Source organism: Palaemon carinicauda, chromosome 21, assembly GCF_036898095.1.
Source record: "Palaemon carinicauda isolate YSFRI2023 chromosome 21, ASM3689809v2, whole genome shotgun sequence".
Lineage (NCBI taxonomy): Eukaryota > Metazoa > Arthropoda > Malacostraca > Decapoda > Palaemonidae > Palaemon > Palaemon carinicauda.
In genome coordinates, this window is record NC_090745.1 from 81,218,386 (window position 1) to 81,330,885 (window position 112,500).

At 47.3% G+C, this 112,500-nt stretch overlaps 1 protein-coding gene across 1 annotated transcript; it reads right to left on the minus strand.

The window, feature by feature from the left end:
* Positions 1 to 10,377: 10,377 nt before the first annotated feature.
* Positions 10,378 to 107,274, minus strand: LOC137615007 (tafazzin-like). The gene is made up of 5 exons (XM_068344641.1): positions 107,140 to 107,274; positions 105,320 to 105,542; positions 39,146 to 39,274; positions 10,621 to 10,769; positions 10,378 to 10,401 (listed from the first exon to the last, which is right to left on the minus strand). Exons 1-5 carry the CDS (start codon positions 107,188 to 107,190, stop codon positions 10,378 to 10,380), a joined length of 576 nt encoding a protein of 191 aa, XP_068200742.1. The 5' UTR covers positions 107,191 to 107,274.
* Positions 107,275 to 112,500: the final 5,226 nt, after the last annotated feature.

Here is a 112,500-nt window from a genome sequence, read left to right on the forward strand (position 1 = left end):
AGCAGAAGGGTCTCCCACCGGCAGCCGCCATAGCCGGCACAACCTTTCCTGGAGCCTTGTGTCCATAAGGGAAAGACTGAGTGACTAAACAGCTGCTTATGTAGGAGCCCGGTCGGCACCACAACCTACCTGGCAAGCGGTGAGATTGCAGGAAAATCAGCCACAGGATTGCGATGGCTAAGTCATCGCTAAAGGACAGAGAGGGGAAGGGGAAAGGGTCCTATATCAAGTGTAGAAGAAGGCGGTAGTATTGCCGCCACTTCCACACAAGAGTGAAACAATGTTTCAGTATCGGCGCCATCCTAGGCGGCAGAAGAATATCTATTCTTCAGCCTAGGGTCTGCCGAATCTATCAAGTGTAGAAGAAGGAGGCAGGATTGCCGCCACTTCCACAAAAGAGTGAAACAATGTTTCAGTATCGGTGACATCCTAGATGGCAGAAGAATATCTATTCTTCAGCCTAAGGTCTGCCGACACAGGACTAGTCTTCCAGACCACAGGGGAGAAGGTGGCGGCATCATACTACCACTTCAGGTGCGGCCTTGGGAGGCTTAGTCTCCTATGCCGGCAGCTGTAAGCCGGCAGGGGAGTGACTACTCACCCTGCTGCTCTGCCGCCGGCAGAAACACTGAATACTCTGAGATTCTGTCGAAAACCAAAGCTGGGATCTCGCCGGCAAAGGTGGGAGACAGAAAACCCTAGCCCAGTCAAGCCGGAGTGAACTACTCTATGGCAAGACCAGATAAGGTTGTCGCCTACGGTGGCACTCAGAGAGAAGGAGGGATTACCCTTAAATCTTCACAGGAGAAAAGTATCAAGTTATATAATTTTAGGAGATGTACTATCTCCCGATGAATTGATAAAACGATACACGAGGGGAAATGGGGATAATGTCTGAAAGTATACTACAGTATACTAGGTAGCCTAGAGCGAGACGACATCTCGGTTACCTAAATCGCCGAAACTCTAACGTATACGATCCACAAAAGGAAGAGGAAATTATGCATAAAATATATATCTTTACAAGTGTAATTGTGCCTAAATAGCTTTCATAATTTATTAATGCTATTACAACCGGGAAAGTCGTTCTGCTAACTAAATAACACATGCATAACGAACGACAGCGCCCATGGCGCCTCCGGTGACAGGCCTAACTCCTTAGCACAATAAATTACTCTAATTTCACTGTGAAGCAGGAGCTAAAAATTATACACTGTAAAGAATAAATACTCAACTTTCCAGAGGAAAAAGAAGCTGGAGATTGCATAACAAATCCTCACAAAATGATAAAAAACGTTAGATCAACAGGGAACACTACCGTGCGAAATTGCTACAAAAATAGGAATGAGCGCCATCTTGGATACTCGTAGTAGTACGGGAGGAAGGGTAACCTTGATAACGGCTCCCCTTCTGTTTTTCGCCACTCTTCCCCCTAGAAATGCAAACGCTACTCAGGGTGAAGATTGCTATGTGTCGTATCAAGATATACGTCCCGATATTATATGCGATATCCTTAAGAGAAACTTTAAGGATATTCGCGCCAGGAGTTAGAATTCTGGAGACCTAAAGGTTAATTCTCTGGGAATATCACTGTAGCCAAATATCCCTTAGAAAGCTACCTATAGGAACCTTCCATCTGGACGACATGGCTTGAGCCCAAACAATGATTTTAAGAACAGTAACATCAAAATAAATATCTCCAATATAAACTATGAAAACTTTAACAAAACAAGAGGAAGAGAAATAAGATAGAATAGAGTGCCTGAGTGTACCCTCGAGGAAGAGAACTCTAACCCAAGACAGTGGAAGACCATGGTACAGTGGCTATGGCACTACTCAAGACTAGAGCTGCTTACCAGAGCTAAAGAGTTTCTTCTATGTTTACCTAGAGGAAAGTGGCTACTGAAAAATGACAGGTGAACAAGAATGGTTGGATAGTCTCAGTGTTGTCAGGTGTATGAGGACAGAAGAGAGTATGTAAAGAATAGGCCAGACTATTTAGTATATGTGTAGGCAAAAGGAAAATGAATAATTCATTGATGACATAATGCCTGATCCGGATGTCCGTACAGATGTCGTGCATGTTTTTGTGGTCGAACTATAGTCAACCTCGGTCACTGGATAGGGTTCACAAGCGACACATTTACATGAGCATTTTCAGGAGAAAAACTGTTCAACTTAGAACACTCGTTCACGAGCAGAGTCCCATGAATGTCGATCCTCAATAGCTTCACCATAAAGGGACTGAAGGAGTCTCTTTGGTTGGACGAGGCATGGTTGAAGAAATTATGAGTATCCCTAATTCTTGGGAGAGGAATCGCAGTCCCTGAGAGATAAACCTAACTCATGGACGAGAAAGATGTTACCCCTAAGAACAAATGGCCGTAGCTTCGGATTTCACATTCCCTACGCTGGCTGAGCTGACTAAGGTTGAGCGAAAGCAGAGTTGTCAGCGAGTTGACAAACAAGACCAAGGTCAAGCTCTGGGTTGGTCGTATTTAGCCTTCCCGAAAGAGAACCCTGAGATGGAGGGTTGAAATTACATTGCACAAGTGCAGAGGAAAGCTGGGCCAACAGTGACCTGACAATGTGTAGAGAGGAGAGGATCCCTTGAATCTATGTTTGCTATGGTTCTTAAACGTAATCATGAGCAGCCTCAATCCCCAAGAAAATTTGGATATGAAAAAGAAAAAACCCCAAGGAGTTATGTCTTACAAGACTGTCATCCTATGCAGACATGACGGGGTGAGGAGGAGATCACAAGGAATCGAACCTGAAAACGTGCAAGCGATCTGACAAGCATTCTAACTCACGGAGAGGAGAAATAATCCTGAAAAATTCTGTTTCTCGAGTCTCGTTCTAAATCACAGGGGGAGGCGGCAGGAGCAAGTGATCGGAAGACCTCCATTGCGGCAACGCTGTGTAGACCTATGGTATGCTCTTCCTTCCTGATAAGATCTGTGCAACTAACGTAGATCTTGTCATGAAAATATGAAGTCAGCTTGTAAGGTAATTATATACCAGATCAAGTGATCCCAAAACAAATTTAGAGACGATAGCAGAGGAAGCGAATGATCACTAATGCCTATGGCAAGTCAGCTGCCGATGAAGAACCTTGCGCATTCGTGTGCACGGGCCCTTTAAACGTCTGCCTAACCCCTGTGGGCGTGTCGAGAGCTGAAACTTATATGAAGAAGTTCTAAAAAGATGCAGCATCAGGAATACGTTCCCACTGTATTTGTGTAACCAAAAGTTCCGAGTGGAGAGTGAGGTATTATGCACCAAAGCTGACAAGAGTGCTGTATCCCTACCACCGTTGGCAAGTGCTGGGTTAGGTTTCAATGAGTGTGTATAATAAACTTTCTCCACTGCATGACATGGTAAGTGCTACTGAAGTACTATGACCTGAAGAAACCATAGAAAGAAGTTTTGTGTGCTGACACTGTTGAGAGCACCTAGAAGTAGAGCACATGTATGCTACCGCGGATACAAGTGCTAGCGTAGATGAGGTAGAGCTCGCTCTTGCTCTGGGCAAAAGAGTCTGGCACGTGTCATCTAAATGATAAAGCAATATTCTTGAGCGTTGTCGAGGAATAACGCATAGAGAGGAAGGAGAGTGTCTCTGGGAAGAGCAAAGCACACGCTTGCATTGAAGGTCGTAGCTGGTAGCACTCTACAATCCTCGACAGAGACGTTCCAAGTCGAACGAAGTCAGTAATGACTATCTAATAAAGAGTCAAGGCCTCCAAGACTCATCACTGGTTGTCGGCAATTCTACCCATAAGCGAGAAGAAGAGGAGGAGGGCAACTTTACTTTTGAAAGGAGAGTTGCGAACTGAGCAGCGCTGTTACTCTGAATAGTCTCTGTTCTAGGAGTAATCATGAGCAGGACTGCAGGCAAGTTGGAAACTCGGATGCGAGCTGGACACTGGTCACGAGCTGGTCTGGACTCTTTCATTGTTAGTCCTGAAGTGCAATAGAAAACAGAAAACAGAAAACATGAAAAGAGGAATCGTCAGGCGCTGGAAGCGCTGGATGGAACTCCAGAACCTGGAAGCGAGCTGATGGATATTCATGAGCTGACAAGTGATAACGAGCCGACAGATGATTGCAAGCTGACGGGCGATTGAGGGTTGACAAGTGATTGACGGCTGACAGGCGATCGCGAGCTGACGGGCTATCGGGGGCAGATGGGTGATGGCTAGCTGCAGTAGCGCTAGGATTAAGTAGCAAGGATTGTGAGGAACCGCGAGACCTGTAGCGATGAGATGGTGACAAGTCACACACTGACACGCGCTCATGATCAAGGGGTTGGTCTTGTTCTGGCAGGCGATGGTGAGCAGCTGGGTCGCGCACTGGAATCCGCTGGCGAGTATGAGACTGCTTACTTGCCAACGCATGGTGGCAAGCTAAGGGTGGTTCAGGCAGTGAAGCACTCCTCAACCTGGAACGCGTAGATTTCCATGGATCCTGAAGGTCGTCTTGGGCGATCCTCCTGTCTGCATTGCGTGACGAGGGCAGAGTGCTGAGTACTGGGTAGCGAGGCGTGGACTGAGGTCTAACGATGATGATCTGGATTCCCGAGTAGAATGGCGAGCACTACTGGTTACTGGGTATGAACAGAACGAGGCAAGGCTGGAGTGTGTCAAACAAGAGGGGAAGAGTAACATTTTCATGCTCCGACGGGCAACACTCCGAGAGATTAGAGAAAGGCATGGACTTGTCCATAACCCTCTCTTAATCCAGTGTGGTATATACTCAGGGAGGAACGAACTTACGTACAGGAAAGGTGGCCACCATGAGTAGTGGGAACAAGCTTCAGACTTTACCCTTGCTCTGCCAGCTGAGTAAGCTCAGAATGAGGAAGAGGGAGATCAGCATAATGATCAGGAATGCCAAAGGTGCAAGCTATGAAGGCTATGACAGGGCAGGAGCAGCACCTTCCACAGGAACTGGAACATACTTCCAACTTTGCACTCCTTACGCTGTCTGCATTAGCCGCACGATGGAGTGCGACATCATTAACTCTGAAGAAAACCACTTGGGAGAAAAATCTAACCCGCAACCGGGAAAGGTGTCCCCTGAGAGGCACAAGAACATGCTTTAGACTTTTCTCCACCTCAGACAGCTGCCATCACAGAAAGAGGGAGTGTGTCATCGTCAGCTCTGAAGAAAACCACTCAGAAGAAAATCTAACCCACGAAAGGGAACGGTCTCCCCCGAGAGACGCTGGAACAAGCTTCAGACTTTGCACTCCCTATGCCGGCTACCATTGCAGAAACAGGGACTGTATAGTTGTCAGCATAGAGGAGCAAGACCGAAGTCGAGCTCTGAGTCAGCCGCAAGTGGCCTTCCTACCGTCAAACTGGCAGGGACCGAGCAACATCTACTTCATATGGTGAAGAGAATCCATTCGTCAAATGACTCCCCTGCTCCCTACGGAAGCGAACCTAGCCATTGCACTACAAGAAGCGGTGGAGTCCTCCAGCCTTAGGGTTGCCTGACCTCAATGGGGAAGAGATCGTAAGAAAGGTTTCTTTGCCCTCAAGGAAAACCCCCACTATACCGGTTCCAAAACAGCAATACAGTACTCACACTTGCGAGAAACAATCAAAGTAAAAGATCAAATTAGTCAAATTCCAGGAAAAAAAGGTTGGGCAGAAGAGAAAGACAAACGTTCACTCTAAATCAAGCCAAAAGTAAAAGTAACAATAGAACACAGGTGTGAGCAGGGTAGGGGGTACTACCCCCTAACTAGCAATAGGATAGCTAAAAGTATTATGACCAGTCTTCCAGCTTCACCATAAGTATATCCCTAATAAAAACCGAAAGATCTGTATTTAGTGTCGGAACAAATGATAATTATATCCAAATAAAAACATAATAGGCATAACAACCAAAGTAAAGTTCCATGATCCCAACAGGAACTGAGACACTGATTTAAACATGGCTAAAGGAAAAGTGAGGGCTAACGGACGAGCGAAATATCCTTACAATCACTCATCTTAAATAACCAGACTGGCATGTGTCAAAAGTATAGCATGTAAAATATATGGATTTGTATTCTTGTTATTTAAGATGAGTTGACCTACATTCTCAGCATACTGAGACTAAGAATTACATAATCCAACTTTACAGTTTGTTGTTTCAAGATTATTTTTTTCACAAAGCTTGTTCTTTATTAAAGAATGAAAGTGTTATAGATGTTGGATACCACAAATATGTATTCATGGTATAAGAATAATTACATACAAATATAAAGTCAAGTGTAAAACATGATGACTGCTACCTATGTCAAGCAAGACATTACTTGCAACTCATTTAGATTTATGATGTTTGTGGTCTGTCACCACTTTAGATGACAGGTATGGCTTTTATAAAATGAAAGGTTCCTATTTGCATGTACTGTATACAGTGAACCCTCGCTACTTCGCGGTTCGACAATCGCGGATTCACCACTTCGCGGGGTTTTTCCATAACCCATATATATATACATATCGCGGATTTTCCGAAAAATTCGAAAATACCGCGAAATCTGAAGACCCCCAAATACGATATTTTGTTACCTGTAATTCCATTAATACTGTAATTAGTAATATCTGCTCTTACTGATTGTTCATTGCATTACATATGATATATAATTCAGCACAGAAAGAAATAAAACACGAAAAGAGAATGTGATCATACGATAATTCAGTACAGTATACAGTACGTAGTAAAATTAAATCGAACATGAAACGCAAATCAGATGCAGTCATACCATATTAGAATGGTGTGTACTGTAATGGATGTGCTTCTTTTCCATGAATCTTTTGTATGTATACGTACGTAGTACAGTACTGCATCCAATAATATTCTTTGTTGCAAAAATCACATTTCGAATAAGCGTACGAGAGAGAGAGAGAGAGAGAGAGAGAGAGAGAGAGAGAGAGAGAGAGAGAGAGAGAGAGAGAGAGAGAGGCGTAAAATAGCGTACGTAAAGCTGTATTATTATTATTGTTATTATTATTATTATTGTTGTTGTTGTTAATAAAATTATTATTGTTATTATTATTATCATTATTATTATTACTGTACAGTATTATTATCATTATTTATTATTATTACGGTATTGTACTTAATCTACGTACGTTCAGTATGCGCGGGGCATCTTCTATGAGTAGGTAACCAACGCATCATAGTACTGTAAGACGGGTTGTGATTGGTTCAAGCGCTGATAGATGACGAATCAAAACTCAAGTTTTGTTATCTAGCCTGTGATTGGTGTTTTGCCCGCATCTCCTACCCGCAGCATCAAAGTTCTCGCGGGGCTGGATCGTTCACTCTCTGTTACCGCGTATCGCTGAGTAGACGTTCTTAAGTTTGTGAAGTTTAATCTGTGCTGTGTGCGACCTTTTTAAGTTGAACTTTTTGTTACAGTACTGTACGTAAATCCTACGGTAATGGCTCCCAAGCGTTCTGCTTCTCTTAAGGCTGGTAGTGAGCCTAAACGCCACCGAAGGATGATGACGATAGCTGAGAAGGTTACGCTTCTCGACATGTTAAAAGATGGTAGAAGTTACGCGGCCGCCGGCCGCCATTTTGGCATCAACGAATCCACCGTTCGCTATATCAAAAAGGACGAGGCGAACATTAGAAAGACGGCTGCAATCACCTTTAGCAGATCAGCGAAGCGAGTCGTTACAACGCGTAATAAAACAATCGTACGCATGGAAGGTGCTTTAGCTGTGTGGATTGCCGACTGCCGGAAGAAGAACATAGCGTTGGATACGAACACCATCCAAACAAAGGCTTTGAGTTTATATGAGAATTTTGCTGCAAAGGAACCTAAAGACGACGACGGCAACCATGCTGAAGATGATGATGATGCAGATGATCCTCAACCAGGGACATCCACTGATTCCCAGCCTCAGAAACGTTTTTCCGCAAGCAAAGGATGGTTCGCGAAGTTTCAGAAACGCTTCGCCCTGAAAAGCGTTTCCCTGCATGGGGAGTCTGCTTCCGCTGACACTGCCGCTGCTGAAACTTACGTGAACCAGACGTTCAAGAATATTATCGCCGAAGGTGGATACAAGCCGGAACAAGTCTTTAATATAGATGAGACTGGCTTGTTTTGGAAGAGAATGCCGTCGCGAACTTTCCTGTTCAAAGAGGAAGCCAAAGCCTCTGGCTTTAAAGCATTCAAGGATCGCGTTACCCTCGTGATGTGTGGCAATGCTGCTGGATTTTTGTTAAAGCCGGGGGTTATTTATAAGTCGAAAAATCCTCGCGCTTTGAAAAATAAAAATAAGAATCTCCTTCCCGTGTACTGGATGCATAATCAAAAAGCATGGATTACAAAGATGCTGACCTCCAACTGGTTCCACCAGTGTTTTATCCCGCAAGTCAGTAAATATCTCTTAGAGAAGGGCTTGCCATTCAAGATCCTTCTCCTTATGGATAACGCTGGTGGACACGCAACTGACCTGTCGCATGAGGGCATTCAGGTTGAGTTCCTGCCACCCAACACCACGTCATTAATTCAACCGATGGACCAGGGGGTTATCAGGGCGTTCAAGGCCCTCTACACGAAGAATACCTTGGCGGACCTCGTTGCGTGTGTGGATGCTGCCCAAGATGACGAGGATGAAGATTTTAACTTGAAGGCGTACTGGCGGCAGTACACCATAGCCACGTGCCTGCAGAATATTCAGAAGGCACTTCAAGAGATGAAACCTGCAACCGTGAATGCGAGCTGGAAGAAGTTGTGGCCTGATATTGTTTACGACGACAAGGGATTTACTCCGTCGGAAATCCAACACTCTGCAATACGGAAATCTGTGCAGTTGGCTGCCATAATTGGAGGTGACGGGTTTGGCGACATGACGACTGAAGACGTCGACGAGTTGTTGGACTGCCATTCCCAGCCCCTAACTGACGCAGACCTCGAAGACCTGACGAAATCGGCAAGTGAGGAAGAGAGTGATACCCAGGAAGAGACCCAAGAAAATGTCGAAGAAACGGGCTTAACATTAGAACGGCTTGCCAAGGCCTGCAACCACGCGAAGGAGTTGAAAGAAATGTTGCAAGAGTGGGACGAGGATATGGTTCGCTCGATGCAATTCTGCAACAAGGTTGATGACATAATGACTCCCTACAAAATGCTCTTGGATCGAAAAAAGAAGCAGCGGCAACAACTTCCGATCACAATGTTCTTCCAGCCTCGCAAAAAAGAGCCAGTTCCTCCTGCTAGTACGCCTTCGGAAGAAATTGAAGTTTCCCAGGAAGAAGTTGAAGAGGTGTCCCAGGAAAAGACACCTCCGTCTGAAGAGACGTAAAATACTATCATTGGCTGCACAGTAGAACACATCATCAGCTTCATCATCATCATTTCTACTGTGCAGCAAATTCATCGCCATCACCATTCAAGTTTTTCTTCAACTTCTTTCGTGGTGAGTACAGTAACAATCTTTATTTTTTACTTTAATATTCTTACTGCCTGTTTTATAGTTTAGTAATGTACGTACTGTATGCATTAAGTTAAAGGGAAGGTTTTAAAAGTCTACATGTTGTAACCTATCATATTTTTTTTGTTTAAAATTTACATTTACGTACGTAAAACAATCTCTCTCTCTCTCTCTCTCTCTCTCTCTCTCTCTCTCTCTCTCTCTCTCTCTCTCTCTCTCTCTCTCTCATAAATTGTTTTCCTGCTTTGCTACGTACAATACTGTATAATTTATATTTGTAAGGTAACATATTTTGTAAATGCTTTTACTGTAAATACTGTATGTACTGTATCATTATTTATCACTATCATCATGCGCGTTAAATGCCTTGTTTGTTCTGAGCGTGGTTGTTTACTGAGCGTACACGCCGTCGTTTCAGGCGGCGTCATAAAGAAAAACATTTCATTTGGAAGTCCTAAGAAAAATACGTAAACTAAAATATTGGTAATAAACAAATCAACATACAGTACTGTATAATCAATATAATCGATGCAAAAACTAACCTATACATATATGTGTACTGTACACTAAATGAGTTTGTTTCTTCATTATGATCAGAGATGAACGTAAACAAAACATTGGTTGCCATTTTTTATCGTGCTTTTTAGGTGTTTAGGAAACGCATGATATAAAATCGCCTTTAATATTTGTGCCTGTTTTAGTTTAGGGTGCTGTAGTACATGCATTAAGTGTTCTGTACATTAAAGGGTGGTTTGTTAACAGTACTACGTACAAGGGAAGGTTTTAAAAGTCCGAATATACATGTTAAATAAATAGGTAAATATGATGTCACTACTTCGCGGATTTTCACCTATCGCGCCCGCGTCTGGAACCTATCTACCGCGATAAACGAGGGTTCACTGTAAGGGCTAAACAATCAAGAGACCCAAGTTCAGTTTTCAGGATGACGAAAACCCTGAATTGTGGATAATAAAACATAAACAGATGATATGTAACAGATTTTGCACCAATGTCATTTAAAATAGATTACTAAAAGAGTATCTTATTGTATAGCAAATAGATAAAAATGTAGATTGTGTACTGATACATAAAATAGTATTCAGTAGAAAATCTGTTATGTTATAAACACTTCCATAACTACCTTCAGTTAGCTGTTGCCATTAATAAAACATACCTGGTAAACACCAATACCTCTGATAATTGGAACACATCTTCCTGCACTGAAAAACCAGTTATAAAAACGTTTTGTGAATGCAATGTCATGCGCTGCCGGAGACCACCGTAATTTCTTTGCATTCCATAATTCCCGTAATCTTAAGATACCTACAAATCAAAAAATTTCAGTAAATTATTGAACATTACCTATAAGGCCAAATCAATATGGATACCCAGATTTGGAATTTTCTTAAGGGCAAATATCAAATTGCAATAATTTTAGCAATAATATATCCAGCTTCACTGCCAAAACACCTGCTCAACTGTGCATATACCCATTAATGTTATTCTAGCAAATCCTTTTCCCTGATGATAAAAGACAGTTGCATAATGATGAATAAAACAATACATTTCCGTAGAGTTTTTGTACAATGACAATGTGCCAATTAGAACAAAATACTGTAGCAGGTTGCATATATTCCACTATATACTGCATCTGTTCTTTGCTCATGTCCACTTCATTCTTAAATTTTATTTTCTGAGTTTGAATAAAATTTAGAAATTTAAACTTATAAATGAACTGTCATTTTGCTTTTGCATTGCATTTTAAATAATTAATAAACTAGCACCTGTAATTCCTTAGTGAGGTCTTGTTTATTGAATCTTCAATTCCAAAAAAGGCTAAGCATATCACTTTTATGAAAGTTTGGAATCTACACAGGGAAACAGACTTTAATATAACTAAAGTGGGGACTAGAACTTCTCAAAATAGGTCTGCAACAAAAATGGCGTGCGGCACTGATGACATTGTCACTCGAATATGACTAATGTTACTATTACAATAAATACAGGGATACTGCATTTTCAAAGAACAAATTCATAGCCATGAGAAAACGAAGAGCTAAGTTCAGGCGGTGATATGAAATTGACAAATGGTGCGAGCATGCTTTTTGGTACCAAAAGATATATAATAGTGTACAAAAACCTTATAATCCAGTATAATATTACAGTTCCTTCAGAGTCTTTCACTCTGCCATAATGCAATCGTCCTCCATCTTTTCACTACAAGCCTTTTTAAAAGATATCTTGAAAGATATTGGTGAATATATTTTAGTAACAATGTATATACATTCAAAAACTTTAGATAGAATATTGATAGTGACTTATTGCCTTTTCAGTACAATACTGTAAATTGAAATGTTATCATGTATTACTTGGCTTCTTCTTAACTGAAATTCTTCCCAAGATTTCAAATCATATCTTAATTTTAACAATAGCCTTTTTTTTGCCTTTCATTAATGCCAATTGATATTTTGTAACACAGAGACTAGTAAAGGGCAAGAAAAAAGTACTAGTGAATATGATGGACTCCCTGCTCAAGAATACAAATATGTTCAAAGTAAATACCATCAGGATATGCTAGGAAGTAATCTTCCTTACAAAAGATAAAGTAGTTAGTATTAAACATTCTACAACAATGGTACTGTGATACAAAACATTACTATGCTAAAATACAAATCCTTATACAGTACAGTGTAAGGAAAGGGGCTTTCCTCAATATTACTAACAATTCATTTATGCTATGCATAGGACTGATATCATAAACAAAATTAAAAATTTTTACAAAAACTATAGCATACAACAATTCGTAAATAAAACATGTGCATTAACTATCTTGTTAATGACAATGTAAGATCAAACCCCTACCAAATACTATGTAAAAAATCCAATTACAATATTTCATTTATTAAATATATTATCTACCTGTTCATATATCACATGTTCTAACATACTTTCATAATACTACTGTATACAATACTGTACAGAAAACATCAAATTTTTTTAGGTAATTCATATTTTTCTTAACTACAGTATACAAATCTGAGTCCTTTAATAGGAGTACTGTATGACTTCAGCTAGACGGAGTTCAGCTTTTAAAATTCATAACAAGGTATCGGTAGTTACTAATGGTTGGCGGGAAAGGCCCCCAGCCGAGTAGATGACTTTCGCCTATGATTTGCAGGGGATGATAAGGCGAGAAATATAACATAAAGGACTCAAGTTTGTATACTTAGGAAAAATTCAAATTACTTCTTAAATTTTGTGATTTGTTCCTACATGGATACAAACTGCTGTCCCTTAGTAGGAGACCTATCCTATGGAGGAAGTAAATTCTTATAACAAAAATAGCCGGTTTAAAATCTCAAGAGGTCATGACACTTGGACCTGAAGAGGTGTAAGAATGTTGACTCTAATCAGACTACTAATAACCATAGAAAATATTATCGGGTGGTAGGTTATGTTTCTGTTAGGGAACAGTCACGGATTGATTGATTTGAAGTTCTCTGGTATCCGGACATCGAAGGTCATTGACGCCGATATCGTTTATTATAAATAAAGATTAAAAGAATATTCAATTAAAACCAGAGAAGTAAATATGTTATAAAAGTTAAACAGCATTAAGAAGACATGCTTCTGATATCAATTTAAAAATGCCACTAGCATTGTATGACACATCATGTCCAAGGATCTTGGTAAGGATGAACCTGCCATCTTCACCACGAGCCTTAAACAGATATCTATTTCTTTCAGTGCTATAAGTGCCTCACTGTCAAGGGTATCAAACAGTCGTCACAATATGGTTGGTGTTGGCCAGCCAGCAGAAACTCATGTGTCAGCCGAGTGTGACCAATGCGGAGACGACAAAGAGTAGTCTCCCATTTTTGGGGCATCCCATTATACTGTACCTCCAAGGAGATATACCAATCAATATTCCTCTCATTTTATTTCCGCTTAAACTATCCCAATGCTGTTGCCAATTGTTATAAATAGAATTCTTAATTGCTGGTAAAAAATCATTACAAAGATTGGGAGACCTTCTTGGTAGCAACTCGACTCCAGCACTCTTTGCAAGTGAATCTGCCTCTTCATTTCCAGACACACCTAAGTGTGCCGGAACCCAGCAAAATCGAACTGTTATACCTTTTAGGCCAATAATCAAAAGCCACTCTAAAACCTTTAAAACTAAAGGGATACTAGAATTAAAACCTTCTAAAGCTTGAAGGACACTTCTTGAATCACTATAAATGGTAAAATTACCCTCATATTTTAATGCTTTTTTCTCAATAGCCGTTAGTATGCCATATAATTCAGCAGTAAATATGGAAGATATTAGAAGTGCCCCTCTACAGTTAAAAGAACTACTATATACTCCAAATCCAACGCCAGCATCGGATTTGGAGCCATCGGTATATATAAAAGTTGATTCCCTATGTTCAACAAGTTCCATAAAAAGAGACCTAGCTTCTAATTCAGTCATGTTTATTTTTCATACCAATAAAATATTTACAGAAAGATATCCCTGGTAAATTCCACGGAGGGGTCGATGGTATCTTAAATGGAAGTACCTTACCTCTAATTTTATCAAGACTGTTTAGTAACTGTTCAACTCGAAAGCCATAAGGTTGAGGAGATTCTGGGTGCAACTCAAAGTATATTGAGTTCCTTACAAGGCTTGCAGTCCGAAAAGCTAGTGTTGGGAAGACATGCCGTAATGGTCTAGAGGTAACTCTCCAGCATCAACAAGGAGACTTGGGATAGGTGAGGTTCTAAATGCTCCTGTGGACAATCTTATACCAGCATGATGTATTGAATCTAATATCTCTAATCAGCTTGTGGTGGCTGAGGAGTATATTTCATACCCATAACTAATTTTGGAAAAAATTAAGGCCTTGTATAATTTTAAAAGTTTTACGGTCTTCTCCCCATCATGTATGGGACAATACTTTTAAAAGATTCAGAGCCTCAAGACTTTTAGCTTTTAACGCCTTCAAGTGTGGAACCCATGTCAACCTACAATCGAAATTCAATCCTAAAATTTTGGCTTCACCTACACATGGGATTCGTTGACCTTCCATGTATATATCCGGGTCTGGATATACTCCCCGGATACGACAGAAATGTACAATAGTAGTTTTGCTGGTTGAAAACTTAAACCCATTCATATAAGCCCACTGAATAATTTTGTCCATTGCGAGTTTTAGTTTTCTCTCAACCATTGCCATTCTTGCTCCAGCAAATGATATGGAGAGATCATCCACAAATAGTGTTGAGAGAACATCCCGAGGAATGACTGAGGATATCCCATTAATTGCTAGTGCAAACAGGGAAAAGTCATAGAGGAACCTACTGTATATCCTTACCAGAATTTACAGTCTGGAATGTATTGCTATTAAAAGTGATGAATTTAGATTTCTATCCACCACCCCTTGTAAGGAAGACGGGGAAAATGCTTCTATCTATTTATATAGTAGTTACTCAAGGTTCATTCAAATGAAAACTGTAATGGCACAACAGTTGCACCCCAAGGAAGGAGAGAAAAGAGGAAAAAAAGGCCCGACATTCTTATTCTTAGCCAAAAATTATTCATGGCCATTATCTTAGATACGATGTTTCTTTTCCAGTTAGTGTTTAGGTACACTACATAATCTGCTGAACAGCTACCACTATAGTCTATTTTTTTTTGGCGGTGCATATTTGCACCGACTCACAGGGGTGCCCTTTTAGCTCGGGAAGGTTCCTAATACCTGATTGGACGGAAGTATTTTTGTCCGAACACATTCATTGTTCTCAAATAATTACCAAGCAATGTGAATCAAAACTTATTTACTAGCCTATATTTCTCCACCAGATATATGTTTTGTCAATAAACAATGTGAAAGGATAAATATATTATAAAGTATTGTAATGGTAAGTCTAAATTTAATAACACAATCCACCGAATTGTTCACATATTCTATCACAAATTGGGATAAATTACACTCAGCATAAGTTACACATGTTATTATAAACTTTCTTTGAATACCAGAGTTTACCAAAAACCTGGAATTAATAAAACCCGATATTTGTGAAAACTTATAGGGAAGCAAAAGAACAGCCTGCAGCGACCTGGCGGGAAAACAATACCTTCTGACTGTCATAGACGCAGTTTTTTTTTTTTCGTAATATAGTTTGGTCTATTCCTTTCAGTTTAAATAGTCTTGCATTGTCTCTCTTCATAATATTTTGCTTAGTATTTTCCCACATTCCTGTTCCTCACCTAATATCTATCTATTTTCCCCGATATCCCTTCTTTCATATATGGGATATCAGCACTACGATTCATGTTTTGTACCTTATGTCACTAAGTATGTAAATAGTAATAAAAACATAAATTTTATGCTGTGCAGTGAGTATAGCCTATTCTGTAAACCTGTTTTGTAGCTCACATTATATCATATGAAATTAAGCATAGTATGACAAATTCGTAGGTAATTTGTATTTTTCCTAACTATAAAAACCTTAGCTATTTAATAGGGGTTATTACTTTTGGCGTAGTTGAAATGACGAGCCATTAAAATCTTAACGAGGGTTTATTACCCCACCCCCCTTCACACACACCTGGGCTTCAGCTCACTTTGCTTGGAGGTCAGATACAGTATTATTGGGAGGGATCCTGCCAAGGCCTTTCAAAGAAAGGAGGGCGGGTCCATCAGGACGACATGGCTATCTCACCCAAAAATAGATTTTTCGCTTCGCTTAAAATCCGTTTTTGGGACTCAGGCCATGTCGTCCTGGTGGAAGTTTACCAGAGCATTAATGTATCTGTGGATTTTCCAATCGTGCCTTGCCTCAAGACAATATTTCCTTGGTCATTTAGACCTTAGAGACCTACTGTATGACGTTACCGTTATACGTCATTGCTTCTAATCATGAACTATGTTAGTGCTTCCTGCCCCCTACAGGGAAGAGTCATCCTAGACTCGGGAAAAAGTCTCGAAGTTTGCATATTTCATATGACCAACCTAGCAACAAAAGGGGCATACAGGTCTCACTGTATGCCTTTAGCCAAAGTTTGTATTTTCAAAGCAAACCAAGGTTCACATAAGCCACCCTAGCATCTAAGGTATATCAGCTCAGCTGTATACCACAACGGATAAGTTTATATCCATATCAAAACAAGGTAAGCATGGGCAGAAAAGGTTTGTATACATTCAGGAAAAAAGTTCCAACAGTTGTTCAACGTTATTATGCCGAATGATAAGGAATAAAAAAGTAATGCTCATACATAACTTTATCTATATATGTTTGGGGTGAAATAAGACGCAAAAAAACAATCAAGGGATTTTGACGTAGGAAAAATCTATTTCTGGGCGGGAGACCCGTGCCGCCCAGTGAAATGCTCCTTTAGCACCATTTCTAAGGTATATACTGTAACTGCTATATATTACCAGAGAAAAAATTGCATGGGAATGCCAGGTTGAACCCAGCTCGCTCATCTGTATAAGGTGTCGATATAATACTGGGGCGTGATAATTTACAACCAGAGGCCTCGCACCATTTAGATATCTCCTGTTAAAATCCCCGAACAGCGAGGTGCCGTTCAACATCGTACTACTACTAGCAATCCCACGCCAGTGACGTCACTCCTTTATTAGCACGCAGTTTGATAACCGTATTTTGTCTTGTGTGTGAATTTCGCTGGTTTTTCTCTGGATTTACCTCAAGATGTCCGACTCCACTGTCACTACATCTAAGTTAAGTACCAGATCTATGAGTTTTGAGATTTTGGAGGGGGCCTTGCCCATTTTTGTTTATATTATTCAGCTTATTATTCACGACCTTGCTGGGTCTCTCTCGGGATCGGCTCCTTCCTCTATCTCTCTCTCTCGTTCGTTCTTAACGATTTTCAATAAGTCCTCCATACTGATTGTTTCTCGTTATAAACTTTATGGATTGTCACGGTTCACACACCGTATCAATTTTATATTGTCCTGTTTTATGTTAACAGTTATTTCATATTCATGTGCGTATTTTTGGAGGTTGGCATGCCTGATCGCCATCGGCGTTCTTTTCCACATATCATCTCTTGGCTTATTTACGTTCGCACGCCACGGACTCGCTTATCATTTTAACATCATTCGTATGCTTGCATTAGTTCGAGGGGCTTTCATGAGTCAGATATTACATTTTAGTTTTCATTTTGTTAGCACTTCACTGACCCTGTGTTCTGTTGGTAGCCCTGCCTACTCCTAGCGCCGTCAGGCTTGGTTTTTCCTGTCTCTTGTTCGCGCCCTCGTTTGTTTTACGACTGATTTATAGCTAATTTTATTATTATCATTATCATCCAGCATGCCTTCCTCTCTTATTTACCATGTGTTATGTTTTTTATAGTGTTTTAGTCTTTCCACGTGATCATATCACTCGTGGGTCTGGCAGGTTGGTATACCTGATATCGTCCCGGAGCCAACCCACTCCTAGCCTCCTCCCGCCGATATCTTAGAGCGCTATGTACTCCTCCCGGGGGCATCCGCTTTGCTCGTGCGGTTCCCGTTGATCTGTGAGGCATTCTATTATTATACATTAACGTACATTACTTTTCCTTCCACTACTCTACCCAGTCGTAGTCGTTTTCTTTCCGTCGCTCGTTTGGCCGACGATCGGCGGGAAGTTTTCGGCTCGTTCCGTGGTACCTTGTTATGTTATTTATTTATTAAGTTGTGTATGGGCTTCTCCCTCTTGGTCCCGCACGTCACGGACCCTTTTAAGATCCCTTTCCCCCCTCTGTCACGCACCTCACGGACCTCATAGATATATATATATATGTTTAAAGACTTTCATTACGGGATCCCCGGGAGTAGCTTTTATTCATTACCATTCGGTTGAGTTATTTAGTTGAGCCCCGGAACCAACGTTATGCATTATTACTTGGATTCCCTTTATATTTCAGTCACGTTTATCTATTATATACGATCCTAGTTCTCGACCTTGCCTTCCATGATATGATCACGATTACGGTCTGACTTAATTTAATTTATTAATTTAATTTAATAATATTACAATCAAGTAAAGCTGTTATTTGATTTTTTAAACACCGGGGCCCCCGGGAGGTCCCCTATTTTGCCTTCATTCAATTATTAAGGCATTTATATATGAATAGTTTTTATCATTTATTTGATATATGACTTATAACCCCCCGGGGTCCCCTATTTGCCCTCATTCAATATATTTAAGGCATTTATATGAATAGTTTTATCATGGGTTGGATATATATATATATAGAGTTACAGCATTCGGGCCCCGTGCCCTTCATTTGCTTCCATTCAGGATAATTATAGCTATATATATTCAACTTAATCACCATGATATCAACTTTTATAATATTTAAGCACTGGGACCTCTGGCCCCTAATTGCTTTCCTTTAGGATACTCATGTATCTTTTATCTTACAGACTGTCCGCTGTGCAGACATTTATTGGCAATCAATAAATAGTAATTCAGCATACATTTAATAATAACATAGAAAATGCAAGCGAATAAACTCTTGTAAACATAGAAAACAGATTAGATCAGAAATACTTGTTTTACCCTGAAAACAAGTTCATGCCACTCAATTGAAAATTCAATAATTTTCTAATACTTCTCTGAGCAAGTCTGTCTATATACACTTGTGTAGAAAACACATGGCACTAGTGTTAAATCTATGTTTCTTCACCTTTGGACACTGGAACAGTCCATAATGTCACCTTGATGACATTTCACTTACCATGTTGCACTATAATGTGCCAACATGTACACCCTATAGAATAATAGTTCCAATTAATTTACTGTTCCTCACAGCACTAAGCGACAGGTTATAGTACACTACCTGCCGCCACCACATATCTCTTTAATTCTTGCACTTGCTTTGCGTAATGCTTGAAAAACACTCTGGGTGACTTCCATCCCGTATACGAGCGAAGACGCTCGAAATCCATGTATTGGAAAAAATTTAACGACGAAGCAATTTTTCTAGGATCATGACCTGCGGGTGTACTGTCAAGATCCGCTCTGCGAATAAATTAGGTGATCTTCGCCCTTAGGTGTTTCAGGGATAAATTTGAGCCCGGTGTTTCTCCTTTAAAGAGCTGTCCTCCCCTAAAGTCTGAAGTTCTACGAAGATAGACCTTTAGACACTCTTAGACACTCCACTGGACACAACGAGATATCTTCCTTCAGAGGGCAGATTCTCCAGGGATCCCACCTCTTGGTGGGTAGCTCGTTCTTGGCAAGAAACGTTGGGTCAGGGAAGAGATTCAATTCTCCCATTTCAGTAAACTGGATATGGCCCTCTTCCCAAGAAAGGGCCACTATTTCACTAACTCTAGCCCCTGAGGCTAGGGCAAACAAGAATATAACTTTTTGAGTCAAATCTTTCAGAGAGCAATTCTCGTTGTCCAATATCGAGGCAAAGTGTAGTACCTTATCCAAGGACCATGAAATGGGCTTTGGAGGAGCTGCAGGCCTAAGCCTAATGCAGGCCTTTGGGACCTTGTTAAAGATTTCATTAGAAAAGTCTACTTGGAATGCGTAGAGCAAGGGTCTAATCAAGGCAGATTTACACGTAGTTATCGTGTTGGCTGCTAAACCTTGTTCATGAAGATGAATAAAGAAAGATAAACAGAAATCTGTTGAGATTTCTTTTGGTTTTCTTGCCTTGACAAAAGCAACCCACTTCTTCCAAGATGACTCATATTGCCTTCTGGTAGATTTAGACTTATATTCCTCTAAGAAGTCTATACTTTCTTTCGAGATCCCAAACCTTTTCCTTACTGCTAAGGAGAGAAAATCATGAGATGAAGGTCTTGAATTTTCTGTAATGAAGCGAAGACAGTCGACTTCTGTACTTGTTGAGTCAGAACTGGGTCAGGCAAAGGAATCAGCCTCGGCTGCAATTCCAATACTAGAGGGAACCAGTTGCTCCAGGGCCGCTTGGGAGCCACTAGGGCTGCTGTTCCTTGAAAAGATCTCAACTTGTTGACGACCTTCATCAGCAGGTAGGTTGGAGGGAACAGATAAATCCTGGTCCATCTGTTCCAGTCGGGGGACATGATGTCCACTGCTTCCGCTAGAGGGTCCTCGTATGGGGCCACACACCGAGGAAGTTTCTTGTTGTCGCTCGTCGCGAAGAGGTCGATCTACAGTTCCGGGACTTGATGTAAGAGGAAGGAGAATGATCTTGCGTCAAGGGACCATTCTGGCTCCATAGGCGTTAGTCTGGATAGAACGTCCGCCGTGGCATTGCGGAACCCTTGGAGGTGAACTGCTGATAAGTGCCATCTCTTCTTTTCTGCTAAGCGGAAGATGGCCAACATTACTTGGTTGAGTTGAGGGGATCTCGAGCCTTGACGATTCAGGCATCTCATTATCACCTTGCTGTCCAGAATCAGTCTTATGTGGACTGTGTAGCGGGATGTAAACAAACCACAAACCCCCACACTCTTGATCACTCCTACTTTCTCAATATCCCACAATACAAACTTTCCCCTGACTCTACTTCAAACTGGACTCTTGGACAGAAGGAAAATGAAAACAAAACATAGCCTTAAAATTATATTCACCGCAACCAAAAGCAAAAAAATTCTGCATTCAAAATAAGCTTAACATATAAACCACCAACAACCAAAATAATTACACGTAAAAATCATTAAATTCATAAATATACCAAAAAAAACCGTATCACCATTCAAATAAAAAAACCCTAACAAACTTAATACTAAACCGCACACCAGCTCAAAATATGTGTTTATATATATTACGACACCAACACTGTCGCCACACACAAGCCGAACTGTCCTTTCACGGCAAACTACCACTACAGTTTATGGTAACCGAAGAGTTCTTAATTTGCCATAACGGCCTCAACTCCTTGAGTCACAGGTGTCAGTATCATCATCATCGTCATCATACACAATCTTTATAAACAGTAATCCAAACGGAAAATCCTTCAAACGGGCTGGGTCATTATGGCATCAAAATCAAGGAAATCGTTCAGTGCAATCAAATCGTAATCCTAATCGTAGTCCAGGTCATCAACGGTTGCGTAATCCAAGAGCAGTCTTAAAACAATCTAATACAGGCCAGGTCGTCAACTAAAGATCGGCATTCAAATATAACTCTCCAAAGGAGGAATCGCGGCCTGCCAAAATAAAAAAGAAAAACACTTATGAACACTCCTAACTAACTTAACTATCGCACTATAATTAAAGATAAACAATAAACTTTCTATCACTCATGAACGCGCCTAACAAAAATAAATAAAAACAGTACTTACTCAGAACATAAAAACACTAAACAGCCGGCTTCCGAAGAACAAAAAAAAATGCAGAACCGACTCCTTCTATCGTCCAAGATCTAATGCTTTCACCCAAGACATTCATCACCGCCTATCCTAGCTAAAAAATGTAAACAAACAACCTCAAATATACCAACAATCTTTCCAACTTCAAACAATTATTCGCTAATTACCCTTTTTCTTCGGCGCGCACCGCGGACACACAAAACACGCACACACAAACGCACATACACACATTCTCTCGCGCACGCGCGATCTAACAAAACTAAAGCACATTAAATTCTCTCTCTCTCTCTCTCTCTCTGACAAAACTAAGCAAATAAACACTTTCTCTCTCTTGCGGTTTGACAAAACTTAAGTAAATAAACACCCACTCACTCACTCACTCACTCTCTCTCTCTCTCTTGATTTGGCAAAAAAAAAATAAATTAAAATAAAATTAATCCTCCACAGACTGAAGGGCGAGGGGACAATTTCTTCAATGTGAGGAAGACTGCCATGGCCTCCAAAATGATGATGTGGAAGGTCTTGAATAGAGAGGACCAAGATCCCTGAACTTTCCGTTGATGAGAGTGACCTCCCCATCCTTCCAATGATACGTCCGTGTGGATGATGACCGAGGGTGGAGGCGGTTGCAGAGGCACTGACCTCTTCAGGTTCTTGGCCTCCGACCATGGCTGGAGAAGTGATCGTAGTCGGATCGGCATTGGTATTATTAGATCTCTTCGAGCATTTGATGTGTATTTTCTCCAGACTCCTGATGCATCTTCTAACTGCGCTCTTAGCACTGGGTCTATCACTGATGCAAACTGAAAGGAGCCCAGCACTCTCTCCTGTTGGCGTCTTGATATCCTGTCGGATTTTAGTAGTCTCTTGACAGATCCCGCTATCTCTCTCCTCTTCTTTAATGGAATGGAGAGGCAGTGTGACTGTAAGTTCCAATGTATACCTAGCCATTGAAACTTCTGAGCTGGATATAGTCGACACTTTTTGGTGTTGATCTTGAATCCCAGATGTTCCAGGAACCAGATCACTTTCTTGGATGCTTGCATGCATTTCGTCTCGGATGCTGCCCACACCAGCCAATCGTTCAGGTAGGTTATCACCTGGACACCTTCTAGGCGTAGTTGTTGAACAACTGCATCTGCAAGCTTCGTGAAGATCCTTGGGGCTATGTTTAGTCCGAAGGGCATGGCTCTGAAAGCGTACTTTCTTTTTTGTAGCCTGAATCCTAGGTAGGAGGAGAGTTGGCGATTGATCGGAATATGCCAATAGGCATCTGCCATGTCTATGGAGACTGTGTATGCCCTTTTAAGCAATAGGGTCCTTATGTGTTGAAGGGTCAGCATCCTGAACTTGTTGTTTTCTATGAACTTGAGTGGCGACAAATCCAGAATGACTCTGAGTTTGTATGAGTCCTTCTTGGGAACAAAAAACAGGCTTCCTTGACACTTGATGGACGTTTTCCTCCTTATTACCCGTTTGCTTTAAACTTCTTGGGTATATTCTTCCAGAACATGGGTGGAGTGTTGGAAGAAATGAGGAAATGATGGTGGAGCTGTCTTCCAGCTCCAACCTAGTCCGTTTTTTATTAGGCTGTGGGCCCTAGGATCGAAGGTCCAGCGATTCCGGAATAGTCGGAGTCTTCCTCCTACTGGAAGCATCTCATTGCTTCTGGTGTCCAGAGGGCTTACCTCCTTGACCACGTCCTCCCCTACCCCCACTTCCTCTCGAGGGACGTCTAGAGGAACCTCTACATGACCCTCTACCTTTAGGGCGAAACGTAATGGTCTGCCTCTCATAGGCGGGAGTGAAAGCTGGTGACTGATTCACCACCTGCTGGGGTACCATCTGGTAGGTGGGTTTGGGTTGTGCCACCATCTTGGGCACCACAGTCATGGGAAGTTGCTGTTGTTGTCTTGCGCGGCGAGAGGGCAACCTTGGCCTCTTCGTCTTCCGTTTCGGTTGGGGACCCTCATCCGGGGAAGACTTCCATTTAGCCGACATACCCCACTTCTGGAGAAGATTCCTGTTCTCCGTGGCGGCCTTGTCGACTATTTCCTTGACCACTTCATTCGGGAAGAGGTCTTTCCCCCAGATACTGGAAGATATCAACTTCCTAGGTTCGTGTCTTACTGCAGCCGAGGCAAACACGAACTCCCTGCAAGCCCTTCTAGCCCTAACAAAGCTATAAAAGTCTTTAATCAGGGTTGCCAAATGTGTTTTGGCCAGGACCAAGAACATATCTGGTGACCTATGTTCACTGGGCATTGCCTCCATACTAATCTGGGGGGACAGAGAAGCAGCAAGCCTTTCCTTCGTCTCCTGTTCCCTATGCAGGAAAAAATCAGACTACTCGGAGAGGTTTTCGCTGAACTGACGACCAGGGATATTCGCCTCCAACTTCCCGACTGAGAAGGTAAGCTGAATATCCTTCCAGTCCTTGTGATCTGTAGGCAGGGCTAGGGAAAGAGGCCTACACTCCTCCAGTGTAGGGCAAGGTTTCCCAGCTTTCACTGCCTTGATCACCGCCTTGAACCCTTTCTCCGCAAAGGGAAAGGCCATTGTTGCTGGAGCAAGAAAGAAAGGGTGTTTCTTACTGAGGGCAGGCACCTTAGTATTAGTGAAGCCCCTGTCCTTCAAACTGCTGGCCAACAAAGCTTGAGCCTTTGTGTGGTCAAGCACTATGACCTCTTTCGGCTCTATCTCCTCTTTGGATACAGGTTCCGCTTTTAGACGGACGAAGCAGTCAGGGTAGGAATCAAAGCTGGGCCAGAACTCGATGTCCTCGATAAGGACAGCTCCCAGCTTTTCCGAGAGAAAGATCTTCCCATTCGTGATGGGCATGTACTCAGCATGCCTCCATGGGTTTACCTCAGAACACGAGGGAAGATCCTTGACATTGAGTCTCTTATGAGACCCACGGGACGCTGCAAGCTGATGAATCTCCTTCCTTAGCGTAGCTTCCCTTTCTTCACTCCTCTTCTGAAACGTCTCCATCATGGCCATGATGGCAGACAGGGTCTTATCTGACGTATCAGGTTGAGGAGCAGAGGACGTAGAGGGCACTGGTTCTGGGGCTGGAATCGACGAAACAGACACAGTTTCGACTTCATCCTCTTCCGTCTCTGGAGCCAAAGTTGACTCCTCTTCCTGACCTTCAGCCAGAAGGTCCTTTTCGGTGTCTTCTGACACCTCTGACATCCTCTCGTCGTCTATATGGATGTCCTTCATCGCATCCGAGACATCCGTATCTACGGATAACTAGACACAAGGGATCTCAGGGTGAGGCTGTGGAATAACAGCATCTGCAGATGCTTTGGGGAATAGATAGGCCCTCATACGCTCCTTTGGGAGGTAAGGCCCCATGGCATTTTTCTGGAAGCCACGAACCCATCTTACAGCTTACTCCGAGCTCCCTGCCTTGACTCCGTTGTCTTGGGGTCTTCAAAGGCCTCACTAACCAAGGCTTTGCACACGTTATATACCTGGGGGTACCAATATTTGAGAGGTCCCTTGGTGATGGAACAATGGGAGTGTGTCCTACACTCCTCGTGGCCGCAGAAGTCCTTGCTGCGGACGTTGCAGAAGATACTGCGGCACTTCACATGGTCCTCCTATAAAGAGAGGAAAATAAAATGAGTATAAGGTAGTTCATCTCACTAGATAAACTAATAAATTTTATTAATAATATTTTCCATTTTATTTTAGAAATTAATTAGAAAAGACACATACGTGTGTTTCCTGCCCAGCCAATTGCTGTGACCTCCCTCAAAATTAAGCCTAGGGTTATCCTCCTCAAGAGGCCCATTGGAAGAATCTAGCCTATAAGGCTAGCTGCGTGTAACTTAACACCAACTTCCAAAGATTAATATTGAAGGTCATTGGTAACTGATCATCTATCAGTATATGGAAAGAGAGTTCCTTTCCTTATCTTATATGGTCTCAACAATAGACTGCGCCTGGACACACAGAGTAGGTTGGAAATTTAACTACTGTATACTTTTATACCATATTTTTCTGTTTGCAGTATTATCTATACTGCAAATATACTGGCTACTGTATAGACATATACTGTAGTTGTAGCTGGCATGTTGCCGGCAAGGCTAGCACCTAGGGCACAGTTCAACTGGCACAGCATTGACTGGAATGGTAGCCGGCCGGCCGCCGGATTGCCGGCAGGTCACTGGCTGTCGGCACACTAGCCCAGACAGCATTCTATGTGACAGGGTGGTGGCCGGTAGTTAGAACTCGGCCGGCTCTTGCCGGCTAAGTCAGTTGTGTCAGCAGGTCATTAGCTGTCGGCACACAATTCTAGCCAGCATCTTGCCGGCTAGGGTAGTGGACGGTAGCCGCCAGTTAGGTTAGTACCTGGCGGCACTAGCCGATAGAGAGAGAGAAAGCAAGGAGTGAAGGATGTTGTGAGAGCACTGTCTCACTTCCTTCCTACGAAATGAGGGTTCAAATGGAAGGGGAGAATATTCGATATTCAGGCTTCCACCCATCCACCTCCATTATCGGTCACTGCCAGACACAGGTTGTGAATGGCAGTCCAAGAGAGGATTGAAGAACACTCTATAGCAAAGGGATCTTCTGCTGGCAGCTGGTCCCGCCGACACAGCTATCCCAGAGCCTGTGTCCGAAGGGAAAGCTGAGCAACTAGGCCATACCAGCAGAAGCCCGAGCCGGCCCTACAACCTGCCGGCAAGCGGTGAGATTGCAGGACGATGGCCAAAGGGTTGTGATAGCTAGGCCATCACTAAAGGACAGAGGGGGGAGGGAAAAGGGTCCTGTATAGGGTGTGAGAGGAGCCGGCAGATTGCCGGTTCTACCGCACCCTAAGGAAGCTCTGCTTCAGTATCGGCGCCATCCTAGGCGGAAGGAGAATCTATTCTCCAGCCTAGGGTCTGCCAATACAGTTAAGGAGCCAGCAGCCATCTAGCCGACACCATTAACAAGAGAGAAACAGAGTTCCAGTGCCGGCGCCATCCTAGGCAGCAGAAGAATAACTATTCTTCAGCCTAGGGTCTGCAAGCAGAGGACTAGTCTACTAGATTGCAGGGGGAAGGGGGTAAATCATATGACCCCTTCAAGTGCAATCTATGGAGGCTTAGCCTCCTATGCCAACAACATAAATCGACAGGGGAATCTCATTCACCCTACCGATCAGCTGCCGGCATAAGACTATATACTCTGAGATTCTGACCCAAACCCAAAGCTTACCATCTCCAGCTAAGGGAAGGGGCAGAAAAACCCTAGCATAGTCTTGCCTGAATGACAACTCGAAGCAGACCAACTAGGGTTGTGGCTACGCTCAGAGGGAAAAAGGGATTACCCTATACACGAGGGTAACCGGGGAGTATGTATGAAAGTATACTAAAGCCACTAGGCTATTAGCCTAGTGACAGTGAGATCGACTACCTAAATCATTGAAACTCTCTCGTATACTATCTCAGAAGAGGAAAAATTTATATGCAATCGATATATCTTACATGTATAAATTGCCTAATTATCTTCATTTGAATTTAATAACACCAGGAACGCTTATTATATCATGCAAGAAATTAAACTAGAACGCCTAGGCTAAGAAGCCTAGCGTAAACAAGATTGGCTACCTAAATTGCCGAAGCTAATGCGAATACAATCGACATAATATAATTAATTCCTAGCAATGAAGACTAAATAGCTAATTTCATTTATGCTATTATACCGGGAAAGTCGTTCTGGGTAACTAAATAACCCACGCGTTACGAAAGACAGCGCCAAAGACGCCTCCGGTTCAGGCAATCGCTCTGCCCAAAAATTAACTTAATTTTTTACTTTACAGCAAGAGCTAAATTTATACAATGCAAAGATCAAATACTCAACTTTCCAGAGGCAGAAGAAGCTGGAGATTGCAAGATACTGTAAATCCGAAATACTGAGAGAGCTACCGGGAAAATCACCGAGCGAGTTCGCTAAAGAAAAAGGAATAAAGATGGCGGCGATGGTGGCGCCATCTGAGCACTCAAACAGTAACGGAGGAAGGGCTCCTCTTTTATTTTGCCACTTTTCCCCCTCGAAGCGTAAACGCTGTGCGGGGTGCAGATTGCTATGTGGCATGTCAAGAATACGCCCCCTGATATTTTGTGATATCCTTAAGGGAAACTTTAAGGATATTCGCGCCAGGAGTTAGAATTCTGGAGACCTTAAGTTAAATTCTCTGGGAATATCACTATAGTCAAATATACCCTAGGAAGCTACTTAAAGGAACATTCCATCAGGGTGACATGGCCTGAGCCCAAAAATGCTTCGCACGAGAGCTTCTTGCTCATGAGTGTGAGCGCCTCGTACAAGAGCATGAGCGTCTCTCACGAGAGCGTGAGCGTCTCGCGTAAGAGCGTCTTACACGAGAGAGCGAACGTCTTGCACGAGAGCAAGCATCTCGCTCGTGAGCTTGAAGTCTCGCACGAAAGCATGAGCATGATCACGAGAGTCTAGCTTGTGATCATGATCACGAGTGTCTAGCTTGTGATCGTGACCACAAAACGCTTGTCGTAATCACGAGCGTCATGCTTGAGTGTGTAACTCACGATCGTGAGCGTAAGCGTCTCGCTCGTGATCACTGGAGTTTAGGTCGTGATCGTGACCACAAGAGCGTCTTGCTCGTGGTCAGGAGCGTCTCGCTCGTGACCATGAGCGTAGTGCGATCACGAGTGTTTCGCTCTCGATCACGTGAGCGTCCTCAAGGGTTGTGTAGAGACTAGCGTCGCAATGAGCATGTAACTGGCGCTCGTGAGCGCGAGCATTTCGCTCGCTATCACGAGTGTCTAGCTCGTGATCGTGAGCATCCTCAAGGTTTCATGTAGAGAATAGCATCGCAATACCGAGTAAGCGTGACCATGATTGATTGATTTGATTAATTGATTTGAGGTTTTCTGGCATCCTGACATCTAAAGTTATTGATGCCGATATCATTTATTGTAAATAAAAAATGAAAAAAATATTCAAATAAAACCATAAAAGCAAAGATGTCATTCTAAAAGTTAAATATCTGTCAGAAGACCTGCTTCTGAAATAAAGCTAAAAATACCACTAGCATGGTAGGACATATCATGTCCAAGAATCTTGGCAAGGATGAACCTGCCATCCTCACCTCAAGCCCCAAACATATACAGTATATATTTCTTTCACCACTATATGTGGGGCATTCGGTCAACAAATGCCTTACTGTCAATGGTACCAAACAGTCGTTGCAATATGGTTGATGTTCGCCATCCAGAAAAACTCATGTGTCATCCGAGTGTGACCAATGCAGCGACAACAAAGAGTAGTCTTCCACTTTCGGGGCATCCCGTTATACTTCCAAGGGGACATAACATTACTTATTTCTCTCATCTTATTTTCAAGTAAACTATCCCAATGCTGTTGCTATTATGAATAAAATTTTTAATTATAAGTAAAAAATCATTACAGGGAATGGGATACCTTATTAGTAGCAACTCAGCAACTCCAGATACATCTACGTATGCCGGAACCCAGCAAAATAATTTTTATTTTTCCTAACCATACAAACCTTAGCTATTTACATGGGGTATTACTTTCGGCGTAGCTGAAATGACGAGCCATTAGATTTTTAACGAGGGTTAACTACCCTCTCGCTAGTTAGCGAGGGGGTAGGGGAGGGTTAAATAGCTACCCCTCCCCCCTCACACACCGGTGAACTGATTCACTTCGCTTAGAGGTAGGACTTCACGGGGGACAGGGCTGGCGGGCAAATATGTGTAAATAGCTAAGGTTTGTATGGTTAGGAAAAATACAAATTATCTCTGAATTTGTCATTTGTTCCGTAACCGAAATACAAACCATGCTATTTACATGGGGTGACTTAACCCATAGGTAGGGTGGAAAGTCCCAGCCTTACTGGCTTTGGCTTTGCCCGGGGACTCAGAATCCGAGTGAGCAGCGCTCGAGAAAAAGAGTCCCTGCACTTCGCAAATTCCTTGCTCCGCAAGGAACGTGCGGCCTACATAAGCTTGTGTGTGAAGGAGAGAAGTGTGACTCGTCCTAGGAAGTTGACTTGAAGTCCTTTAGATGGAAATCTAGGTTAGGACGTTCCCATTACCACCTCGTCAGGGTATGGGGGACGCGACAGTATTATACTAATACTAGGAGCACAAGGAAGCATGGTTTACTGGGGTGGTTTGAGGTCAGCTATGCAGAGAACCCAGGATGCTGCTTTCCCCAAGAGAGGGGAGGATGAAGAAAAGAGTAAGGGCCAGACATACTTTTTCATTCATGCAGTCTAAAACCGGGTAACAATGCCCTCAATCTTCTGCTACCTGTCCATTAAGGAGCCTGAGGTCAGACCAGCTGTTGTGCAGCCACCACAGGGCCGATAGAAAAAGTATCGAGGCTCCTGTGAGTCACGTCCTGCAGGTAGTGGGCTGTGAAGGTCGTTTGACGCTTCCAGACCCCAGCTTGTAGCACCTGCGTCACAGAGAAGTTTCTCTTGAATGCCAGGGACGTTGCGATGCCTCTGACACCGTGTGCTCTAGGGCGACGTGACGGAGGAGGGTCTGGATTCAGGGAATGATGGATGACCCTTCGAATACAAGCTGAAATGGTATTCTTGGTGACCCTCCTCTTTGTCCTTCCCGTGCTCACAAACAAGGCTTGCACGCGAGGACGGACTGCAGCTGTTCTTTTAAGATAAGGCCTCAGACTCCTTACTGGGCATAATAGGAGATGGTCTGGGTCATCTGTTACAGAACGAAGACTCGAAACCCTGAAGGAGTCGAACCGTGGGTCCGGAACCCCAGGATTTTGAGTCTTGGCAACAAACTCAGGGACGAACCTGAACGTTACCTCCCCCCATCCCCTTGAATGGGCGACGTCGTACGAGAGACCATGGAGTTCATTGACACGCTTGGCAGAAGCTAGAGCGAGCAGGAACACCGTCTTCCAAGTCAGGTGACGATCAGAAGCCTGGCGTAATGGTTCGAACGGAGGTCTCTTAAGAGCCCTGAGAACTCGAACCACGTTCCATGGAGGAGGTCTCACTTCCGACTGAGGGCAGGTAAGTTCGTAGCTTCGTATGATCAAGGAAAGTTCCAGGGAAGAAGAAATGTCCAATCCTTTCAGCCTGAAGGCTAGACTTAAGGCTGAGCGATAGCCTTTCACCGCCGAGACCGAAAGGCGCATTTCCTCCCGCAGATATACAAGAAACTACGCTATTGCTGGAATAATGGCATCGAGGGGAGAGATACCCCTCCCACAATACCAACCACAGAAGACTCCCCACTTCGTCTGGTAGACCCCTGCGGATGACTTTCGCAGGTATCGAGACATCCTCTCCGCAACTTGTTGCGAAAAGCCTCTCTCTGTGAGGAGATGCTGGATAGTCTCCAGGCGTGAAGCCGAAGCGAAGCTATGGCTTTGTGGAAGATGTTGCAGTGTGGTTGCTTGAGTAGCTCGTGTCGTGTGGGGAGTTCTCTCGGGAGTTCCGTCAGGAGCTGCAGAAGGTCCGGGAACCGCTCTGCATGATGCCATAGCGGAGCTATCAAGGTCATCGACAGGTTGACCGATAGTCTGGTCTTGTTGAGCACCCTTCCCATCAGACAGAACGGTGGGAAGGCGTAGACGTCAATGTTGTCCCACCGTTGTTGGAAGGCATCTTGCCAGAGTGCCTTGGGGTCCGAACTGGGGAGCAGTACGGCGGCAGCTTGAAATTCAAGGCTGTCGCGAACAAGTCCACTGTCGGGGAACCCCACAAAGTCAGGACTTTGTTGGCTACTAGAGGATCCAAAGACCACTCGGTACTCACTATCTGCGAGGCTTTGCTCAGACTGTCGGCGAGCATATTCCTTTTGCCCGGAATGAAGCGAGCTGATAGTGGTATCGAGCGGACTTCGGCCCATCTCAGAATCTCTACTGCAAGATGGGATAGCTGTTGTGAAAAGATACCTCCCTGCTTGTTGATATAAGCCACTACTGTGGTGTTGTCACTAATCACCACCACAGAGTGACCCGCCAGGGTCTGTTGCAACTGTTGAAGGGCCAGATATACGGCCTTCATCTCTAGCAGATTGATGTGGAGGTACTTTTCTGATCCTGACCACCGGCCTGAGATCCTGTGGTTCAGAACGTGGGCGCCCCACCCTTCTTTTGACGCGTCCGAGAACAGCATCAAATCCGGGGGGAGGACGAGAAGATCCACTCCCTTTCGAAGGATTCCGTCGGTCAACCACCACTGCAGGTCCGTCCGTTCCGCAGGCCCTATGGGGACCAGAAAGTCCGGGGAATCGTGGCCTTGACTCCACTGGGACTTGAGCCGCCATTGTAGGGATCTCCTCCTGAGGCAGCCGTTTGGAACTAGACGGGCCAGGGAGGACAGGTGACCTAGAAGACGTAACCAAGATTGGGCTGGAAGCTCTTCCCGTCTGAGGAAAGGTTCTGCGACCCTCCTCAGCCTTGCTATCCTGTCGTCTGATGGAAAGGCTTTGTGGAGATTGGTGTCCAATATCATGCCTAGATATACCAGTCGTTTAGATGGAAGCAGAGAAGACTTCTCGAGATTTACCATGATCCCTAGATCTTGGCAAAATCCCAGAAGCTTGTCTCTGTATCGAAGAAGGGTCGACTCCGAGTCTGCCAGGATCAGCCAGTCATCCAGATAGCGAAGGAGATGGATGCCAATCCTGTGTGCCCACGAAGATATCAGGGTGAACACTCTGGTGAACACCTGCAGTGCTGTGGAGAGACCGAAACACAGCACCTTGAACTGGTAGATCTTGTTGTCTAGGCTGAATCTCAAGTACTTCCTGGAAGACGGATGGATTGGGATTTGGAAGTACGGGTCCTTTAGATCCAGTGTGCACATGAAGTCTTACGGTCTCACTGCAAGTCTGACCGTCTCTGCTGTCTCCATGCTGAACGGAGTTTGTTTGACAAACTTGTTCAGGGCTGAGAGGTCGATGACGGGTCTCCAGCCTCCAGACGCTTTCTTTACAAGAAAGAGTTGACTGAAGAAGCCTGGGGACCCGTCGACGACCTCTTGGAGAGCATCCTTCTTGAGCATGGTCTCGACTTCTGCCCGAAGGGCTAGCCCCATTGCCGATCCCATGGCATAGGAGCTCAATGACACTGGATTCGCTGTCAGGGGAGGAAGAGATGTCGTGAACGGGACGCGATATCCTTGGCTGATCACAGAGATCGTCCAAGAATCGGCCCCGAGTTGCTGCCACCTGAACGCGCAACTCTGCAGGCATCCCCCCACTGGTGGACACGCAGGGGGATTGCCAATCCTATCGTTTGCGGCCTCGGCCGCTCCCTCTAGGATTCTTGCCTCCCCTGGAGGACTTCCCACCCTTCCTGTCCTTGACGGGAAAGAGCTGCTGTTTGGACACCTTTGCCTTTACTGCCGGAGCCGGTTTCGATGTCCTAGACTGACGAGGCTGTTGTTGTTGAGGTGCTGGAGGCTTGTAGGGTCTGGATGTAAGAGCCCTTTGGAGGAAAGAATCGTGATTCGACTTCCTCCACCTCTCAGCTGTCCGTTCCACATCCTTGGGCTCAAACAAGCTCTTTCCAAGGATGGAAGAGTGTCTGAGCTTGCAGACATCCACGGCTGGGACCTTCGTATGGAACCTCTCGGTCACCGCATCACAACGCTTCAAGATCGAGTTTGCCCACAAGTTCGAAACTTGGTGAGCCAGAAACTCGATGGTGCGCGTGCCCGAGAGGAGAAAAGTCTCCATGGCCTTCCTGGTGCTCTCCTTGGACAAGTCCTCGGATCGCAACAGGATGCCCAGAGACCCCAGCCAGACATCCAGCCACGAAGTGGCCTGCATGGCACACTTTGCGACCTTCTCCTGGCTCAAGATCTCTGTAGCCGAGAATGTCACCTGCCGGGCGGAGAGTTTCTCGAGAGAAATTCCCCTGGAGAGCTCTTCCACAGAATGGTGGAGAGGAAGAGCTAAACAAGACTCCCCCATGATCTCGAAGTACCTCCTTTGCTGCACGCGAGGAGGTGGGAGGAGTTTGTTGCCGGCAGGGGAACGGCTGGAGGAGGCGAGTTCGGAGAGCTGGCTCTCAACCTTGTCTCTGGCACTCTTAACCCCCTGGGACCAGGGCAGAGCCGCACTGGCCTTCGGAGGTTTTTGAGTGCCGTAGACTTGGTCCAGAAACGTATCCTTGCGTTCGCGAGGGGCGGTCTCCGGGGCCTCGAACCTGTTGAGTTGCCTCATTAGACTCAGGACCTGCCAGAAGGCATGCTCCGACTCGTGCAGCTCTCCTCCTTGTGGACTGGCAACAAAGCCTCCTGTCCCCAGCTGCTCTACTTGGGGGGACACCCGGACGTTCTCCTGGGGTCTTGCTGGCACTGGTCGAATCCGAGATGAAGACTTAGGGACAGTCTTCGAGTCCTTGGGCTCCCTCCTAGGAGAGATACAGGACTCAAGTAAAGAAGTCTGAGGGCTCCTCGCTGCTCCCACACGAGACGATTTTCCTACTCGAGGTGGGGTTCCTCCCATTGGTGCCGTGGGAGAATGTCCCACCTCGCTGGACTCTCCTGAGGATGGAAAGGCTTCATCCACAGGGGAAGTAGAAACCGTCTGAGGGGGGGAAGGGGCCTTCCTGACGGATTTCTTGGGAGCCAGTTTGACCCTAGGAGAAGTTACCACGAAGTCCACTCCTCTCCTTCTCTTCAGCGGGGACGAGGCTGCCGTTGGTTTGAGGTCTAGATCAGCGATGGCCAGCTTAACAGCCTGGGCGACCGCTTTGATCAGAGACCCGAACCAAGGCTGACGGCTGACAGACTCGGTGTCAGCGGCTCCCGCTGAAGGGAAGGGGATCGGGCGATCCTTAGGAGTGGATACCACAGGGCCTGCCTGAAAAGAAGAATGGTGTTTCCTAGACCTCTCTGAAGAATCTTCCTCCTCCTGCAAGAGCGCTGCTCTGCACTTACGCGGAGGAGATCGCGACGACGATGATCTGGAAGTACGCGCTGCTCCCAAGGACTCGCAAGGTTGCCTGTGCTGCGAAACCCGGCGGGAATCGCGGTCGGGGTCGCGGTGGCGCTCGCGCGACGGAAAAATCGCGGGTTCGCGCGCGCGGGCGAACGTTGGCGAGCATGCGCGCGGGCACGCGGAGATGAAAGCGCGGGCACGCGGAGATGAAAGCGCGGGCGCGCGTGGGCGAGGGGGCGCATGTGTGCGCGGGCGAGTGGGCGCGTGGGCGAGTGGGCGCGTGGGCGAGTGGGCGCGTGGGCGAGTGGGCGCGTGGGCGAGTGGGTGCATGGGCGCGCAGGCGAGCGAGTGCGTGGGCGTGCAGGTGAAGGTGCGCGTGGGCGCATAGGTGGCGGCCGGGAGAACGACGGCGTGCAGGGTAGCGATGGCGCGTTGGCGAGCAATGGAGCCGAGAAGGCGAACAGCTGCGCACAGGCAAGTTAGCGCGTGGGCGCACAGGAGACCTTCGGCGATCCGATGTGAGGGTGCGCGGGCGAGTTGGAGAGCGCTTGCGCGCAGGCGAAGGATCGCGCGGGCACGCGGGAGATCGCTGGCGCGTTGGAGATCCCTGACATGTAGTGGCGTGGTCGGGAGCTATCATTTGGGCTGCAGGACCAGAAGGTGAAGTGGCGCGTAGGGGCGAACGCTCGCGGGATTGCACCGGAGATTTCTCGTGGGCGTGCGGGCGCGCAGAGGCTCAACCAGGTCTAGAAGAGCGCACAGGAGAGTGCGCGCGATGGCGCAATGAAACACCTTCCTTGCCTGCACCCAGATCCGGAGATCGTGGGCGCGCGGGCGAACGTTGGCGCGCATCAGGACCAGGACGCGCAGATGTGCGCTGGCGAGCATGTGATCGTGGGCGCTCAGGAGTACGTGGGCGTTCAGGAGTACGTGGGCGCGCAGGGTGCGCAGCAGGAACGGGGCGCGCAGATGTGCGCTGGTGAGCAGGAGAGAGCTGGCGCACAGGAGATCCCTGACGAGCAGGGGAGCGCTGACGCGTAGGAGAGCGCTGGCGCGCAGGCGAGCACTGGCAGGCAGGAGATCTACGGCGAGAAGATGTGGGGCGTCAAGAGTCTGAAGGGTCCACAGCAGGAGAGCGCTTGCGCGCTACAGCGCACGAGAGCGCAAGTAACACCTGGCGCTTAAGGGACTTAGTCTCAGTGGGAGACAAGTCCTTATGCCCCGAAGGGACCGGTGGCCATTGGAAAATGGGGTGCGTAGGCGCCCACAGCGCATCTGCGTCCGCAAATGGAGAAGGAAGGCTAGCAGGTCTGGCAGGCGTGGGACATCGCGAACGATCAGCTGAGAGGTCTAGCGATGCGGCTGTAACGGTCTGCTCATGTCGAGGAGGCTCCACTGCGGGGGACGTCGAAGGCGAAGAACCAAAGAGGCGCCTCGTAACCCCCTTGTAAGGGGAAGGAAGGCCTCGACAGCGAAGAGGAGGGCGAGCCTTACGGCGAAGACGACCTCGAGGGGTAGCAACACCATCGTTGGTCCTCCGAAGAGGAGTCTCCGTCAGTGAACTCCCCCGGGGGGAAGAATCACACGCAGGAGCGATCGTTGATCCCAGCTCTTCCCTAGAAGGATGTTCGGAGGGGAACTGAGCCTTCAGCAACATCCGCAACAACAGCAGGGGTTTGGCCCGACCCGTCGGAAGCCTCTGCCACAACAACGTCGACAATAGACAGAGGATTTACCTCTGCTATTACCGGCGACTGTTTGACAGCTGCACCCAACCGGATCACGTCAAACAGGGCTTCCCTGGAGGGCGAGCCCTTAAGCCCCAAGGAAGCCCAAAGCTGCAAAAGATCATTGTTAGACACAGAATCATCAACATCAAAATCCTCCCCCGGAGGTGGAGGAGGAGGAGCTGCCTCGCTATGGGAGGCAACTCCCTCTCCCGAACCCCGAGGTTGGTCAACAACAGAAAGGCCTACGCTACCACTCGACGGCCCCTCGCGAGAGACCGATCGAGTGGGAGCTTCAGAGGAGGTTCGGGCAATGGAAGAAGAGTCTTTGGAACCTTCCTTCTTCAAGGCACCCCTTGAATGAGAAAGGTCACGCTTAGACTTCTTCTTACGTCGCCGGGAAAACCTCTCCCACTGGGAGGTACACCACTCCCTGCACTCACTACAAGTTTTATTCCTTTCACACCGTTGACCTCGGCAGTATGGACATAAGGAGTGAGGGTCGGTCTCGACCGCCGACATGAACGTTCCACAAGGGCGGTCGGGAAGTCCAGGGCACTTCCGCATGATGGATGGAGGCCTGGAGGCCAACTTCCAAGCACACAAGCTGTAAGAAAAAACAAACAAATTAAGGCTGTCAAAAATGCGAGGGTGAGACAGACAGGTCTGAAGTGAAGTGAATCAGTTCACCGGTGTGTGAGGGGGGAGGGATAGCTAGCTACCCCTCCCCTACCCCCTCGCTAACTAGCGAGAGGGTAGTTAACCCTCGTTAAAAATCTAATGGCTCGTCATTTCAGCTACGCCGAAAGTAATATCCCATGTAAATAGCGTGGTTTGTATTTCGGTTACGGAACAACTAACTGTTATACCTTTCATACCAATAAATAAAAGCCACTCTAAAATCTTTAAAACTATAGGATTATTGAAATTAAAAACTTCTAAAGCTTGTAGGACACTTCTTGCTGATCGTGAGCGTCTGGCTCGTGATCGTGAGCGTAATCAAGGGTTGTGTAGAGACTCTCCGTTGGAAGGAGAATATCTCACACCTGGAGGCGAACCTCCAAACAACACTCTGTTTCCCTTCAACAAGCTCTATCTCAAACTGAAGGTTAACATAAAGTGTTGCTTGAGAAAAAGCCAAGGCTTGTTTCTGAGTTTTCCCCAAAGGGATTGCCTGAATGGGAATCTTGCCGGACCAATCTCCCGAAGGAGAAACCGAACAGGTGTTCGTCTTCAAGAAGAAAAGCTTTGAAATCGTGATAGCCTTCGGTCCCGAGATCGTTACGATCTCTGTGGCGATCATTGATCATCAATTATGACGCCCTGACGAGTGTCTAACATCGGATTGTTGCGAACAACACCCTGACCAACTAGGAAAACGAGGTGATGAGTCTCGCCCCTGCAATTATTGAACAGAATAAATTCTGAGCTCATCATTGGATTGTCGCAAACGACATCCTGACCAACCAGGAAGACAAGGTGATGAGTCTCGCCCCTACAATCATTGATCAGAATAAATTCAGATCTCATTTTGAGTCTTGCCCCTGCGATCATTAAGGAGAAAATAATCCGTCCATCTGGCGATTGGCGAGCAACCTGTGGGTTGACAATCGTTCGTAGCCTTGGAATCTTCAACAGGGAAATCAGCAGGAGACGAAAAGACTCGTTGTCAGCAGGAAGTGAAAAAACTCGTCGTCAGCAGGAGGCGAAAGACTCGTCGTCAGCAGGAGTCAATAGTAAGATGAACGGGAGGCAGACCTCTTAAACAGCTAAGACGTCAGCCGCAGCTACAGCCACTAACTTTGCACCCCAATGTTGTCTGTAAGTGCTAAAGAAGACACAAAGAGAGAATTAAAAATTCTTTCCCACCTGGGGAAAAAAGAAACCCAACTCTCGGACGGGAGAGGTTACCCATAAGAGGAGTTGTCAGTGCAGAGGATTCCTTCCAATAAATTCGCAGAGACAAACCTTGACATCTGAAAACGGCCACATCATTTTGTGGAGCATCAGGTTAAAAACACAGTCACATCTGTAAATAAAAAGAATGAGCGTAAAGCAATAATGATTAATGGCTAAGCCTTGAAGGGAGAGAGCGGGGACGTCCGCTCTCTACCAGAAAAAAGTAAGTGATGTAGCTCACAGCTGTGAGAGTATATATGGGTGGCTGGGTAACCCCCACCTTGCATTTTATATCTAATGGCTGCCTTCCAGCTCCACCGACAGTGTATCCACATAAACAACGAAATGTTTGTTAGTATGGGAACAACTGTGTATCTTACCCGTACAACAGGACACTACTCATCTCAGCTAACTCAGTTTTCATAATGGCAAAGTCTCCCAAAAGAACATACAACAATTATAAAAAACCAAAGAGCACAATGCACAGTACACCATTTGTAATAACAGTTGAAACAGCAGTTAGGGTGGAACTCCTAACTTGCCTACCATTTTGAAGGTCATTCTAATGCACATATGAAGTCATATCCTATGTAAAGGACGGAGGTTTCTATTCATGTAGGAACAGGAATAGATTCTTTAAAACTGATGGCATGCGCACAATATAGCAGTATTTCTAAATTAGTAGAACAAAATATTGGAAGAATGTGGCACTACCCCACCAACTCTGTAGACAAAGGACACTATGTGAACAAAATCCTTGTTTTATGTTATCAGAAAATTGCATTATTAGTTATCTAATTTCAATTTGATTTTTATACTCACCCCACAATCCAGGATCATCTAGGCATGAGTAATGATTACTGACGGTGACCAGTGGAACACCTGCCGGCCGATTTGCAACAAGATCTATCAACTGCTGTAAGTTATGACTATGTACCGTGTTACAACAATCTGGGAAAATAGGTAACTTCACTTGATACTGGAGTTTTAAAAATATTTTTGTCATTTTTGAAAATTGGACTAAGCACAAAAATTTCAAACATGGATAATGTCAGTCCAGATTTCATAATAAATTTAACTTAGCAGTGGGTAAAATTCTTACTTCCATCAGGACTATTCTGGATTTGGAAACATCAAAATATATTTTAAAATAATTTTCATTTTTCCTAGCTTTACAAACTTGAGTCCCTTAATAGGGGTACAATTTAAGAAAAGCTGGGATCTTGGTTGTTAAAAATTATAACGAGGTGTTGCTTACTGCCAGGTGACAGGGAATACGCACCCCACGTAGCACACTGGTAAGCCACTTTGACCTTCACTTACAATTTTTGGGGTGGGTGAGACAGGAAGTGTCACTTAAAAGACTCAAGTTTATATAGTTAGGAAAAATACAAATTACTTAAAATAATTTGCAATTTGTTCCTACAAGGATACAAGCCTTCGTCTTTTAATAGGAGACTTATCCATTGGTGGGAGGAAATCACTATAACTAAACTGACTGGTTTAAATTCCCAGGATGTTAAACACTCGGACCTTAGGAGGAGCAGGATTCCAATTCACCTCCTAAGACCTTAATTCTAGGTGATAGGCCAAGTTCCTGTCATAAGACAGACAGCCATGACGATATCTATATCCCAAAGTGATATGATGGTTTTAATGTAAAGCTAAAATAAAGATATGGACTTACATTATATCCATCCTTCCCCATATCGGGAGAATGGGGGAAAAACTTATTCTAACTTAAAAATAGAATAGTCAATTGGTATGGTAGCTAACTGGCATCAAGCAACATAATGGTTTGACCGCTGCACCCCATGCAAGGCAAAAGAAAAGAGGAATAAAGGCCAGACATTCTTATTCTCATCTGTACACTACACAACTTGCTCAGCGCTACTGCAGGTCCTAGGAAAAACATATCAGAGGAATTGTGGGTACATTCCCTCAGTAAAGGTTGTCTGGCTTTCTCAGACTCCTGCCTTTGAGATTTGCCCAACTGACAGGTTCTTCCTAAAGGCTAGTGTTTCTCTCACTCGCACTTCACATGCATGAACAGGCTTTTCCAGTTCCCCGTCGGCTTGGGTTTGCACCTTCCTTATTGCCACACAAAGCCAGAAGGAGATCTTGTTACTAAGGATCTCTTTACACACCTGTGAAGATGAACAGGTTTTAGAGCTGAGGTTTGAAGAGTTGAATCTGCTTCCGGTAGCATCTTGGTGACCTCACGTTGCAAAGATGTAAATCCTCTAGATTGTTGGTTGCTTCCTGAGTGAGGAGATGGAGAAGGTCTCAAACCTGTTGTTTAAGTGAAGGCACCAAACCTTGTGGGACGTCAAAAAGACGATCAATAGAGGGTTTTTCCTCTTATATGTGCTCTGGTTGCCTTTCGCAATACATTGATCTGTTTGATGATTATCAGTACTTTCAGGAATATTGATTTGATCTCCAAGGCTGTCAATTGTATCCACAGTCTCCGCACCCCTCAGGAGGGGAGGGGAGTCAACTCATTTTGAAAGATGTTATTGAGGTTCTCATTGCTTTCAGTTTAGTCCCAAAACTTAACCTGGACGATTTTCTGATGATGTTGCTCCATTTGTTAGGGATTTATTCATTGCTCCCCTGAGGTGCCCTTCCCCTCTTTCCTCAGTGGTTGCGCTGTAATGCATTTGCAGGGAGGGGAATGGGGTGATGGAAAACAGTTAAATGCGACCCTCTGAAGAGCAAACACTTACCTTTCCGTTCCTTCTTGTCCTCTTGATGGTGCGGCTTCCTTGAAGTTGAAGTCTGGTACTGCCTGTTGATGACGTCTGGTCTGTGCGAGGGGAGGAGAAGCCTTCTTGCGCGATAGAGAGTGCTGGCGAGCTGGTGAGTGCTGACGCACAAGAGAGCGCTGCAGAATGCTGACGTTTTAGAGAGCGCTTGCGCGCAGGAGAGCTCTAACGCACTGGAGAGCTGGAGAGCGCTGGCGAGCCGTAGAGCGATGGCATGCAAGAGAGTGCTGACGTGCTGGTGAGTGCTGTCGTGTTGGAGGGCACTGACGCGTTGGTGAGCCTTGGCGTGCTGGTGAGCTGGCAAACACTGATGCGCTGGAGAGTGTGGACGAGCTAGCGAACGCTGGCATGCTGGAGAACACTGGAGCGCTGGAGGGCGCTGACGCGCTGGAGAGCGATGGGGTGCTGGCGAGCGCTGACATGCTGGTGAGCACTAGCATGCTGGTGAGCATTGGTGCGCTGGTGAGCGCTGGCGTACAGCTGGAGCACGATCTGGAAGATGTTTAGATGGCACGCAAATGCGCTGACGGGCAGGAGAGCGTTGCGCAGGGATCTGGGGCACTGGCAAAAGACACTTTGACGACGAACGAGCACGAGCACGATGACGTGCAGGTGAGTGACGCGTGGTCACACGGCAAGCAGGCAGGCACAGAACTGGAGGAGTCAGGAACGGAGACGGCAAGGCAGGAGGACGGCGAGAAGCAGATCGGTGCATAAGAAGACCTGGATCACGGATGTGCCATTTAGGAGGACAAACATCCATCGTAGGGGATAGCACGCGATCCACAGAAGAGTCCAAGGCCGAAGTTCAAGGACTAGCGACGGTATCATCATAAGGACGGACGAGGAGGCTCGTCTGTGAAGGAAGGATGCGTTGATGAAGCTGAAGAGCCAAAGAGGCGCCTTTTCACCGATGGTGAAGACGCATATCTAATGCAAAAGGGAGGGTGAGCTGGCAAGCACTGATGCGCTGGAGAGTGTGGACTAGCTGGTGAGCTCTGGCATGCTAGAGAACGCTGGTGCGCTGGAGGGCGCTGACGTGCTGGAGAGCGATGGGGTGCTGGAGAGCGATGGGGTGCTGGCGAGCGCTGACATGCTGGTGAGCGCTAGCGTGTTGGTGAGCATTGGTGCACTGGTGAGCGCTGGCGCACAGCTGGAGCACGATCTGGAAGATGTTTAGATGGCGCGCAAATGCGCTGACGGGCAGGAGAGCATTGCGCAGGGACCTGGGGCACTGACAAAAGACACTTTGACAACGAACGAGCGCGAGCAGGATAATGCGCAGGTGAGTGACGCGTGGTCAAACGGCAAGCAGGCAGGCACAGAACTGGAGGAGTCAGGAACGGAGACGGCAAGGCAAGAGGACGGCGAGAAGCAGATCGGCGCATAAGAAGACCTGGATTACGGATGTGCCATTTAGGAGGACAAACATCCATCGTAGGGGATAGCGCGCGATCCACAGGAGAGTCCAAGGCCGAAGTTCACAGACTAGCGACGGTATCGTCATACTGTAAGGACAGACGAGGAGAATCTTCTGCGGAAGAAGGATGCGATGATGAAGCTGAAGAGCCAAAGAGGCACCTTTTCACCGATGGTGAAGACGCACACCTAATGCAAAAGGGAAGGTGAGCTGGCAAGCACTGATGCGCTGGAGAGTGTGGACGAGCTGGCGAGCGCTGGCATACTAGAGAACGCTGGTACGCTGGAGAGCGCTGACGTGCTGGAGAGCGATGGGGTGCTGGCGAGCGCGGACATGCTGGTGAGCGCTAGCGTTTTGGTGAGCATGGGTGCGCTGGCGCACAGCTGGAGCACGATCTGGAAGATGTTTAGATGGCGCGCAAATGCGCTGACGGGCAGGAGAGCATTGCGCAGGGACCTGGGGCACTGGCTGAAGACACTTTGACGACGAACGAGCGCGAGCAGGATGACGCGCAGGTGAGTGATGCGTGGTCACACGGCAAGCAGGCAGGCACAGAACTGGAGGAGTCAGGAACGAAAACGGCAAGGCAGGAGGACGGTGAGAAGCAGATAGGAGCGTAAGAAGACCTGGATCACGAATGTGACGTTTAGGAGGACAAACATCCATCGTAGGGTATAGCGCGCGATCCACAGGAGAGTCCAAGGACGAAGTCAAAGGACTAGCGACGGTATCGTCATAAGGACGGACGAGGAGGCTCTTCTGCGGAGGAAGGAAGCGTTGATGAAGCTGAAGAGCCAAAGAGGCGCCTTTTCACCGATGGTGAAGACGCACATCTAATGCAAACGGGAGGGCGAGCTGGCAAGCACTGATGCGCTGGAGAGTGCGGACGAGCTGGCGAGCGCTGGCATGCTGGAGAACGCTGGTGCGCTGGAGGGCGCTGACGTGCTGGAGAGCAATGGGGTGCTGGAGAACGCTGGTGCACTGGAGGGCGCTGACGTGCTGGAGAGCGATGGGGTGCTGGCGAGCGGCGACATGCTGGTGAGCGCTAGCGTGTTGGTGAGCATTGGTGCGCTGGCGTACAGCTGGAGCACGATCTGGAAGATGTTTAGATGGCGCGCAAATGCGCTGACGGGCAGGAGAGCGTTGAGCAGGGACCTGGGGCACTGGCAAAAGACACTTTGACGACGAGCGAGCGCGAGCAGGATGACGCGCAGGTGTGTGACGCGTGGTCAAACGGCAAGCAGGCAGGCACAGAACTGGAGGAGTCAGGAATGGAGACGGCAAGGCAGGAAGACGTCGAGAAACAGATCGGCGAGTAAGAAGACCTGGATCACGGATGTGCCGTTTAGGAGGACAAACATCCATCATAGGGGATAGCGCACGATCCACAGGAGAGTCCAAGGCCGAAGTCCAAGGACTAGCGACGGTATCGTCATAAGGACGGACGAGGAGGCTCTTCTGCGGAGGAAGGATTTGTTGATGAAGCTGAAGAGCCAAAGAGGAGCCTTTCCACTGATGGTGAAGACACACATCTAATGCAAAAGGGAGGGCGAGCCCGACGAAAGCAACGACACCCTCGGGGAGTCAATGGATCAGCAACCTGACCTTTAGAAGCAGCAGTCGTCCGCAGAGGAGTCTCTATAAGCGACCGCCACCAAGGGGGAGAAACACCCGCATCAGAGATGGACGAAGGACTTTGCTTCCCCGTCGAAGGATGTTCGGCAAGGGGGGAAGAGCAGTCTCCAGCAACACCGGAATAGTTCGAAGGGGCAGGAGCATCGGTAGGATGGGCAGCGGACGATGCTTCTGACACAACAAGATCGACACAAGCAACAGGATCCACCTCTGATGTCGACGAGGGCTGCATACTATCACCACGGCGAAGAAGTTGCAGCAGGTTATCATTGGAGAGCGGATCCGGTAACCCCAAGCATGACCACACCTGTAATAAGGGAGAAAGAGTCATGGGCACTGGACACGAGCTGGAGAGTAGTGTCATCTGGATGATGTTGAACGATGATTGAGGGATCACTCTGGATCACGTAGGTCATCTCTGCTCTCGATGCTGCGAGCTGAGGTAGCAAGGGCTGATTGTTGATGGTGAGATCTCTCTGATAACGAGAAGATCGCTCACTTGAAGTCGGCGATGTTGAGTTGATCGTCGTGTCTAACTCGGGAGTGTGACGAGGGCTCCTAGGAAGATCTGAAGCAGGAACTGGGCAAGTCGAGAAGACAGGACAAGACAAGTGTGCTAGGCGAGACAAGTCATCTGGGAGAGATGAGTCTGCTGGGCGAAACGAGACAGCTGGGAGAAACCAACTGGAAGGGCAAGTGAAGGAGGACAGTCACTGGAAGTGTTGAACTTGCTGGCGAGGTATTGTGGCTGCACCCAGCCTATGAGCTACCTCATCCTCACGCTCAAAAAAACCACACTCTGAAGGACTAGAGGAAGACATGAACAAATCCAACATCCTTCTCTTAGTCCCATGGGGCAGAGACCACTGTGGGGAGGACCGAACCCATGAACGGGAGAGCCACTGTGAGAAGCAGGAACAGGCGTTGGACTTTGCCCTCCCTCTGCCAGCTGAGCAAGCTCAGATCAAGGGAGAGGTCTGTGATCAGGAACTGCTGCAGGGTAAGTCAGTGAGTGATGGTGAAGAAGCAGAGACTTCCACGAGAAGGGCCGCTTGGGACTCCGCCAGTGCGTTACCTTCGGAGTCTCTAAGAGGAGGATCAAAATCAATCTCCCCAAGTATAGAAGCTCAGGGAGACATACCTTTGACGGGGGACCAGTGATACCAAAGGACGGCCACAGATGGAGTAAATCATCAACTGTAAAAGAATCCCCTGAGAAAGAGGGCAGCGCCACATCACTAGGGGAGGCGGTGGAGTTCCCCCTTAAGGGTTGTCCAAGCGTTAAAGGGTCACCGCTCCTACTTGATCGATCCCCCGCACAGGGTGAATGAGGAGGAGCTTCGGGCAGAGATCGAGAGGGAGAAGAAGGCTAAGGTTTCTTCCTCTTCAAGGATGACCCTGAAGGAGATGAATTCCTTTTCAACTTCTTCCTCCTACTAACAAACATCTCCCACTCGGAAGATCACCACTCCCAGTATTAAACCCAGGTATCCTCATGTGTACACCAACATCCTCGTCGGTCGGTCTCAACCTGAGACATGCAGGTGCCATATTTCCACTCCTCAGGTCCAAGACAAGTTCCATACTGACCTAGAACAAGAAACAATCACATCTGAAAAAAAAAGAAATAGAAAAAGATTAGTCACATGGTAGAGTCAAATGGCAGCCAGTAAACATGAGTGGAGAGAGACGATGTCTACTCTCAACCCAGCCAAAAGCAAAAGTGATAGACAACAAGACAACCCAGGTGTGTGAACAGGGCAGTCAGCACAAACCACCCCACCCCAACACCGCTAACTAGCGGTGGGGTAATTATACCTCACTAAAAGTCTTATGGCTAGTCTTCCAGCTTTGCTGAAGTTATACAGTACCACCTCGCTAGGGTATGAGGACGCAACTGTATTGGGACAATACTAGGTTACACAAGGGAACAATGGTTTACCTGCAGTGGTTGAGGTCAGCTGTGCAGAGGACTCCAGATGCTGATTTCCCCAAGAGAGGGTCGGATGAAGAAAAGAAAAGAGCAAGTCATTCCTTTTCATTCACTTAGACTAAAACTGGGTAACTAAAGCTCTCAACCTTCTGCTACTTGTCCATTAAGGGCCTTGAGGTACTAAACCAGTTATTATTATTATTATTATAAAGTAGGCCCCCGCCATACGACATTAATCCGTTCCGGAGTTGGTATCGTATGGTGAAAATGTCGTATGGCGGGCAATAGAATAGTTAATGCGTGAAAAACCCCTGGTAAAAACATTGAAAATTAGAATGCAACAAAATACAATACAGTAGTATAGTAACCACTGTACTACAGTATACTTATATATAATATACATGTATGTACAGTACTGTACAGTATATAATTAAATAACATTATAAATAAAAATTATATACTGTACAGTACTGTAAAGGAAAAATTAAATCTTATTTACCTTTGGAGTGACGTGACTTAAGCTGGTAGTGGGTGGAGGCAGAGGGGGAGTAGACGGTAGATATAAAAACGTATCAATGCTAATTATGTTATGTACACTTAATAATAAATTTATTCTTACTAATAAACACTTAAAATTAAAAATACTTTTTTATTATTTTTGTCTTTTGAAATTTTTTTTTTTTATGATTTTCTTTTAGAACTTAAAAAAATTACTCTTTTTTAGCTTTTTTGATAGAATCACTATTATCGTCTTTACTTTCTGACATTTCTCTTTTGGAGAAATATCTATCCAAAGAAGCCTGTTTCTGACGATTCCTCAACATATTCCTAAAATGATATTTTAATTATAAAATAAATTTTTGAATATACTTACCCGGTGAATATATAATAGCTGCTACTCAGCGGCTCGACAGAAAACACACTCAAAAACTCGCGAGCGATCGCTATGAAGGTTGCGGGTGTGACCACCAGCGCCAACTATCGGCCAGATACCACTCTTGCATGTAAACAAACCCTTCAATTCTTCTCGTCCCGCTGCGTCTCTATTGGGGAGGAAGGGAGGGCCTTTAATTTATATATTCACCGGGTAAGTATATTCAAAAATTTATTTTATAATTAAAATATCATTTTTAAATATTTAACTTAGCCGGTGAATATATAATAGCTGATTCACACCCAAGGCGGTGGGTAGAGACCAGAGTTAATTAAGTTTACAGCGTATAAGCTAAGAGTTTTTGACAGTTATCAATATAACAAAACCAAAATATATAGGTACCTGGTAAGGAAGTTGACTTAGACAATTACTCTGCCTTGTAAGTCTGTCTTCCTCACGAAGCCCAGCGATCCTCTTAGGATGCTGAAAGACTCCCAGGAGCTGAAGTATAAAGGGTTGCAACCCATACTAACAGGACCTCATCAAACCCCTAATCTGGACGCTCTCAAGAAATGACTTTGACCACCCGCCAAATCAACAAGGATGCGAAAGGCTTCTTAGCCTTCCGTACATCCCAAAAAACATTTCAAGAGACAGATTAAAAAGGATATTGGAATTAGGGTAATGTAGTGGTAGAACCCTCACCCACTACTGCACTCGCTGCAACGAATGGACCCAGTGTGTAGCAGTCCTCGTAAAGAGTCTGGACATCTTTTAAGTAAAATGACGCGAACACTGACTTGCTTCTCCAAAAAGTCGCGTCCATAATACTTTGCAGAGATTTATTTTGCTTGAAGGCCACGGAGGTTGCTATAGCTCTCTTCGTGCGTCTTAACCTTAAGCAAACATCGGTCTTTCTCATTCAAGTGAGAATGAGCTTCTCGTATTAAAAAATCTGATAAAATATGACAAAGCATTCTTTGACATAGGCAATGATGGTTTCTTAACTGAGCACCATAATGCCTCAGATTTACCTCGTAATGACTTAGTACGAGCTAAATAGAACTTAAGAGCTCTAACAGGACATAATACTCTTTCCAGTTCGTTGCCTACGATCTCTGATAAGCAAGGAATATCAAAAGATTTAGGCCAAGGACGAGAAGGCAGTTCATTTTTTGGCCAGGAAACCAAGTTGAAGTGAACAAGTGGCTTTTTCTGTAGAAAAAACCGATGTTCTTACTGAAGGCATGAAGTTCACTGACCCTTTCAGCCGAAGCCAAGCACACTAGGAAAAGTGTCTTGAGGGTGAGATCCTTCAGGGAGGCTGAATGTAATGGCTCAAACCTGTCTGACATGAGGAACCTTATGACCACGTCTAAGTTCCATCCAGGAGTTGCCAAACGACGTTCCTTAGAGGTCTCGAAAGACTTAAGGAGATCTTGGAGATCTTTATTGTTGGAAAGATCTAAGCCTCTATGTCGAAAGACCAAAGCCAACATGCTCCTGTAGCCCTTAATCGTGGGAGCTGAAAGGGAGCGAACCTTTCTCAGATGTAAAAGAAAATCTGCGATTTGGGCTACAGAGGTACTGGACGAGGACACAGATGCTGACTTGCACCAGTCTCAAAAGACTTCCCACTTCGACTGGTATACTCTAATGGTAGAAGCTCTCCTCGCTCTTGCAATCGCACTGGCTGCCTCCTTCGAAAAGCCTCGAGCTCTTGAGAGTCTTTCGATAGTCTGAAGGAAGTCAGACGAAGAGAGGGGAGGCTTTGATGGACATTCTTTACGTGGGGCTGACGTAACAGATCTACCCTTAGAGGAAGACTTCTTGGAAAGTCTACCAGCCATTGAAGTACCTCGGTGAACCACTCTCTCGCGGGCCAGAGGGTAGCAACCAACGTCAACCTTGTCCCTTCGTGAGAGGCGAACTTCTGCAGTACCTTGTTGACTATCTTGAATGGTGGGAATGCATATAAGTCCAGAAGAGACCAATCCAGTAGAAACGCGTCTATGTGGATTGCTTCTGTATCTAGGACTGGAGAGCAATAGATTGGTAACCTTTTGGTCAACGAGGAGGCAAAGAGGTCTATGGTGGGTTGACCCCAAGTAGCCTAAAGACTCTTGCCCATGTCCTTGTGGAGGGTCCATTCCGTGGGTATCACCTGACCCCTCCGACTGAGACAGTCTGCCAAGACGTTCAAGTCCCCCTGGATGAATCTCGTCAACAGGGAGATGCCTCGATTTCTTGACCATAAGAGAAGGTCACTTGCGATCTCGAGCAGCGTGAAGGAGTGTGTGCCTCCTTGCTTGGAGATGTACGCCAAAGTTGTGGTGTTGTCTGAGTTGACCTCTACCACTTAGTTTCGAAGAAGATTTCGAATATCATCAAGGCCAAGTGGACTGCTAATAGCTCCTTGCCATTGATGTGTATGCTCTTCTGACTTGAGGTCCACAGACCCGAGCATTCCCGACCGTCCAGGGTCGCACCCCAACCCAAATCCGACGCGTCTGAGAACAACACGTGGTTTGGGTTCTTGACTGCTAGGGATAGTCCCTCTCTCAGACTGATATTGCTGTCCCACCATTTCAGGCATGCCTTTACTGGTTCGGAGACTGGGAATGATACCGTCTCTACCGTCTTGTCCTAGTTCCAGTGAGAGGCTAGATGGAACCGGAGAGGCAGAAGGTGTAGTCTCCCTAGAGAGACAAACTGCTCCAGGGATGAGAGAGTCCCTACGAGACTGTTCCAACTCCTGACTGAACAAACGTTTTCTTTTCAGCATTAGTTGGACTTCGAGCAGGGCTTGTTCTATTCGGTGGCAGACGGAAAAGCCCGAAAAAAAACTGGACTGCGAATCTCCATCCCCAAATATAGAATAATCTGGGATGGGATCAGTTGGGACTTTTAGGTTGACCAAAAGTCCCAACTCCCTGGCCAGACTCAACGTCCAATGTAGATCCTGCAGACAGCGAAGACTGGACGATGCTCTGAGAAGCCAGTCGTCCAAGTACAGGGAGGCTCGGATCCCCGATAGATGGAGGGATTTTGCCACATTCCTCATGAGCCTCGTAAACACGAGAGGCGCAGGACTGAGGCCAAAGCACAGGGCTCGAAACTGGTACCCCACATTCCTGTAAACAAACCTCAGAAACGGTTGGGAATCCGGGTGTATAGGAATGTGGAAGTATGCCTCCTGAAGGTCGAGAGAGACCATTCAGTCGCCTTCCATAAATGCTGTCAAGACAGCCTGGTAGACTTCATCGTGAAGTTTGTCTTGACAATGAACACATTGAGCGCACTTGCCTCTTACGTACTCCTGCAGTGAACATGGCTGCCAGATCATTGGAGCCTTCCCTGAGGGACTTGTTCCTGCAGAGAACGTGGCTGTCAGATCATTGGAGCTATCCCTGAAAGCCTTGTTTATGCATGACCTAATTGTACAGCAAAACTTCAAACGCTCGAAAATAGCTCTGAAGTCGACCTGTAAAATCTTGGAGCGTCTCATGGCCAGGCGCCAGGGAGAGTCTATGAGGTTTGAGAAGTCTATCTGGGCAGAGGCAGGAACTCCCAAGCCGAGAACTTCTCTCATGTCATATCAAACTCTCGCTCTATAAGCCAGCTTAAAAGTAGGGAAAGCAAAGGCTGTCTCCCCCAAACTCCTCCTGGTGATAAACCAGTCGCCTAGCAAACGTAAAGCTCTCTTAGAAGAGCGAGAGAGCACTAGTTTATAAAACAACGGCTTCGAAGTAGCTAGGCCTAGTGTAAACTCTGACGTTTAGGCGAACGAGGAGCAGCAGTTACAAAAAGATCCGGACAAAGATCCTTAAAAATCAGCATGATTTATTTAAAGTCCATAGAGGGCTAAGCAGCTTTAGGCTCCTCTCCGCCTGACAGAGTCCTCAAGGGAATATCAGTAGGAGGGGGAACAGCAACTTCCTTATCTGAAGGAACCTTGTCCGACAATAGCCGAGTCTCAAGCAAGGGAGAGACCTACCGTGGTGGCAATGCTTTACAAGCAGAGTCCACACGCACTGGTGCATTAGTAGCGGACCAGGACGCAACGTCATGTAACTGCTTAACAGTCTGTGAACTGTCAACAACAACAGGTGCGGGAGGACGCTCGGCGTCCACTCGAGACTGTTTTGACTGCCTAGTCTGAGCAGTCAAAACAACTCTAGACTGCGGTAGTTGACGCTCAGCGTCAAAACAAGTCAACTCCGCTGGCTGGCGAACGTCCTGAACGTCAACAGGAGCATTAGGAAGCGGCCTAACGTCCTGAACGTCAACAGGAGCATTAGGAAGCGGCCTAACGTCCTGAACGTCAACAGGAGCATTAGGAAGCGGCCTAACGTCCAAATGCGGCTGAAAATCAACACGTGACCGCATCGAGTGAGGCTCTACATATCGTGACTGACGTGACTTAGCTACGCCAACGTCAACAGGACGCACAAAGGTTCGTTTGGGCGGCTGAAGGCCAGGATCTCGATGAGATAAACGGCTAGGATCAACGTGAACCTTATCGGCAGAGTAGTCTTCCATAAGAGAGGCAAGCTTATTCTGCATGTCTAGCCGTACAACCCATTTAGGATCAACGGGAATGGTTGCGGTAAGAGACGAGGGTAACGTCTGTGACTGCAAACCTTGCCTACAAAAAGACTCTCGGAGTCTGTGTTACGCTTTTGTTTAGGCGGCGAGCAGTCTTCCGATGACTGCATAGGGTCAGAGCTGTCCTAATAGTTAAAACCAGGACGCTGGACCTGTCCTGAAAGGACTGACTTTCGCTTAAAGGGCCGCGAAACCTTGTTCCACGGTTTCTTATGCGAAAAGCCTTCGGATGACGAGGAGAAAATCGTCTCTCTCGCCTTATGGTAGGGGTGATCTTGGTGAGATACGCCTGATACCATAGAGGGAATGTCTGTTCGCTGATCAAGGCCTCTCGAACCCATAAGTCGTACGACATTACTTCTCCCCTGGGCTTGGGAGCGAACTAGGCGAGCGACAGGCACGAACAGACGAACCCTCGGTCGCAACACTGATAACACTTTGCGCAATATCACTTTATCACTACGATTTTCTGTTTTGCACTTATTTCACTGAAATCGAAATTTTTAAACAATTCACATTAGGTATGAATAAAACTGATTTCTACCTGAAGCACACAATTCTACCCTCATCAAAAGGTTATAATTGCGAAATCAGTCGTATAATGTAAGCACATTAATACAAGCAAAAAACAGTAAACATATTTTAAGATAAAAAGATCAGTGGCTGGGGAAGAGACTAAACACTAGTTCATTCAAAACTACGTTTTCAATCTCTCACCGTACAGTGCCTTGGGACGAGAATAAAAAACTAAAAACGTTTTATCCTTTCTCCCCGTACAGAGACTAGGGACGAGAGTAACTCGAGAACAACGTTACTCGCTTGGGACGAGAATAAAGATCGGAACGTTCTCTCTCCTCTCTCTCTCTCCGTCTCTATCTCTCTCTCTCTCTCTCTCTTGATTTCGCACCGAAGAGAAGAGCCCAATTACGTTTCGTCAAAAAACAGGTTATTTGACCAAAGGAAAAAACTGAAAGGTTTTTCAATTAAAAAGTTCCTTTAAAATAGAATTTAAAACATTTAACCTTTGAAAGAAGAATGAACAAAACGTCAGAATCGATTTACTCTTTCTGCAAAGTGAAACCGTGATACTCTCTCTCTCTATCGTAACGATAGAGCGCAAACTGCGTAGCATAAATAAACTAAACGTTAGTTCATCTTTGAAACAGTACGGAGACTATTCAAAGAAAATCTTTCATAAAATATCTATTAAAAAATATTCATTTAATAAGTTTTAAATCATTAGCTCTGTAAAAGTTATTTACGATTGAAAGGGCTCAACGTTGTTTAACTTCGGTTTCCAAGTTAGGACCGCCTACTCTCAGGAAAGGTCGCATATAAACAAATCATTAAAATTTATCTTGATGTTTATTATAAATGGAAAGCTAATCGAAGAGGCCTAATAAAGGCGGGTGAGATATAAAAAAAAATATATAGAGGAAAATCTATATTAATTTATAACGTGATAAGATAATTGCTAAAAGCCTAAAACACACTTCCGTACTAAGGGAAGGGTCGGCCATTTAAAAGTCAAAGAAAGTCCAAAAAAAAAACAATCCAACGTCATCAAAAATTAAATCTATCCAAAAACGAGTTCCAGATTTAAGTTGAAGATAAAACACCTGCACTGCGAAAGCTCAAACCAAAATGAAGTACTTCACCAAATATGTTGAGAAAACTCCAGGTTCTACAGCGAGTAATGATACGTCTTGTCGTCAAGGTCGACAGAGAAGAATTGAAGGGTTTGTTTACATGCAAGAGTGGTATCTGGCCGATAGTTGGCGCTGGTGGTCACACCCGCAACCTTCATAGCGATCGCTCGCGAGTTTTTGAGTGTGTTTTCTGTCGAGCCGCTGAGTAGCAGCTATTATATATTCACCGGCTAAGTTAAATATTTAAAAATGACTCATACACTTATCATTAACACTCTGCATAAGACGAATTGTGTGAAGTTTTTCTGGGTGTTTCTTTTCAATGAAACTCGTAAGGTTTTCATACCAACCGATAGCTTCCCTTATTTCTGACGTTGTCGTTTCTTCAGTTTCCCCCTGTCCTCGCCTCCACTAGAGCTGTGCTCTTCTTGAATGATCGTCAACTGCATTGCCTCTAACTCCTTTAAGTCTTCAGTCGTAAGCTCCTCCCTGTGCTCCTCGATAAGGTTATGGACGTCAGCCTCATCGACAACAAGCCCCATAGACCTCCCGATTGAAATTATTTCCACAATATCACCCTCAGGGGCAGGATCAGCAACGGCCTCGTCTTCGGTTGAGGGATCGAAACCTTCAAAGTCTCGTTCTGCTACAACAGCTGGCCACAGTTTCTTCCATGAGGAGTTCAAGGTGCGCTGTGAAACCTCATTCCAAGCTGTGTCGATCATCTTCAGGCATTGAACGATGTCAAAATGCCCCCTCCAAAATTCACGGAGGGTGAGTTGAGTGCTTTCAGTCACTTCGAAGCATCTTCTGAACAGATGCTTCGTGTAAAGCTTCTTGAAGTCGGCAATCACTTGCTGGTCCATAGACTGGAGGAGAGGGGTGGTGTTTGGTGGCAGATAGAGAACCTTAATGAAGGAGAAGTCAGGATGAATGATGTCCTCGAGGCCAGGAGGGTGAGCAGGGGCATTGTCCAGCACCAGGAGACATTTCAGAGGAAGATCGTTCTCTTCTAAATAGTTCTTGACAGCAGGACCGAAGCAGACGTTTATCCACTCAATAAATATGGTCCTCATGACAAGGGCCTTAGCATTAGACTTCCAAAATACTGAGAGCCTCTCCTTCGTGATATTTTGTGCCTTGAAGGCACGAGGATTTTCTGAGTGGTATACCAGTAGGGGCTTAATTTTTAAGTCCCCACTGGCATTTGCACAAAATGCGAGCGTTAGTCTGTCCTTCATTGGTTTATGGCCAGGAAGTTTCCTTTCTTCAGCTGTGATATATGTACGGCGGGGCATTTTATTCCAGAAAATGACAAATTCGAAGATAATTTGTATTTTTCCTAACCATACAAACCTTAGCTATTTACACAGGGTTTACCTTTTAGCGCAGCTGAAATGGCGAACCATTAGAATTTAACGAGGGTGTATTACCCCCGCGCTAGTTAGCGGGGGGGTAGGGGAGTGGTAGCTAGCTACCCCTCCCCTCCCTCACACACAGATGAATGCTCACTTTCACTTAGAGGTAGGACTTGTCTTGGGGAACAGGGCTGGCGGGCAAATGTGTGTAAATAGCTAAGGTTTGTATGGTTAGGAAAAATACAAATTATCTTCGAATTTGTCATTTGTTCCGTAACCGAAATACAAACCACGCTATTTACACAGGGTGACTTACCCCTTAGGTAGGGTGGAAAGTCCCCAGCCATACTGGCTTTGGCTTTACCCGGGGACTCAGAATCCGAGTGAGTAGCACTCGATAAAAGGAGTCCCTGCACCTCACAAGTTCCTATCTCCGCAAGGAACCATGTGGCCTACGTAAGCTTGTGTGTGAAGGAAGAAGTGTGACCCGTCCTAGGCAGTTGACCTGGAGTTCCAGAAGGAACTCCGGGTTAGGACGTTCCCAATACCACCTCGTCAGGGTATGGGGGACGCGACAGTATTGATTCAATACTCGGAACACAAGGAAGCATGGTTTACCTGCAGAGGTTCGAGGTCAGCTATGCAGAGACCAGGATGCTGCTTCCCCGTAGAGGGGATGATGAAGAAAGAAGTAAGGGCCAGACATACTTCTTTCGTTCATGCAGACTTAAACCTGATAACAATGCCCTCAACCATCTGCTACCTGTCCAAAAAGGAGCCTGAGGTTAGACCAGCTGTTGTGTAGCCACCACAGAGCGATAGAAAACGTATCGAGACTCCTGTGGGTCACGCCCTGCAGGAAGCGGGCTGCGAAGGTCATTAGACGCTTCCAGACTCCAGCTTGTAGCACCTGCGTCACAGAGTAGTATTACTCGAAGGCGAGGGACGTTGAGATGTATCCAACATCGTGCTGTAGGGCGACGTGACGGGGGAGGGTCTGGAGACAGGTCGAGATGAATGTCCTTGAGTCCGGGCTGAAGAGGTATACTGGTGACTCTCCCCCATGTCCTCATTGTGCTCCCAAATCGGCTACAACTGAGGACAAACTGCAGCTGTTCCCAGCGCTAACCTCTCGATTCCTTTACTGGCAAGAAAGAGAAGGTCTTGGGACATCAGATACAGAATGGAGACTCGAAATCTTGAATGAATCAGACCGAAGGGCCGGGACCCCCAGATTCTGAGTCTAGCCAACAACTCAGGAGCGAGCCTGAATGTTGCCTTCCCCTCTTCCTTAGAAAGGGGGGAGTCGTAAGAGACCAAGAAGATTGCTTACACACTGGCCGTGGCCAGAGTGAGCAGGAGACCCAAGGCGGAATACAATCCGAGGCCTGTCGTAAAGGGTCTTGAGAAGATCTCTTAAAGGACTAAAAGTTCGAGCCATGCTCCAAGTTGGAGGTCTTCCTCCGACTAGGGCAGGGACGATCGTAGCTTCGCATGAGCGAGGATAGATCCAGCGGGCAGGAAAAAGTTATTCCTTTAAGCCTGAAGGTCAGGGAAAGGCTGAGCGACAGGCTTCATTGCCGAGAGCGGAAAGGAGTTTCCTCCCGATGAAAGGCAATAAGACCGTTATTGCTGGAGAAGAGGCCTCAAGGGAAGAGGTATATCTCCCACGGCACCAACCACCTTAGACTCTTCACTTTGCCTGGGAGACCCCTGTGGATGACTATCGCAGATGACGCGACCTCCGTACCGCGACTGTAGCGGGTTGTCTCTTCTTGAGGAGGAGGCGTAGTGTCTCCAGGCATGGAGCCGAAGCGACGCCCCGGTTCGGGAGAGATGTCGCAGTGTGGTTGCTTGAGTAGTCTGCGCCGTGGGAGAAGCTCTCCCGGGAGTTCCGTCAGGGGAAGCAGAGGGTCCAGAAACCGTTCTGCTCATAGTCCCAGTGGAGCTCTCCCATTGAAAGGTTGACAGACAACCTGGTCTTGTTGAGACCCATTGTCCACAGACAAAAAGGAGGGAAGACGCAGGCGTCGAAGTTGTCCCACCATCACCAAATGCATCTTGCCAGAGTCTCGGGGTCTGAGACTGGGGGGAAGAATAGCGGAAGCTTGAGGTTCCAAGCTGTCGCGATCAGGTCCCCCAGACCAGTACTTGCTGGTTACCCAAGGTCAAAGACCCCCAGGTACACTCTCTCTACGAGGCTCTGCTCGGATAGTCTGAGAGAACATTCCCCTGCCTGGAATGAGAGAGCCGATGGTGGTATTGAGAGAATCTCAATCATCCCGGTATCTCTACTGCAAGATGTGAAGGTGTGAAAATGCGTCCCCTGCTGGTTAGAATACGCCAGAATCATGAAGTCGACGCGCACGGGGCGACTCGGCAGGAGCTGTAGGATCTGTAGAGGGGCCAGACTAAGGCCCCTAAGCCTGCCTGAATGATGGAGAGGTATCCTTCAGGTCTTGACCATAGGCCTGGACCGGAACATGCCCACCCCTTTCCTTTGACGAGTCCGAGAACAGCATCAAGAATGTGGGGAAAGGACGAGAATATCCACTACCATCAAGAGGCTCCATAGGTCAACACCCATTGCAGGTCTAATAGTTCCGCTGGTCCCATAGGGGCCAGGAAGTCCGGTTAAACATTGCCTGAAGCCACCGGAACTTGGATCGCCCCACATGGAACTTATCCTGAGGCGACCGTTCGGACTATAGACGGGTCAATGAGGAAAGGAGAACTAGGAAACGTTCCAAGGTAGGGCTGAAAGCTCTGCTTGACTGAGAACAGGTACTGCGACTCTCCTCAGTCTTGCCACAGTCAACCGAAAGGAAGGCTCGGAGGATGTGGTAACAGAATCTGGCGTCCCCAGGTGGTCACCCATCCAAGTACCGACGTTGCTTAACCTCGCTGGACAGACGAGAAACGGGGTTTCCAACGTGGTAAGGCCGTTGACTCAATATCATGGCCAGATACTCCAGATGTTGAGGCAGAGGAAGAGAAGGCTCCAAGCAAAATACCATGAGCCCACACTCATGGTAAGCATCCGGAAGCTTGTCCCGGCGCTGAAGAAGGTCGAACCCGAGCCTACCGGAGTTGACCAGCCCTCCAAACAGCAGAGGAGGCGGAAGCCTGCACCTGAGCGGCCAAGAGGAAGGCAGGGAGAGTTCTCTGGGGAAACAAACCTGCTATGCCACGGCGGGATAGCCACACTGCATCATAAGCAGGAATACTTGCAGTCTAGGCTGAATTCAACGAGCACCCTGGAAGATGGATGGAATGGAAACTGAAAGTACCCGTCCTTCCGATCCAGGGTTTAAGGAGTCCTGTCGCCTCGTTACCAGTCTGATCGATTCTGCTGGTCTACGCTGGCCGAAGTTTGTTCGACAAACTTGATCAGGGCTGAGAGGTCGACTAAGGACATCCCCTCTCAGATCCTTTCTTACAAGAAAGGATCGACTGAGGAGGCCGGGGGTGAAGCTGTCGATGATCCTAAGGAAGGCCTTCGCCTAAGTTATGGATCATTCTGCCCAACCGGGCAACTCTGCTGACGCTATGGCATAGAGGTTCAGAGACACTGAATTCGCTGACAGAGACGGCAGGCGCGATATCCTTGGCTGATCACAGAGATTGTGCGGGAATGGGCATCGGGAAGCTGTCATTCGGATGAGTAACCTTAAGCATCCTCCCAGAGAAAAACCTGCAATCCTAGAGTTCGTGAACTCCTTTTAGGACTATGCCCCCCCGGGGGAGTCTCCCGTGCCATCTGTTCCTGACAGGAGGAAACTGCAATTGGACACCTTGCCCCAGTTGTCGTAGCCGATAACTTAGGCCGACGTGGTTGAAAGAAAAGGGCGCTGGAGCCCTGCAGAGTCTGGAAGAAAGCGCCTTGGAGGAGTGAAAACGGAAGTCGATTTCCTCCGCACAGCCGCTGTCTAAGTCTCTGTCCTTGGGCACAAACAAACTCTTCTCAAGGATGGAAGGGTGTCTGAGGTCGTCGACCTCCACAGATGAGACACCCGAAGGAAGCCCTCAGTCAGCGCGTCCAGATGGTACAACATCGAGCTTGTCCGCAAGTTAGATACTTAACGACGAAAGGCCAAGGTGCCTGAGCTCGAGAGGAGGAAAGTAGCTTCCTTGAACCAAACCTCGGGCCGTAACCAAGGAGGGAAAGAACCTGGTAAGCTCCCAGAGGAAGGGGTAAGCAGTCACCCCTTGTCCGATGGAGAAATCTCGAACGGAAAGCCCCCCGCCAAAAATCCTTCCAGGGAATGACGGGGAAGGGCTAACCCAGGTTCAGGAAAGAGGAGTGTTGCTCAGATCTCCCTTAAGTTTCTCCTATTCTTGCAAGTGCCATGCTCTGCGTTTACGGGGTGAGGCCGTGTTCTGGAAATACGCTCCAGAAGAACTCGCCAGGCTGGCCATGCTGCGAAAACCCCATTGGGAATCGTGGTCGCAATCGCCCTGGAGCTCGCGCGACGGTAATTCAAAGATTTTCGCGTGGGCGAACGTGGAAGCGCTCATGCGCGGTAACGCAAACGAAGGAGCGCAGAAGGAGGGCGAGCGTGGTAGGAAGGGCGAGAGCTGGTGGTCGGCGAGCGATAACCCATAGACGAGCAATGGATACTGCAAGAAATAAGCCGACGTTTGTGCGAAGAAACACTGTAGGTTCGCGCGACGGAACACCATCCGTCCGCGCGATGGAAAACCGTTGGTTCGCGCGTGGGCGAACATTGGAGAGCATGGGCGCGGACGCGCATGAGCGTCGCATGAGCGTAGACGTGCAGGCACGTGGGCGTGTGGGCGAAGGGTCGCGCGGGCGCACAGGCAAGAGGTCGCACGGGCGAGCGGGCGAACGGTCGCACGGGCGAGCCGGCGAACGGTCGCGTGGGCGAGCGGGCGAGCGGTCGCGCGGGCAAGCGGTCGTGAGGGTGGGCAGGTGGATGAGCGCGAGTCCAAGGCGGCGAACGCAAGCGTTAGCGCGATGGCGAGGAAACGCGCTGCCGCGTGGGCGAGGAAGACCGCTGGCGATATGGATCAACAAGCGATCGGTGGTGAGCTGGTGAGTGCTAACGCGTAGGTTGCCGATGGCACGTTGTGTTATGCCGACGCGATGGTCAAGCAGCATGCGCAGGTGAGCGATCGTGCGTTGGCGAGCAATATGCGAAGGTGAGCGTTCGCGAGCAGCATGTGCAGGAGGGCGATCGCGCGATGGTGATCAGCAAGCGCAGATGGGCGGTCGCGCGATGGCGAGCAGCCTCTGCAGGTGGGCGATCGCACGATGGCTATCGGCATGCGCAGGGTCGCGCGATGGTGATCAGCATCCGCAGTTGAGGGTCGCGCGATGGCGATCAGCATCCGCAGTTGAGGGTCGCGCGATGGCGATCAGCATCCGCAGTTGAGGGTCGCGCGATGGCGATCAGCATCCGCAGTTGAGGGTCGCGCGATGGCGATCAGCATCCGCAGTTGAGGGTCGCGCGATGGCGATCAGCATCCGCAGTTGAGGGTCGCGCGATGGCGATCAGCATCCGCAGTTGAGGGTCGCGCGATGGCGATCAGCATCCGCAGTTGAGGGTCGCGCAATGGCGATCAGCATCCGCAGTTGAGGGTCGCACGATGGCGATCAGCATGCGCAGGTGAGCTAGTAGCTGGCGAACCATGTTCCTTCAGAAGAGTTGGAGAACGTTGGCGTGCCGGCTGTAACACACGCGGGCGATCCGGAGATCGCCGAGAGACAGGTGATCGCTGGCGAGCTGATGATCGCTGGCGAGCTGATGATCGCTGACGAGCAGAAGGCTACGCGTGGAAGCCTGCGTATAGAAGAAGAGTCCTTGACCCCGACCTGAACCGAAGTTCTAGATCGCGAGGGCGAACGTGGGCGCACAGGGCGCGTAACAGGAACCAACAGGAACAGCAGGGATGATCATCATGAAAGCGCTGACGAACAGGAGAGCGCCTGTGCGCTAACACTGAGCAGGAGCAGGAGAGAACACAGCAGAAGGGCGCGCAGGGAAACCCTGACACGCAAGGGAAGAACCCCCGTGGGAGGCAACCCTTTGCCCCGAAGGGATCGTTGTCCGCCGGGAGACTGATGTCCGTCGGAAGACCGCTGTCCGTCGGGAAGACCGTTGTCCGTCGGGAAGACCGTTGCCCGTCGGAAGACGAGATCAGACTGCTGTCCATTTGCACCAAGGCGGAGGATCGAGAAAAAGGAGTTGTAGGCTGCAAACGGAGATTCAAAAAGGCGCCTCAAGCACCCTTATAGGGAGATGAGAGGCCCTTACGACGAGGTGGACGGTGGGCCTTACGGCGAGGGAGGCCAACAGCAACAGCAACAGAAGAAACCTCCGAAGAGGAGTCTCTATGAGTGTACTCTCTCGCGAACGAAAGAGAAACACTTCGTAGAAGAGACTGGTCAGCAGTGACCTAAAAGGAGCAATCCTCCGAAGAGGAGCTCCTGCAGTTTCCCAGCCCCTTGAGCGAAACTGCAGGTGTGACCGCTCAGCACCAAGAGCATAGTCGCACGAAAAAAAGGCAAGAGGAGAACCCTCCATAAGGGGAAAAACTCAAGCCTGGACAGGAAAAACTTCCCTCGGAAGGAAAGTTACCTGCCCAAGGAGGCAAGCCTCCTGAAAGTTCTAAAATGAACTGGAGAGCTGTCCGTCATCACGGGAGTACTTCCAGTAAAAGGAGACAAGCCCCTGACGAAAACACAAGGGGGGAGGCAGCAACAGCCGAATCCCCAGGACTCAACAAGACAGCTCACACCGTTGCCATATTACAGAAACGAACTAGATCGGTAACTGTAAAAAAATAAAACAAAAAAAACATTAGTACACATTCATTCCCCGGGAAGGCTCCGAAGAGGAATCCCGAGGGAAAGGAAACAAGAATTACACAACAGGCACGTGCCCTCACAACCACTTACACTCACGGAAGGAGAGCTGTAACCAAAACAGAATTATAACAATTATAATTATGTAACTATGTAATTATGTAATTTAAAAATGAATGAACACTAAAGAAAGAACGAAAACCCCGAAAGGAATCGTTCTACAAAGCTGAAAAATCAACAAATACAATTAGATTCATAAACTAATTGGGACAAACGTACGGCGTAGCAACCCCCCACACGGAAAGGAAGCTACAAGGGCGTAGTAACACGTAGTAAAAGGGTGAACGACCTTAAGAGAGAGAGAGAGAGAGAGAAAGACATAAGTCAAACTCGATCGCCACCCATAACGCCGTGGCGGCCAACTGCCGAGGACACCACGTAGATAAGTACACTACACACACCAATCTGAAAAGGAAACTTACTGATTTCCATACTCAAATATGTATACAAACATGAAAACATGTTTACATATATATTGAGTAAAAGAAAAGTAAGCGATTAAGTAAAGACAAAACAAACAATGGCTGCCAAGAGAGGACCAAGACAGAGACGTCTGTCACAGTCCGAGCCAAAAGTGAAAGTGAGCATTCATCTGTGTGTGAGGGAGGGGAGGGGTAGCTAGCTACCACTCCCCTACCCCCCCGCTAACTAGCGCGGGGGTAATACACCCTCGATAAATTCTAATGGCTCGCCATTTCAGCTGCGCTAAAAGGTAAACCCTATGTAAATAGCGTGGTTTGTATTTCGGTTACGGAACAAAGGCCAGTTTCATCGCAGTTAAAAACTTGCTGAGGAATGTAGCCTTCTCTGGAAATTACGTTCTCAAACTTCTTGAGGAATTCTTCTGCTGCTTTCTTGTCAGAACTGGCCGCCTCTCCATGCCTGATGACTGAGTGAATACCAGTCCTCTTCCTAAACCGTTCAAACCACCCATGAGAAGCCTTAAACTCTTGGGGGGCTTGCTGCGACGTTCCTTCGCCTCCGCCATCTCTCTGGGCTTCCACGAGATCGGCAAAGATGGCGCTCGCCTTGTGCGAAATTACCGATTGCGTGAGTGTATCACCAGCGATTTCCTTCTCTTTAATCCACAGAAGGAGTCTCTCCATCTCATCGTTGATTGAGGTCCTTCCACTGGCAAGGACAGTCATGCCTTTAGAAGACTTACTTGCTTTAATGGCTTCCTTATTCTTAATAATTGTACCAATCGTAGATTGGTTACGGCCGTATGTATTAGCGAGGGTAACGATGCGCATGCCTTCTTCATATTTCTTCATGATCTCCAGCTTCGTTTCCATAGTTTTCATCTTCTTATTTCTGCCTTTAACATCACTAGCAATCTTGGGACCCATGGCTAACGAATTAAAGTTATAATTAAGCACTAAAATGCAAAAAAAATAACAATATCGCAAGCACTCACACGAGATCAAGTCTTTACGAAACGCACACGAGATTCTGAACAGAGCGCGCGTATGACAAAGAGAGAGAGAGGCAGCATTTCTCTCAAGCATTGTGGGAGGATTTTCGGCCAATAGCGTATCGGCATCTTAGTGACGCCGTGACGCCGACCAATAGCAGACCAGCTTCTTAGTGACGTATGCAGTGACGTATGCAGTGACGTATGAGCGTGGTGGTAAGCTACTGACTCGCACAGTCGTACGCGTAGAAACCGCCAAATTTGAGTTTCGGAATTCAATGCCGTAAGGTGGGGAAAATGTCGTAACGATGGGACGAAAAAAAATCGTATTCCAAACCGTAACGTGGAAAAAACGTAAGCTGGAGACGCCGTATGCCAGGGGTCTACTGTATTTGCTAAGCTACAACCCTAGTTGGAAAAGCAAAATGCTATAAGCCCAGGGGCCCCAACAGGGAAAATAACCCAGTGAGGAAAGGAAACAAGGAAAAATAATAATATTTTCATAATAAAATAAATATTTTAACATACTTACCCGCTGGTCATATAATAATAGCTTTTATTCTTCTGTCCGGCAGAAATTCAAAACTCGCAGCAATCGCATAGATATGCCAGGTATACACTAGCGCCACCACGGAGCTAGGTCAAACTATTCCATGCCCATAGGTCTCTAGAGGGGAGGAGGGTGGGATTTTAAGTTATATAACCAGCGGGTAACTATGTTAAAAAATTTATTTTATTATGAAAATATAATTTTTAAACATTTAAACTTACCCGCTGGTTATATAATACACTGTAATAGCTAATTAACACCCTTGGTGGCGGGTCAGAGACAGCAACATTAATGGAATTTCACTTAAGAGTCTAAAATAGGAACAGGGGAAACTAAGTCGGCAGCAACAGCTGGAAACTCTGGAGGGGGCAGAGGAGTTGGATGGTACCGCATGAGACACCTCTGACTCAATAACGTCGACAAGGGTCAGAGGATCTATCTCTGACAGCGACGATGATTGCTTAAATGAAGCACCCATGCGGATGAACTGTAGCAAAGGTTCCATGGAGGGTGGACCCGTAAGCCCCAAGGGAAACCAAATCTGTAGAATGACAAATTCGTTGGAAATTTGTATTTTTCCTAACTACACAAACCTTAGCTATTTAATATAGGTTATTATTTTCGGCGTAGCTAAAATGACGAGCCATTAGAATTTTAATGAGGGTTTACTACCCCACCGCTAGTTAGCGGGGGGGTAGGGAGGGTGGCTTGCTACTCCCCCCCCCCCCTTCACACACACCTGTGCTTGAGCTCACTTTGCTTAGAGGTAGGACTTCAAGGGGGATAGGGCTGGTGGGCAAGTTTGATTAAAAGGCTAAGGTTTGTATAGTTAGGAAAATTACCTACGAATTTGTCATTTGTTCCGTAACTGACATACAAACCACGCTATTTACCATGGGTGACTCACCCGTTAGGAAGGGTGGACAGTCCCAGCCAGTACTGGCTTTTGGCTTTGCCCGGGGACTCAGTATCTGAGTGTGTCAGCACTCAACAATAAGGAGTCTCTGCACCTCGCTAGAACCTTGCTACGCAAGGGCTGCGGCCTACGTAAGCTGTGTGTGAAGGTACGAAGTGTAACTCGTCCTAGGAAGTTGACCTGTAGTCCTTTAGATGGAAACTTTAGGCTAGGACTCTCCCAATACCACCTCATCAGGGTATGGGGACGTGACAGTCTTAGCTTAATACTGTACTAGGAACACAAGGAAACATGGTTTACCTGCAGTGGTTCGAGGTCAGCTGTGCAGAGAACCCAGGATGCTGCTTTTCCCAAGAGAGGGGAGGATGAAGAAAAGAATAAGGGCCAGACACACCTTTTCATTCATGCAGACTAAGATCGGGTAACAATGCCCTCAACCTTCTGCTACTTGTCCATTAAGGAGCCTGAGGTTTTAAACCAGGTGTTGTGCAGCCACCACAGGTCCGATAGAAAACGTATCGAGCCTCCTGTGGGTCACGTCTTGCAGGTAGTGGGCTGTGAAGGTCGTCTGACGCTTCCACACCCCAGCTTCTAGCACCTGCGTCAATGAAAAGTTTTTTTTGAAGGCCAGGGACGTAGCTACACCCCTGACGTCATGTGCTCTAGGGCGACGTGATGAAGGAGGGTCTGGATCCAGGGACAGATGGATCACCCTACAAATCCATGCCGAGATGGAATTCTTGGTAACCCTCCTCTTAGTCCTCCCAGTGCTCACAAACAATGCCTGCACCTGGGAACGAACTGCAACCGTTCTTTTGAGATAAAGCCTCAGACTCCTTACTGGACACAGTAGGAGATGGTCTGGGTCATCTGAAACAGAACGAAGGTTCTCGAAATCTGGAAGGAGTCGAACCGAGGGTCCGGCACTCCCGGATTCTGAGTCTTAGCAATAAACTCAGGGACGAATCTGAACGTTACCTCCCCTCATCCCCTTCAAAGGGCGATGTCATAAGAGAGACCATGAAGTTCACTGACTCGCTTGGCCGAGGAGAAAGCCAGTAGGAACACCGTCTTCCAAGTTAGGTGGCGATCTGAAGCCTGGCGTAATGGTTTGTAGGGAGGTCTCTTAAGAGACCTGAGAACTCGAACCACTTTCCATGGAGGAGGTCTCACTTCCGACTGAGGGCAGGTAAGTTCATAACTTCGTATGAGTAGGGAAAGTTCCAGCGAGGAAGAAATGTCCATTCCTTTGAGCCTGAAGGCTAGACTTAAGGCTGAGCGATAGCCTTTCACCGCCGAGACTGAAAGGCGCATTTCTTTCCGCAAATACACGAAGAACTCCGCTATTGCTGGAATAGTGGCATCAAGTGGAGAGATACCCCTTCCACGACACCAACCACAGAAGACTCCTCACTTTGCCTGGTAGACAGATGCGGATAACCTTCGCAGGTGTCCGGACATCCTGACCGCAACTTGTTGCGAAAATCCTCTCTCAGCGAGGAGATGCTGGATAGTCTCCCGGCGTGAAGTCGTAGCGAAGCTACGGCTTTATGGAAGATGTTGGCGTGTGGTTGTTTGAGTAGCTCGTGTCGCGGAGGGAGTTCTCTTGGAAGTTCCGTTAGGAGTTGCAGAAGGTCCAGAAACCATTCCGCGTGATGCCATAGCGGAGCTATAAGGGTCATCGAAAGATTGACCGATATTCTGGTCTTGTTGAGCACCCTCCTCATCAGACAGAATGGGGGAAAGGCGTAAACGTCCATGTTGTCCCTCCGTTGTTGGAAGGCATCTTGCCAGAGCGCCTTGGGATCCGGGACTGGGGAGCAGTACAGCTGAGAGGTCGATGACTGGTCTCCAACCTCCAGACGCTTCTTTACAAGAAAGAGTCGACTGAAGAAGCCTGGGGACCCGTCGACGACCTCTTGGAGAGTGCCCTACTTCAACATGGTCTCGACTTCTGCCCGAAGGGCTTGCCCCCTTGTCGATACTATGGCAAGGGAGCTCAACAACACTGGATCCGCTGTCAGGGGAGGTAGAGATGTTGTGAACGGGACGCGATATCCTTGACTGATTACGGAAATCGTCCAGGAATTGGCCCCGAGTTGCTGCCACCTGTTCGTGCAACTTTGTAGGCATCCCCCCACTGGTGGACATGCAGGGGGACTGCCAATCCTAGCGTTTGCGGCCTCAGCCGCTCCCTCTAGGATTCTTTCCTCCCCTGGAGGACTTTTTGCTTTTCTTGTCCTTGACAGGAAAGGGCTTAGACACCGTTGTCTTCACTGCAGCTGCCGGTTTCGTGGTCTTGGTAGGACGTGGTTGCTGGGGTGCTGGAGGTTTATAGGGCTTTGATGTTAGAGCCCTATGTAGGAGAGTCCTGGTTGGACTTCCTCCACCTCTCAGCCGCCTGCTCTATGTCCTTGGGCTCGAACAAGTTCTTCCCCATAACGGAAGAATGTCTGAGCCTGCTAATCTCGGTGTTGGGGACCTTTTGATGGAATCTCTCAGACACCGCATCTCGACGTTTCAAGATGGTATTAGCCCACAAGTTTGAGACTTGCTGGGATAGAAACTCGATTGTGCGAGTGCCCGAGAGTAAAAAGGTCTCCATGGCCTTCCTGGTACTTTCTTTGGACAAGTCCTCTGAACGTAACAGGATGCCTAGGGACCCTAGCCAGATGTCCAGCCACGAAGTTGCCTGCATGGCACACTTCGCTACCTTCTCCTGGCTAAGGATCTCCGTTGCCGAGAACGAGACCTGCCGGTTGGATAGTCTCTCTAGAGGGACTCCCCTGGTAAGCTCTTCCAAAGAGTGGTGTAGTGGAAGAGCTAAACAAGTCTCCTCAACGATGTCAAAGTACCTCCTCTGTTGGACACGAGGAGGTGGGAGGATTTTGTTGCCGGCGCTGGATCGGCTGGAGGAGCCAATCTCGGAGAGCTGACCTTCGACCTTGTCTCTGGCACTCTTAACCCCTTGAGACCAAGGCAAAGCCGCACTGGCCTTTGAGGGTTTTTGAGTACCAAAGACTCAGTCCAAGACCGTGTCTTTGCCCTCACGAGGGGGAATCTCTGGATCCGCAAAACCATTGAGATTCCTCATAAGGGTCAGAACCTGCCAGAACCCATGCTCTGACTCCTGCAGCTCTCCTCCTGAAGGGCTAGCAGCGAAGTCTCCTGTCCCCAAAGGCTCTTCTTGGGGGGACTCGTGGACGTTTTCCGAGTGCTTGGCTGGCTCCGGTCTAAGCCTTGAAGATGACTTCGGCACAGTCTTGGAGTCCTTCGACTCCCTCCTGGGAGGGATGCAGGACTCTAACAACGATGGTGGGAGGCTCTTTTCCACCCCTACCTGAGAAGACTTTCCAGCGTGAGGTGGGGTTTCCTTCATTGGTACAATGGGGGAACGCCTCACTTCGCGTGACTCCCCTGAGGACGGAAAATCTTCGTCCGAAGGGGAGGGAGTGAAAGTCTGGGGGGGTGAGGAGGTTTTCCTCAAGGACTTACGAGGAGTCAGCTTCGCCCTCGGAGAAGTTACCATGTTCGACACTCCTCTCGTCCTCTTCAGGGGAGTAGAAGCTGCCAATGATTTGTGGCCCAGCTCAGAGAGAACAGGCTTAAAAGCCTGCATGACCACTCTGACCAGGGACCCAAACCAAGGCTGCTGACTGACAGCTGCACTGTCAGAAACTCCCTCTGGAGAGAAGGGGATCGACCAATCCCTAGGAGGAGTTACCAAGGGGTGGTTCGCCTGAAAAGATGAAGGAGAAGAAAAGTCCCTGGACCTGTCCGGAATCTTCCACCTGCCGGCGAGCGCAGTGTTTTGCGCTTGCGGGAAGGGGGGAACGCGACGATGATGACCTGGCCGCGCGTTGTCCTGCAGCCTCGCGCGTGGGGGGTTGAGGATCGCGCTGGGGAGCGTGCTGGCGCTCGTGCGATGGAAAATGCCCTGGGCCGCGCGCGGGAGACTGTTGGCACACGTTGGGGCGAATGTTGGCGCGCGCGCGGGTGAATGTTGGCACGCTCGCGCGTGGGGGGGGAATTTTGGCGGGTGCGCTAGGGCGATGGCGAGGGATGGCGCGCAGGGACGCGAGCTGGCGAAGGCAGAGGGTGCGCTGAAGGATGGATAAGTGCTCGCGCGCGCGCGAAGGTGACTATTCGCACGCACAGGGTCCGGCCGAAGAGCCTGTGCGGGCTATACCGTTGGGAGCGCGCACGCAGGAGACACATCTCTTGCGCGCATGAGAGCGCACATCCGGCTGTGGCGATGGGCGTGGGCGCGCGTGTGCAACCTCGTGGGCGCGCATCGGAGACTGTGCACGAGGACACGCTGGCGAGGGATGGCGCGTTGGCGATCGCTGGCCCGTTGGCGCGTTGGTGAGCGCTGGCGAGCAGGGGAAGAAGTTAACTTCCCCACTGCGCCCAGATCAGAAGATCGTGGGCGCGCAGGAGATCGTTGGCGCGCAGGAGATCATTGGCGCGCAGGAGAACGAAAGCGCGCATGGCACGCAGCAGGTTGAGGGCGCGCAATAGCGCGCTGGCGATCTGGAGAGCGCTGGCACGCATGTGAGCGCCGACGCGCAGGTGAACGCTGGCGCGCTTTAACAGGAACTTCCTCTGCCAATAAGCACTGGCGCACAGGTGAGTGTTGGCGTGCAGGAGAAACCTGGCGCGTAAGGGACGTATGCACTATCTTGCGCATACGCCCTTGATGCCCCGAAGGGACCGTTGCCCGTTTTACAACAGGATGCCTTGGTGCCCAGAGCGCTTCAGCAGCCAGGAACGGCGACGGCAGGTCAGCAGGTCTAACGGGTGGAAGGTCAGCGTGTCCTTTGTAAGGACGTCCTTCCACCGAAGGAGATCGCGAACGATCTGCAGAGAGGTCCAGGGTTGTAGCTGGGAGAGTCGGAGAACGATGGCGAGGTTCCTCTGCGGCGGACTGCGGAGACGATGAACCAAAGAGGAGCCTCCTAACACCCTTGTGAGGTGAAGGGAGGCCTCTACGGCAAAGAGGAAGGCGGGCTTTACGCCTTATACGCCCTCTGGGGGCCGTGAGGTCAGCGGGCTGACCATCAGCAGTCCTCCGAAGAGGAGTCTCTGTGAGTGAACTCCCCCGAGGGGGAGAATCTCCGGCAGGAGAGACCGTTGGACTTAGTTCCTCCCTCGAAGGATGTTCGGAGGGAGGAACTAAGCCTTCAGCTAAAGCAGGATCATCATGAGCAGAGGTTTGAGATAACGCATCGGAAGCCTTTGCCACAACAACGTCGACGATAGACAGAGGATCAACTCTGCTAAAGTCGGCGATTGTTTGACAGCGGTACCCAACCTGATCATGTCAAACAAGGCTTCCTTGGAGGGTGAACCCTCAAGCCCCAAGGAAGCCCAAAGCTGAAATAAATCATCATTAGATACATTTATATTTAAATCCTCCCCCGGGGGAGGAGGAGGAGCTGCCTCGCTATAGGAGGCAACTCCCTCTCCCAAACCCCGAGATCGGGCAACAGAACTATGGCCTACGCTACCACTCGAAAGTTTCTCGGAAGAAACCAATCGAGTGGGAGCTTCGGAGGAGGTTTGGGCCACGGAAGAAGAGCCCTTGGGATTTTCTCCTTTCAAAAAAACCTTCAAAGGAGAAATATCCCGCCTGGACTTCTTCTTCCAGCGCCGAGAAAACCTCTCCCACTGGGAGGTAGACCACTCCCTACACTCACCACACACTTTATTTCTATCACACCACTGGCCCCTACAATAAGGACAAAGGGTGTGAGGGTCCGTATCGATCGCCGAAATATACGTGCCACAAGGGCGGTCGGGTAATCCAGGACACTTTCGCATAGCAGAGGCCAACTTTACGCACACCTGTCAAATTTAAAGCAAAAAGCATTAAATGGCTGTCAAAGAAGGCGAGGGTGAAAGCGGACACGTCCGACTACTACCCAAGTCAAGAGTAAAGTGAGCTCAAGCACAGGTGTGTGTGAGGGGGGGGGTAGCAAACTACCCTCCCTACCCTCAGCTAACTAGCAGTGGGGTAGTAAACTCTCGTTAAAATTCTAATGGCTCGTCATTTCAGCTACGCCGAAAGTAATACAGTAACCCATATTAAATAGCGTGGTTTGTATGTCAGTTACGGAACAAAGAGGGGTTAGTGACAAGGCCTCATCCAAGGGAGAGGTGGGACTGCTTCGCTAGGGGAAGCAACATCATCTCTCGAGAACCAGAGTTGGCTGACATTAACTTGGTCTACGCTACTACTCGACGATCTCTCGTAAGAGACCGAACGAGTAGGAGCTTCGGAGGAGGGTCGGGAGACAGAAGAAGAGACCTTGGGTTTTTCTTCCTTCAAAGGAACCTTCGAAGGAGAAATATCCCGCTTGGACATCTTCTTCCGCCGTCACGCAAACCTCTCCCACTGGGAGGAAGACCACTTCCTACACTCATTACACTTATTTACACTATCACACCGTTCTCCTCTGCGTAAAGGACAAAGGGTGTGAGGATCAGTCTCCACCACCGACATAAATGTCCTACAAGGGCGGCCGGAGAGTCCAGGGCAGGTGTTCATTGTCGCAGAAGTCAACTTCAAACACGCACACTAAGAAAAAAAGAAAAAGCAAAAGTTAACCCTCATTAAAAATTAATGGCTCGTCATTTCAGCTACGCCGAAAGTAATACCCCTATTGAATAGTGTGGTTTGTATTCCAGTTACGGAACAAAATAGCTTTACACTGAACAGAGCATTTCCATCATAATCAATTCCCGACATAAATAAAATTACACTTAATTTCAAAATAGATTGATGTACTTCCCTCAAGTTCCATCAGGGAGATGTCTTTGTGAGATAGTGGTCAAGTTGAAAGTGAAGAAGAAGGTGGAAAAAAATGGCTGTTGTAGAACAACATCCGGGAACTTAAGGGAAGTACTTGTAAGCTGTTAATGGGTTTAAAAAAAATCACCTGACAAATACATCATTGTAAATGCACAGAAAGCTCCCCAAACCGATGGGTAACAATGCATGCGCAATAGGTCTCTTTCAGTCTCTCAAATGTAAACAATGGACTTTGTGTGAAAAACAGACTTCACATTTTAATAGACTGATACCTAAGTTATTATACCCCAGCCACAATTAAACATATACATAAAAATATCAAACTAGACAGGACTCGTCTATTTTTTATAGAGAATTCCAGTTTCGGTAGTAGCTAAAGTATTATATATTTACCCATTGATATTTGTTTAAAAGAGCACACTCTCCATTTACTCCAAAATTATGCACTCCTCCAGCTCTCCTCTTCTTTTACAGTAATTAGGAGGTTCTTTAAATGCTGGGAAAGCAAAAGATAGAAAGATATGTTATGCAAGGGGGGTAGGGGGAGAGGTAGGTTGAGGAGGTACTAAACAACCTGGAACCGACATCGTCAACTTGGTCAATCAAAGAGAAGTTAGCGACGTCAGCAGACATTTGATATACTGTATATACAAAATATATACTAAAATTACAAATTTGTAGGTAATATGACAAATTCGGAGATAATTTGTATTTTTCCTAACCATACAAACCTTAGCTATTTACATTGGGTTTACTTTCGGCGTAGCTGAAATTGACGAGCCATTAGATTTTAACGAGGGTTTACTACCCCGCGCTAGTTAGCGGGGGTAGGGGAAGGGGTAGCTTGCTACCCCTCCCCCCCTCACACACCGGTGAAATGTCTCACTTCACTTAGAGGTAGGACTTGACTTGGGGGACAGGGCTGGCGGGCAAATATGTGTAAATAGCTAAGGTTTGTATGGTTAGGAAAAATACAAATTATCTCCGAATTTGTCATTTGTTCCGTAACCGAAATACAAACCACGCTATTTACATTGGGTGACTTACCCCTTAGGAAGGGTGGAAAGTCCCCAGCTATACTGGCTTTGGCTTACCCGGGGACTCAGAATCCGAGTGAGTAGCACTCGAGAAAAGGAGTCCCTGCACCTCACAAGTTCCTTGCTCTGCAAGGAAACGTGCGGCCTACACAAGCTGGTGTGTGAAGGAAGAAAGTGTGACCCGTCCTAGGCAGTTGACCTGGAGTTCTAGAAGGAACTCTGGGTTAGGACGTTCCCAATACCACCTCATCAGGGTATGGGGGACGCGATAGTATTTTCTCAATACTTGGAACACAAGGAAGCATGGTTTACCTGCAGAGGTTTGAGGTCAGCTATGCAGAGACCAGGCTGCTGCTTCCCCAGTAGAGGGGACGATGAAGAAAGAGGTAAGGGCCAGACATACTTCTTCCATTCATGCAGTCTAAAACCTGGTAACAATGCCCTCAACCTTCTGCTACCTGTCCAAAGAGGAGCCTGAGGTTAGACCAGCTGTTGTGTAGCCACCACAGAGCGATAGAAACGTATCGATACCCCTGTGGGTCACGTCCTGCAGGAAGTGGGCTGTGAAGGTCATTAGACGCTTCCAGACTCCAGCTTGTAGCACCTGCGTCACAGAGTAGTTCTTCTTGAAGGCGAGGGACGCTGCGATGTATCCGACATCGTGCTGTAGGGTGACGTGACGGGGGAGGGTCTGGATTCAGGTCGAGATGAATGCCCTTGAGTCCGAGCTGAAAAGGCATACTGGTGACTCTCCCGTGTCCTTCCTGTGCTCCCAAACCGGGCTTGCACGTGAGGACAAACTGCAGCTGTTCTCAAAGATAAACCCTCGGTTCCTTTACTGGCAAGAAGGAGAAGGTCTGGGTCATCTGACACAGAACGGAGACTCGAAATCTTGAAGGAGTCGAACCGAAGGTCCGGGACTCCAAGATTCTGAGTCTAGAAAATAACTCAGGAGCTAACCAGAATGTTACCTCCCCCTATTCTCTTGAAAGGGCGGAGTCGTACGAGACCATGAAGATTGCTTACACACTGGCCGAGGCCAGAGCGAGCAGGAGCACCGTCCTCCAAGACGGACGACGATCAGAGGCCTGACGTAATGGTTCGTAAGAAGATCTCTTCAGGGACTTAAGAGTCCGAACCATGCTCCATGGAGGCCTCACTCCGACTGGGGGCAGGTACGTTCGTAGCTTCGCATGAGCGAAGAAGGATCGAGCGGGAAGGAAAAAACCTATTCCTTTCAGCCTGAAGGCCAGGGAAAGGCTGAGCGATAGGCAAAACTGCCGAGAGCGGAAACGAGTTTCCGCCGATAAGCAATAACCCCGTTATTGCTGGAGTAGAGGCCTCAAGGGAAGAGGTACCTCTCCCACGACACCGACCACAGAAGACTCTCCACTTCGCTTGGTAGACCCCTGCGGATGACTATCGCAGGTGACGCGACCTCCGCTCCGCGCCTGTTGCGGGTTGTCTCTTCGTGAGGAGATGGCGTAGTGTCTCCAGGCGTGAAGCCGAAGCGATGCTACTGCTTGTGAAAGATGTTGAAGTGTGGTTGTTTGAGTAGCCTGTGTCGTGGAAGAAGCTCTCCCGGGTGTTCTGTCAGGGGATGCAGAAGGTCCGGAAACCGTACTGCATACAGTTGCAGCGGAGCTCTCAGGGCCATCGAAAGGTTGACAGACAACCTGGTCTCGTTGAGACCCCTCCTCAACAGACAACAATGGTGGGAAGACGTAGGCGTCGATGCTGTCCCACCGTCACCGGAAAGCATCTTGCCAAAGAGTCTTGGGGTCTGAGACTGGGGGAAGTACAGCGGAAGCTTGAAGTTCCAGGCTTTCGTGATCAGGTCCCCCAGGCCAGGACTTGCTGGTTACTAGAGGCCAAAAACCCCCAGGTGCTCTCTATCTGTGAGGCTCTGCTCAGATTGTCGGAGAGAACATTCCTCTGCCCGGAATGAACGAGCCGATAGCGGTATCGAGTGGACTTCGGATCATCTCAGTATCCCTACTGCAAGATGCGAAAGTATGAAAATGTACCTCCCTGCTGGTTGGAATACGCCAGTACCATGGAGCTGTCGCGCATGGAGCGACTAGGCAGGATCTGTAGGATCTGTAGAAGGGCCAGACTACGGCCTCTAAGCCTACCTGAAATGATGAGGAGGTACCGTTAAGGTCCTGACCATAGGCCTGAACCGGAACATGCCCCCCCCTTCTTTGACGAGTCCGAGAACAGCATCAAATGTGGGGAAAGGACGAGAATATCCACTTCCATGCAAGAGCTTCCACAGGTCAACCCATTGCAGGTCTAATCGTTCCGCTGGTCCCATAGGGGCCAAAAAGTCCGGTTAATCGTTGCTTTGATTCCACCGGAACTTGGGCCGCCTAACAGGGAACTTATCCTGAGGCGACCGTTCGGGACGTACACGGGTCAATGAGGAAAGGAGACCCAGGAAACGTTCCAAGATAGGGCTGAAAGCTCTCCTTGACTGAGAAAAGGTTCTGCGACTCTCCTCAGCCTCGCCACAGTCAACTGAAGGGAAGGTTCGGAGAAGGAGTCAATATCATGGCTAGATATTCCAGATGTTGAGGCAGAAGTAGAGAAGGCTCCTAGCGAATTACCATGATCCCTCACTCTTGGTAAAGTCCTGGAAGCTTGTCCTGGTGTTGAAGAAGGTCGGACCCGAGACTACCAGAGTTGGCCAGACCTCCAAAAAGCGAAAGAGGCGGAAGCCTGCTCCTGAGCGGCCATGAGGAAAGCAGGGAGAGTTCTTTGGTGAAAACCTGCGATGCTGCGGCGGGATCGCCCCACAGCATCTTAAGCAGGAACATCTGTAGTCTAGGCTGAATTCCAAGTGCTTCCTGGAAGATGGATGGAATGGGACCTGGAAGTACCCGTCCTTCCGATCCAGGGCATAAAGAGTCTTGCGGTCTCGTTACCAGTCTGATCGACTCTGCTGTTCCACGCTGGACGAAGTTTGTTCGACAAACTTGATCGGAGCTGAGAGGTCGACGACGGAACTCCCGTCTCAGATGCTTTCCTACAAGAAAGGATCGACTGAAGAAGCTGGGGGGGAAGCCGTCGACGACCCTATGGAGGACCTTCTCCTAAAGCATGGCTCCTTCTGCCCAACGGGCAAACCTCTTGCCGACCCCATGGCATAGAGGCTCAGCGACACTGGATTCGCTGACAGTGGAGGAGAGATGTTAAGAGCGAGGCGCGATATCCTTGGCTGATCACGGAGATCGTGCAGGAATCGGCATCGGGAAGCTGTTATCCGGACGAGTAACCTTAGGCATCCCCCCAGCGTGAGACCTGCAAGGGGGATTGCCAATCCTAGAGTTTGTGAACTCTGCCGCTCCCTCTAGGATTATGCCTTCCCGGAAGAACTTCCCGTCCTACCTGTCCCTGACAGGTGGGGACTGCTATTGTACACCTTGTCTTAGCTGCCGTAGCCGGTTCCGATAACCTAGGCTGATGAGGCTGAATGAGGAGGCGTCGGAGGCTTGCAAGGTCTGGAAGTAAGCGCCTTGGAGGAGTGAAAACGGAATTCGACTTCCTCCGCACAACCGCTGTCCATTTCTCTGTCCTTGGGCTCAAACAAGCTCTTCCCATGGATGGAAGAGTGTCTGAGCTTGTTGACAACCACGGATGGGACTCCCGAGAGGAAGCCCTCGGTCACTGCGTCTAGATGCTCCAACATCGAGTTTGCCCGCAAGTTCGAAACTTGGCGACGGAACGCAAAGATGCTTGAGCTCGAGAGAAGGAAAGTACCCATGATCTTCCTGGAGCTTCCTTGTACAAAACCTCGGGTCGCAGCCGGGGAGGGAAAGGCCTGGTAAGCCCCTTCCACGAAATGGTGAAGAGGAAGGGCTAAACCAGTCACCCCCTGCCCGACGGAGAAATCTCGAAAGAAAAACTCCCTGGCAAGACCCTTCCAGGGAATGGTGAGGAGGAAGGGCTAAACCAGGTTCTGGAAAGAAGAATGTTGCTCAGACCTCCCTGAAGATTCTTCCTGGTCTTGCACGTACCATGCTCTGCGTTTACGGGGTGAAGACCGTGTACTGGAAATACGCGCTCCAGAAGACTCGCCAGGTTGCCCGTGTTGCGAAACCTCGACGGAAATCGTGGTCGCAATCGCCTTGGAGCTCGCGCGATGGTAAATCAATGGTTCGCGCGTGGGCGAACATAGAAGCGCCCGTGTGCGGGCACGCAGACGAAATTGCGCACGGGAGCGCAGAAGGAGGGCGAGCGTGGTTGGAAGGGCGAGAGCTGGCGGTCGGAATCCGATAGTGCGCAGGCGAGCGACGGCGTGTTAGCGAGCGATGGCTTACTGGCAGGAATCGCGCTGGCGCTCGCGCGATGGAACACCATTGGTTCGCGCGCGGGAGAACATGGGTGCGCATGTGCGCGCGGGCACGCAGCCGTGTGGTCGCACGGGCGCGTGGGCGCGCAGTCGCGAGGGCAAGCGCAGGCGGCCGGGAGACCGATGGCGCGTAGGCGGGCTATGGCCCGAAGGCGAGTGAAGGCGCGTTGGCAAGCGATGGCGTGATGGCGTGTTGGCAAGCGATGGCACGATGGCGCGTTGGCAAGCGATGGCACGTTGGCGAGCGGTGGTGCGTTAAAAAACGCTAGCGCACAGGCGAAGAATCGCACGGGCGCGTAGGAGATCACTAACGCGTAAGAGACTAGAGAAGGTTGACGGCGAGAAGGCGACAGAAAAACTTCTTGCCTGCGCCCAGGTCTGATAGATCGTGGGCGAGAGGGCGAACGTTAGTGCGCATCGCGCTAATCAGAAGGCGCGCATGTGCATCAGGAAGGAGAACGCTGATGCGAGCTGTCAAGCAGGCGATCCTGGGTGTTCAGGAAAACCGTTGGCGCCCATTGGCGCGTAGCAGGAAAGGGCGCGCAGATGTGCACTGGCGAACTGAAGAGAGCTGGCGCACAGAAGGACAGGTGAGCGCTGGCGAGCAGGAAGAAGATCTACGGCGAGACTCAGCTACCGGAGATCGGGGTCCACAGCAGGCGAGCGCTAGAGCGCTACTGCGCGCGGGCGCGCAAGGGATCGTGGGCGCGCAGGAAAAAACCTGGCACTTAAGGGACTTACCCACACTGTGGAATAAGCCCCTTAGACCCGAAGGTACCGGTTCCCGTTGTAAACGGGGTGTGCTGGTGCCCACTGCGCATCTGCGTCCAGGAACGGAGGTGAAGACTAGAAGGTCTGGCAGGAGAAGCAGCAGCAACGGTCAGTACTCGTCGAGGAGGGTCCTCTGCGGAGAACGTCGAACAAAGATGAAGACGACCTCGGACAGGTGCAACACCCTCCGACCTCCGAAGAGGAGTCTCTGAACGTGACCTCCCCCGAGGGGAAGAGTCACTTGCAGGAGAGACTGTAGGCATCAGCTGTCACCAAAGGGAAACTGAGCCCTCAGCAACAACAGCAACAACAGCAGGAGTCATCCTCCGAAGAGGAGTCTCTATGGTGAACTCCCCCCCAGGGGAGAAGCACTCGCAGGAGAGACCGTAGGCTCAACTGCCCCCCGAAGGGGACAGAGGCTTCAGCAACAACAGCAGACGGAGGCCTCCGAAGAGGTGTCTCTGTGGTGCACTCACCCTCGGGGGAGAAGCACTCGCGGGAGAGACCGTAGGGCTCAGCTGCCCCCCGAAGGGGAAGAGCCTTCAGCAACAACAGCAGACGGAGTCCTCCGAAGAGGAGTCTGTGTGGTGAACTCCCCCCCGGGGGAGAAGCACTCGCGAGAGAGACCGTAGGGCTCGAAAGCCCCCCGAAGGGAACTGAGCCTTCAGCAACATCAGCAACAACAGGAGAAGAGTCCTCTGAAGAGGAGTCTCTATGAGTGTCCTCCCTCGCGAACGAAAGAGGAACACTTCATAGAAGAGACGGGTCAAAGCCAATGACCTAAAAAGAGCAATCCTCCGAAGAGGGGCTCCTGCAGTTGCTCAGCCCCTTGAGCATAACTGCAGGTGCGACCGCTCAGCACCAGGAGCATAGTCGCACGAAAAAAGGCAAGAGGAGTTCCCCCCCCCCGAAGGGAAAAAACTCAAGCCTGGACGGGAAAACTTCCCTCGGAAGGGAAGTTACCCAACCAAGGAGGCGAGCCTCCCGAGTGTTCTAAAATGAACTGGAGAGCTGTCAGTCGTCACGGGAGCACTTCCAGGAGAAGGAGACACGCCCCTGACGAAGATCTATAGGGGAGGCAGCAACAGTAGATTCCCCAGGCCCCAAAAAGACAGCTCGCTTCGTTGCCACATTACAGAAACGAAACTAGATCGTTAACTGTGAAAAATAAAAACAAAAATCATTAGTTAACATTCATTCCCCCAGGAAGACTCCGAAGAGGAACCCCGAGGGAAAAGAACACAAGAATTACACGACAGGCACGTGCCCTCAAAACCACTTACACTCGCGGAAGGAGAGCTGTAACAAACACAGAATTATAACAATTATAATTATGTAATTATGTAATTTAAATATGAATGTTCACTAAATAAAGAACAAAAACCCCGAAAGGAAACGTTCTACAAAAACTGAAAAGTCAACAAATACAATTAGATTCATAAACTAATTAAGACAAAATGTATGGCGTAGCAACCCCACCCACACGGGAAGGAAGCTACTCAGACGTAGTAAAGGTAAAACGTAGTAAAGGGTGAACGAACTCAAGAGAGAGAGAGAGAGAGAGAGACCGTAGTCAAACTCGATCGCGACCCATGAAATACACCGTGGTGGCCAAACTGCCGAGGGCTCCACAAGATATCGTACACTACACACACAAGCACAAACTCTGAAAAGGAAACTTACTGATTTCTATACTCAAATATATACATAAACACGAAAATTTTTTTACATATATATTGAGTACAGTATAAGAAAAGTAAGTGATTAAGTAAAGACAAAACAAATAATGGCTGCCAAGCGAGGACAAAGACAGGCACGTCTGTTCATCGTCCGAGCCAAAAATGAAGTGAGACATTTCATCGGTGTGTGAGGGGGGGAGGGGTAGCAAGCTACCCCTCCCCCTACCCCTGCTAACTAGCGCGGGATAGTAAACCCTCGTTAAAATCTAATGGCTCGTCAATTTCAGCTACGCCGAAAGTAAACCCAATGTAAATAGCGTGGTTTGTATTTCGGTTACGGAACAATTGTATTTTTCCTAACTATACAAACCTTAGCTATTTAATATGGGTAATTACTTTCGGCGTAGCTGAAATGACAAGCCATTGGAATTTTAACGAGGGTTTACTACCCCACCGCTAGTTAGCGGGGGGTAGGGAGGGTAGCTTTCTAACGCCCCCCACCCCCCCTCACACACACCTGTGCTGAGCTCACTTTGCTTGGAGGTAGGACTTCAAGGGGGATAGGGCTGGTGGGCAAGTTTGATTAAATAGTTAAGGTTTGTATAGTTAGTAAAAATACAAATTACCTACGAATTTGTCATTTGTTCCGTAACTGAAATACAAACCACGCTATTTAATATGGGTGACTCACCCCTTAGGAAGGGTGGTAAGTCCCAGCCAGTACTGGCTTTTGGCTTTCCCCGGGGACTCAGCATCTGAGTGTGTCAGCACTCAACAATAAGGAGTCCCTGCACCTCGCTAGAACCTTGCTGCGCAAGGGCTGCGGCCTACGTAAGCTGTGTGTGAAGGTCTGAAATGTGACTCGTCCTAGGAAGTTGACCTGTAGTCCTTTAGATGGAAACTTTAGGCTAGGACTCTCCCAATACCACCTCGTCAGGGTATGGGGACGTGACATTATTAGTTTAATACTAGGAACACAAGGAAACATGGTTTACCTGCAGTGGTTCGAGGTCAGCTGTGCAGAGAACCCAGGATGCTGCTTTCCCCAAGAGAGGGGAGGATGAAGAAAAGAATAAGGGCCAAACAAACCTTTTCATTCATGCAGACTAAGACCGGGTAACAATGCCCTCAACCTTCTGCTACTTGTCCATTAAGGAGCCTGAGGTTTAAACCAGCTGTTGTGCAGCCACCACAGGGCCGATAGAGAAAGTATCGAGCAACCTGTGGGTCACGTCTTGCTGGTAGTGGGCTGTGAAGGTCGTCTGACGCATCCACACTCCCGCTTGTAGAACCTGCGTCACTAAAAAGTTCTTCTTGAAGGCCAGGGACGTAGCTACGCCCCTGACATCATGTGCTCTAGGGCGATGTGACGGAGGAGGGTCAGGATTCAGGGACAGATGGATTACCCTACGAATCCATGCTGAGATAGTATTTTTGGTAACCCTCCTCTTTGTTCTCCCAGTGCTCACAAACAATGCCTGCACTCGGGGACGAACTGCAGCCGTTCTTTTGAGAGACAGCCCCAGACTCCTTACTGGCCACAATAGGAGATGGTCTGGGTCATCTGTTACAGAACGAAGACTCAAAATCTGGAAAGATTCGAACCGAGGGTCCGGCACTCCAGGATTCTGAGTCTTAGCAATAAACTCAGGGACGAATCTGAATGTTACCTCCCCTCATCCCCTTGAAAGGGCGATGTCATACGAGAGACCATGATGTTCACTGACTCGCTTGGCCGAGGCCAAAGCTAGTAGGAACACCGTCTTCCAAGTTAGGTGGCGATCAGAAGCCTGGCGTAATAGTTCGTAGGGAGGTCTCTTAAGAGACCTGAGAACTCGAACCACGTTCCATGGAGGAGGTCTCACTTCCGACTGAGGGCAGCTAAGTTCATAACTTCGTATGAGTAGGGAAAGTTCCAGTGAAGAAGAAATGTCCACTCCTTTGAGCCTGAAGGCTAGACTTAAGGCTGAGCGATAGCCTTTCACTGCCGAGACTGAAAGGCGCATTTCTTCTCGCAAATACACGAAGAACTCCGTTATTCCTGGAATAGTGGCATCGAGTTGAGAGATACCCCTTCCACGACACCAACCACAGAAAACTCGCCACTTTGCCTGGTAGACCCCTGCGGATGACCTCCGCAGGTGTCCAGACATCCTGTTCGCAACCTGTTGCGAAAATCCTCTCTCAGCGAGGAGATGCTGGATAGTCTCCAGGCGTGAAGTCCTAGCGAAGCTACGGGTTTGTGAAAGCTGTTGGCGTGTGATTGTTTGAGTAGCTCGTGTCGTGGAGGGAGTTCTCTCGGAAGTTCCGTTAGGAGTTGCAGAAGGTCTGGAAACCATTCCGCGTGATACCATAGCAGAGCCCTAAGGGTCATCGAGATATTGACTGATATTCTGGTCTTGTTGAGTACCCTCCTCATCAGACAGAATATGAGGAAAGGCGTTTATGTCGATGTTGTCCCACCCTTGTTGGAAGGCATCTTGCCAGAGTGCCTTGGGATCGGGACTGGGGAGCAGTACAGCGGGAGCTTGAAGTTCAGCGCTGTAGCAAACAGATCCACAGTCAGGGAACCCCACAAAGTCAGGACTATGTTGGCTACTAGATGATCCAAAGACCACTCGGTACTCACAATCTGAGATGCTCTGCTCAGACTGTCGGCGAGCACATTCCTCTTGCCTGGAATGAAGCGAGCCGAAAGTGGAATCGAGTGGGCTTCGGTCCATCTCAGTATCTCTACTGCGAGATGGGACAGCTGCTTTGAAAAGGTACTTCCCTGCTTGTTGATGTAAGCCACTACTGTGGTGTTGTCGCTCATCACCACCACAGAGTGACCCGCCAGGTAATGTTGGAACTGTTGAAGGGCCAGGAATACGGCCTTCATTTCTAGCAGATTTATATGGAGGCACTTTTCTGATTCTGACCACAGGCCTGAGGTCCTGTGGTGCAGAACGTGAGCCCCCCACCCTTTCTTTGAGGCGTCCGAAAACAGCATTAAATCCGGGGAAGGGACGAGAAGATCCACTCCCCTTTGTAGGTTCTCGTCTGTCACCCACCACTGAAGGTCCGTCCGTTCCGCAGGACCCATAGGGATCATGACATCCGGAGAATTGTGACCTTGATTCCACCGGGACTTGAGTCACCATTGGAGAGATCTCATTCTGAGGCGACCGTTAGGAACTAGACGGGCCAAGGATGAGAGGTGAACGAGGAGACATAACCATGATTGGGCTGGGAGCTCTTCTCGTCTGAGGAAAGGACTCGAGACCCTCCTCAACCTTGCTATCCTGTCGTCTGATGGGAAGGCTTTGTAGAGATTGGTGTCTATGATCATGCTTAGATATACCAGTCTTTGAGTAGGAAGCAGAGAAGACTTCTCGAGATTTACCATGATCCCCAGATCTTGGCAAAGTCCCACAAGTTTGTCTCGGTGTCGAAGAAGGGCTGACTCCGAGTCTGCTAGGATCTGACAGTTTACTTGTGAACCTAAGTTCTGGAAAGAAGAGGCGAGGCCTTTCAGACCCACTGGTTTTGCTATGACACACCCCTGGCTCCTCCCCCAGACAGCCATAAGTGGGCACAAACCACGCCCATCGGGGCGAAGCAACCAGAGACATGTGAGTTGACAGGAACCAAACCGCCATATTTGAAGTTGCAAGTTGCTATGAAGTATATCTGTACTTACCATTCCATTTTCCTGTGGTGAGATTTATTTGAGATTGCAAATTACTACAAGTAGTAACTCAAAGTTCCAATTTGTGAATTTTAACATTTTCCATTCCTCTTTATATTCTAAGATAATATAATGTGACAGTAGTTCACCTCCCCTTTCCAAGATATTCCAATCTTGTTACCTAAAAGTTGCCTTTCCTCTAAGTGCAAGGATAAGAGTCTAAGTATATCTTAAAGAAATTTATGAACAATTGAAAAATGTTATGGTTGGCCTTCAGAAACATGTAAGCTGTTGACGTTGTATGTAATTACTTTACAAATCCTTTATTTCCTCCAGAATGTTCTCCTCAGTTACAGGGGAAGGGTCGGAGGGTGAACTAGACCCTGGGCCTGAAAGGCCTCGCCTCTTCTCTCCAGAACTTAGGTTCACAAGTAAACTGTCAGTTCTAGAGAGAGAGAGGCTTCAGCCTTTCAGACCCACTGGTTTTGCTCACCCGATACTTCAAGGGGCATGAAGATGAAGTCCTGCAATGACTGCATCAAAAGCTCCCTGTAGACCGAGGAGAGCATAAAATGACCCAAATACAGAGTTTCTTTTCAAATTCATTCTAGTCATTATCTCTAGCAGCGTAACTCCATTATACATCATCCTTGAAGCTGCTTGACCTCTGATAGAGTGGAAATTGGTGGAGTGTTTCCTGGCATTGGGATCAGCTCTGAAAATACAGTCCCTGAATAGCTGCCTCATCTTTGGAAGGGACATGATCTTGAAGTTTTCATCCAGCCAAATATGGTCTTTCCTATCTATGTTTCTTTCTGCACAGATTTTATTTGTGTACTCCAGATAAAAGTTTAATTGTCTAACTGGACAAATTTTTGGCTTGGTTGGGTGACACCTAAAGCTGAATTCAATAGGAGTGTAATTGTTTCTCTGATTCTTGGCCATGAAGGAAGGGTGGTTCCTTAACACAATGGTTTCTGGTGTGAAAGTGCTCCTAGAGATACATAGATGATTAAATTGGTTAGTTCTCAATGGGCAAGCCAAAGCTACAAGGAATAAGGTCTTCTGAATCATGAGCAGCATAGAATCATCTCTTGTAGTGTTGAGGAAGGAAACCACTTTATCAAGATCCCAGCCTGGAAATTGATGAGAATTGCTGGGTCTTCTTCTATTTACTCCATCAAGCATAGCTTTAATGTACTGTACTTGTCTTCTGCTAGACAATAATTGGGAAAGTATCCCTTCAAAACTGGGCCAAGAGCAGCTCGGTATCCTTTTAGTGTGATGTATGCTAGGCCCTTGTCTATTAATTCGTTAAAATAGAGTAGCACTGATAAAAGAGGGAACTTGTTGTTACCTCCATATTTATTGTGTATGAACTCTTTAAAGCTACTAGAGAGATTTTGGTACTTGGCCATGGAGCTGTCTCGTAAATTGGAAGTAATTTTGTTGCATATCTCTGGAGGAAATATGGAAGGTAGTTGATCTTTTATATTCTGAAGGCGATCAAATTTAAGTGGTGTTGCGCTAAGGGTAAGGTACAGTCCATATGAAGTATCTGGCAGCCTTCTGCTTTGACTTTGTACTTCCGGTATTCCTTGGAGACTGTCTTGACAAGGGGAATCCATGGTTCCGTTTCCTGGGAAACAGTGCAAAAGAGCATATTGTTATTACATTCATTATATATCTTAAAAGCAACTTTATGCAGTAAGAAGCCTGGGGGAAAAGCATAAAGAGGAGAAGAACCTTCCCAGCTAATGTGAAGAGCATTATTACTGATTGCTTTTGTGTTGGGTACGGGAGAACAAATTCTTTTACATTTAGAATTAAAGCCATTGGTGAAAAGGTCTATTTCAGGAGAGAAATTCATATCTGCGCAAATTAAATTGAATAGATTGTCGTCAAGAGTGGCTTCTGGATGTATGGAACCAAAGTCTCTCGATAGGGAATCAGCCATCACATTGCTTTTTCCTTTAATCCATTTAGTTTGAATGTCTCTGTTGTATTTTCCTTTGATGTTTAGTAACACTTTGATGGCCTCCTGGGCCGATTTGTTCCTAATGTTACCATGTTTTTTGACCCAGCAGTTTGTTACTTGTGAATCTATGTGAATTAGTACTACTTTGTTTCTTAGTTTGTCTCTGAAGTGTTTTATACAGTAAATGCATGCAAGTAATTCTCTAATGTTAATGTGCAGAGTATTCTCATTTTGTAGCCATGTATTACTAGTTGAGAGTATGTCATGTTCTCCTACTAATGCTCCACCCCAGCCAAAGTTGGATGCATCTGTGAATAGTTCTAGATCTACTTGATTATTAGGAATGTTTATATCACTATACATGTTAGTCTGTTTCCATTCTCCTAGAAAGGATTTGAAAGAAGCAGGAATGATTCTATATCCTTTAGCAAAATATCTATGAAATCTGTGAAGGAATTTAAGATAGTATCTACCATAAAAGGTGTAGTAGGAACAGAAGTTAAGTGATCCTATCAATCTTTGATATAATTTGAGGTCAGATCTGTTCAAGTTGGATACTGTATTGGCAAGTCTGATACATTTATCAATGTTTTTCTGCATTGGTCTCATTGTTTTGTTCTCCAAGTTATAATGAACTCCCAGGAACTCTATCTTTTGCACTGGATGAATGACAGACTTTTTAATAGATATTCGCCAGCCCAGCTCTGTGAGCACTTCAATGACTATTTGGGTGTGAGCCTCGCATTTGTCAAAGTAATCTGCCAATGTGAGTATATCATCTAAGTAGTTAAAGATGAGAATATTATATTCCTTCCTAATGTATTTAACTACTGTGTACATTAGTTTGGAAAAGATGTAGGGAGCTGTCTTTAACCCGAAGGGAACAACCGTCCATTTGAATTTGCGCTTTCCTAATTTGAACGTTAAGAATCTTTGAGCAATTGAATGAAGGGGGACGTGCCAATAAGCATCCTTTAAATCAAGTCTACATGCCCAGTTATTTAAATGCAAATAAGGGAATATAGTTTTAGGTTTCAGCATAGAGAAAGAAGGTTTTTTGATCATAGTATTAAGGCATTTCATATCGAAGATTAGGCGAATGCTCCCATCGGGTTTAAGCTTGTAAAATATGTGGTTAGAGTAGTAGAAAGAATTTCTGTTAATTTGTTCTATTACCCCTAGGTCTAGTAATCTGTTACATTCTCTCTCTAGTATTATTCTCTTGCTAGAAGGATAATATCTATCAACCCCTAATCTTTTCAAAGTCTTTTGAGCCTTATTTTTATTGATAAATGGGAGTCTCACACCCTTACTGATCAAAATGCATGCAAAAGAAGAATTTGGGAGTTTTTGCCAATTTTTTAATTTATTTGTCAATGACCTACCTATCCCACTTACTGGAGGGGCGTGAGAGGTTTCCTTGGAGCTAGAGGCTTCTGTAGGGAAATTTAACTCTTCCAATATCATTGAATTGTTAGTGGGTACATTTGCCAAATTTTTATCTTTACTGTGTAGCTCCAGGTTATTTTCCTCTTGGTCCGAGCAGGGCTCGATGGTATTAAGAATTAAAGAATAATTAGTTTTGTTTCTTATCTTTGACGTCTGAATTAATTGCTGTCTGTCCCCCTGTACTCCTTCCCCCTCTCTTGATACCTCGCCTGTAGGGATTGAACCTATTCCTGAACTCAAAGCTTCCCCTGAAACCTCTGTAAAAGTTGAATTTCCCTCTGGGGTAGCCCTGATGCTTGCCAAAGTTGAACCTTCCACCTCTAGAGAAAATGTCCCCTCCTCTAGGAAGGGGACCGCCTCGAAAGCACGAAGCAATAGCTTTCCTTTGATCATCTGATAAGACCCATATATCATTAGTTTCAGCTTTAATAATAGCATCTCTGGTATCTAAATTGAGGTTCCTGGGTAAAGTTCTACTTCTGAATGAGCGGATTAAACTTTTAATTAGATCAATGTGTTTCCTGAAAGGCCCAATTATCACTTTAGTAATGAAATCAATATCGTTGATCTTAGAGGGGTAAGCTAATTGCGCCAGAGCTGCATGCCCTTGAAAAGAAGATATAGCCATTTTAATGTTTTCAATATCAAAGTGAAATTTCTTCTTGAAATCTTCATTGAACAACCTGTCACTTGGCCAAAAGTTCAACTTTGGCAAATTTATCAATTTGAAAAGGTCTGCAAGTTCTTTATTATGATTACAAACAAAGAATTGATCATGAGAGTTCTTGTCTCCTTCACTTAATGTTAATGCAATTAGGGAGTCATTTAATTGTATTTTCCCATCTCTATGAATGGAGGGCGCAGCATTGAAATTGTTAAAAATATAAGTAGGAATAGGTTTGTTAAAGGTAAGTGGGTTAAATTCTTCATAGTCACTACTATCTTCATTATAAGTTGTAAATAATTCTTCGTTTGCATTCTCAGATAAATCTGCTTTATGGCGAGGGCGCTTAGGAGGAGGAGTATTGTCATTCCTTTTTGCAGTCGAACCACTTCTGCAATAGGAGTGAAAACCTAGACTCAAATTTGATAATAAAAGTTTAACTGATGTCTATAATATGGCTCATGAATTTACAAATCAGGTTGGACAGCAGCAGACCTAGAAGGCTGAAGCCAGGCAATTGGGTTCTAGGCTCAAATGGCCTTCATCGGTTAATTCAGGTCAATCGGCATCCTCTCACTAATATCCCATGCTTAAATCTATATAGCCTCTACAGTAATAATCTTATATTATTTATATAGCCGACCTGTCAGAAATTCTCAAGACGCAGTTCCTCATGGTAAGGGGTAAACTATTATATCGAAAGGAAACGAGTGTGATATAAAATTCTACCCATTAGCTGAGGTAGGCGCAATTATACCGCCTTTGACAGGAACACCTCCAGTTAAATGTTGACGATAGGATCTCGGTGGGATAGGCGAAAGCAGCGGCTAATAGGTAGCCTAGATTGACGTAGTATGTTAAACTCAAAGTTAACAAAAGTTAGGCCAGTTAGGCTACTAAGCTCTTTGGAACGAAAGGCAAACCTAGTTAACACCTCACCTTACTACATAAATTACCTTTGGCATATAAGTATCTAGCCCTAATAATGTTTAGGCTCACTTTACACATAGTTTAGGATTACAGTGGAACCTCTACATCCGAACGTATCTACATTTGAATTTTCCAACATCCGAAGTAAAATTCGAGCAAATTTTTTACTCTACACACGAAGTAAACAATTTTCGTCGTACGGTTGTATCCGAATTTTTCGACACGCGAAGTACAATTCGAACACGTTCCGACTCTACACCTGAATGTTTTTTTCGACACCCGAAGCAAACTATACTCGTACGCGTAGTCGGTGCTCATAGCGCCTGAAATGTTTTTTATTTCCGCCGATAGAAGGCAGCACATCGACCTCGGAGGGACACTCAATTAGCGGGTCTTGGGTCAGTCCTCTGTTCTCGTCGGCTTCTTGCGGTTGTGCTCTGTACGTTCTGCTATTAACTCTGTTTTAATCGTGATTTTTTACGTGCATCCTTTAACGGTAATTTACGTAAAGTATGGGTCCTAAAAGGCTTAGTTTTGCCAGTGGTAGTGGTAGTGGTGAGAAAAGGAAGAAGGAAATGCTTTCTTTAGAAATTAAGCAGGAAATTATTGAAAAACATGAGCGTGGCGTCCGCGTGAGTGAACTTGCTAAACAGTATGGCCCTAATATGTCGACGATCTCGACAATCCTTAAACAGAAGGAAGCTATTAAAGCAGTGAAACCTTCTAAGGGGATCAACAAATTTCCAAACGCCGTACCCCTATCATAGAAGAGATGGAACGACTTATACTAGTGTGGATTAAGGATAGAGAGATCGTTAGCGACACCATCACCGAGACCGTTATCTGCGAGAAGGCGCACGCCATCTTTACGGACTTGAAGGAGGAGAGCTCTGGGGGTGATGCTGGGGAGAGTTCAACCGAGCCTTCCTCAGATGATTTCAAGGCATCTCTTGGCTGGTTCGAAAAATTTAAGAAACGGTCCGGGATTCATTCAGTTGTTCGCCACGGAGAGGCTGCTAGTGCGGACACAAAGGCTGCAGCTGACTTTGTCAAGAACTTCGAAAAGATTGTGCAGGAAGAAGGCTACGTAGAGCAGCAGGTGTTTAATTGTGATGAAACCGGGCTGTTTTGGAAGAAGATGCCGAGTCGAACCTACATCACTGCCGAAGAGAAGAAATTGCCTGGGCATAAGCCAATGAAGGATCGGTTGACTCTTGCCCTATGTGCCAACGCTAGCGGGGACTTTAAAGTCAAGCCCTTACTGGTTTACCATTCAGAGAACCCTAGGGCCTTTAAAGCACACAACGTCAATAAGGATCAGCTTCATGTTTTCTGGCGATCCAACTCGAAGGCCTTGGTCACTAGGCAATTCTTTGTGCAATGGGTTAACCAAGTTTTCGGCCCTTCTGTGAAGAAGTATCTTCATGAACAGAAATTGCCTTTAAAGTGCCTGCTATGCCTTGACAATGCACACGCTCACCCCCCCCCCCCCCCCGGACTTGAAGATGATATCTTCGATGAATTCAAGTTCATAAAGGTGCTGTATCTTCCACCGAATACCACCTCTATCCTCCAGCCCATGGACCAGCAAGTCATCTCTAATTTTAAGAAGCTGTACACCAAGCACTTATTTAAGCAGTGCTTTAATGTCACTCAAAGCACCAACTTAACTTTACATGAATTTTGGAGGGGCCACTTCAACATCGTGCACTGCTTGAAGATCATAGATCAGGCTTGGGTGGGATTAACTCGACGGACCCTCAATTTTGCCAGGAAGAAGCTGTGGCCTGATGCAGTTTCTTCCCGAGATTTTGAAGGTTTTGACCCCGAACCTGATCCCGTGGTCGGTGCAGCGGAAGCCGTAGAGGAAATCGTCTCCCTTGGCAAGTCCATGGGTCTGGAGGTCAACGCAGATGACGTTACGGAACTCGTCGCCGAACATCACGACGAACTTACCACGGATGAGCTCAAGGAACTCCATGCTATGTCGGAGCACATGAGTGATGACGAGGAAGGGAGCGAGGAGGTAGAACATGTGTTAGGTTCGGCGCAAATAAAAGAGGTGTTAGGAAAATATCAAGACGTGGTCGACTTCATCGACAAATACCATCCAAAGAAATTGCAGGTTTGTCGTGTAGTTTCTCAATTCGATGATGTTTGCCTAACTCACTTTCGAAACATTCTGAAAAGCCGTACCAAGCAATTATCTATCGATAATTTCTTTAAAAAAACTGCGAAGCGAACTCGTGATGAAGAGGATGTAAGTGATTCGAAGAAAACGGCAAAGAGTGAAGCGGAAGAAAGTGAAACAAAGAAAACGGAAAAGAGTGAAGCGAAAGAAATTCAGTCAATTTTAAATGTAGAGAGTGAAAGTGATTAAAATTACGTAACCATCAAAAAGAAACAAAGAAAATGTAAAAAAAAATATAAAATATAAAAATAAAAAAAAAATAAGCTAAGTTATGTTAAAGTTCACTTAGTGTAAGTTAGAATAGGTTACGGTAGTGTACGTTTATCGTAGTTAACCTCTCTACCTCCTCGCCGCCCGTCCGTCTCCTCTCTGCGTTGCAAGACTAACAACACCTGCGCTGGAGTTTCTAAGGTAAAGTGACGCTAAAAACCCGTTACTTATATATCATTTTTTGCTAATTCTTCTTATTTACATGTCTATTCTTCTTATTTACATGTCTATTATCTAATTTAGTGTTCATTATTCTCATGGGAAAATTGTGTGTAGTAGTTTATTAAGAAGTTATCATAGGTTTTTGGGCTCAACCACGGATTAATCCTATTTCAATGTATTCTTATGGGAAAATTTGTTTCGACATCCGAACATTTTCTACATCCGAAGTTGGTTCTGGAACGGATTAAATTCGTATGTAGAGGTACCACTGTACAGTATATGCTAATGTACTTCGGTCTCGAAATTTATCTATTTTCAAACTTTTACGATTATCACTACCGCACGGTCTGTTCCGGCTCATTGTTTACCTTTTACTGCCATGCTTGTGACGTCATCAGTCTATATCCGCTGCTATCCAAGAGGTTTTTATATAAAAACAGAATATTAAACCTTACCCTTTTTCCACTAGTTTCATTAATGTTTGATTCTGTAATAATAACAATTGAAGAATTTCACTGTTGGAAGGTTCCTGCCTGGTTTCTTCCATTTCGGGACATCTCTTCTTTTTGGGTTGTGCCGGTAGAATATGGTCATCATCGCTAGTTTCGCTAAGATTATGCACATCTGCTGATACTACGACTTTTTTGGACATTTTAATTGGTTGATTAAGTCGTTGTCCCTCGTAACAATACTTAGGGGAGGGTTGTAGTAATGGAGAGGTGTGACAGGTGTTACCTGTGTCCTGTCAACTTCAAATATGGCGGTTTGGTTCCTGTCAACTCACATGTCTCTGGTTGCTCCGCCCCGATGGGCGTGGTTTGTGCCCGCTTACGGCTGTCTGTGAGAGGAGCCAGGGGTGTGTCATAGCAAAACCAGTGGGTCTGAAAGGCTGAAGCCTCTCTCTCTCTAGAACAATCAGTCGTCCAGATAACGGAGGAGACGGATGCCGATCCTGTGTGCCCACAACGATATTAGGGTGAACACTCTGCTGAAAACCTGAGGTGCTGTGGAGAGACCGAAACACAGCACCTTGAACTGGTAGATCTTGTTGTCTAGGCTGAATCTTAAGTACTTCCTTGAAGACGGATGGACTGGGATCTGGAAGTACGCGTCCTTCAGGTCCAGTGTACACATGAAGTCTTGCGGTCTCACTGCAAGTCTGACCGTGTCTGCGGTCTCCATGCTGAACGGGGTCTGCTTGACAAACCTGTTCAGAGCTGAGAGGTCGATGACTGGTCTCCAGCCTCCAGACGCCTTCTTTACAAGAAAGAGTCGACTGAAGAAGCCTGGGGACCCGTCGACGACCTCTTGGAGAGTGCCCTACTTCAACATGGTCTCGACTCATACCCGAAGGACTTGCTCCCTTGTCGATCCCATGGCAAGGGAGCTCAACGACACTGGATTCGCTGTCATGGGAGGTAGAGATGTGAACGGGACGCGATATCCCTGACTGATTACGGAAATCGTCCAGGAATCGGCCCAGAGTTGCTGCCACCTGTTTGCGCAACTTTGTAGGCATCCCCCCACTGGTCGACATGCAGGGGGACTGCCAATCCTAGCGTTTGCGGCCTCGGCCACTCCCTCTAGGATTCTTTCCTCCCCTGGAGGACTTTTTGCCTTTCTTGTCCTTGACAGGAAAGGGCTTCCACACCATTGTCTTCGCTGTAGCTGCCGGTTTCGTGGTCTTGGTAGGACGTCGTTGCTGGGTTGCTGGAGGTTTATAGGGCTTCGATGTTAAAGCACTATGTAGGAGAGAGTCCTGGTTGGACTTCCTCCACCTCTCAGCCGCCTGCTCCACGTCCTTAGGCTTGAACAAATTCTTCCCCAAGATGGAAGAATGTCTGAGCTTGCTGATCTCGGTACTGGGGACCTTTTGGTGGAATCTCTCAGACACCGCATCTCGACCTTTCAAGATGGTATTAGCCCACAAGTTCGAGACTTGCTGGCCTAGAAACTCGATGGTACGAGTTCCCGAGAGTAAAAAGGTGTCCATGGCCTTCCTGTTACTCTTTTTGGACAAGTCCTCAGATCGTATCAGGATGCCCAGAGACTCTAGCCAGATGGTCAGCCACGAAGTTGCCTGCATGGCACACTTCGCCACCTTCTCCTGGCTAAGGATCTCCGTAGCCGAGAACAATACTTGCCGGTTGGAGTCTCTCTCTAGAGGGACTCCCCTGGTAAGCTCTTCCAAAGAGTGGTGTAAGGGAAGAGCTAAACAAGTCTCCTCCATGATGTCAAAGTACCTCCTCTGATGGACACGAGGAGGCGGGAGGAGTTTGTTACCGGCGCTGGATCGGCTGGAGGAGGCAAGCTCGGAGAGCTGGCCTTCGACCTTGTCTCTGGCATTCTTAACCCCTTGAGACCAGGGCAAGGCCGCGCTGGCCTTTGAGGGTTTTTGAGTACCAAAGACTCGGTCCAAGACCGTGTCCTTGCCCTCACGAGGGGAATCTCTGGATCCGCGAACCCATTGAGATTCCTCATAAGGGTCAGAACTTGCCAGAACGCATGGTCTGATTCCTGTAGCTCTCCTCCAGAAGGGCTAGCAGCGAAGTCTCCTATCCCCAAAGGCTCTTCTTGGGGGGACTCGTGGACGTTCTCCGAGGGCTTGGCTGGCTCTGGTCTAATCATTGAGGATGACTTCGGTAAAGTCTAGGAGTCCTTCGACTCCCTCCTGGGAGGGATGCAGGACTCCAACAATGATGGTGGGAGGCTCTTCTCCACCCCTACCCGAGAAGACTTCCCTGCACGAGGTGGGGTTTCCCTCATTGGTGCGATGTGGGAATGCCTCACTTCGCGTGACTCCCCTGAGGACGGGAAACCTTCGTCCGAAGGAAAGGGAGTGAAAGTCTGGGGGGGTGAGGAAGCCTTCCTCAAAGACTTACGAGGAGTCAGCTTCGCCCTTGGAGAAGTCACCACGTCAGATACTCCTCTCTTTCTCTTCAGGGGAGTCGAAGCTGCCACTGATTTGTGGCCCAGCTCAGAGAGAACAGGCTTAAAAGCCTGCATGACCGCTCTGACTAAGGACCCAAACCAGGGCTGCTGACTGACAGCTGCACTGTCAGACACTCCCTCTGGAGGGAAGGGGATCGTTCGATCCCTAGGAGGAGTTACCAAAGGAGGGTCTGCCTGAAAAGAAGAAGGAGAAAAGTTCCTGGACCTATCTGGAATCCTTCTTCCCTCCGGCGAACGCACTGTTCTGCGCTTGCAGGGGGGGGATGCAATGATGATGACCTGGCCGCGCGGTGTCCTGCAGCCTCGCGCATGGGATCGCGCTGGTGCTCGCGCGATAGGATTTGGCCTGGGTCGCTCGGGGGAGAATGTTCGCGCGCGCGAGGGCAATGGCACACAGCAGGAGGCTGGATGAGCGCTCGCGCGCGCGAAGGGTGATAACATTGGGCGCGCGCAGGAGATATATCCCTTGCGCGCGGGTGCGCATGAGAGCGCACATCTGGTTGTATAGGTGCGCGTGGGCGCACGTCGGAGACTGCGCGCCATCGCGCGCAGGTGAAGAATGGCGAGCAGGTGGGGTCCGGTGGCGCGTCGGCGATTGATGGCGCGTTGGAGAGCGCTGGAGAGCAGGGGAAGAGGTTATCTTCCCCTTTGCGCCCAGATCAGAAGATCGTGGGCGCGCAGGAGATCGTTGGCGCGCAAGCGAGCGCTGGCGCGCAGGAGAGCACCGGCGCGTAGGCGAGCGCTGGCGCGCAGGAGAACGGGCGCGCAAGCGAGCGCTGGCGCGCAGGAGAGCACCGGCGCGTAGGCGAGCGCTGGCGCGCAGGAGAACGGGCGCGCAGCAGCGCGCTGGCGAACAGGTGAGCGCTGGCACGCTAAAACAGGATCAACAGCAGGCGAGTGCTTGCGCGCAGGTGAACGTTGGGGCGCAGGGGATACCTGGCTCGTAAGGGACTTAGACACAATTTTGTGTGAAAGTCCCTTGTGCCCCGAAGGGACCGTTGCCCGTTTAACATCAGGGTGAGTAGGCGCCCACAGCGCGTCAGCGGCCAGGAACGGCGACGGCAGGTCAGCAGGTCTGGCGGGTGGAAAGTCGGCGTGTCCTTTGTAAGGACGACCTTCCACCGAAGGAGATCGTGAACAATCTGCGGAGAGGTCCAGGGATGTAGCTGGTAGAGTCTGCAAACGACGGCGAGGTTCCTCTGCGGCGGACTGCGGAGATGATGAACCGAAGAGGCGCCTCCTAACACCCTTGTGAGGTGAAGGAAGGCGGGCTTTACGCCTTATATGCCCTCTGGGGGCCGTGGGGTCAGCAGGCTGACCATCAGCATTCCTCCGAAGAGGAGTCTCTGTGAGTGAACTCCCCCGAGGGGGAGAATCACCAGCAGGAGAGACCGTTGGACTTAGTTCCTCCCTCGAAAGATGTTCGGAGGGGGGAACTAAGCCTTCAGCTACATCAGCAACATCAGGAGCAGAGGTTTGATACAACTCATCGGAAGACTCTGCCACAACAACGTCGACGATAGACAAAGGATCAACCTCTGCTAAAGTCGGCGATTGTTTGACAGCTGCCCCCAACCTGATCATGTCAAACAAGGCTTCCTTGGAGGGCGAACCCTCAAGCCCCAAGGAAGCCCAAAGCTGCAACAAATCATTATTAGTAACATGACAAATTCGGAGATAATTTGTATTTTTCCTAACCATACAAACCTTAGCTATTTACATTGGGTTTACTTTCGGCGTAGCTGAAATTGACGAGCCAATAGATTTTAACGAGGGTTAACTACCCCCGTGCTAGTTAGCGGGGGAAGGGGAAGGGGTAGCCTGCTAAACCCCCCCCCACACACACACACACACACACACACCGGTGATTTGCTTCATTTCACTTAGAGGTAGGACTTGACTTGGGGGACAGGCATGGCGGGCAAATATGTGTAAATAGCTAAGGTTTGTATGGTTAGGAAAAATACAAATTATCTCCGAATTTGTCATTTGTTCCGTAACCGAAATACAAACCACGCTATTTACATTGGGTGACTTACCCCTTAGGAAGGGTGGAAAGTCCCCAGCCTTACTGACTTTGGCTTTACCCGGGGACTCCAACTCCAAGTGAGTAGCACTCGAGAAAAGGAGTCCTTGCACCTCACAAGTTCCTTGCTCCGCAAGGAACGTGTGGCCTACATAAGTTGTGTGCGGAGGAAAGAGCGTGACTCGTCCTATGAAGTCGACCTTGAGACCTTTAGATAGGAATCCAGGATAGGACGTTCCCAATACCACCTCGTCAGGGTATGGGGGACGCGCCAGTATTAAGCTTAATACTAGGAGCACAAGGAAGCATAGTTTACTTGCAGAGGTTGAGGTCAGCTATGCGGAGACCAGGATGCTGCTTCCCCAAGAGAGGGGAGGATGAAGAAAGAAGTAAGGGCCTGACATACTTTCATTCACGCAGACTAAAACCGGGTAACAACGCCCTCAACTTACTGCTACCTGTCCATAAAGGAGCCTGAGGCTAGACCAGCTGTTGTGCAGCCACCACAGGGCCGATAGAAAAAGTATCGAGGCTCCTGTGGGTCACGTCCTGCAGGTAGTGGGCCGTGAAGGTTGTCTGACGCTTCCAGACCCCAGCTTGAAGCACCTGCATCACAGAGAAGTTTCTCTTGAAGGCCAGGGACGTAGCGATGCCCCTGACGTCGTGTGCCCTAGGGCGACGTGACGGAGGAGGGTCCAGATTCAAGGCGTGATGGATAACCCTTCGAATCCAAGCCGAGATGGTGTTCTTGGTGACCCTCCTCTTCGTCCTACCTGTGCTAACAAACAATGCTTGCACCTGAGGACGAACTGCAGCTGTTCTCTTCAAGTAACACCTCAGACTCCTCACTGGACATAATAGCAGCTGGTCTGGGTCACTTGTTACAGAACGGAGACTCGTGACTCTGAAAGAGTCGAACCGTGGGTCCGGCACTCCAGGGTTCTGAGTCTTGGCAACAAACCCAGGGACGAACCTGAACGTTACCTCCCCCCATCCCCTTGAATGGGCGACATCGTACGAGAGACCATGGAGTTCACTAACTCGTTTGGCAGAGGCCAACGCGAGCAGGAAAGCCGTCTTCCAAGACAGGTGGCGATCAGAGGCCTGGCGTAATGGTTCGAGGGAGGTCTCTTAAGAGCCCTGAGAACCCAAACCACGTTCCACGGAGGAGGTCTCACTTCCGACTGAGGGCAGGTAAGCTCATAGCTACGTATGAGTAAAGAGAGTTCCAGCGAGGAAGAGATGTCCACTCCTTTCAGCCTAAAAGCCAAGCTCAAGGCTGAGCGATAGCCTTACACCGCTGAGACCGAAAGGCGCATTTCCTCCCGCAAATAAGCGAGAAACTCCGCTATTGCTGGAATAGTGGCATCGAGTGGAGAGATACCCCTCCCACGACCCCAACCACAGAAGACTCTCCACTTCGCCTGGTAGACTCCCTCAGAGGACTTTCGCAGGTGCCGAGACATCCTCTCTGCAACCTGTTGCGAAAAGCCTCTCTCCGTGAGGAGACGCTGGACAGTCTCCAGGCGTGAAGCCGAACCGAGGCTACGGCTTTGTGGAAGATGTTGCAATGTGGCTGTCTGAGTAGCTCGTGTCGTGGGGGAAGCTCTCTCGGGAGCTCCGTCAGAAGCTGCAGAAGGTCCGGGAACCATTCCGCGTGATGCCATAGCAGAGCTATCAGAGTCATCGACAAGTTGACCGATAGTCTGGTCTTGTTGAGCACCCTTCTCATCAGACAGAACGGTGGGAAGGCGTACACGTCGATGTTGTCCCACCGTTGTTGGAAGGCATCTAGCCAGAGTGCCTTGGGTTCCGGGACTGGGGAGCAGTACAGGGGCAGTTTGAAATTCAAAGCTGTCGCGAACAGATCCACCGTCGGGGAACCCCACAAAGTCAGGACTTTGTTGGCTATCTGAGGATCCAAACACCACTCAGTACTCACTATCTGCGAAGCTCTGCTCAGACTGTCGGCGAGCACATTCCTCTTGCCAGGAATGAAGCGAGCTGATAGTGTTATCGAGTGGACTTCGGTCCACCTCAGAATCTCTACAGTACTGCAAGATGGGATAGCTGATGCGAAAAAGTACCTCCCTGCTTGTTGATATAAGCCACTACCGTGGTGTTGTCGCTCATCACCACCACGGAGTGACCTGCCAGGGTCCGTTGGAACTGTTGAAGAGCCAGGAAAACGGCCTTCATTTCTAGCAGGTTGATGTGCAGGTACTTTTCTGATTCTGACCAAAGGCCTGAGGTCCTCTGGTTCAGAATGTGAGCCCCCCACCCTTCTTTTGACGCGTCCGAAAACAGTGTCAATTCCGGGGGGAGGACGAGAAGATCCACTCCCTTTCGCAGGTTCTCATTGACCAGCCACCACCGCAGGTCCGCCTGTTCCGAGGGTCCTATCGGGACCAGAAAGTCCGGGGAATCGGATCCTTGATTCCACCGGGACTTGAGCCGCCACTGCAGGGATCTCATCCTGAGACGGACGTTTGGAACCAGACGAGCCAGGGAGGACAGGTGACCTAAGAGACGCAACCACGATTGGGCAGGAAGCTCTTCCCGCCTGAGTAAGGGTTCCGCCACCCTCCTCAGCCTTGCTATCCTGTTGTCTGATGGAAAGGCTTTGTGGAAATTGGTGTCTAACAACATACCCAGATAAACCAGTCGTTGGGGCGGCTGCAGAGAGGACTTCTCGAGATTTACCAAGATCCCCAGATCCTGGCAAAGTCCCAGAAGCCTGTCTCGGTGTCGAAGAAGGGTCGACCCCGAGTCTGCTAGGATCAGTCAGTCATCCAGATAACGGAAGAGATGGAGGCCGTTCCTGTGCGCCCAAGACAAAATCAGGGTAAACACTCTGGTGAACACCTGAGGTGCTGTGGAGAGACCGAAGCACAGCACCTTGAACTGGTAGGTTCTGCTGTCTAGGCTGAATCTCAAGTACTTCCTGGAGGACGGATGAATTGGGATCTGGAAGTACGCGTCCTTCAGATCCAGTGTGCACATGAAGTCTTGTGGTCTCACCGCAAGTCTGACCGTGTCCGCTGTCTCCATACTGAACGGAGTTTGCTTGACAAACTTGTTCAGAGCTGAGAGGTCGATGACGGGTCTTCAGCTTCCAGACGCCTTCTTTACAAGAAAGAGTCGACTGAAGAAGCCTGGGGAGCCGTCGACGACCTCCTGGAGAGCATCCTTCTTGAGCATGGTCTCGACTTCTGCCCGAAGGGCTAGCCCCTTCGCCGATCCCATGGCATAGGAGCCCAACGACACTGAATTCGCTGTCAGGGGAGGTTGAGATGTCGTGAATGGGACGCGATACCCTTGGCCGATCACGGAGACCGTCCAAGCATCGGACCCATGTTGCTGCCACCTGTGCACGCAACTTTGAAGGCATCCCCCCACAGGTGGACACGCGGGGGGACTGCCACTCCTAGTGTTTGCGGCCGCGGCCGCTCCCTCTAGGATTCTTGCCTCCCCTGGAGGACTTACCGCCCCTCTTGTCCTTGGCAGGAAATGGCTGGGCCTTAGACACCACTTTCTTAGCTGCCGGCGCCTACTTCGGTGTCTTGCGAGGCTGCTGCTGATGTTGCTGCGGAGCTGGAGGCTTGTAGGGCCAAGATGCAAGGGCCCTTTGGAGGAGGGGGTCCTGGCTAGACTTCCTCCACCTCTCAACTGTTCGTTCCATATCTTGGGGCTCAAAACAAATTCCCCCCAAGGAGGGAGGAGTGTCTGAGCCTGCAGACATCCACGGCGGGGACTTTCGGATGGATCTTCTCGGTCACCGCATCACGACGCTTCAGCACCGAGTTGGCCCACAGGTTGGTAACCTGATGTGCCAGGAACTTGATGGACCGAGTGCCCGAGAGGATTAATGTCTCCAGGGCCTTCCTATTGCTCTCCTTAGACAGATCCTCGGAGCGCAATAGGATGCCCAGAGAACCTAGCCAGACATCCAGCCACGAAGTGGCCTGCATGGCACACTTCGCGACCTTCTCATGGCTCAGGATCTCCGACGCCGAGAACGTCACCTGCCGGGCGGAGAGCTTCTCAAGCGCAACTCCCCTAGTAAGCTCTTCCACCGATTGGTGGAGGGGAAGAGCGAGGCTAGACTCCCCCATGATCTCAAAATACCTCCTCTGCTGGAGACGAGGAGGTGGGAGGAGTTTGTTCCCGGCAGAGGAATGACTGGAGGAAGCGAGTACTGCGAGCTGAGCGTTGGCCCTGGCTCTGGCACTCTTCACCCCCTGGGACCAGGGCAGAACCGCGCTGGCCTTTGGGGGCTTCTGAGTTCCATAGACCTGGTCCAGGACCGTGTCCTTGCCTTCACGGGGGCGATCACAGGGTCCATGAACCCGTTGAGCTGTCTCATCAGGCCCAAGACCTGCCAGAAGGCATGCTCAGACTCCTGCTGCTCTCCTTCCTGCGGACTGGCAGCTAAGTCTCCTGTCCCAGGAAGCTCTTCCTGGGGAGACACGTGGACGTTCTCCCGGGGTCTGGCTGGTTCCTGACGAATTCGTGAAGAAGACTTCGGCATCGTCTTGGAGTCCTTGGGTTCCCTCCTGGGCGGGATACAAGACTCCAGCAAAGAGGTCTGGTAGGCACCTTCGACGCGAGACGATTCTCCTCTACGAGGAAGTGACTCCCCCCTTGGTGCCGAGGAGGAGACCGCCGCCTCACAGGACTCTCCTGAGGATGGAAAGGCCTCGTCTACGGGAGAAGGAGAAAACGACTGCGAATGGGACGGAGCCTTCCTGACGGACCTCTTAGGAACCAACTTCTCCCTGGGAGAAGTCACCACGAAGTCCACTCCTCTCCTTCTCTTCAGCAGGGGCGAGGCCGTCGTTGGCTTGTGTCCTAGATCGGCGAGTGCCGGCTTCATAGCCTTCACTAGCGCCCGCATCAGAGGACCAAACCAAGACTGCCGAGACACGGACACAGAGTCCGAAATTCCCGCTGGAGGGAAGGGGATCGGGCGATCCTTCGGAGTGGACACCACTGGACCTGCCTGCAAAAAAGAAGGGGAAGAAAGTTGTCTTGACCTCTCCGAAGGTCCTTCCTTGTCCTGCAAAAGAGACCTGCGCTTAGGCGGAGGCGATCCCGACTGCGACCTGGCGATACACGTCCCTGCTGCTGCCGCGAGCTGCGGAACCCGACACGAACGGGGGTCGTGCTGACGCTCGCGCGGGGGCGATACAAAAGAGTCGCGCGCGAGGGGCTGTTGGAGTGCGGGCGCACAATCGCGTGGAGACAAACGAGCGCGGGAGCGATCACGCACTAGCAAACGGGCGCGCGGGAGCGATCACGCACTAGCAAACGGGCGCGCGGGAGCGATCACGCACTAGCGACCGCTGAGGGCCAGGGGACCGAGCAGGGGAACGATAGTGTCCTGGAGACCTGTGACGCGTGGGCGAGCGATGGCGAGTCGGTGATCGATGGCGCGTTGGCGAACGCTGGCCCGCAGGCGAGCGATGGCGCGTGGTGGCGCGTTGGCAAGCGATGGCGCGTAGAACGCGCAGGCGAGCGACCGCGCGTGGGCGAGCTGATCGCAGGAGTCCTATGTCTCTCCAGATCCGCTGGGCGCTGACGCGTAGGAGAGCGCTTGCGCGCAGGCGATGGATCACGAGGGCGGTCTGGAGATCGCCGGAGCTCAGGGGAGCGCTGGTGACCGTTGATGCGCAGGAGATCGCTGACGAGCAGGAGAACGTTGACGCGTCGGAGATCGCTGGCGCGCTGGAGAACGCTGGCGAGAAGGAAGACGACGCGTAGAAGATTGTGCAGGAGCTATCGGCGCGATGCGCAAAGGCGAACGCTCGCGAGTGGGCTCAGGAAGAGGAGGCGCGTGGGCGTGCAGGAACTCTGGATGTACGCGCAGGAAACCGCGCAGCAATGCTGCGCAGGAGAAAGCTGACGAGCAAGATCGCGAGGGCGAGGAGACGTTGAGTCCTTGCCCATGTCCCGAACCGGAGTTCTAGGGCACGTGGGCGCACATGGTGCGTGTCAGGAACTGGAAGCGCAGGTGCGCGTTGACGAGCAGGAGATCTAGTGCGCTCAGGAGACCGTTGGCACGCTGGGCGCGCAGCAGAAACAGGAGGATGTTCGTTTTCCATAGGAGAGCGCTGGCGAGCAGTGGGGCGTTGACCATCAGGAGAGCGCTGGCGAACAGGAGAGCGCTGGCGATCAGGAGAGCGCTGGCGATCAGGAGAGCGCTGGTGCGCTACTACGCGTGAACGCGCAGGAGGGCACGCAGGGGAACCCTGACGCGCAAGGGAAGCACCCACACCGTGGGCGACATCCCTTTGCCCCGAAGGGACCGGTGCCCGTCAGCTGACGAGATCAGAAGACTGCTGGCCATCTGCACAGGAAGTGGAAGGTCTGGAAGGCGTGGGAGAACGTGAACGATCCCCGGAGAGGTCTAAGGACGCGGCTGCTACAGTCTGCTCCCGGCGAGGAGAGTCCCCATCGGAGGACGGAGGAGGAGAAGACTCGAAAAGGCGCCTCTTGACACCCTTATAGGGAGACGGGAGGCCCTTGCGGCGAAGCGGACGATGAGCCTTACGGCGAAGGCGGCCACGAGGGAGGTCGTCAGGATCATCAGTCCTCCGAAGAGGAGTCTCAGTCAGAGCGCTCCCCCGAGGGGGAGACTTAGCCGCAGGAGAGACAGTGGGACCCCCTTCCCCCTCCGAAGGATGTACAAAAGGGGGAGGAGAGCCTTCAGCAACGTCATCAACATCAGGAGCCGCAGAGGCTTGACCAGACCCGTCGGAAGCCTCTGCCACCACAACGTCGACGATAGACAGAGGATCTACCTCTGCTATCACCGGCGACTGCTTGACAGCGGCCCCTAATTGAATAAGGTCAAACAGGGCTTCATTGGAGGGGAGGCCCTTAAGCCCCAAGGAAGCCCAAAGCTGAAAAAGATCATTATTAGATACAGGATCAACATTATCAAAATCCTCCCCCGGAGGAGGAGGGGGAGCCGCCCCACTATGGGAGGCGACGCCCTCTCCCGCACACCGAGGTCGGGAAACAGAACAAGGGCCTGCGCTCCCACTCGGCGGCCTCGCACTAGAAGCCGGACGAGGGGGAACTTCGGAGGAGGTTTGGGCGGCAGAAGAAGAGTCTCGAGAGCCTTCCTCCTTCAAGGCAACCCCCGAAGGAGAACGGTCTCTCTTGGACTTCTTCTTACGCCGGCGGGCAAACCTCTCCCACTGAGAGGCAGACCACTCCCTACACTCACTACATGTATTTTCCCTATCACACCGTCGGCCTCGACACTGCGGGCAAAGGGTGTGAGGATCGGTATCCACCGCCAACATGAAGGTACCGCAAGGGCGGCCGGCGATCCCAGGGCACTTGCGCATGATGAATACCAAAGGGCGAGGCCAACTTCAAACACAAAGCTGAGGAAAAGCAAAGAAAAGATTAAGGCTGTCAAAAACGAGGATGATAGACAGACAGGTCTGCACATCGTCCGAGCCAAAAGTGAAGTGAAGCAAATCACCAGTGTGTGGGGGGGAGGGGTAGCAGGCTACCCCTTCCCCTACCCCCGCTAACTATAGTCCATTTCTTTTATCAAGGCAGATTTGCACCGACTCGCAGCGGTGCCCTTTTAGATCGGAAAAGTTTCCTAATCGCTGATTGGTTAGAATGAACTCGTCCAACCAATCAGCGATCAGGAAACTTTTCCGAGCTAAAAGGGCACCGCTGCGAGTCGGTGCAAATCTGCATCGCTAAAAGAAATTGACTATAGCGGGGGGGGGGTAGTTAACCCTCGTTAAAATCTATTGGCTCGTCAATTTCAGCTACGCCGAAAGTAAACCCAATGTAAATAGCGTGGTTTGTATTTCGGTTACGGAACAAATTTACATTTAAATCCTCCCCCGGGGGAGGAGGAGCTGCCTCGCTATGGGAGGCAACTCTCTCTCCCAAACCCCGAGATCGGTCAACAGAACTACAGCCTACGCTACCACTCGACAGTTTCTCGGAAGAAACCGATCAAGTGGAAGCTTCGGAGGAGGTTCGGACCAAAGAAGAAGAGCCCTTGGGATTTTCTCCTTTCAAAGAAACCTTCGAAGGAGAAATATCCCGCCTGGACTTCTTCCAGCACCGGGAAAACTTCTCCCACTGGGAGGTAGACCACTCCCTACACTCACCACACACATTATTCTTATCACACCGTTGGCCCCTACAGTAAGGACACAAGGTGTGGGGGTCCGTTTCGACCGCCAACATATACGTACCACATGGGCGGTCAGGTAAACCAGGACACTTACACATCGCAGAGGCCAACTTCACACACACTCTGTCAAAGGAAAAGCAAACAAAAGATTAGCAATGGCGGTCAAAGAAGGCGAGGGTGACAGCGGACACGTCCGACAACCACCCGAGCCGAGAGCAAAGTAAGCTCAGCACAGGTGTGGGTGAGGGGGGGGGGGGGTAGCAAGCTACCCTCCCTACACCCCGCTAACTAGCGGTGGGGTAGTAAACCCTCGTTAAAATTCTAATGGCTCGTCATTTCAGCTACGCCGAAAGTAATTACCCAAATCAAATAGCGTGGTTTGTATTTCAGTTACGGAACAACTAAAAATGGATCAATTACTCAAAAGTGTCGCTATTTGTGAATTGTATATTTTTATTGGTAAATACTTGACAATAAATCTTATTTTTTTAAAGAAACTTTTTATGAGAATGACTATTTTTGCACAGTATGACTGTTTTCATGGTAGGGCTGGGGAGTCGGGACTCTGAACATCCGACTCCGACTCCTATAATTTTTTAGAACCGACTCTGACTCCGACTCCTATTTAAAAAAAATAAGGCTATGCCTTCATTTCTTCGATATATATTTCCTATAAAATAGTTTTTATTCGCTCATCTGAATAACAGGGCATGACTAATATTCATTATCATGGGAACTGGATACACAACGATACAGCCTACTAGTGTAGTAAGTAATTGTTTTATTGAAAACATTTCACGTAATTTCTTGGATTCAGCTTTTCCTACGCTACACGAAACTGTAATCAAAACACCCGTCATTTCACGATGTTTACATATAAATAATGACTTAATTCTAAGATTATTCATATACGTGATGCATAAAACAATGAATCAGTAACAACTCCTACCTTTTAAATGGCTAATGGTGATTAAATGAAGAGTTAATCATGAAATAAATTTTAATGTCCAGACACTCGTGTGTGGAGAGAATAGCCGATTGCATGTATAATATTATTGTTTTGGTTTGGCTTATGGAAGAGAGATGGCAGGAGCTATGTGTTTCCCAGTGACTGCCATTATTCGAGAGGGTGTTAAAGAAAACGGCAGGTAATATGAAACGTTTTTTGAGCGACTTTGAAAAAATGTGACTTAGGATACCAAATGAGAATATTTCTCCAGCGCAAAAATTTCATTTTTGAGTCAGTGGAATTTTACCAACTCCGACTCCTCTAGTCCATAAATTGGCCTCGACTCAGACTTCCCAGCCCTGTTTCATGGGCGGGAAATTGGCAGGTATCCTTAGGCAGTGATCAATAGATGGGGTTAGTGTAGCAAAGCGTCATCTGGCAAAACTAGTCATTCTCAATAGAGTTTCTTCAAAAATACACTTTAATATGATTTATATAAAACATTTACCAAATATAAAATATACATTTCACAAATAGTGACACTTTAGAGCAATTACTCCATTTTTAATTTAGTATCTAGTTTGAATATATACTAAATGTACGCTGACGTCAGGAACTTCTCTTTGATTGACTCTGTTGACGATGTCGGTTCCAGGTCGCTTAGTACCTCCTCCACCAACCCCTCCCCCCTCCAACCCCCTCTTGAAACATATCTTGCTATTTTTTGCTTTCCCAGTATTTAAAGAACCACCCAATTACTGTACAAAAAGAGGAGAGCTGCCAGACTGCACAATTTTGGAGTAAATGGAGAGCGCGCTCTTGCAAACAAATACCACAAAAATATAACTTTATAAAGACAGACTATGTAAGTTTGAATATTATAATGTACACAAGTTATTATAACACTTACTCATAAGAATTTTGCTGAACGTTCCTACCAAAGGGATAACTATGGCACTCCTAATTCTGAAAGACAGCGGAGGATTCGTCATATCGGGGAAAGGCCAGCCATGTTTCAGTGAAAATTGTTTTTCACTGCCCACAGAGGCGTCCTTCGGATGTATTTTAACCTCTTGCATTTCTTCCTCTTGTTGGTAGGAAGATAAGCCGGAGTTCGTTGTAGCACTACTAGTCTGTGGAAGAGTAGAAATGTTTCTACGTACGAAATTTGTAAACAAACCACACACGGAATTCTACCTCACAAAATAGGTTTATCTAAAAGTAGTGTTTCTCAGTTTCAACCACCGGGCTTCCCAAATATATAAACAAGAAATTAATTAATCGAGCTATAGAACCTCAAAGAAGACTTGAAAAAGAAGGATAATTTCTGTTTAGTGAAAGATATATTGAAAAAAGAAAATGGTATAAAAGAAAGATAAGCTCAAATCTAACATACATTCCCCGATTACAGTAATAAAAGCGCCGTTGCAAAAGCTATACCTCAACCCTGAGGCCCGAACCTGATTAACAAAGAATGCAATTTCCAAGTACGTATATAGACAAAGAATAATATATCTTTAACGCTCATAACGTGTCTGCTTCTGTGATTTCTACACATAAACAAAGAAATATACTTATAAATGTCTATTTCACAAGGGATACCTTTAAAGGGATGCAATACAAATCTCTGGTGTTGGACAACGAGAGACTATTAAAAAAACATTTATATTCTGTATATCTGAAAATAACAAAAATAGAAAAATGATGTGAATGGATCGCTCCCTGTAATAATAAGAAAATCAATAATAAATTGATAGAAATATGAATTGTTCCTTGTTATTATGGATTGGACAAAACGCAAAAAGATTTACCATAACACTATTGCAATTGTATAGATTTTTTTTCCTTTTACAGAGCCAGGCATTATTTCTGTTTTACAATTCTACAAGTTTAATCAAATGATAGTTCCAGAAGTTACTCAGCATTAGTTAGTAAACATCAACTTTATTTGAATAAAAGTGGCTAATATTTGTTTTCAAATTTATAGTATCAACAACTCTAGGCATTTCAATGTACGGTAGAAGCTTAGCTTGGTGAAAAACACGATAATTGGTACAAGAGGAAAAATATTAATTAAAGGTTAAATAGGCATACACAAGCTCCTCTAAATAATCTATTTTATATATTTTCATTCATTTATATCTATGGACTATTCAATATCAAAACAGACAAAACACAACTGCTCAGAAATCACATTAAAGTAAAAAATTAAAGTACAATCAAATAAATACATTTCACCGGTATATAACGCACTAACCCTAATTTCCTTATCGTCTAAATTATTTCGGTCGAACTTAATAGGTAATAACGCCTGGTTCTTTGAAGGGTCTACATGAAGTTTAATCAAATGTTTCATCCTTATTTTTTTTTTTTTCAGAACATTGTTCACCTGCCAGCAATGGATGAGGGACGGCATCGGAAAATTTATCCAGAATTGTTACGAAAGTAAGTCGGCAACATTTAAGCCGAGATGCTCTCTGTAAGGGTCCAATTTTGATGTCCATATAAAGTGGCGTCGAGGGATAATTTTACTTTAAGGGCTGCCTTTCTGGTCATATAATGTACGGAAACCCTACTATCCACAGAAACCTTCACAGTAGTTGGGAAGAGCCCCCTTCCGGACACAAGGTCCGGACAATCTGCGCACGCACGCTTGCACTTCACAGTAATCTTAATGCAACACCTACAGTATATCAACGTTAGAAAATTACTATGGCCAATTAAATTCACCTCATCGATACATAATGGTATATCTTCTTGCTTAGGCGGCACACACTCCATTCCGAAATAAAATGAAGTCAAGCCACCCTATCCCCTATGGAAGAAATCACCCAATAAACTGCACACTTCAAAATTTGGTTCCTATCAATGCTCGAGGTCAGCTGATAGTGTTCGACGCGCCAGTTTCGTTGTCCGATTCACAGAGGAGAAAATGCTGTTATGTTAAAGAAGAGATAACAAAATTTCTACCTATTCTTTTTAATTAAGTGTAAGAAACCAGTAATATAATTATGTGAAATAAGTTTATAAAGCTGCCTGATATGTGATTGTGATAAAGCGGAAGCAGGCTAATATTGATTTGATGTGTAGATTCGATAAGATAACGAATCAATAGAATTATGTAATATGAGTTACGTGTTGCATTTAAAACGATAGGAATACCTCTTGTTAGAAGAATTATTTTCTTCGATTCAAATGCCAATATCAAAATCGATAATAATTTCCCCCTGAAACTCTCAAGACCACAAGATAGGCCTATCCCTATTTTGCATAATCATGACCAAATTCACCCTAATCCTCTTGAACACTATCATCATACAAAATGCACATAAAATGATTTAATTTATTTTCCTATCGTTATCTACGGTTAATATCTAGAGAGGTGGATTTTACTTTGTTATTTATGAATAATCTCAAAAATACAATTACAGGGACGTACAACAGTGGCTGAGCAGTTAAACACTTGGCTCTCATTTGATAGGCTGTGAATTGCTTACAGCTTACCACCCGGCTGTCTGGGGCTGACAACTTCAATCCTAGCAAGTTGCTGATGAACTGGAAGGTTGCACTATTCTGGTGTCACCATGGTCCTTTAAATATACTCCAAGTATATTTATAGGACCTTGCGTAGTTCCAGAAATTCTCAGCGTGATCATTAAAATATTTCACCTGTACCCACTGTCTTCTTCAGTGGATTCAATTGAACCTATAAGTCTTATTATTATTATTATTATTATTATTATTATTATTATTATTATTATTATTATTATTATTAGCTAAGCTGCAACCCTAGTTGGAAAAGCAGGATGCTATAAGCTCAAGGGCTCCAACAGGGAAAAATAGTGCAGTGGGGAAACGAAATAAATAAACGATATAAGAGGTAATGAATAATTAAGATAAAATATCTTAAAAACATTAACAACATTAAAACAGATATTTCATATATAAACTATAAAAGGACTTATGTCAGCCATTTCAACATAAAAACGTTTGCTGTAACTTTGAACTTTTGAAGTTCTACTGATTCAACTACCCAATCAGGAAGATCCTTCCACAAATTGGTCACAGCTGGAATAAAACTTCTAGAATACTGTGTAGTATTGAACCTCACGATGGAGAAGGCCTGACTTTTAGTATTAACTGCATGCCTAGTATTACGGACAGGATGGAACTGTCCGGGAAGGTCTGAATGTACAGGATGGTCAGAATTATAAAAAAAAATCTTATGCAAAATGCATAATGAACTAATTGAACGACGGTGCAAGAGATTAATATCTAGATCAGGAATAAGAAATTTAATAGACCGTAAGTTCCTGTCTAACAAATTAAGATGAGAATCAGCAGCTGAAGACCAGGCAGGAAAACAATACTCGAAACAAGGTAGAATGAAAGAATTAAAACACTTCTTCAGAATAAATTGATCACCAAAAACCTTAAAAAAGAATTCTCAATAAACTATTTTTTTGTGTAACTTGAGAAGACACAGACCTAATGTGTTTCTCAAAAGTAAATTTGCTCTCGAGAATCACACCTGAAATTTTAAAAGTTATACAATGCTGAGATCCGGATGTTGAGGAGCCACTGTCCTTGACTTACTTACAATCATTCTTTGAGTTTTGTTAGGATTCAAATTCATACCCCATAATTTTCACCATGCTCTAATTTTAGCTAGATCTCCGTTGAGGGATTCAGCAACCCCTGATCTACATTCAGGAGATGGAATTGATGCAAAGAAAGTAGCATTATCTGCATATGCAACAAGCTTGTTTTCTAGGATAAACCACATGTCATGTGTAAATAGTATTTAAAGTAATGGGCCAAGAACACTACCCTGAAGAATACCAGATATCACATTCCTATACTCACTATAGTGCCCATCAACACCAACTCTTTGTGATCTATTACTTATAAATTTAACAATGATGCTAAGAAACGACCCACCTACTCTCAACTGTTTGAGTTTGAAAACAAGGGCCTCATGATTAACACGGTCAAAGGCAGCACTAAAATCAAGGCCAATCATACGAACCTCTTGACTACAATCAAGGGATTTCTGTAGAGCATTGGAGATTGTAAGAAGGGCATCACATGCTCCAAGGCCTTTGCGAAAACCAAATTACAAGCTAGGATACAGATCATTACCTTCAGCAAACCTAATTAGACGTTTTGCCAGAAGACCGTTCAAAAACTTTAGATAACATGGGAGTTATGAAAATTGGGCGGTAATCAGTTGGACTTGAGCTGCCACAAACATATCTAAATAGTGGAGTGACATTACCAATTCCCCAAAAAGTACTAAAAGCTCCTCTTCTAGCTATTTTACGCAAAACAAGTAATTGATTAAGCTAAACACATCCATATATATATATATATATATATATATATATATATATATATATATATATATATATATATATATATGTGTGTGTGTGTGTGTGTGTGTGTGTGTGTGTGTGTGCATGTGTGTGCACATTCATTACCAACGATACATTCTGCTTTCTTTACTCCGCATAAAAGTTTTATTACTTAAAAAGTAAACCTAATTAGTATATCTTCCCTATAAAGATTGCTGAATCTTTAAGATTCGCAACCTCTAGAGTCTAGACTTTCACGAAAGTCTTCCTCACAACAGGACGCCACTAGATAGGAGGATACGTCAACTTAGAGATGGAATCTTTCCGTAGGTCTTGAATTAACCCCATGTCCATGTCCACTTAGTTCCTGCCATGCATCACACAAAAGCCGAATTCTATCATGCTCCTTCCTGTATACCTCTAGGATTAATACGCGTAACTGTCATTGGTTTTATGGGACAAGGTTTATTATAGCTCCTCTCTCCTCTGCCTTTGAGAGAGAGAGAGAGAGAGAGAGAGAGAGAGAGAGAGAGAGAGAGAGAGAGAGAGAGAGAGAGAGAGCGTTTCTTTATATGCTTGTTTTTACCAATTTTACTACTCGTTTTCCTGTAATTGTATATAAATTTGCAATATCCTGTCCATGGTAATCTTTGAAAAAAAAAAAAAAACGAATCTTGGCCATAAAAGTTAGGAAGCTTTGAAAGAAAATTAAACCAGAATGAAACTAGAATGAGCACTCGGTAGAGTGCATACCTTCGCCAACACCATATAACAAGATATACAACTGAATTATGCACATTTTGGCACTAGTTTCATGCAAATCGGATAAAACTTACCACAATATAGCAAACAGATGTTTTTGACCTTTTGTTTTGCTTTGACCATTGACCCAGTCACTCCAAAAATCTAATAAAATTATCCTTAGATCATGGCCAATCATCTCATCAAAATTTCATGAGAATCGGGCAAATAGTTTTTGAGTTATGCAAATCACAAATACAAATCACAAACACACAAACAGACGTCCAAACATACGCCTATCAAAGCAACCTTCGCAACGAAGTTGGAGAAGATAATAACAAATACAAATAGAGCTCTTGCTATCACTATCGTGTAGCATAAGATGATAAAAAGCTATTTGGTAATCACTACGGTAATTTCTTATCATCAAGAGAAAGTAATTGAATTTGATAAATTAATGACAGGGTAGAGAATTCATGCTAATGGCTAGCACTTGAGATTAATTTTTTTCCCGGTATTTTTATCTCTGTGTAACCGATTCCTTGTCTGATGGTATACATATTGACGAACTATTAATCAGTTCCGCCTCTCTCTCTCTCTCTCTCTCTCTCTCTCTCTCTCTCTCTCTCTCTCTCTCTCTCTCTCTCTCTCTCTCTCTCTCTCTCTCTCTCTTCTTTCCACTGTGAATTTTTCCCCCCAAACGTCTTCATGTTTAAAATGTCAACTCAAGTAATAAGTCCATCAAGTGTGTTTTGTAAAATTCTAATTATATAAATCATCATTCGTTATAATTGATTACCAAAAATTACTAATTTGAGGGAATGTAAATTCGGCATTATTCGAATTAGTCGGGTCTTTAAACACACGTTATTCATATAATTCTCAGGAGTTTATCTGCATAAAGTGAGCCTTGCAAGCAATCCAGCATTTGGCCGTTACTTTTGTAATAACTCGTAAAAGACACTTCTAAAAACGACAGCTTTGATATATGTTGGTTAGATGTAAAAGATTAGATATGGCTAATCCCATACTATACTATCTTATCTTTTACAGACTGACGATCAAAATATGGCATTAGCTGTAGGATAGTAACGAGAATCACACTAATTCATCATCATCCTCATCTCCTCCTACGCCTATTGACGCAAAAGGCCTCGGTTAGATTTCGTTAGTCGTCTCTATCTTGAGCTTTTAATTCAATACTTCTCCACTCATCATCTACTTCACGCTTCATAGTTCTCAGCAATGTAGACCTGGAACTTCCAACTCTTCTAGTGCCTTGTGGAGCGGTTAAACATTTGGTGAACCACTCTCTTTTGGGGGAGTGTGAAGAGCATGGCCAACCCATTTCCATCTACCCTTCATCATTATCTCATTCACATATGGCCCCCAAGTAATCTCTCTTATAATTTCATTTCTAATCCTGTCCTGCAATTTAACTCCCAATATTCTTCTGAGGGCTTTGTTCTCAAGTCAGCCAAATGTATTGGAGATTGTTTCATTACCATACCACGACTCATGTCCATACAGTAACACCGATCTCACTAAACTGACATGTAGTTTGATTCTTATATGTGATTTCATACGATTTGATTTCCAAATTTTACTACACTTAGCCATTGTTTGGTTTGCTTTTTTCAATCTTTCACTAACTCAAATTCTAACGACCCTGTATTGGAGATCATAGTTCCCAAAATTACTCAAATGATTCTGCATCATTAATCATTTCTCCTTCCAATGATATTTCATCGTCCATTGCATATTCCATTCTCATCATCTCTTGTTTTTCTTCTATCTATCACACTAACTATTTAAATTTTTTTGCAACTTCTAATAAACAACGACAAAAAGAACAACGATAATGATAATGATACTGCTACAACTAATAAGAATGATAAGGATGATATTATTATTATTATTGTTATTATTAATAATAATAATAATAATAATAATAATAATAATAATAATAATAATAATAATAATAATGATAATAATA

Bases quoted from the DNA above. Each gene is read 5' to 3' on its own strand.
- LOC137615007 (XM_068344641.1), bottom strand. From the start codon at position 107,190: ATGGAGTGTGTGCCGCCTAAGCAAGAAGATATACCATTATGTATCGAT. The intron at 105,543-107,139 runs GTGAATTTAATT...ACTCTTCCACAG, and splicing joins TACCATTATGTATCGATGAG to ACTAGTAGTGCTACAACGAA. The intron at 10,770-39,145 runs GTGAGTATAAAA...TTTGATTTGTAG, and splicing joins AGATGATCCTGGATTGTGGG to GTATCTTAAGATTACGGGAA.